Raw genomic sequence first — 121896 nt, forward strand, 5'->3', positions numbered from 1 at the left:
CAGGCCATGTGCACACAGGAGTCGTGTCATCACCTGATTTGGTCATAAACCATGGTAATGTAAACCTACGTGCAGCTCAGGCTCAATAAAAAACTACATATATGTGAATGTGCAATAGTTATTGTATCATAACAGCCTGTCACAGGTTACAGCGTGATGATTACAGGAGAAATGGCAGAGCATAAAGGTCCAGGTGGAGGAAAAAAAACAAATCAATCATTTAGGATTTTGCTTAAAGAGAAGGAAATCACCCGTTAATTTATATATTAAGATCCTGCTGTACTTTTTTTTGTATTTGGGAGCTGTTTAAATGTGTAATTTTTTGTAGATTTTATTTTGTTATTGTATACAGAATCTGACTCTCACTCTGAGTTACCATTGTTGTTCACAAACGTAGGAAATGAGAGATCATTTTTGTTTAGTTTTCACTGAATATTTGAAGGCAAACATGTGAAACTATATTACTTGTTTTGTAGCAATTCTATGTTCTTAAATTAATAAAAACTTTTGTAAAACTGTATAACTTTTTGTACTAATTTGTCATATCACTAAGAAAATTGAAATATCTTGATATTGTTTTAGGGCCATACTGCCCATCCCTAGTTACTGTCACACTGAATGTAACACTCAACCCCATTCAGACTTTCAAACTCTATATGGACAAAAAGCTACATTTCTGTAGGTAGGTACAATTCTGAGTCATGTACATCCCCATACCGAACATTGTCTAATTCAGAGTGAGATCTGCTTTCAGTGCCTCATTTTTAAAGCTAAGACGTATAAAAGTACACGGATAAAGTAATCAAACTTAAGAATTAAAACACAAACCTTAGTCTCTACTTCACTGTCGGAGTCACTTCCAGATGTGGAGGACAGGACTTCCTTTGATTTTGGCATTCTGTCAATACAAGGATCAAATATCAAAACTCTACTTCATAACATAACATAAACATAAAAACACTGTTTCCAGAGACATATGCATGGAGCGGCTTATTCTGGACTGAAGGCTCTTTTAAATCAGATCCTAAAAGCTGATGACATTTTTCTGTCTGTATGAACTGTACAGAATTTATGGCAGAGTTTCCATTTTACAGAGCTGATCCTTATCCATCTGCATCCATTTACAGCCAGCATGGAAAGCAGAAATGATTACAGCCAGCATTTTAGCAACTGGAAATTACAGAAACATTATCAGCTATGTAATACAAGCATGTGCACATGTATGCAAGGAATGTGACTGCTATTTATTTATTTATTTATTTACAGACAGCTACAACCAGGACAACAGAGCTGGACATGGGTTTCACATAAACATTTGATTATTATGTTAGAATACATATAAATGAGTATCTATATACCAAAAAATATAATAAAACTGAATGAAATGAAATTTGTATAACAGGAACTGGTTATTTAAAATAAGGACATTCTGTGGGAACAACACGTGACTTCATCACCAACGGGCTTAACAAAGTATTTATTAATTTTTGTTGGTTTTATGGATTCAATTTTTACAAGAAAATAAGAGGGTTAAATATTTTTGTCATCCAGATGGTCAGAGGAGTCTGAGGATAAGTGTTGCTGAAGGGCCTGTAGGGTACCATGGGCTGCGCAGCTTATTTAGGTTCATGTAATGATGCGTTTCAACGCTTCAAACTGAATTCTGCTGATATTCTTGCTACGTTCAACTTGCAATAACATCTCATCTAGCTACTGCACTGACACAGGATGAGGACGCGTTGGGTCGAGCGGTTTCACTCTGATTAGACTGCTTGTACACAGGAATGGAAACTGCTAGCAAGCTAAACGTTATCTGGCCAGTTTAGCCACGGTAGCTAACGTTAGCAAAGCTGAAGCTCCGCTGCACATGTATGCAGTGTCGTTATGGAGATGAAATTAACTTCCTTTAGTCGGTGCAATGTAATAACACCGACTGTTCTTCTATTAAAATAAACAAGTTCGCAAAAACACGTTTTAACGTGTTCCTTTCAGACTGTTAATGCTTACATGATGTGGTGTTGCGGAGCGGATCTCTTGACAGGAACCGGAAAGCTGACTGACTTCCCGGTGCGCCAATTTTTTATTTATTTTTTTCCTCCTAAAGATGTCAACGGTATGACCCGCCCCCAGCCGCCCTACTCTCCCTCTGATTGGCTGGTAGCCGCAGAATAGACACTCAACGGCTTTGTTGGTGACCAGTCATGTGTCTTATAAGGGTATAAACTAGGAAAAATAGTTTCGCAGGACCTGTATGAATCAGTGAAAACAACTAAACTGGAAGTCTTGAAACTTTGGTGAATCCCAACTAATCCAAAGTCACATAATAACATTAACATAATAACTGATTGAGGCAGTTAGACTGGCAGCTCCTGTGTTCAGCCATGTTAAATCACTGTTTTTCTCAATAGAGTCTTGCTTTGAAGAGAGCAACACAACAGCTTATTTTTCCCGTTGGAAATCGCTGTCTGATATTAGAGTAAAGCAGTGAAAATATTCTAAATATAGTGTACACTTAGCTGATTCTGTTTTTATTTAAGTGGGACTGTTTTTTAGGTGTCTAAGATACGTTTTGTTACTGACCCTGTCTACAGCTGTATATTGTTCAGCTTCTGTTGTGCAAATATAAAGAGAGATATGCAAATACACAAGCCGATTCCACAAATTAAAAAAAATATCTGTAAATATGTTTAATTCATTTATAAATAAATTAAAAACATTTGTAAACATTTATCTTTTATTAAAAAAAATCATTTAAACAGATGTTTGTGGTTCCAGTTTTTTTTGTGAATATGAATACTGGATTTGCATTTTAGGTACACTAAGATGTCCATCCATCTGTCCCATTCTCATGAATGAGAATGCTTTGAGGGAATTTCTTCAAATGTGGCACAAACATTCCATCATACTCAAAGATGAACTGTTTAGATTTTGGTGGTCATAGGTCAAAGGTCAAGGTTGTTGTGACCTCATCTGTCTCATTTTCATGAATGCCATATCTTTAGAACACTTTAAGAGATTTTCTTTGAATTTGGCAGAAATGTTCCCTTGGACTCAAAGATGAACTGATTAAAATTTATTTGTCAAAGGTCAAGGTCAGTGTGACCTCACAAAACATGTTTTGGCCACAACCCAGGAATTCATATGTTCCTATCTGACAAAACTTCACACAAATGTCTAATAGGATAAAATGATGACGTGATGACATTTTATATCCACAAGGTCAAAGGTCAACTTCACTGTGACATCATAATGTTATGTAAAAACACTTTCCTGGCCATTACTCAACATCATATCTCAAGAACAGAAGGGGAGACATTAATCCTGAAACTGTGCTGATTGTATAGATCTTCTGTGCTGTTGGGGGGATGATGTGTGTGAAGCATCCATGTTTTCACAGACATGGATGTAAACTCAAATTGCAACATGATGGGTTTGAGGAGGCATACATGTGCAAGGTCATAATGGGCGGACCAGAAAGCTTTATGCTGATCTGACTCGTCTGAGTGCTCCTGGTGAGTTTGTAACCATTGTTGTGCACAGTGGATGAACACCTGCAAGTCTATTAAGTTATTCAATTTTGTCTGCAAGAATATCCAACTTTATTCTATATAGAAAATCTAAACTCAGATTGTGCTTTACATTATAATGCATGCAGCAATCAACTAATGTACAGAAGAATACTATAAATAAACTAAAATAAAATGAAATTAAATAAACAACAGTTAGCACAAGAAACACTCAAGGTCATACATCATCAATCAATGGCCGTTTAACTTGACTATTATCACTGCTTAGTTGGTTCATGATTGCCTCTGTTTTTATTTTGAAGGTAATCACGGAAGTCATGGCCTTTTTATTAGAGCATGATTTAATAGTATTTATATAAATTTCAAAATCTTTGGTTTGCAAACTCACACAGATGTAAACTTTGGTAAGATCAATCAATAGATTTTTGTTATATGCCTTTTCCTCAAATTTCCTGTCACAGGCAAAGAATCTGAATATAACATGCTCATAAAATAAAGCAAAGTCTTTGTACACAAAAATTAGTCATAAATTTGGAAACATATTTCTATATTTTTCCAGAGTACTGACAATGCCAGAAAAGACTAGGCACAGTTTCTGGAAGAGTTTAGCAAAAAGAAGATCTATAGCATCCTTAATTTTATTCAGGAAATTTTGCAGGGGAAAACCTGTGTATGATTCTAAAGGAATCCTCTCTGATATTATTATTAATAAAGTATTTATAGGGCAATGACTAAACCTTTGACGAGTTTGACAGATGGTGTGCTGCAGTTCCCCCTGTTGCCACTGGAGGGCAGTAAAGACTTATAGTTCGGGCGAGGGTATGACCCGCACTTCTCTCTCTGTCAGTTTGTCACTGTCACAGTTGGTTCTCAGTTAATACACAGGGCCATGTTTAAGTATTTGTTTGCTAGACATAGACTCAGAAGAAACTGCTAGACATAGACTCAGAAGAAACTGAAGTATCTTGCCTGATGAAAACAGGGTTTTGTTTACTTTTTTCTTAATTTGTTCCTTTTCTTTTACAGGCCCTCTGAACTGTGCCTATCCTAAAGATAGGCAATGCCTGATCACATTTTCTTTAAGAAATTAGGGGGGGTTGAGTTGCCACGATCCTCAGAACAATTATTAGTCTTCTTCTTCCTCTTTTTCCATCCTCTCTCTCTTTGGTCTTTGTGTCTCCTCTGCTCACTTCACGTTCTCTTCTGTTTCTGTGTTAAGTTTTTCAACCTCCTCTTGCTACCACCTGAAACCAACAGCATATAAAAGCTTAAGTCTGGGGTCCAGTTGTACACCTGCTGGCAGGAAAGAGTCAGCAGACCTCATCTGTATCATTTGCTATATTGCAGGTTGTTACAGAGTACATGTTGGCTTGGCGCCTAATCACAAAGTGAGACTAGTGGGGTGGCCAGCTATCTTTGAGCTTAACTAATAAAAGTAGAATCACTTTGTTCTCAATGATGATTATTTCAGTCACAGAAAGTATTCATGTGCCCACTCTAAGATTTAAACAAGGCTTCTGACAAACACACACTGACAATGATTTCCAGATGCATTTTTATCATTCAAAGTTTCTTAAATTCTTGACAGAATTTCTGACAGTGTAAACCAATTTTACACACCAGAGGCCTGTACTATGAAGCCAGTTCAACTTACCCAGGATATCTTCTTGTCATCTGGTTTGACTAACCCTTACATTGGTTGTGTGGATAACTGGTACTACAAAGCTGGTTATCAGCCAGTTCAGTCAGCTCTGGGTTTTCCTATCCAGCCATGAGCGCATTCACCTGAAAGAGGCGAGGGGTGTTAATTACAAGGGACATCATTAGAACCATGAATGAAGTAGACTGCTTTATAAGATATGAGATTAACGGTTCCGAAAATACCTGCCAATTCGAGACAGTAAAATGACGGTGGCGTGGGATGTCAACAACATTCTAGAATCATTGAAAACACTATCCAAAAATTCCCTGTTATCCGAGACTCAAATTAAATGTAGGTATCACTGAGCTATAGGCCTATGTGTCATTAGTATAGAGTATTTTTTTGCTTTTTAGATGGACGATGGTGATACTACTGTATTACACTTTAAAGTAACACCAGACTGTTTCTGCTACTGAAGTAAAGAGTTGAAAAGTAGTTAATGACGAATGAGGTCTATCTGACCGAAACGTGGCATTTATAATAACAGGAGCCAGTTAAGAGTGTGTGGATTATTGTACTAATAAAATATTTGTTTTATCCTAATTTTCATCAAGTAAGTGTCTCATGTTATTTTGAGCTGCAGTGGCGGAATCATAGTGTAAGAGTAGCAGCACTCTCACTGCGGACTAAAATAAACTTTGCGTAATTTCAAATAGTGCTAAAATCATGCGTTTAGTGTTGTAAATGATCTCTCTGTTAGTTAGAGGCTCTGTTTTAAAATCAGTGTGAACAGAGCCCTGGAACAATTAAATGATTCTACTGACCTATAACAGGACCTATAACAGCATATAGGCTCTTTTTTTACCTGTCACTCTGGACTTTCGTTCATCTATACTTTTTTCTTTTGAGATCTGATTGGTCAGAGGTTGGGGCGTTGACAGGCTGTGATCTGATACCCTGACACTGATCTGCTCTGAATCAGGTTAGCTGTTCAGCACAAGTTGCCACGGTAATTTATCCCAGTAAAAAGAGAACCAGCTTCGTAGTACTGAAAACCCGGAGTTAACCCCGAAGTTACCTCGCTAACTTCAAACCCTGCTTCACAGTACAGGCCTCTGCCCATTCTCATTCTGAAGTTGTCAAATACCATCGCTTTGTAAGTGATTTTAGCAACACTGCCCAACACATTCTCACTCCAACCTCATTAAAAGTTTGGTCATGGAATTTCCACATCAAAATATGACATGCAAGGTAACCTGGGTGCGTTGGCTGTTCTGGAACACCGTGTCAACTTCAGCCTGTTACATGCATTGTCGGTTTTCAAATTACACTTCCGTTTTCACAGGAAATGTACAATGTGCATGCAACCTCTTTAAAAATAAACACACTACGTGAGTGCAACACCGTAAATCAGTGTTTTTTACCTTCAACATCAAATGCACGTGGCTATGTTTAGCTAACACCTCCAGGTATTATAATTGACATAAACTTGTCTTTCAAAAAGCAAGTTAGTAAGGTCATCAGCAATGTTCAGTTTGATCTGAATAATCTTAAGAGCATTAGGTGCTAGTTGTCTCCGTCAGTTGTCTGTACACACTATAATTTTTCGCCATCTGTTTTACTGCATAACAACCTGGTCACAGGCAGGTGTGACCACACTGTGCACTGCCTCTATAAGCAAATCCTACAAGTATTAGATAAAAAGCAATGGGATTATCATCATTGTAATATCCTAAAAATGTATTGTAAGACCTAATATGTTTAGGTTGTTTCTCCCAAATTTCTCTTCAAGAATTGACCGCAGTGATTTCTTCATCTAAATCATCAACGTGTCTCTTAGACCCCATCCCAACTAGGCTACTTAAGGAGGTCTTACCTTTAGTTAACACTCATATATTAGATATGATCAATATATCCTTATTAACAGGCTATGTACCACAGTCTTTTAAGGTAGCTGTAATTAAACCTCTCCTAAAAAAGCCCACCCTGGATCCAGAGGTGTTAGCCAACTATAGACCAATATCTAATCTTCCCTTTATGTCAAAGATCCTTGAGAAAGTAGTCGCAGACCATCTGTGTGATTTTCTCCATGATAATAATTTATTTGAGGAATTTCAGTCAGGATTTAGAGTGCATCATAGCACTGAGACAGCACTAGTTAAAATTACAAATGACCTTCTGATTGCTTCAGACAAAGGACTTGTCTCTGTACTTGTTTTATTAGATCTTAGTGCGGCGTTTGACACAATTGACCATCAAATTCTGCTACAGAGACTGGATCACTTAATTGGCCTAAAAGGTTCTGCACTAAACTGGTTTAAATCTTATTTATCTGATCGTTTTCAGTTTGTTGACGTTCATAATGAATCATCCTTACGTACTAAAGTTTGTTTTGGAGTTCCACAAGGTTCTGTGCTCGGACCAATCCTGTTTATTCTATATATGCTTCCTTTAGGCAACATCATTAGAAATCACTCTATAAATTTCCATTGTTATGCAGATGATACACAGTTGTATTTATTGATGAAGCCAGAAGAAACTCATCAATTAACTAAACTCCATAACTGCCTTAAAGACATAAAAACCTGGATGAGCACCAATTTCCTGATGTTAAATTCAGACAAAACTGAAATTATTGTTATTGGCCCCAAACAACTCAGAGACTCTTTATCTGATGACATAGTTTCTCAGTGTCAGTCACAACATCCAGTGCAACAGTGTGGCTCACTTGTGTTTTCAATTGTTTTCGGACAACAGTGGACCTCAGTGGCACAGAGGAAGAAGATAAATCAGGCTCTTATACACACAAAATATTTGTAAGCAGATACATTCACTGTTGGCTTTGGTCTTTCATGGAATTTGTTGATAGAAAAATATTAAACATCAACTATTTTCTTTTATACCTACCTGTGTGAACATATAAAGAACCTGATCCTAACCAAGCCTGGTCATCACTGAGTTTAGAATAAGACTAAAAAGATGTGGTTGTGTTGAAGAGATTTAATATACAATGTTAACATCCAGTGGTTCATTGTGTTCATTTGAACAGGTCCTTCCTGCATGCCAGCAGCATTCAATGCACAAGGACTTTGCTCACAGGTCCCAGAGCCTATCCTGTCTATTTTGAAGGTCCTCCGTAGCCTTTTGCAATGTTGTCGTTAGTCTCAGCAGCCTCCTTGATCGCCTGCATCACCAGAGCATTCCTCTTCCTTGTCTCTTCCATCCTCATTGGGTTTGCTTCAGGCAGATTCTGATAGGCAGTAAAGCAAGAGACAGATACATAGAATGAATTACTATATTTCACCACATAAATAAAAATTAACCTAATAACTTTTTATGTGTTAATTGCATGGTCTCTAAAGCAAATTATATAACTTATTTGCATAAATATTTCACTTTTTTTATTTCAGTTGTAAAAATAGCCTTTAGATTAACTGACTACAGAACCATCACCCTGGTGTCTGTGGTCATGAAATCCTTCGAGAGACTGGTGTTGTACCATCTGAAGGACATCACAGGACCCCCTGCAATTTGCCTACCAGGCCAACAGGTTAGTGAATGGATGATGCAGTCAACATGGGATTGCACTACATCCTGCAACACTTAAGCTCCCCAGGGACTTATCCAAGGATCCTGTTTGTGGACTTAGAGTTCAGTGTTCAACACCATCATCTCAGACATCCTTCAGACCAAACTCATCCAGCTCACTGTGCCATTGTCCAACTGTCAGATGATCACAAACTTCCTGACAGACCAGAGGCAACAGGTGAGATTGGGAAAAATCACGTCCAGCACTGGTGCCCCCCAGGGAGGTGTGTTTTCCCCCACTGTTCTTCACCCTCCACACAAACACAAAGGAGACCCATCTGTTAAACAACAGTCATCAGCCTCATCTGCGGCGGTGATTGGTCTGCATACAGGTGGGAGGTTGAAGAGCTGGCCCTTGGTCAAAGCAACCCGGAGCTGAACACTGTAAAACCTGTGGAGATGACAGTGGACTTCAGGACAGGCCCCCTTTGACTTTTTGGATATAAAATGTCATCACTTCATCACTGTATCCTTTTAGACATTTGTGTGAATTTTTGTCACATCTAACATATGAATTCTTGAATTATTTCCAAAAACATGTGGTGTAAGGTCACAGTGGCCTTTGACCAAAAAACTCTAATCAGTTCATCCTTAAGCCCAAGTGGATGTTTGTGCCATATTTGAGGGATTAAGATATTGCATTCACAAGAATGAGATGGACGCAAGTTTATAGTGACCTTGACCTTTGATCACCAAAATATATTTGGTTCATTGTTGAATCCAAATGGATGCTCAGAAAATTTGAGGAAATTCCCTCAAGCCATTCTTGAGATAGTGACCTTGATCGTCTGAACCCAGAGACACAATGTCAAACAACCAGACACAAGAACAGTTTTTTTCCACAGGCCATCACTCTGATGAACTCTTAAGTCCATAGTGACAGGAACAATCCCTCTACAATAGCCCTGTAACACCAAGCATCCACTTAACAATTATATTAAATACTAGCTGTTCTTTATTTTTTTCAATATCATCACTATCAATATATAAGCATCACTGTATACACATATTGTTATATCCACCTGCCTCATGTATATAAAGCAACTATCGACACTAATAATTGTACATTTGTTTTAACTGTATGTCTATGTCTGTATGCTGAGAGCAACAGAAACCGCAGTCAAATTCTATGTAGCCTACAGTGTACAGTGTACACGCTTACTTGGCCATCAAAGCGGATTCAGATTCAGAGATTAGATTAGCTTTTATTGTCTCCTTCAGGGGAAGTTTTTCTTGAGCATTCGAGAGATAACAATGTGACGTAACAGCCCACAGCCTCTCCACATGTACAATCAAACTACAGTTAACATTCAGTGATGCACAGATGTTCTGCAGGTGGACCAGAAAAGTCATTTCCAACCCTGCTGCCATTGAAAAAAAAGTGACATTTTCCACCTCTGAAGCAATGTTCTCCCCTTCACCTATAGTCAACCAGCTCATTATTGATGTCAGTGACCAGAAAAACCAAGGTGCCTCATCTGGATTAGACAGTTGAGAGGAGAAGAGCTGAGAAAAAAAACCTGAAGACAAGTGTCGCCGACCTTCAACAGATACAGTCACTCAAGTTACACAACCTGAGAACTGTGAGGACATCCAACAGGTGGTAACCGACATCTTCATCATCAAGAGAGGTGGGTCCATAAATCCATACCAAATGAGAAATGGTATCGTCATCCATTGACTGGGACCGGGGAGAAGAGATGGCTCACATCATTCCATATTGTGCTTATTTCCATGTGCCATGATTTGATTTGAAGGGAAAGAAAGTCCAAGGCTCTCTATTTAAACACATTAGACCTCATTGAAGCTTTTTGTCCCAAAGATAAATCTGCCAGAGACAAATTGTGGCATTTACTCAAACAAGTAAAAGAGGCTTCATGGCAAGGAGACTCCATCAGTGGTGCTCCCAGGGTGTGGCTGGGGGAGATGATGGCCACACAATCCCGCAGAAATAATTGGAAATAATTTGAGGCCAGCACTACTGCTGTTAACAGACTGTGGCACGCTCATTTTTTAAGCTAGTGTGGAGGCAGAGGTATTTTGTGAAACTGAACAACCTAATGCCTCTTGTAAAGGTAGGTAACAGTTTGTTCAAACCTTTTTGCAGTTGTTCAACTATTTTATTTCAAGCTAATCCATCATTTTTCTGTCTTTTTTTATTTTGATTTGGTATGTTTTAATTTTGTTCTTCGAGTGTACAGGACATCCTATTCAAGACATCACCATGAAAATAGCAATTTTTCTGTAGACCTACATTGGTACATTGTCATTTTTTTATATTTTGATGGAAACATTTCATATCCACCAACCCAAAGTCTCTAACTCCTGGCGTAGTTTGCTTTAGCTTATTTCCTTTCAAAAATAGAAAGTATCTTATAATCCCTAAGCCATATGGGGTGAGATCAGGTAATTTGTACATAAGGTAAAATGGGACAAATAAGGTTTTACATCTTGGCCTTTTAAAATATTAACAGGCAATCACCGAACGTGTTATTGCATTGTTGCTACAAATGTGCTTTATGTGAAAGAATCATTTTGATGCTGAGATAATCAGGCTAGGCAGAGCAAAAATTCAAAAAAAAAAATCACTGGTTCCAGAACCCAACAGTTAAGGCATAATGCGTGTGATTTTCTCTTTTGAGTGCTGTGGCTAAAACAATAAGGATACAACAACGGAAACAGTTGTAGGATGTAGCATTTTAATGGGTGTTTGACTTAAATATTTTCATAATACACTTTAATTTTTATGGGAAAGGGTTTTGAGTGAGTAGTTAATGCATTCAGGTAAAATGGGACAAAAAAATTGGGCATTTTTCTGAAATGGAACCAGTATGTTTTTAGAAGACCAAATATCATAGAATCATAACGTATTCTACTGTGTGCCACCCTGTCATATTACAGATATTAATAGTAGGCTACTTTTGTCACATAAAAATATGCAGTGAGTCCGTGTCAGCTACAATAATCAAGAATTAGCCATCATTGTTACACACATGCATCAGACATCTCCATTGTAGAGAATTTGGCACCAAGAAAACAGGAAGCAAAAGAAAAGAGACAGTAGGGCAAAAAAGATGGACAGTATTTTAAATTAACATCAAATTCTTCATGACTGATTAATGAAGCCATGATTAACCTAGTTAGGGAACATAAATGATTTAATGAATTAATGACTAAACTGATAGATGGATTTAGCCATTTCACAAAATGCAAACATGACTATCCCATTTTACCTGAACATGTTATCAGGCTGAGGTAGGGGTTCTTGATGTGTTTGAAGGTCCAAAGCTTCTTAATATTTTTACATAACAACGTATCTCAAGGCAATTGAATCCAATGCAACTGGACTTTATTTTGTTTCACCTCTTATCCAAGAGGCTTCATCAGTTCATGCTTGTCAGACTAGGCTGGAACTAGTCTGACAAGCTGGTGTGGAACACCCAGGTATTTAACCTCTGGGGAGGTCTTCACGAGGCCAATGATGTCACTGGTTCGTTAGTGCTCCAATGGTGTGTCAATGACGGTTTTGTGAAGACCTCCTCAGAGGTTAAATACCTGCTAGACTAGTTCCAGCCTAGTCTGACAAGCATGAACTGATGAAGCCTCTTGGATAAGAGGTGAAACGTCTTCTAAGACAAAACGAAGTCCAGTTGCAGACCGTCGTTGACACACCATTAGAGCACTAACGAATCAGTGACATCATTGGCCTTGTGAAGACCTCCTCAAAGGTTAAATACCTGGGTGTTCCACACCAGTTTGTCAGACTAGTTCCAGCCTAATCTGACAAGCATGAACTGATGAAGCCTCTTGGATAAGAAGTGAAACGTCTTCTAAGACAAAACGAAGTCCAGTTGCATTGGATTCAATTGCCTTGAGAAACGTTGTTATGTAAAAATATTAAGAAGCTTTGGACCTTCAAACACATCAAGAACCCCTACCTCAGCCTAATGTGCTACTGCTCCATTATGAGTGAAAATGTATATTTCTGTATATTTCTTATACTTGTTTCTTTTTTTGGAATTAAGCTGTTTTTATTTTGTCCCATTCACCCAAACACACTTTGGGTAACAGCATGGTTTTGAGTGACTGGGACAGTGTTAAAAGGCTTTGCTAATAAAGAAAATTATCAACCTTGTAATACAACACCATTGTGTCTGCTCTGTATGACCTAGATTAGTGCTTCCCAACCTCTTCATGTGTGCAGACTAATAATCAATCATAAAAATATTTATGGACTAGCTGGATTTTGCTTGGTGGTTTTTTTTCAGGACATTTTTGCAGGCTAGACTAGCTATCTAGCAAAAAGCACTAAGTTTACACTAAAACACTATCCAAACCTAAAGTCAAAGTCAAAGTCAAAGTCAGCTTTATTGTCAATTTCTCCACATGTACCAGACATACAGAGGAATCGAGAAGACGTTTCTCTCAATCCCACAGTGACAGGATAAAATGCACAAGCACAACAGTTAAAGACAAGACATTTCCTAACACTAAAGTAACAATAAAGTGCACAACAGATAAAGACATTTACTAAACTAAAAGTAAGAAACAATAAAATAACATATAAAATATAAAATCAATAAAAACTAAAATCTAAATATGTATAGTAGTGTACTATATACTGTATATGTGGAAAAATAGCAGCAGAAGTATGTTAAATATGTTAAAGTATGTTAAATAGTGCAAAAACAGTCAGTAATAGCAGCAGATATATTGTACTGTAATAGTGCACTTTACAATCAATCAGTTAAATGTGTTCAATGAAATTTGGTGGGAGAGCATTACAGGAGGGTTGTTTTGACAGTGGGGAAAAGCAGCTTTATATTGCTTAAGTTGAGGACAGACTACAGCAATGAAGTTTAACAGAAATGTACATGGAGTCTTACTTCATAATGATACAAAGAAAAAAATATGTGCATATGAAAATATGTCAAAGTATGAAATGAACTGTGCAATAAATATGCTTGCACCAAGATGTGCTGTCCGAATCACACAAATGATACAAAAAAATTAGGTATGGTCATTTAAATTAAAAGGTTATGTCATGCCTCCTTGGAATATGATAAACCTTCCTTTCCTCCCTAAATGGTTACACCTTCAGTATTACAGAAATGAATCAATTGGGCTTTTTTTATGGCAAGAACGTTTACAGAGGGATGAAATTCAAGAATGGTCTCAATCAACCTTAATTCACCTCTGCGTATTTATTTAGGCTACTGATATATTTTCCCTCCGTCCTCTCTTCTTTCTATTGTTTTTTAACATATAACCTAGGTTTACGTAAAGCCTAGGTATGTCACTGTAATATATATAGATGCCATATTAATGGGAGCAAACCATAAACTCATGCGAGCTTTTAGGGAATTAAAACGACAGTCGCTTTTGAGACACAAACTGGGTCTGCACTAACAACCTTCAGTATCTTTAGATACTTTGTCTAAGTTTTGTAAGCACTTAGTTTGTGTGTACACTGGATGCCACTCAGCTGACTCACCTTGACGAGCTCTCTCCGCCTGTCCTCTCCTGGAGATATAATGGACAACATCCCATAGCCGAGCCCCAGCGCAGCGACCATCGCACCGGAGCTCAGGAGGGTCCGCATGGAGCTCATCCTGGAGAGGGAGAAGGAGACGCAGTATATACCTGCTGTCTCTGTGTGACTCACTGCCGGAAAAATCAGTTACTGTATACAAGCTGTTTTGTTTGGTAACGTCGGACACAGCGGCAGTGGTGCACGCTGGGATATCGCTCTTCTTCTTTAGTTTAAAGCGACCGGCACGGAAGCCGGCTTTACATGTTATATGTGTATACCGCCTCCTGCTGTATCAACGTGTGTTGCTCACAGTACGGAAGTATGAATAGAATAAAAAGTCTTTATTGTCATTGTACAAACAACAACGAGATTGGGAGTGCTACATCTGAGCAGGTGCCAACTAATAATCAAAATAAGCAAGTAAAAAAAACAGACAAAACAATCATTCATAAAATCAGAAATAAATAGTGTCAAAAATAGGCTGTATCAAACATGTAGGAGAGCTACGAGCCGCTGGGGAATGTGGAAAATAACCCAATAGCCTACATTTCATGTAGTAGTACTGTCGCCATGTACAATTTTGAGTTAGCCTACAACATCTCGTGGAGGATGTTCCTTACATAAAAATACAAGTTAATATATTAAAGCCGCAGGCATACACATTTTGACAAAATGGAGCAAAAACATCAAGATCCAAAACAAGGATCATAATTCAAAACACCAAAAGCTGAGAAACAATCAGAGTTGGGTATAACGCCTTACAAAGTAACGCGTTAGAGTACTTTGATTAGTTTTTGCAGTAACGAGTAACCTAACGCGTTAGTTTGCTGTTTGAGTAATCAAATACTTAAGTACATTTTCAAACAAGACATCAGTTACTTCCGTTACTTTTAGAACGCTGGTCCTTCAGCTCCGAAACAGCAACGGCTGTCGTTTGGTTCTAATAACGGAGATAACCTTAAACCTATCAGTCTGAAAGAAGCCACCGAGCTTGTGGCTCGCTACGTGGTCGGAGAAATGCTGCCGTTGTCTACGGTGGAGTCTAAATAGGTGGAGTACATCCCTAGAGGAAATATTAAAAATGCTGGGGCGTTGTTGTCATACAGTTGTCTACGGCAGCAGATCGTTCTGTGTTTCTACTGGTCAAAGTGACGGCTGTGATGGGAGAATTGGATCTCAGTGAAGGGCAAGTGGTCCATTACTTTAATTTTGGAGACCAAAAATGTAGGCTTAGCGCCCTGTGGTCCATTGCCCAATAGGAAATGTAGAATACTCAAAATTAAAAGTGCTTGAGTTACTTTTCTCAGGGAGTAACATTGGAAGTACTTTTAAAATAATTGAGTTACTTTACTTAGGGAGTAACGCAGTAAAGTAACTGGTTACTTTTTTAAAAAGTAACGCAGTAACGTACTTTGATCACTTTTAAAGTAACCCTTACCCAACACTGGAAACAATAGACAGACACAGGGCAAAAAAACAACAAAAAAACAGGAAAAAAACCAAAACGTGTTCTAAAGTTTCTTAAGTCTCACCACAGGAGGCACAGGGCTCGACCTCGAATTTAAACCTTTTCTTGATAAACACTGCTGGTGGATAATTTGTATGAATTGCGTTTAAAGAGTTTCTTTAACTTTTTGGGAAGATACATACCTTTACAGGTAGGCCTAATTGTTCCAGCACAACAACAGCAATAGATAAAAAAAAGTAGTCCATAAAAAAATAAATGAATAAAAATAGAACAAAACACAAAAGAGAATACTAACATTATACAAGTTAATTAATGTTGAGGCTTGTAAAGATTGGGGGTAATTTTAACTCCTTTACCTGATAGGCTTTATGAATTTTCCTCCTTGGGATCAATAAAGTTTTATATTAATCTCTAATACTACACCATCAGTCATTTAAAATAAGATAAGATACATTTTATTGATCCCACAATTGAGAAATGCCAGTGTTACAGCAGTCAAGTGGAAAGAGTTAGATTAAAGCTTTCAATATTTAAAAACTTAAAAAAAAATTGGCATGCAAAAAAAGTACAAAAAATACAAGAAACAGCAATAAGTAATAATAATAACAATAATGAGCAGTGGATAAAAAGTGAGCAATGGATTAAAGTGAGCATATTTAGTGCAAAGTGAATATTGTATGTGCAAAACAACAACAAGGGGGGCAGCAATGCTTATAGTAGTGTTTATAAGGTGTCCATAGTGTCCCTAAAGTGTCCATGGTGCAGTTCATTGTGAGCAGTGCTGGCTATATAGCCTGACAGCAGACAGGAAGGACCTGCGATAGCGTTCCTGCACACACTCTTGACTATGTTTTATTATGCTATTAATCTGAATCTACAAAATAAGTATTTTGGATATATGGAGTGGATTAAAAACTACTATTTGCCTCTGAAATGTTGTGGACTAGTAGTATTAGCCCAAGTAAATAAAATAGAAATAGTCAAGTAGGCTACAAATAGGCTATGTTCTTTTATGTTCTACAAATGTTCGACAATAACAATAATAATAATAATAATAATAATAATAATAATAATAATAACAATAATAATAATAATACAATAAGGGCATATCTAATCTTATTTTGTAAAGCAAAATAATGTCATTAGCCTATTTGTCATTAAGATTATTCACCATATTAACTGTTGTAATCATAACGTCTACTGAGAATACTGAGTATTGCATCAGGAGTTACTGTGTTTTTTTTTTTTTTGTTTTTGTTTTTTTAATTTAATGGCTGCACTAACATGACAGTGAATTGCCGCCACCCACTGGGCATTACCCTGTGTGGCGTGCTTTTCCCAGCTCCGAGAGTCAACCAATGAAGACGGAGCATTTCAGAGGTTTTCCGCTTTCCCCGAAGTTCTTGACAGATCCGACTTCAGATTGAGAGAATTCAAGATGGCTGCTTCAGGTAAGCGTATAACTTTTAACCAAACTGTATTAAACACGTTGACGGAAGGAGGTTTTGCTGGTATGCTGACAAATGTAAAGCGGCAACTGCTGTTTTTAGGCATGTCAATTGAGTAAGAGACTGCTGTGTATTTTGGGAATACACCAGAAGTAGCCAATAAGCTGACGAGATGGTAACCCCCCCCCCCCCCCTTCTCCAAATTAGCTAATGTTAGCAGGCTAGAGGTAGCGTAAAAGCCCTACACAGTAAAGTAACGTTCAGCTAAATTAGCTTCAGAGTTAGCCAGATAATCTCCTCTCCTACTCCAGTCAGCATTTAGCCAGCTAGCTCGCACCGTTTCAAATCAAGCTGAGAGGAATTTACAAACGCTATGATAACTTTGTATCGTTAGCATTTTATTGGCATTACTTTACCTTTTATCCACTTCGTATTAATCTACCTTTAAAACTTAGTTTAAGTCGTTTAACTGCCGCCCCGAGAGAAACATGGCCTCCCAAAACTCAAAATGTCATTGCATTGCAGGCAAATCCCATGCTAAGCTAAATGGCTAACGTTAGCTAGCGTTAGCATGCTTGTTAGCAATTTTGCGACTTTGGCTGTCAGCACTTAATTACTGCATTAATTTAAAGCTCTGGCTGGCACGTGCCTGGTATATGTTACATCATCTAAGGTAAGTTAATATTTGTTCTGTTTGGTAATCTTAATTGTGAACATCGTTGCCGTTCGTGTTGGTAAATTGCTCAGGAGTAGCGTTAACATTAAGACCGGGTTTGTGCCATTCTCTCCTGTATTGCCTGATTTAATTAAGAAAAACGTAGGCAGTCAATTGTTTTCCTCGTCAACAACAAGAGTTTTTACTTATGCGATAATGACTGAGAGTATTTCACAACTCATTAGGGTTTATTTGGGTTATGTGAATGTATCCACCAAACAAACATAGTATTTTCAGTCACATTAGAAAGTAAAGATCTTTAAGTGTCCGTTCTGATTGTTATCCGGTACACTAGTGTTTCTTGTTTCTGCTGTGCTCTCAGCATTTTTAGTAGTTTGGCATCGCCTTCTTGCCACAAAATAAGGGCAGTGTTGAGAAGTTAGAGATGTTTTGCGTCCTCACCCCCTCCATGTACTCCATGCTGTGTAATTCCACAGCGAGGAGAAATTAAAATCTGTCATTAATCGGAGTGCTCTACTTTTTTTATCATAAGTTGTATTTATTTATTATTTAGCATTTGCATAATTAACATTGTTGGATGACTACTAAATTGTCCTGATTCATGCTCTTTTTTTTGATATGGATAGCCCAACATTAGCTTTGTCCAGCTTTGCTTGTTTGCATGGGCTGCACATCTTTTGTGACATTATATTCCTAATTTTCTTGCTTATTATTTTTGTTTTGTAATCATGTACAGTGTCAGGGGTGCATTGTGTTGGATTCTTACAGCTGATTTCTTAGGAGAGGCATCTACACCCGCAACCCATCATATCCATTATGTAGAACAGAAAATGCCCTTTTCTCCAATAATAAGATCCACTTATTTACACAGGTGATATATTGTCTCCATGCTGAAATATGTCCATGTTTTTGCAGGCTCCAAATAAAGGGCTAACTCTTCTGGATCCCACTGTGCATGAAGCTCTCCTGAGGTTGTGGTGTCTAAGTGCTGCGTGTCCCAGCTCTTCCTGCCTCTCATCATGTCCTCCACCTCCTCCTCCTACTCCTCCTCAGGGGAGACTAGTCCGGAGGATGTACCCCGAGGTGGGGGCACCATCCGAGTCTACCTCCCCAACAAACAGAGGACAGTGGTGAGATGATTGGCTCTGTACTGTCCTTTATCAGACAGTAATCCAGCAGAAAATTGTATTTTTTACATATGGCTAATATAAATATAAGTATGCTGTATCTAGATTAATTAGTGATTGCTGACTATTACCACCTCTGTGAAAGTGATGCCAGTACTGTTGGTTGTAAGTGTTATCACTCACACCTTTCAAACTAAGTTGATGAGTAAGCTAGTGGATGGTTGGTATCAGATTTCACAGATGGTGCCTGCCACTGACGTTCATTTGATTTATTATTTCTATCAGACACGTCTTGTTTTCATATTCTGAAAATAGTTGTTTAATTGTCCTGTCAAGTGCTAAATTGTAACATTAGTGATAATGATGATTGTGCATTGTAGTTAAAATTGAATGGAGGACAGTGTGCTCCTATTGTTATACTCTTAAACTGTAAAACAGCAAGCCATGTGTCTGCGCTCAGCAAGTCTTGCATAGCCTACATGTCCACTTTCCATGCCTTTCAGTTAAACTTTGTTTTGTGACATTTGCTGTAATATTGCAGACTTCCAGTTTCTCTACTTGGCTTTTTATATAAAATGAACAGGCATACAACACTATGTACCGAATTTGTTTTGTGTCACTATGTCAGAAAGTCACATAATTGGGACATCTTCTGCGGTAACATAACCATGGAACCAGCAGCTGTGGTTAGATGACATCCCACAATGTTGTCATATGATCTTTATTGTGGTTAACATAGGAATGCAGCAATATTATTTGGGGAACAAGTGATCTGTACTTTGGACTGAGTTCTAGTCTGCCAGAAGTTCTGTCACAATATCAAAGTCTGTAGTGTAGCTGAGATTTTTGCTTATCAGTACTTCTGGTGTACTTCCTTGTTACCTGTACATACCTGACCAATGGATGTCATTTCAAAGTCACATTTGTTCAAATTAAGTTTTCTGTTTTCAGGTGAATGTTCGCCAAGGACAGACTGTCTATGAGAGTCTAGATAAAGCCCTCAAAGTGAGAGGCCTGAGCCAAGACTGCTGTGCTGTATTTCGCCTTCTAGAGGGGTGAGAATGCATTTTCAACTGCTTAATGTTCTTAAACACCGTATAGGGATAACAGGTTGCATGCCTTAATGGTCTTTATAAAAGATCAAGAGGCAACAGAAATGGATTGGCATAAGTCTCAGATCTACATATTGTACAATGTGGTTTGTTGGCATTTTTATGAAGTAACAAGACTGAAGTATGGATTGCGGTGCACACTGATTTTGTGTGCTTAAGTCATTATACATGCTAAACAATAGTACCTGTCTCATAAACACTGAACAAAGGTTGAAATGCCACTTTTTTAAAATTTGATTCAATTTTGCACAGTTTTAAGTTTGAGATCTAAGAGTTTTTATGCACTCAATGTGTTTCTCTCAAATTTTGGTTGCAAATTTTGTGTTAGTGAACACTTCTCTTTTTCCAAGATAATCCATCCTCAGGTGTGGCATATCAAGATGCTGACTAGACAGCATCGTTACTGCACAGGTGTACCTTGGGATGGTCACAATAAAAGGCCACTCTAAAATGTGCAGTGTCATCACACATCACAATACCACAAATGTTACATGTTTTGAGGGAGCGTGCCATTGGCATGCTGACTGCAGGAATGTCCACTAGAGCTGTTGCCTGTGAACTGAACATTTATTTCACTACCATAAGATGCCTAGAATGTCGTTTCCATGAATTTGGCAACCAGCCTCACAACCGCAGACCAAGTGTAACCACACCAGCTCAGGACGTCCATATCCAACATCTTCACCAGTCTCAGAAAAGCTGATACCTGTCTTTATGGTCCTCATTAGGGCTTTGACCTGACAGTAGTTTGTTGTTGTAACTGACTTGTGTGGGCTTTGATGGCATCTGGAGAAGTGTTCTTTTCACAGATGAAGCTTGGTTTACACTGTCCCGGGCAGATGGCAGACACTGTATGGTGTTGTGTGAGTGGGTGGTTTGCTAATGCCAGTATTGTGAACAGAGTGCCCCATGGTGGTGGGGTTATGGTATGGACTGGCATAAGCTATGGACACAGGTGCATTTTATTAATTACAGTCTGAATGCACTGAGATACCATGACAAGATCCTGAGACTCGTTGTCATGCCATTCATCTGCTGCCATGACCTCATGTTGCAGCATGATAATGCTCGGCTTCATATTGCAAGGATCTGTACACAATTCCTGGATCTGAAAACACCCCAGTTCGTGCTTCGCCTGCATACCCACCAGATATGTCAGCCATTGAGCATTTTTGAGATTCTCTAAATCAATTTGTACAACAGCATTTTCCAATTCCTGCCAGTATCCAGAAACTTCACACAGCCATTGAAGAGGATTGAGCCAACATTCCACAGGCCACAATCAACAACCTGATCAACTGTATGTAAAAGTGATGTCGCACTGCATGAAACAAGTGCTCACTGACATGGGTTTTAACAATTTTGCGACCACAGTTTGAGAAAAAAACCTTTTTTGTGCATAAGATTTGTAGATCTTTAACTTAAACGTGTGAAAAATGGTAGCAAAAACAAAGGGTTGCATTTAAATTTTTTGGTGGGTGTAAAGGTGGTGAATTTTACTTTTAAAGGTCCGGTGTGTAAGATTTAGGGAGATTTAGTGGTATCTAGTGATGACGATTACAGATTGCAATCCGTCTGAAATTTCTACTGGTTAGAATTCCTTGAGTGTCCATTGTTCAAGAGGTTGTTATCAGGAGATGAATTATCCATAGAGATCTCTTCTCTCCAAAACAAACAAACCAGGGGTGTCATTTATAACACAGTGTGTAGGATCCATGCTAAAAGTGTACAAAGTGCGAACAAAAGCAGAAAATGGTGTATACCAAAACATATTCTGTTTTATAAAACTGTGTGTACACCTGACAGTGCACAATTTCCTTTTATAAATCCAAATCAACTTGGAATTGTCGGACGAGAATCAGCCTCATATCCTGCCCTCTACACACCCACATTCAACCATGAATGGTCAATACAAAGCACCTTTTATGAAGGTTGATGCATAGAAATGAGTCTGCTGATTAATGGGACTTGACCGGTGAATCATGGCAACAGCGGAGTGTCACCACAGTCTTTATATGTTTACAGCATTTAGACGGATGTCATTTGAAGAGGAAAGTTTGATAGGTGAATACAATTTGATGTGGCCACAAGAAATTTTAGAGTTTTATTTAATATAATAAAACATGTTGGTGATCTTCCAGTGATCATCTTTGATGATTTTCTAAGATAGATGAGTTTATCATGCAGTATTAGCTGATACAGACCATAGAAGGTCAATTTTCATGACAACATCATAAGATATTAACAGTTAAACACCATTGCATCGTGAGAAACACTAAAATGGTGTAAATATCCACCTCAGGTGTGGAAATCTGTGGGTTTTAAACCGATACAAACTGTTTTTTTTTTTTTCCAATATGTTTTTCACATTTTATGATTCTGCTTCTCCAGTCGAAAGAGACTGACAGATTGGGACACAGACATCACTCCACTGGTTGGAGAGGAGCTTTTAGTCGAGGTCCTGGATGATATTCCCCTTACCATGCACAACTTTGTAAGTAGCTGGCAAACACGTTTGTGACTCTTCTGACATTGCCTATATTTACAGAGTCTCAACCTATTCGGAACTGACTTGGTTGGCATTTCACTTGATATTTGAGTTAATAGTCATTTTATGCCCAAATGTTTCGTTAACATTGTTGGTGTAAAAATTGATGTTATGGCTTCTTTATTTGTGTAGGTACGGAAAACCTTCTTCAAGCTGGCTTACTGTGATTTTTGCCACAAGTTTCTCTTTAATGGCTTCAGATGTCAGACATGTGGCTACAAATTTCACCAGCATTGCAGTAGCAAGGTCCCTACTGTGTGTGTGGACATGGATACCGTGAGCAAACGGTGAGTTGGAGAAAAAATGCTCAGTATACATTAATGATGATGATAACAACAACAATAATAGTAACACATTAATTCTTTTCAGTTAAATTGTCAGTTGAACTTCATATACTAGCTTTTTCAGGAGCTTTAAATCTCATTTCACTGTCTTCCCCAGCTTGCTTAGTTAGACTCTCTGTATTTTGTTGTTTATTTTTATAGTAAAAGTGTTTCTGAGGTCAAGAATTAACATTCATATTCAGAAACAGGAGTATGTGGGACCAGATATAAAGGAAAGATTATTATGCACTCTGTAAAGAAAGAAAAAACTTTCCTGCTGCACCTGCAGCATTGTCCATGCTGCAGGTGCTCCAATACAGAGAGTTTAGGTGCAATTGTTTAGTGAAACATGCAGCCATTATCCAATGAAAAGGAGCTACTGATGAACAAAAATGTCTGAAAGGTTGATTCTTACTGTCACATCAGTCTTTTATGTCACCAAAAATTTATGCGTCCCTTTTGCGTTTTAAATCTGTGATATCATGAGGAGATGTAATGAGTGTTTCTGTTTGCCAATATCACTTTCATCACGTCAAAATCTTCTCAGTCATTGAAAGAAAGGTTATCGCTAAATTAATTTTGTCAGCTTTTTTGCAAAAGAAATGAACACCAACCCTTGAATAGTTCATTGAATAGCAGTGTTCATCAGATCAGAGAGTCAGGGAGTCCAGGTTGAAAAAGCTTCAATTTCAGATAACCAGAGCTGAGTCTTTTAATGAGTGTTCCTTTGTCTGACACCTTGTTTCAGTATGTCTTTTTGATCTTGTCCTATGCCTTTTGTCCTATGTTTTGTCTAGATGTGATCCTAGTCCCTGCACAGATGAGTACCCACGGATACTATTGCCAGATAATTCCCCATCACAGAGCAATCTAGCCTTAACCCCAGAGCCTGCTGGGTAAGCTCCTATAAACAGATTATATTCAAAAGACAGTTAAGTCTTAGTATATATACTGATATTCAAATATAAGCTGTAACTATTTTACTTGATCGCACAGGATGGACCTCCTGTCCCCGACCTTTCGCTTCCCCATGCCGGGTGGTGATGGCCAGTCTCTCCAGAGGCATCGCTCCACCTCCACTCCCAATGTTCATATGGTCAGCACAGTGGGCCCTGCTGGTGCCAGCATCATAGAGGTCAGTTTCGGCTTCTTGGTCAGTGTATTGAATGGTTGCCATTGCTGCAAGGATCTGTTTACATCCACTCTGTGTACCTGTTCAATATTTCAAAGCATACAATGTAACAAAATGGTTAAACTTCATTAATAATTGCCTGTAAAACCACAATCGCACTTTGTGGTGTAAACATAAAGCAAACTGGCTGTGGTGCATCAGAAATTGTTAACCTTGAACAGCTTTGCTGAGGTAGCTTTTTGATACAGTTTTCAGTACAACCCACCAAGTCAGTAAGGCAGTTTCACACCTAGGTCCAGGTTTTGAAAGTGCTAATAAAGTAGTTATGAAAAAGCACTGACCTCAGTAGCTTCTGCTTGCTTGTGTTAAGTTATCAAATATGAGTTTATAATGTTGGGTCCCCCCTCCCTTTTTAGGAAGCACTAAAATTCAACAACACAATGGGTATGTGTTTTTTTCCTCCTTCTCTGTTTCAGAATTTGTATTCACTTTTCATTTTACATTTGGTGTTACTCTCCTGTTTTGAAATACTCTCTTGTACTCACCCTCATTCCTGCAGGTCCTGAGCCCTCACCAAAGCCCTCCACCAGCCCACCCTCTTCTCTTGGCTCCCCAGGAAGGAGACCGCCCAAGTCTCCCTCAGAGCACAAGGAGCGCAAGCCCTCCTCATCAGATGACAAAAAGAAAGTGGTATGTGGTCTTTGACCTTATTCACAAGTCATTGGTTGTCTTGGACAAGTGTAAAGAGTTAGTTGTGAATGCTAAACAAATTGATTGTGAAAAAACCTCCAGTAAAGAATCAGAATCGGTTTTATTTCCAAGTAGGTTTTCACATTCAAGGAATTTGGCTTGGTGTATTGGTGCATAACAAAGTATATAAAATATATAAAAATATAGAGTAAAAGTATAAAAAGGAAATACTTTTAACAATTAAATATGAAAAGGAATTTACTTCTGGTGTTAGTTAGCAGTTCAGTACATTTAAATGATGTTATTTCAGCACCGAGGAGGCTACAGAGACTCAAGTTACTACTGGGAGGTCCACTCTCGAGAAGTCACCATTCAGAAGAGAATAGGTGCTGGCTCCTTTGGAACAGTCTTCAAGGGCAAGTGGCACGGAGACGTGGCAATCAAGATCCTTAAAGTCACCGAGCCAACGCCTGAACAATTGCAGGCCTTCAAAAATGAAATGCAGGTCTTACGGTGAGTCTTATTTGGAAAAGGGCACTGGCAATTTCATTTTCATTTTCATTTTCATTTCATTTTGTTTTCTAATAAGGAAAATATATTCACACTATTGATCAATGGGCTTTCATTAATGAAACCTTTGTGATCAGTAAAAATCAATTTTAACAAGGCTAGATTGAAACCTACTTAATTTTGGCCAAATTGTTAGTATAGTGTCTAAATACATGCTGTTTAAATGTACATTAATAATTCCTCAATATTGGATATTCATCTGCAATTTTCTGTATTGGTTCCAGTAATGTATTTTTTTTCAAGTGTGCTGTAGTAGCATGACACATGCACATTACCACTGATCTCAGCAAAAGGCCCCTGCAAAACATTATGGCTCAACCCATACACCACCATGGCTGTAAAAAACCAAAGGGACCTTACACACCAGGAAAGAATTGCATTAAACATAGTACACATGGCAGCGAATTTTTTCATTCTGGGGGCTCCTGGTGGTTTGTGTGTTTGTGCTGCAAGCCCTGTGCTTTTGATACAGAATAGTAACAGTCCATGCACATACTGGAGCACTTATTAGCTTACAGTGCTCTGTGGCTTTCAGTCAGGCTGTATCTGACTATTCAGTGATTAACATGCGGCAGTAATTGTTTTTGGCAAGAGAGGTCTAAATGCTGTTGACAGGTCAAGCTACTGACTGAAAAACTCCTAAACAAGGACAACTGTGCAGTGGACACATATAATTCCCACCACTGTTAATGTCTACTCTGAGTTTGCCTGCAACCTGCATTCACTCTAAGGCTGCAACCATCCAAGATGTATTCTAAGCTGCAACTGTTATTCCTGGTCCTACTTTTTTCTCTGCAACACGTTAACTGTGCGTCTGTTTGCATAAACACCTGATATGTGATGAGTAACGCACATGATTGTTCCAGAATGAATCCTCGACATGTCAACTAATGCAGTCTTGCAGAAATGCCTAGTTTTGGTTACCAAATGCAGCCTCAGTATTTATACAAGTTAAATTACAGTTTCAGTATCTTACGTCCCTCTGTTCCTCAATAACTATGCTTTGCGTAAACCGGCAATTTGAGGTCTGATTGCACCTATTCACTTTGAAAGAGCAATGGCCAGTGATGTCAGTGACTCAGTTATGAACAAATGGGTTTATATATCTGACCTGGCTTTGCTGCAGCCTAATTAAAATAAGGCTTTTAATCAATTTAGTGCAATGTTCTAATAACTCTGTGGTCACTACTTTGACTTCAGCCAACACCAGTTCATTTTGTTTATTGCATTTATTTGTCACTCTCAATAATAACAATTCAAAAACTGTACCTTGATCTAAATCTGATCATTGATCGAACAATGGAATATCTAACACTATTACCATTTCTGTTCTCTGCAGGAAGACCCGCCATGTCAACATCCTGCTGTTCATGGGCTATATGACTAAGCCCAACTTTGCCATCATCACACAGTGGTGTGAAGGCAGCAGCTTGTACCGCCATCTGCATGTCACAGAAACCAAGTTTGACACTATGCGTCGCATTGATGTGGCCAGACAGACAGCACAGGGCATGGAGTAAGACCTGCAGCTAGATTCCATTTCACCATTACCACTTACTAACTACCAATACCCTTTTTTTAAATACTAGACATCAAGTGTCAATTTGATGCAGTGTTTTTTCCAGTACACAGCTTTGTGCACTTTGTAAGAATGAATGTTATTTTGATAGAGAATAATCATTCCTTGAGATACTGATTTTTTTTTTTATAAACTTGTGATGTGATTAAGTTAATGCAAATGTAGTTAAAAGTAGTAAAAGTAAAGACTTAATACTATAAGAGACCCTCTGAGAAAGTTGATGGCTTAACATTGTAGCTTTCTATTATTGTGCAGGATGCAGTAAGTTGAGACAAGTCTTGTCAAACTTGATGCTCTGCCTTTTTCCTTACACAGATGAAATCAATGATTTTGATTTTCCCCCCCCTTTCAGTTATCTTCATGCGAAGAACATAATTCACCGAGATCTGAAATCAAACAGTATCCTTTATTGTGTGGTGTTACCTTTTAACAATGCAGACATACAGGTTTTTGTACCCTAATGTGATGCAACCAATAACCACATTGGCAAATATAAGCGATGTGTTCCGTTCTAACTAAGGTTTAACCACAAGCATGAATCATAACCTTGTGATAGGTAGACATGTAGAGAACATTCAGAGTTTTACAATGGTAAGATGTTAAATTGTTTTCTCTACTGTGTGAATGACTAGTAGGTTTTGACTTTCAGGGTGTTAGCATCTACATGGGTAAGCAGAATAAAACACACTGCATTTTAGCAGGTCAGTGATCCTAAATGCAAAGGATAACATGACCTTTTCCCAAACATTTGCATCTGAAAACACGTAATATTTGTGTTTTGTTGATCAAAATGAATGCTGGCTGCCCCTTGGCCAAGTCTATTTTATGGGAATCACAATTGTATTCAGTGTGTGTTTTCCATTCTAGACCTCTAACTTCTCGTAATTTCTTGGTTATTAAAGGTGTTGTGGTAACTGTTGAATTTATAAATCATGTTGTTATGTTTCCTGAGCTCAGCTGCTAGATATTTTTCTCCACGAGGGCTGGACTGTTAAGATCGGTGACTTTGGCCTGGCCACAGTGAAGTCTCGGTGGAGTGGCTCTCAACAGGTAGAACAGCCCAGTGGATCCATTCTGTGGATGGTAAGTCTCTCTAACTGTATGTGATTACTTTGATTCAGTGAAGAAGCATCCACTAAAATGTCTCTGATTATTACAGACTGTAACATGAAGGAATACTTTTTGACAAGGCCTGGGTATTGGGTAAAAAATGACAATAGCAGTACCAATGGGGCGGCAGTAGGGACTTGGTGTGGGAACCGGAGGGTTGCCAGCTCAAGTCCCCACCCGGACCAAAATATTGAGCATGGACTGGTTGCTGGAGAGGTGCTAGTTAACCTCCTGGGCACTGCTGAGGTGCCCAGAAAAAAACTTTTTCTGTATGTCTCTCCACAATGTAACATATATTATGTCATCAGATGATAATAACCAGACAAAAGTTTAACATATAACAATAATAATACCAGTGTAATAAGAATTTTAACCAGTGTCTCGCTGTATATTTGATGACCTAATTAGATTTTGGTGCACCTTACTGCATATTAACTTCCTTGTAAATGTGATAAAACTGATTTTTATAATACAGGATCCATTTCAAATATATACACGTAGGTGTAACAAGTGAGATATATTTGCTTAATTTAAGATATGATTGTTGAATTAAAAGCTAAATATAAAAGCTAAAAAGTGTAATTTTATCATGATATTTTGGCTGGTCAATATGCAAATTAAATGCTTACTTGGGTCATTTTCATCCCATTTTTCCTGAGGCTCCTGAGGTGATCCGAATGCAGGACAGCAACCCATATACGTTCCAGTCTGATGTATATGGCTATGGAGTGGTGCTGTTTGAGCTGATGTCAGGGACCTTGCCTTACTCCAATATCAACAACAGAGACCAGGTGATATAACGCAACTTTCTTCTGTGGTGACACAACACTGACGTAGTCTAAAGCAGACAATTTGATTAATCCAGTTCATCTTACAGAACATTTTTCCAAACACAATTGTCCTCTCTAATGTTTATACCAGTTGAGAACACACTCTACTTTTTAATCAGGTATAAATTACTGAAATGTCAAATTATCGAAATCACTGCAGATTAATTTGTTTTCTAATCATTTTAGCTTTAATTTCTACATATCGTCAATATCTAAAGCAAATTCAGTGGGAATTAGTTTATTGGTCATTCCTTAGATATCTTGTCTTAAACCAAGTGTAGGGCAAGTGAAATTGTGATCTGTTGGTGGAACAAGATAGATGGTAGACTTGCACCGATTACAATTTTTTTGGGCTGGTACCAATTTCCGATTTGCGGTGTTTGGATGGCTGATTCCGATTTCATTTTTTTCAAACCACTTTGCAGCACACAAGATATTGCAATATTTTCTGTTTTTGTTTTATTAGAACATTTTAACCAAGATACAACCAGCTTTTCAATAATCATCTCAAACAAACAAACAAAAACAGTGACATGTTTCTTAACCTTTTAAGAAACATTTTCCTTTCTGCTCAAATATAACTTCAGGTACAGTATTAAAATAAATAAGTAAAAAAGGAATACATAAATAAAAACATGGATGAATAAAATAATAATTCTTGGTGTATAGCATTTGTGGGTAATTTCTTGAATAGACAAAAAAGTAAAAATATCTCCTGTGGAAAATTCACACAGGTCTTAGGGGCGTGCCCGCCAGTAAGCGCATGGACACGCGCATCTTTGGCATGCGGACACGCGCCTCGTCAGTTTCAAGCGGCACAGTGCAGCAGTGAGAGCTCCACAGTTAAGTTTAACACGGACAATTAACAGCTTTCTCCTTTTGATGTGTGTGCATGAATGATTAAGGTGAGAAGCAGCCCATGTTTCACTTCCTCACATCGCCCAAGCCTTGAGTTGTACGTGTGTGTGTGTGTGTGTGTGTGTGTGTGCGCTGCTGATGTTACATGATGTCAATCATGTGGCGCGGCCGAAATTTGACCGGCGTTTTAAATCGGCATTTCTTAGACTGACTGGCTGGTCGCAGGTCACGGCCAATCACAGCCGATCACATGAAAAACTGCCCGATTTCAAGCACTGCCGATTAATCGGTGCAAGTCTAATAGAAAGTCAGCACTTTGAACCATTAATGTCTACACCAAACGTCATGGCAATCCATCCAAAAAATGTCAGAGTTATTCACTTTGGACCAAAGGGTTCCTCTAACTGACCAATGAATGGATAGGCATATATCACCATATTCAGTGGGTTTCTCACATTCACCAGCTGAATCAAGTGAAGACTTTAAAAACCTGTTGGCAGACATTGGAATTCCTTTTTCTTTTCTTTTTTTCCTTTTTTTTTTTTTTAACTACAGTTTAAATTGAAGTTCCCCTACATGAATAGATCAGTCAGACTTCTGCAACAGTTTACCCTCTGTTGTCTTTCTCAGATAATCTTTATGGTTGGACGTGGTTACTTGTCTCCAGACCTCAGTAAGCTGTATAGTACCTCACCCAAGTCAATGAAAAGGCTTATCATTGACTGCCTGAAGTTCAAACGTGACGAGAGGCCCCTGTTTCCCCAGGTGAGTAGTGAATATGTTGCGCATATACCAAAAGGCATCACACAAAACTAGCAGAAGTCCAACTAAGCACAAAAACCTGTGTTATCATCATCTAGTAAAAACTAATTTCTGTAAAGACATATCTTCATATGTATGTAGAATCTGTGGGACAATATTTTGGTATCAGAAAGTGTTCTGCTTTCTGTTTGTAGTCCGAGTACTATTGACCAATTGCGTTTGAGCAACAGGAATGCAGTTAGCTTTTTTTAATGCCTCCTTGACGGCCGCAGCCAAAGGCATTATCGTTTTGGGTTATCTATCCATCCATCCATCCATCCCATTCTTCTGAATGCTATTTCAGGAACCCCTTGAGAGAATTTCCTCAGATTTGGCACAAACGTCCACTTTAACTTAATGATGAACTGATTAGTTTTTGGTGGTTAAAGGTCACTGTGACCTCACAATAGAATAGAATACAATGAAATGCTGAAGTGATGACATTTTATATCCAGTAGGTCAAAGGTCAACTTCACTTTACTCAACAGCCCTTTTTTCACCTTATTTTTTCACGGAAACACGGAGACAAAACAGAAAACAGCCAGCTTCCTATTTTTTGTGCAACACTTCCGGTCCAGCACTCTTGACCACTGTGTAAATGGGAATCGCCCTGTTGTTTACCTTGTTGAGTTTAGTTTTGTAAAGTCTATAAACACAATGATTGAACAAACATTACTATTTTTATGTGCACGTTTTGTAATTAATGACATGGTTATCGTAGATTAGGCGGGCTAACCGTTAGCTGTTAGCCATTAGAGGTGTCTGTAATAACTCAATAAACGGTCCTTGAAAAAATATTTTTTCCAGCAGATGTCTTAGTTACAACATGATTGAGCTAATTGGAGTAGTTTCATGTCATATCCGACAACAGGAGGCTTTTAACAGATGATGTCCTGATGTTAGCTTTGCTGCTAGTGTTAACGTTAGCTGTCCCTGTCAGCTGCAGCCACTGATGCTTTCTAGACATCGTGATTTCCCAAAACTGAATAAATACCACACATAGCAACACAAAACTGCTTTGCTAGCTCAATCATGTTGTAACGGCTGGATGGTTGATGCGTACATGCTGATTCGGATGCTATCAGAGCCGATCCGCGCATCACTGTGGCTTAATAATCAACTCAGTCAATAAAAACAACCCGTCCTCTGTTAGGAGTGTATGTCGCTGACAGAAAGAAAGAAAACAAAAAAAGATAGAAAAGCAGCATACACCTCACATATTTATTTCTCACAGTTGCGCACATGTTTTGCTGGCATGCAGAAGCACTGTCTGTGTGTCTGTGTGCCGAGGGTGCGAGCCGCAGCTTCAGCTGCTCAGGTAGAGAGGCTGTGTAGCTTGGTGTGTTTTTCGCTGATTCGGTTCTGCAGGTTCTCTGCTGGTACACTGGAGATGGGGATCAAGCAGTTTGTCTCACTCGGGATAGATTGTGCTGCTTTGGTTCATAGTTTTTGATTGATGTGCGATTTATTCGCGTTTAGAGGGAATTATTTTTACTAGCAATTACCGGGTAACAGAAACGCGGGTGCAGTTATCTATATAAAATACACAGACTAACTAACTAACTAACTAACTGATTGACTAACAAACAATTGAAAATTGAAAAAAATTAGCTTGCACCGTTAGCTCTGGAAAGGGAAAGCGGCTGACCGGAAGTCACTCACAAAAACACGGAAGTTGATCACTGTTTACTTCCGTGTTTGAAAATAAGGTGGATACGGCCACTATGGAGTCCCTTCTTTATGCTGCCTTTGCGGTTTGACACAGAGCTAAACAATGGCAGCATCATGCTGCTCTAGTTTGTGATTTCAGATTGCATGACCGCATCACAAAAGCAAGAGGCATAATGGGCATGTGTCTGCCTTTAGTGTGTCATATAACTTATGCGTTGGCAGTGCTTTCTAAACAGTAACAATGGCATAAAATGTCAGTAACATTCATCTACCATCTCTTTTAAGTCTCGGCCTCTCCTCAGAGTGTATGGAGCTCCCAGACCTCATTGTTTTTCGCAATTTGCAGACACTTGTGGCTGCTGGTAACTGCTACATCTTTGTGAACACGATATAGGGGGAATTTCTTCAAATTTGGTACCAACATCCACTTGGACTCAGTGAAGAGCTGATAAGAATTTGGTTGTCAAAGGTCAAGGTCACCGTGACACTGAAACTGTGCTGATTGTATAGATCTTCTGTACTGTCAGGGGGAAGATGTGTGTGAAGCATTCATGTTTTCACAGACATGGATGTAAACTTGAAGTGCAATGTAAGTGGATCAAAGAGGCACACAACCATGAAGTGATTATTCAGGTTTTGTATTTGTTTTCCTTTCATCAGATCCTGGTAGCAATTGAGCAGGTTCAAGACCTGCTGCCAAAAATCGAGAGGAGTCGCTCAGAGCCGTCGCTCCATCGGGCCGTCCACGCTGAGGACCTGAACCCCCTTCTGTTCCACACCACCAGGCTGGTGCCCCTCTAAGCTCCCCACAACATGGGGCAGAGAAGTCGTCACCTGTCTAAAACCATCACAGTGTGAGGCATTCAGGTGTCTCAGAGAGGCCACAGGCTGACTGTCCTGACAGACCACAACCCCCAACTCACTTCCTGCCCCTGCAGAGCCCCGGAGCTGCAGCACTCAGCGCAAAACTCAGTAACTGCAGAAATAACCGTAACACTTTTAGTCTGATGGTGAATCTTCTATTCTTTTATAACATGACAAAGATCTGCTCATTAAGGGATGTAATTATCTACTGTATCCAGAAGGATGTTAAAATGCCTCTGATCAGTCCGTTTGCGAAAGTCATCAAACTGGTTAAGCTGCATTACATATTCTGACCTACTAGGAAGTATTTTCAGTTGGTTTTCATAAAGGGTAAAGACAGTTTGGCACCAACCCTGCAAAATTGTGTGCCCATTTTCAGGAATAAATTAGTCTTAGACCTTTGAGGAGCACTGTGATCATAGCCAAAACATTTAAATCAGGTCAACAGTCCAGTGCCAGAGCTGCTGGTTCAAGTCACCTGATCAGCTCACATATTTCAAATGCTCTGTTGTCATGCGCCCCTTTCAGTCTAATGCGATGGGAGATCTGAGATGTGAAGCTAGTGATTTGAAAGCAGACTCAGTGCTTAGTTACCTTGGTAAAAGTGTCTCTGCACATACAGAAAGCAGTGACGGGCTTGAAAACAGAAGTGGTGGATTTTTGCAACTTAGTATGACCTCAGAATAATTTATCTGATTTGGATAGCTGCACTCGAATCATTAATTTCACCTTGGACCCAGGTTACCATTGATGTTACATTATTGATGGACTAAAAAAAAAAGTTAAACTCTAAAAAGCATTTGATATGTGGAGGTTGAACGGTTAACACAGCAGCACCTGGCCGAAATGACTGTAGTTCAAATAATTATATTTTTTAGAGATATGCATTTGAATTCACATATTCCTGTGAGTCTTAAACATTACAGTTTGGAAAAAGTACATCAACAGGCCATTAGATCTCTTTCAGCTTAAATTATTTGGACCAATATTTTTGCAGTTGATACAGAAAGGTTTGTCTGACAATTTGTTGTTCTGATATTGAACATTTCCGAGCCCAAATCACAGGGCAGAATATTAATCAATTCTTATGCAGATAAAACTACTGTATTAAGACGGTTGAGGTTTGGGGCTTTAAATAGACTGATAGGACAGTGTTGATCAATTCTACACATCCTCTTTAACTGCAACATTTAAACCTTGTAAAATTAGCTCACTGTTTTGGTCTGCCCCTCATACACAGTGTCGGAAAAACACGTTTACGTGTTTGTGCAGAGCACACCTTAAAATTCAAGGTGGTACCAAGTCTTTTTGTTCCGCTGATTCTTTTCTCTAGTTTCACCAGTGTCATCACACCCCAGATCACAGGACTGCAGATAAGACAGCTTTTACCTGTTTTCTTTTGTCATTTTTATCTTCATGAGGAATTGACAGACCATTGTAAGTTCCATTCTTAATGTAACTGGTTAGTTGTATTGCTGCTACTTTTAGTGTTTTCTATTCATATTTTTTCTACACCTCAGAAATGAGACAGGCTTGGACCAGAGTGCACCTTCATTGTTCGCAGCTGCAACAGGTCTTTTGCAGTGTAAATTAGCCCTTGGTTGACACCTCACACATACATGCCCACACACATACTGGTCGTAACACTGTGAGTTACTTGGTTAAATGAGTCATACCGATTTGGATGCACTGCAGAAGGTGTGAGAAGTGGAATTAATTTCCTGCAAATAATTGAGGATTCAGTGTGCTCCATATAAACTTGACCGTATCACGTCGAATGGATTAGGGTGACGATGCACCTTTTAGAACAGTCTGTCCTCGAAGGCGCTCGTGTTGTTATCCATTATACACACACACAGTGACAATGAAAAAGACGGCTTGAAAGAAGCTCAAATCATGCTTATTTTCACCTTTAGATTTTTGGATTTTTTGTGTCAGAAAAGCATCATAATTGTCTGATCGCTCTCGATTCCACTGTTAATAAAGGAGCTTTAGATGCTGTAGATGAGTGGGCAATGACTTGGTTTGAAGAATGAGTCCTTACAGTTTAAATGAGCAAATTATGCATCATCCCATTGTTCATGTAGCTAGCTGATAAGTGAGTAGCATTAATGGACCAAAGTTTAGATCTTTGTTTGTTTGACTTTCATGCCGTCTTTGTCTTTCAAACAACAGTTGGAGGTGACTGGCTATAACTCAGTACGTTTACATGCACACCTAATTCAAGCTACAGTCATAGCTCGACTTGGCCATTTAATTGGACTACTGTCCTTGTCCCAGTATACAAGCACAGGAGGGGAATTGATTTAATGACCGAAATATGTTCTTCTCTGATATGATGGGTGGTGAAATGCCTTGTTAGTATTGGACCTTTTTTCGGTTGACCTATTACATCACAGACCCAACAATCAACAAACGTGAGCTATGGTTAGCTAGCAGCAAACTGGTACCAACAGCTTTGTACATTTCGTACGTGCTGTACACTTTTACTTTTTGTACAGATGAGATGCACGCTGGATGTAGATTTCGCCATGTTACCTGCTTCTTCTTCTGTTACCCATTTAATGCTGTTCGACTTCCAGGTCAAAGCCAGAAACTGTGAAGCATGTGCAGAGCACCTAGGCCAGTTTGGGTTTGATTGACTGTGTACATGCAGGAGTAATTATATTCCCAGTCACACTGTCTGGGTGTGTTGGTCTGACTTTGAGAAATTCGATTTAGTACAATTTCAGTCGGACTAATATGTTAACATATATTTTAAAAGTCCAGTTTTATTCGGACTAACACAATAAATTGATTTTCTCTAATGTCATGTAAACATACTGACTGTCAACATCAAAGTCATTTTGTAATTTTGTAGACAGGGCTGTTTAAGGAGCTGAATTAGATTTGTAAATGAGGGTGCATAGAAATCTCTTGATGGCCAGGATGGCACAGTGATGTGATGTGGATTTTGTGAGATTCTCAAAAAAACAAAATTATTAATTAAATATTAATAAATATGTAGAGCTTAAGTAATTAATGTGCACTAGAGGCCATTTGCAAACACTTTGTAACACTGTAATCAGGTAGCTACCCTGTGCAGTGTACACTGGGATAGAAAGTGGCCAAGTGGATTTTATGAACAGTACAATTCCCACATTGCCGCAGAGTGTTTCATGGCCAAGCTTTTCTTTGTGAATGCTGGTGGCCTTCCCCTGCTCTCACTTCTGGAGAGGAATGAATGAACCAAACCTTGACTTGTTGATCATGTTGCTCACAGTGCGATCTCTGGGTTAGGCCTGTAACTAGTTGCTGTGTCTAATGACTAATGTAGTAAATAGACTCAGTGGGGCAGACACGTCAGGATACTGTCACAGACAACATTCAATGCTCAGGTGTATACTGCTTCATGATGCAGTCAGTTTCCAATTGATGTTTCCAACGCATAAAACAAGCTGCCTTGTGTAATGATTAGATGTTGTTACAGGAATACTTAAGCCCCCAAAATGATCATTAGTATATCAGTTATTCACCCCGATATTTTGATACAGCTTAGCAGTTAAAAGCCACCCCTATGCTTTCATTCCAACAAGAATTTTTCTCTTCATTCACTGTGTAGGCATGTGAGAAAAACAAAGTTTCCTTCAGAAATTCAACCTAACAGGGGTTGAGTAATTAATACACAACTGATCATTGGCAGTGAATGATTCCTTTAAAATAATAATTCCAGCTGCATAAAGAACTTCGTCAGTAATGATGGTGGATTTGTAATGGTGTGCTGTGTTTTCTGTCATGGCTGTAGTGTTTTCGATGTCAGAAGGCCTCAGGAGCCCCAGCTAACATCACAGTGCTCCTAAAATTGTTTCATGACTACCAGTGCCTCATTGACAGGAAAGTAGTCCTTCATGAAACACTGCTCCTATTAAGAACAAAATGCATCATGGGATTTAACTCATCACAGGGAGATATTAGTAGGAGCCTTTTTCTTTTGGGACAGGCTGAGACCTTTTGTGGATTATAAACCTAATCCCATGCAAAAGCACTGTACACCAATGTGGAGCTATGAATTGCATGCGTTGTAGAGGGACTTTGTGCAGGTGTCTCCTTTACTTGAACCATCTCTGGAGCTGCTTTTCCTCTTAGCTTCTTCTGTCAACAGTGACACTAGTGGAAAGTACTACATTCCTCAAGGCTTTTCACCCCCATCACCTCTACAAGATTCAATTTCTTGAGACATTGACATGCCTGAACACAGACTTAAACAAAACTTTAATAACTTGTATAACAGATCAAATATGTAGTTTTAGTTAGTTTACAGGACCCTTTGCTCCTCCTCATACTAGACAGTTGACAGTATATTGACCCTTTCAGACACAACAGGACAATAGCACTGCTGCACTCTGAAATCCATTCTTTGGGCAGCTGCCACCGCGCTGGGTGCACTGAACCCCGCAGCGAATGCAGCTCAAATTGGTGTAAGTATATAAAGCGAGCAGCAGCAGCAACCCACCATCTGACGCAGCACACCATGACCACTGACACAGGGGCTCAGCAGGGAGACGAAGATGTCGTCTGCAGTCATTTTGACTTGACTAGCGGACTTCACTACAAGCCCACCGGCTGTTGAAATAGGTGACCAGCCTTATGTTCTCAACCACCTGCCAGCCATATGACCACCTGAGTTGCTGGTGACACCATCAGCCAGCTTGAGTCGAGCTCAGACCGGCCAGTTTACACAGCTGGAACTTTTCTCAGCAATGTTCTAAAAGTTGCATCTTGTTGCGAATGTTTGGTCTGAACTGGGCTAAAGACTTTATCTTATCTTTAAAAGTCACAGACTTTTTACTATCACATTCCCTCCATGTATTTGTATGAATAGTGTTTCATTGCTGAGCAGTGCTTGAGGGGTAGTTTCTGATAGGAGGACAAAACAATAAAACTACATAGGACTGCCAAAACAAATATGCCCACCTGACCTCTCGATTTGTTTTTCAGATAGCTAAAGCCCCATATTAGCTTTGATTTAAAGAAACATAATGTATGCTCCATGTAACAGCTTTGTTGGATATGTACAGCCAGACATGTTTGAACCAGAATCAAATTCAGAGCCAGAGGAAACTGACCTGCCTGAAAATGAACCTTGTTCTTCTCAGTCTGCAGCAGAACGGTCATTTTGATTCATTTTTTCAAACAACAAAACTCAGTGTCTATAGTTCTTAAATAGCTCCATTGTGTCGTCAAGCAAGCTTTTTAAACACTTCTAAACACACACACACACACTTCTAAACACACATTTTATTTTACCCCAACTTCAAGTTTAGAAGGTATTTTAGCAAAGAAGAACTGTGGACTTTGTCCTGTTTCTAACTGTAGTTGCACTAAGAAGATACCACATCACGGCCAGTATGGAGAGGGGGAATGACCACAGCAATAACTAAGTCTTTCATATGGCATGTGAGAATTATAGTAAGAGACTTGAGAAAATCCTGACCTATCCTTAAAGTCACTGGTATCATCCTGTTCCAACAAGTAATTGTAGGCTAATACACGGCAAAAGTGCTTCTTTCCTTGGCCTGATCTGTCGGGTTTTTCTCTCTCAGTATGACTGTTGGTCATCTGTTCCATTCCTTGCAGCAGTGGTTGTGACTGGTCACTGCTTATTGGCAAAATTGGCAGTCTTGGAAGTGTCAGTGTTGTGATACTAACAAGTCATATGGTTTTTAACATCACACTAGAGTGTAAATGGACTACCAGCAGCTGTGAGGATGATGTTTTAGGTGGTGTTCTGTGAACTGGCCTTGCTTCTCTGTGTATTGTATGTGTCAGTTAATGAACTGATAGCAGATGGGACGTAGACAGTGATATTTTACTGTTGTGAAAGGGGCTGGGTACCCTTAGTGTTCTTACTCATTCCAGTTATATGGGGGCTTGCATTGGTTTTACCAGCAGGTTGGGGTGGGGATCTGTGAACCAGGGTTGGGAAAGACTTTCTTTCTGTCTTTCTCTTATTTATTGATGTCTTTGCGGCTCTTCGAGTCTGATAAAATGTTTACAGAGACATCACTCTTTGCAACATTCACGTCATCGCCGGCCGGTCTCTCTAGCAAGAATGTTTTTTTCAGGACGGTACTGTCTGCCCCTCCAAATGACTTATTCTGATACTGTCTCCTGTAGGGGCATTTATAGTGGTTTGTCTTTTAATATCTTGAGCACAAACAAGATATCAAACTTTTAAGAAACATTTTGTTCATAGGGTTTCACTACGATAGCAAATGTTAAAAGATAGTTCAGAATTTTATAAGTGGGGTTGAATGGGGTACTTATCCATAGACCGTATATTACATGCAGTAGATGTCAGTCAGCACAACCCCAGGTTGGAGTCTGACATGAGAGCAAAGCAATCTACTGCTGTGGATGGGTCAGCAACAAAATGTATTTTAGCCACCTAAAAAAAAATCAGTGTAAGTGTATGATATATTGACAGTATTTTACTGCTTTACCTTGATGTCAGACAGTGATATTCGATAGGAAAATGGAGCTGTTAATATTGTTCTCTTTCACACCAGACTCCATTGAGGAAAAAACTGTGATTTAACATTGCTGAAACAGGAGCTGCTGATCTATTGCTACCTTGAACACTTATTCTGTTATTTGTTATTGTGTGCCTTTGGCATTTAAAAGGCTAAGTTCAGATTCAGATGAAAGTCACACAATAGAATTAACTAACTAATCGAAGAAGCAGCAGATCAGCAGCTCGTGTTCAGTAGGCTAAAATTACTATTTTTGTCAATGGCGTCCAGTGGCTTTGACGAGAGCATAGATGGATAACTAAAGCCATTGGAATAGGCTGATGGAAAGGTAAAGCAGTGAAAATACTGCCAATATAGCATACACTTAAACTGATACTGATTTTTTTCAGGTGGGTCTGTTTTTTTAAATACTTTTTCTTGCTGATGTCCTTCCACAGCATTGCATTACTAACCTTCCATGTTGGGCTCCAGCCTACTTTTCCAAACTGGGGGCATGTCCACTGGCATCTACTGTAGGTATTGCACTAACTATGTGTAAGTACCCCGTACTACCCCACTTGAAAAATCCGAGCTATCCTTTTAAGGGTAACACTCAAAATACTGTAAAAGAAACTTGTTATATGGTGGGCTGTGTTTTAAACTTGAGCCTATCCTGTGATATTTAAGTGTAGCTTATGAGTATTTGAATGGCCTAAGGCTGCTGGATGACAGAAACCCACCTTTTCTATGTGAGATGCTTTTTATAATCTTTCAGCAGAACCAGGACAGAATGTCTTTTTAAAATTTCCATAATGCAACGTTGGACCAGGTTTCCTGTGAATCAATGTCATAAGTGCATCGCCTCTCTGAGAGACTGGCTGTAGTGGAGGACTCATTTTTTCCTGTTCACTAAGGATATTGAATTATGTTAGTTCAGTTTGTGTGAGTGTGGTGTCTCCCAAAGAGGACTGAGTTTATCTCCTGAAGGAGGAGGGAACAAGTGCCACAGTTACTGGAAATCCATTCAAATAGACCTGAAAGGTCTCATGACACATTCAAGATACTGTGATGCTTTTGGAGAATTGGAGGGGCGGCACTGGAGGGGGGAAATCCAGACTTACCACAGCTGTGTGTTTCAGAGAAGAAGAAGATGAGAGAGCTGTATCAGAGTAGTTTTGTTTTGTCTTTTCATATCTCTAGGTGAATTGCAATACTTGTGTTTATAGTTTCTGAGGTGTCAGGGGTGTTCAGTTTGCAATAAATGGTATATTCTGCTGTGTACAGTTACATTTTTTAATTACAAAAATCGTATTTGTCTATTTTTTGTGTGATGGTTTCAAAAAGAACAAAATTATTATAAGTGTAAAGGAAATCTTAGTATTTTTTTAGGGTTTTTTTGTCTTAAAATATTGATGCAGGATTTATTCTTTAAATAAATACATTCATCTGTTACCCACTTGTTTTCAACTTTTTGTTTAATCTTTTTGCTTCATTGCACTTTTTATTACACAAGGAAATCAATTGTGACAATTTGTGGACAAAATTTTCAAAGTTCATCATAAATTGGAATTCTTAAACATTTATATTGAGGGCTTTTTCCCAGTCTTAAATGATGAGATATAGAGAAAAAGTGTCAGACTGTCAGTTTTTAGAGGAACCAACTGATGGTTAAACAGGGTCAAAAGAGGAAGTGGTTACATTTTTACAGATCAGTGAACTGCAAGCTAGAGACAGGAAATGCTGATCATCTGACATGGTGAGGTTAGTCAAAATGGATGATGCAGAGCAGTCTTTATACTATAAACAATATTTTACTGGTATATTGTAGGATTTCCAAAACTTACTATTTTTGAAAAGTTTGCAGGTGAAAGTTTGAGTAGATAGGTAATATTTTACACGAACAGCTGCTTTTCATAATCATTTCCTTCAGAAGATGTACAATGTAGGGAAGTTAAAAGGAACAACAAGCGGCTTCCATTTCACACAGCTCAGACTGAAATAGCATTTTACATAGCTTGATCATTCACACTTACAAAAGGCCTGAGTTGTCATGTCTGAAACATTTTTGTTTCATTTTCGAGTAACAGAAAATGTTCGTTCTGTGTTAAGCTCAAAATATTTTGTGATCATGGTAAAACAATTAATAAAATCATAGTTTTGTCCTCACAAAATTATTTTCTGATCTTAAGCCTTTTCCAGAAAACACCTTTTCAGCCATCTGCAAATATGATTTTTTAAAGGACAGTACTGTACAACAAAATTAACCTTAAAACATGTAGATGAAAGATATATTGTTTAAGAGAATATTGTCTATAACTTGTAGCCCAGTCCAGATCTACTGATGTGGCAGAAGAGTGTCATGGCAAAACACATTCCCAGGACCTGTTAACAAACGAGATGAAAAAAACAGCTTAGTTTTAAAAACAGAATAGATAAACTTGATGCCTGGTGTTCGTCACAGAGAAAAGTATTTATACATCTTCACAACTGTTACTAAATATAAAAACCTCAAAATCAATATTTGTGGCAATTTATTCCAAATCACAATCTAGAAATGTTTAGAGTATTCACAAAAATATAGGCTGTACTTTTTTTTTATTATTTTACAGGGTCTGTGATACTTTGATGTCACAACATAGCTTCTTGAGGAAAAAGATTGATGACTACAGCTCAGTTTTTGTCCTTAATTATTGAAATTAGTAAGATTAAGATACACTATGAAAGCTGCTTGAAATCATATTTTTGGCCACTTGGGAACGCGAAAAGCTGAAATCACCCCCTATTTGCTATAAAAGGGACTACGCATATATTTATTTTTTTAGAGACCAATTTTATTGAGTGGGAAAATTAGTACTATATAACGCCCTCAAAAAACGGCAGCCCTAAGGGACAAGAAAGATTTTTTTTGTGATCCATTTTCTAAGTCGGATCTAAATTATTACCTCCTGTGTTCTTTCAATCAATTTGTCTCTTATCTATAACTTAAGATGAGGTTACAAAAAGTTTTTACCAGGATAATTTTTGTCTGTGGAAAAAAAGGTGGGAAAAATGCTTTTGCATGTGATTATTTATTTTTTATTTTTTGGTCAGGATCAGTTCAAGTGTTTGTTGTTGTAAAACCCATTGTAGCCACAAGAGGTTTACGTTCACCATTACCCCAAGTCATAGGACTAAAAGCATTGTTTTCTTCCGGGTGAGATTTAACTTCTCCATGCATTGTAAGCATGAGGTACACATATTCTTTGTGAGCAAGTATTTACTCACTAGCTAGCGGGCTAAGTTTAGAATGGCTAATGCTAACAGCAGATTAGTGCCAATAAATTCATTTCTAGCCAAAGAAAGATAGTAAAGGACACTTCACACTGACACAAAGAAAAAGATATTACATATTTTGATGTGAGACTTGGTTGGCAGAGTACAGTGGGTTTATTGAAGCTATTTAGCTAATAACAGTTGCGTGCTGCTGCTTGTGACAAGGTTGATGAGAGTTGGAGGCCAGACAGCCAGAACAATAAGCTAAAAGAGGTAAAAATAATAAATAAATAAATAGAAAACAATTGCTATCAACATAATCAGAAAATTGAGTTGTATTCACAAGTTACTGGACCAAAACAAGCATGAGCAGCCATGGCTGCATATTATATTAACATTATCTGACTAAGAGTCTGACATCTTGACAGAACTTGCATCTTAACATAAACTGCAACTTGCAGCAGGCCACTGTTTCCTGAGGTTCACTGTGCAGTACCCCAAACCACAAAGAATGTGCTTTGATTTTGTATAGAGAAGTTAACGAAGACTGTTTCCTTGCAGTTTGGTATTAATAAGTATTTGAATACAGTAAATATAACTACCATGCATTTACCTCGATAATGCAGAGGACAATGACAGAAATCCCAGTGGTTAGGAAATTCTCCTCAAACAGGTTCTTCAACCTTTCCACACAACCCTGCAAACAAAGAGTATGAAGTTGAGATAAAGTGCAACCAACCAGTCAAATAAAAATAATACGGCATCTATCTAGAATTTCAAAAACTCATGACCCTGACCTCTGACCTCTACAAGCTGTTCACAGGGGTTAACAGTGTGTCTACCTTTATTCGGTACTGGGGATTTTGGGTGTCACAATTGCTCTGGCAGCAGGAGGCTGGCACGTTCTCTCCCCAATCTGTTTTATTACTGACACCACAGCAATCCAACTGAAACGGATCATTCAGAGAAAAAAGTCTTATAACAACAGACTGAGATGACTGAGCTCTCTGTATTTCAGCCCACTATCCACATCCATTAGTCATCTGTGTCATCACCTTATGTGAAGTGTCAGTATGTCTGTGCTCTGATGCACTTACCTGTGTCTGAAGAACATCCCACTCAGTTATGGCCTCACTCGTTGAGTTGCTTTTTTCCTTTGTCTTTGCTTTTGCCTTCTCTAACCCATCATGAAGATCATCTTTCACCAGTGAAGCGATCTAAATAGTGGGATGAGATTTACAGATTGTACACAGTGTATATGTGTTTCTTTTATTAGCACAACACAGTGTGAGTAGCAATGGATGTGACCCTACCTCGCTCTCATACATAAGGAGCAAGCATGCTGCAGTCAGCTCCACCAGCATCAGGAGGAACAGCAGCAGGAAGAACTGTCAACAAAATATTTTACAGTCTGTATTTTTACTCTTTGACAAACATTTATTATAAGACAGTACCACATTATATTGACAGAAATGAACGGAAAATTCCAGTTTATTGCAACTTAGGTCTTATTTTCTTTACTTCCTGCTTTAATTTTGACCCACTCTTCATAGTGTAGTTTTGCACACACAATCTTCCTTAGCCCATGTGAGCTATTTATTCAAACATCAGCATGTGGACACAGTCACATGATAATTTTAACATGATTATATGTATGTAAAACTGTTAATCAGGTAACAATTAACAAGTTGGTTTAGCGTGTTTGTATCCATACGTGCAAATTATTTGACCTGCTGGTGGCACTACATTTTAAAAAAAGTTAAGCTATCAGCAAGGTCATTAGGATTCATCATCTGGGGAACATGAACATCTGAATCAAATTTCATGACCATTTATGCAACAGTTGCAACATTTTAGCCAAATCCCTTTGCATCGAAAGGAGCTAGTTGAGGTGGTTTGGGCATCTCATCAGGATGCCTCCTGGGCGCCTCCTGTTAGAGGTGCTCCAGGCACATCCCACTGGTGGGAGGCCCTGGGACAGACCCAGAACATGCTGGAGGGATATCTCGTCTCGCCTGGGAACTCCTCAGGATCCCCCAGGAGGAGCTGGAACGCGTTGCTGAGGAGAGGGACATCTGGAATATTTTGCTCAGCCTGCTGCCCCTAAAACCTGACTTCAGATAAGTGGTTGAAAATGGATGGATGGATTGTTGCTTCGTTTGGCTTCAAAAATGTTCACTACAGTGTCCCATTGTAGTAGGGTTCAGATAACTGTTGCAATGGTGGGTTTGTCTTGTGCTAGTGGTGGGCGTGGTTTGTCGGGGCATGTCGAGTACGCTACAAATAGAATGTGTCTACGGCTATACATGTCTGAGACTGTAGTTACCAGCTGGCTGCCATATTGTTTTTAGACGCATTATGGGTGCGTTCTAAATCACATACTTTTTCTTTTTACTTTTAGTAGGTACTGCACCTGCCCTTAAAAAGTATGTGCTGTTGCATGCAGTATGCACACAATCGGGACATACTTCTTTGTTATTCCATTACACCCTGAAATTTGGCCTTCCTGCTTTTATATTCATTACCTTGGAGATAAAACAAACGCCACTCCCAGAATTTGCTGAAGATGATCAACCAGCAGAGATCTGCTGTTGTTACTTTGCAATGTATGTAGTTTAACTTAGAAGTAATAACTGCATGGACTGTAGATTCTAACAACTTGTATCTGCATTTCTCTGTCATTGTTATCTTTATAGTTATGTCCTTCCGGTCATCAGTTACTTGACTGCACTGTCATCAGTCATTGTGACTTCTGACAGCTGTCAATCACCTCTCAAGCTGTCTGTGGCTCAGTCAATGTGAAGTATCATCTGCTGCGAAATGGATTGTTGGTCAGAATAGCCAGAAAAGCATGCTGGCTTGCACACTGCAAAATTGGACCAGATGTTGTACAACATCCTGGTATTTTTGGCATATTGCATTTGACATACTATGTATTGGGGCATACTAAATCTTTTTCTGGCATACAGTATGGTCATATGGGTATTGGATTGCACAGTCTGTCACCCACCGTCAATAGGTCTGGTGTAGCGCAGTGCATTTTGGTGGTTGTAGGTTTTCTACCTCTTTAGCAAATGCAAAAGCCACAGCCCCTTTTCTCTGGTCATGCACCAATTTCAGAGGTATTTGTGTCTTTCTACTCATAGACAGCCCAGCTTTGCAATAAAGACATCATACTTCTTCAGCGACATTTTGGATGTGCTCACTTTCAGTTTGTAGCTCTAAATAAAGTGTTTTAGATAATCTGGATAAACTGCTGGCTTGTTTACAACTTGTGATCGCTTATAACATCTGATCACTCTACAGAAAACACGGTACCAGCTATGAAATTAAGACCAAAGTTGTAATAAATCTAAATGATCCTTTAATGGATACATTATATGACTGATATAAATATGTAAAGTGGACAGAAAACAGAAGTATGGTGCAGTGTGTTTCTATCACTTTGAATTCACCTGGGAGATTCAATGCGAGGCTTGGAAGTTTTTAAGACACCATAGAGGTAGAAATGATTTGTGACTACAACCAATGCATGAGAAAAATCAAGCATCCTTGTAAAATAGTTTTAAATGATCAAATAAGCCCTCCAGATGTGCTTTGGGCTCTTTGGTTTCCTGATACAAATGAGATAAACATGTTCATAGTGTTAAAAAAACAAAAACACGTGACAAAATTCCAAGGTGATATGTCTCTCCAGAAACAGTGTCTCACTTACTCTGGATAATTCAGAACACATAGTGAACAGTTGTAAATGGAACTCTTACTTCAGGTGAAGTGACTCTTTAAAAACCTCAAACTCATATACACTGGCTCACATCATCTGGACCGACTATCAAAAATAGATCAATAGTAAAAGTCAGGGTGAAAAACTGACGTGTGAGACATGAGGAAGTGTTTAACCAATCTAAATATAAGTTATCAGATGGACTAGAACAACAACACAAACAGTATGTGTGAGTTACCGTCAGGAGGAGACAGCGGTTCTCCTTCAGAGCACCTAGGAAGCCCAGGAAGGACACACAGGTGATGACGATGCCACTGACCAGCAGCATGTTGGCTGAGTTGAACTTGGCCAAGGTCGGGGTGAGCGCAGTCATCTTGAAGCTCACCATCAAGTACACACCGAAGCTGAGCACCGCCACACCACATAACTGACAGGAGGAAACACCCTGCAGTCAGCTTCATGATACACTTCTACACCTTAGTTACCTGATCCCATCATCACATGAGGCAGTTTCTCCACTGAGCAGCACCACAGTATTTCAGGGGATTGTTTCCAGTGGTGTAATGTACAGCATTTACTCAAGTACTTCTACTTCACAACATTTTAGAGTACTCTTCTCTCCGCTGCATTTATTTAACAGCTGTAGTTACTTTATATTACATAAGTATGCAAAATACAGTACATTGCTGTAACCTAATCTACCTGACTCCAAGTCAGCCAGCTGCAGCCCAAAACGTTTCTTGCCCATGAATGTATCATAATATTAACAATCCAGTTATATCATGTGTAGGTAACAGTGGTAGAGGAAGTATTCAGATCCTTACTTTAGTAAAAGTGCTAATATACACTATAAATACACTGTGGTACAAGTAAAAGTCCTGCATTGTAAAGTTAGTTAAGTAACAGTACACAAGTATTATTAGTAAAATGTAGCTAGGATAGTTTTGATTTTTTGAAGTGTGTGTGACTCCCAGACAGCCTGTTCCAACAGGGAAGCCATTTAAGGCTCCAGTTTCCCGTCCATGCTCTTGTCAAAGCCACCAGACTGCACTGATAACAACAGTAATTTTAGCTCACTGAACACAGGAGCTGCTGATTTACCGCTGCCTCCATCAGCTAGTTAGTGTTATTGTGTGACTTTGTGAGAACTCAGAACTAACTCAAAGTTAAATCACAGTTTTTTTCAATGGAGTTTGGCTTTGAAGAGAATGATGTAACACCTTAATGTCCCCGTCTGAAATCACTACCTGACCGTAACGTAAAGCAGTGAAAATATTCTATTTTAGGTTGCTTAAATTCGTTTTGTTGCTGATCCCTTCACAGCACTATATTGCTTAGCTTCAATGTGAGACTCCTGTCTGCTTCTCCGAACTGGAAGCGTGCCATCTACTGTAGGTAATACACTGACACACTCAAGAGATCCAAACTATCCCGTTAATCTACTCCAAACCGAGCTGAACAGCTGCAACACAAAATTTCTAATACACATGAATGCATCATAATTATAATAATCGAATATATTATATGTAGATAACTGTGGTGGAGGAATTATATAGGTCCATTACTCAAGAAGACGTACTAATACCACACTGTAAAAAAAATACTCTGTCCTACATTGAAAATGTTAGTTCAGTAAGAATACCTAAGTATAATCAGGAAAGTGTACTTAAAGTATAAAACTTAAGGTAAAAGTACTCAATGCATAAAAATAAGATTATTCATTTATTGGATCCGTTGCATGTCTCAATAGCAGGTGGTGTTCAGATGTTACAAATACATGGGTATTTATCAAATTGTAATTTTTTATGTTATTATTGTTCTTCTTCTCCCCTGACAAATGTAAAAGTACCTCTGATTGATAGAAACAGACACTTATAACTTGTATCAAAATGAATGTGATGCTGGGTGAGTGAGACATACGTACAAAACAAAGGAAGTTGGCAAAACACATGGTGTACTTTAAACACTTGAGGCAGCCTTGAGCCATTCTGTAACACTTCTGATCAGACCTGCAGCAAGAAACAGAAAAAAACAACCATATTATCAGATTTCATCTCTTATGTGAACATATGAACTCACAGGAATCTGATCTGAACTCAAAAGCATGTCATGTAGGCCTTATGTTTGTTTGTGTGTGTGTGTGTGTGTGTGTGTGTGTGGGTGTGCGTTTTAACACTGACAAAACGTCTTGGTCACAAAATGGGGAAGAGATACTGACACATCTCACTTCCTGTGTTTCCTGTCAGTCTATATGCAGAGAGTGGGCTTCAAATACATTTTACATTTATCAAACACGATATGAACATGTTATAGTTAGTGCTGGTGATGACATCACAGGGGTATCGGTTTACTGTGGAAATACCACAAATTCCTCAAATTATAAAATTAATACTTCTGGGTAAAAAACATCTGATAACCACCGTCACTATATATTTGTTTCAGACAGTAGTTTGATCATTTATAATTGATCTTTTCTGTAAAAAGAATTCATGAAGAGCGGGGTCATAACTATACAATATAACTTTACTAACATTTGATCTATTTTTCGGTGTTTACTAAACTTTTACATAGCCGATACCCTCGATTGAGATGGGTAAAAAAGTACGTTTTTAGTTCCTCAAATTCATCATCTGGTCTCCTGTTTACCACGTATTCTCTGGACATTAAACGTGAGGACAACAGCAAATATGAAAAATGATTGTTACAGTACCCTGAAAGATTAAATTCAGACCCTCAGAGGAGACAAAGACGAGAAATAAAGTTGAGGTCTTACCTGTTGGGGAGAATAATCTGCTCGTCTCAGTTTTCAGACTTGTGTTGAGTGAACTTTGCTGTTGCTCACACTTCCCCTTCTCAGAGTGCTGTGGACTGTGCTGCGTTTCGTGGGGCTTTCAGCACCTCCTTCTCACTTCCTCTTTCTCAGCATTAGCAACATGGAAAATCTATGACAGAAAATGCAGCAGAGAACAAACCAAAATAACACCAGCAACATGTCTGTGACACGCTCTTTTTTTATAATTAGACCAGATGTACAATCAGAAATAAAGGCCTGTCTAAAACAGTCAAACTGTGGTCGAGAGCTGTTAGGTCCGAAACATGGTGAATAATTATACAGCTTATGAAGTGACAGTGAAAAAACGCATCCTTATCAGATTTTTCAAAAGCAAAATCTTTTTTTAAAATAGGTTACCAAACTCATCACATGAATGGCTTTACAGACATGGCACGCTTGGTTCAACCATTTAATTCAGTGGATTGGTGACTGTATCAACTTTCCAATAATGATTATATTTGTTTTGTAGTGACCTTTGTATTTTCTAAAATATATATTCATTCTTACTAAATGACCTAGCCATTTTCCTTGAGTAAAGCACACGAGAGCCTGTGTAAGTTATGCACAAATGGAAAATGAACTGCTAAGGTATGCTGGTGTATTTCTGTGTTGCATAAAAAAGACTTCATTCTATCACTAGACTGTAGTGTGGTAGAAGAGCTCACCCTCTGACTCAACATTAAGATTCAGTTGTATGTGTTAACCACACCCTGTTGGTGGAACACACAGAGCATCATGGGGTTCCTGTGATAATCAGACTGCATCAGACTATACTCAGTACAGAGCTATGAAACTGGCTTAAAAATCTCACTTCTCAAATCTTAAAACTCACAAAAAGTCCCCACAGGAGACACATCCCCCTCAATATTTATAATGCATATTTTCCCCCAGTTAGAACATGAAAGTAGAAGAAGACTTTTTTGGATGAAATTAAAGCCATTCCCACAATAAACTGATACAAACTAACATTACCACCTCATGGTTGCCGCCTCCATGCACCAGTCTAGTTGCACTTACAGTTTACACCCTTGAGGGGTTCTTGAGACGGTTGCAAGGTCACACTGACCTTTGACCACCAAAATCTAATTAGTTCATTGTTGAGTCCAAGTGGAGGTTTCTGCCAAAAACACTCTTAAGATATCACATTCACAAGAATGTGATGGATGTACATTCGTATACAGGCGTATACAGTATGAATGGATGGACAAACGGACAACCCAAAAACATAATGCCTCTGGCCCCATTTAAGTGCCAGCATGTAGGCATAAAAAAATGCATAAACTGGTTTACAAAAATATATCAGAATGCAGGAAATGATGTGTTTGATGCTCAAAATTTCCTGGAAGTGGACCCTCAAACCCCTAGTTTCATATATGCCCTCCCCCAGTGTTTAAATGAAACCTACACCCTTGTGTGTCAGCCTCACACACTCCATCGTGGCCTGAAAACTTGCTGATGTTTCGAGCTAAATCAATCATTGATGCTGAAATTCATCTTTATTTACAGATCAGTGGCATCTTCAGAGCAGCTGTCCATCATCTCAGAAATATATTTTGTTTGCTTCTCTTCCAGTCAGATTTAGAAACACTTGCCTTTTCCATCAATATCAGCACACCAGGTTTCTGTAACACCCTCTTCATTGGATGCTGTCTCAGCATCTTTATTCTGGATATTACAGTGAGGGATGGCTTTCCGGTAAGAGTTATAATAACACCAAGAGACACAATATGGTGCTGTTCTCCATGTGATCCATGCTGCCATGTGGCTTTGAGGTTTACTCTTCCAGATTCACCACACAAGATGTTATGCCCCCAAGACAATCGAGGAGATGATGGGCGTAACATTAAAAATGAACCCAGAGAAAAGCAAACAAGGAATACAAATATATGTGGTAGCATTGCAGCGGTAGTAGCTTTCTGTGTTTTCACTTGATTTATAACCCCATGCTGTAACTATACTGTACAAAGAACAGAATAAATTTAACACTGATGGTTCTCTCTTATTGACCCCTTCTCTTTAAGGTTGGTGGGAATATAGCTCAGACTGTATGTTTTTCAGAGAAGTTGTGAAAACAATCATCTCTAAAAATGTTATCTATTACTGGCAGTGACAACAGTGACAATGAATTACTGAAGATATAGCCTGCTTCTGTTTTCATGAAAGATGTAACACAAAAGTTTCCTCTGTAGATAACCTAAAAAATGAATATTCTTTGATTAGAGGAAAAGTCAGGGGATTCCCAAAGTTGGTAGGATTCATCCTCTAATAATACAAATGTACAAAATCATAGCAATTCATCTCTAAGTCAAAAGGTGGGCTGATACCCAGATGTTGCTATCACCAGCATGACTAAAAACAGCCATGGCAATTTTTAGAAACTTTATCTGACCTAATGGCCAGTTTCAGGAACTGAAAAATAGAAGACCTAATACTGTTCTGTGTAATATAGCCTGACACCCCTACTACATTTATAACTAGCATAATTATGAATCTGTAAAAGTTGAAAAAGCAATGATCACCTTGGCAAGCCACACAGCCAAAAATAACATACCCCTGATCTTTTTTTTCTCACAGATACATCAACAGTACAGACACATTGACACCAAAATAATACAATATTTTTTTCCCAGTTCTTTTTAATTGTATTCCTTTTAACTCTCAAAACTACATCAACTTTTCCACCACTGAAATTACTTGAACAGTTTCTTGCCAGTGTTCCTGTTCTGTTTTACTTTGATCAAGTAAATAATAATAAATATCTTTTCTAATCACAACACCTTTAATGTTTCTGAGATACATCATAAGATATATTGCATAAGTGCACATATATATATATATATATATATATATATGTACATATATATACATATATATTGCATAAGTGCACATATATATATATATATATATATATATATATATATATATATATATATATATGTACAGTACAGGCCAAAAGTTTGGACACACCTTCTCATTCAATGCGTTTTCTTTATTTTCATGACTATTTACATTGTAGATTCTCACTGAAGGCATCAAAACTATGAATGAACACATGTGGAGTTATGTACTTAACAAAAAAAGGTGAAATAACTGAAAACATGTTTTATATTCTAGTTTCTTCAAAATAGCCACCCTTTGCTCTGATTACTGCTTTGCACACTCTTGGCATTCTCTCCATGAGCTTCAAGAGGTAGTCACCTGAAATGGTTTCCACTTCACAGGTGTGCCTTATCAGGGTTAATTAGTGGAATTTCTTGCTTTATCAATGGGGTTGGGACCATCAGTTGTGTTGTGCAGAAGTCAGGTTAATACACAGCCGACAGCCCTATTGGACAACTGTTAAAATTGATATTATGGCAAGAACCAATCAGCTAACTAAAGAAAAACGAGTGGCCATCATTACTTTAAGAAATGAAGGTCAGTCAGTCCGGAAAATTGCAAAAACTTTAAATGTGTCCCCAAGTGGAGTCGCAAAAACCATCAAGCGCTACAACGAAACTGGCACACATGAGGACCGACCCAGGAAAGGAAGACCAAGAGTCACCTCTGCTTCTGAGGATAAGTTCATCCGAGTCACCAGCCTCAGAAATCGCAAGTTAACAGCAGCTCAGATCAGAGACCAGATGAACGCCACACAGAGTTCTAGCAGCAGACCCATCTCTAGAACAACTGTTAAGAGGAGACTGCGCGAATCAGGCCTTCATGGTCAAATAGCTGCTAGGAAACCACTGCTAAGGAGAGGCAACAAGCAGAAGAGATTTGTTTGGGCCAAGAAACACAAGGAATGGACATTAGACCAGTGGAAATCTGTGCTTTGGTCTGATGAGTCCAAATTTGAGATCTTTGGTTCCAACCGCCGTGTCTTTGTGAGACGCAGAAAAGGTGAACGGATGGATTCCACATGCCTGGTTCCCGCTGTGAAGCATGGAGGAGGAGGTGTGATGGTGTGGGGGTGTTTTGCTGGTGACACTGTTGGGGATTTATTCAAAATTGAAGGCACACTGAACCAGCATGGCTACCACAGCATCCTGCAGCGACATGCCATCCCATCCGGTTTGCGTTTAGTTGGACGATCATTTATTTTTCAACAGGACAATGACCCCAAACACACCTCCAGGCTGTGTAAGGGCTATTTGACCAAGAAGGAGAGTGATGGAGTGCTGCGGCAGATGACCTGGCCTCCACAGTCACCGGACCTGAACCCAATCCAGATGGTTTGGGGTGAGCTGGACCGCAGAGTGAAGGCAAAGGGGCCAACAAGTGCTAAACACCTCTGGGAACTCCTTCAAGACTGTTGGAAAACCATTTCAGGTGACTACCTCTTGAAGCTCATGGAGAGAATGCCAAGAGTGTGCAAAGCAGTAATCAGAGCAAAGGGTGGCTATTTTGAAGAAACTAGAATATAAAACATGTTTTCAGTTATTTCACCTTTTTTTGTTAAGTACATAACTCCACATGTGTTCATTCATAGTTTTGATGCCTTCAGTGAGAATCTACAATGTAAATAGTCATGAAAATAAAGAAAACGCATTGAATGAGAAGGTGTGTCCAAACTTTTGGCCTGTACTGTATATATTAATATTTTTTCCAGTAGCCTATGACTGGAAAAATGAATTTTTGTATGGTTCCAGAAAAAGCGCGAGTGGTCGGCCTCCATGTCCCCACACAACATTGTTACTGTGTAGCCTACCAAGCTAACCACTTTTTAGTTCAATGGTGTTCATTATGTCTTTAGTTTATGATAATGACTTTAGTTGTTCTTTTATCTCAGACATGTTAGGATATTACGTACATACCTTGACATGTTTCGTCGGAAACTTCCGCCTTCCTCAGAAGTGTCACTTGGTGGTGGTTGTGACGCGTCTTTATCGGCTGATCTGTCAATCAGCCGATATTGGGAAGGCGTGAACGTCCTGTCACGCCACCTGCTGTCCGTCTGCCGCCTCTCCAGGACGCTGCTCCAGGTGTGGGAGAGCATGTATGCCCCCTCGTCCCTGTTCATTGTCCCTGGACCCCGCTTCCTTATTTCAATGGCCACCCTGATCCAGCGCCGGTAGCTATTTGTTGTCCTCGGTGCGTATGATTCTGGCCTTGTCCCAGTCCATAAGATGATTTTGCCTTTTGCAGTGAGCTGTTATGGCTGATTTGTAGGTTTCTTGTTGTGCCTTTTCTTTGATTGATCTTGTTTGTCTTATTTTTGTCTCCTTCTTGCATTCCTTTTAATGTTCTTTTTTACGTGTGCTGAAGCTCCTCCCTGTCTCCTCGATGTATGTTTTATTGCATAATTGGCATGGTATCTCGTAGGCTATATGGCGTTGCATTTATTGTTTTGTTCGATCTTGTCTTTTGGGTGTAGGCTAACAGAATTTGCCGTAGTTTTGTGTGTGGTTTGACCGGTGTGTTTATGTTGTGTTTGGAAACACAACATAACGTATGTTGTGTTTCCAAACACAACATAAACACACCATAAGGGAAAATCATCTTATGGACTGGGACAAGGCCAGAATCATACGCACCGACAACAACAAAGCTAGATCAGGGTGGCCATTGAAATAAGGAAGCGGGGCCTAGGGACAATGAACAGGAATGAGGGGGCATACATGCTCTCCCACACCTGGAGCAGCGCCCTGGAGAGGCAGCAGAGCCGAAATATGTCAAGGTATGTAATATCCTAACATGTCTGAGATAAAAGAACAACTAAAGTCACTAACTGCTTTTTATTTTGGGTGTTATGAAAAAGCAGGTTAAACTCTTCCAGCAGACGTCCCTTCACACTAGTGAATTTGTAGATGTACATTGTGTCTCGCACATTTGAAACCAATCTTCCTTTGTTATTTGGATCTTCAACTGTTTCCCATTTTGCTTTTATGTATAGTGTTGAGTCCCCCCTACTTCCCCCCACGTCTTGGTAGAAAGCAGAGATGACCAGAGAACCCTTCTGTTTGTATGCTTCCACAGTCACCTCAGTCAGTTTCCCCTGGTTCTGGCCTTATCTCTTTTGTGAAATAGTCCCTTAACTGCATGTACCTAAAAAATCTTTATTTTCAAGACTTTACTTTATCTTAAGCTGTTGGAAGCTCATAAATTTGACATTTTACAAAATGGAACACATTGCCGTTATGCCTTTTTGTGCTCATTGAATACTGAATCATAGATCCCTGGCTTAAACTTTGAATTATATGCAAACCACCTCAGTGTGTGAACCCCTCTTTTAAATTTGTATTTTTCCACGGTAACATTTCATATTTCTAGAGTAATTGCTACTATTGGATCCATTGCATGTCTCAGAGCCTCTGTCAAATATCTGTCTCCCACCAGGATCTGGATCATCTTACCTCTGATCCAAGATGTACAGTAGTTCAACACTTTCACTGACAGCCATAAACAAATTTATTTTATCACGGCAACAAACAGTTTCATCATTATTTCACATTTCCACAGAATAATTCATCATCTGGATCTTCCCTTCAGTTTCTCCATATTAACTTTTAATTTCTATCAAATAGTGGATATTATTACTACCCAGCAGTTTGTTCACTATTCACTGTATTCTACATCTTTAACTATTTAACAATATCTCACATCAAACTGAAAACAAGAAATTCAGTTTTTCAAAGGCAAAGAAAACATTGTAACGTGGTAACTATTCCCTATTAGGATAAAATCTTAAACAGAACAATCATCCAAGACTACAGACATGGGATCTAGATTATTATCACAGCTACTATACTCGTAACACTTTACCTTTTATTTTCAGTCATAAAAACCTAAAAGAAGGAATCACTGAGTCAAAACCACAAAGAGGTCCATAACCACAGTGATTAAACAGAACAAATGGCTGCTACAAAATGTGTACTTTTGCATGAATTGGCAGGTACTAGTTTTCATATAGTATCAATCACATTTACAGTAGAGAGCACTTTCTATGATTCTCAGTCGATTATACAGTTTGACATAAGAAGGTCCAGGCGTGTATTACTACTCAGCAACGGTGAGTCATGTCTTTAGGGTTGTTAGGTTGTTTCAAGGTTTCAAGGTGGACACCCAAGATTAGTGTCACCAATTCAGTATCTGACCAAATGTCTCCCCTTCTGTTCCTGAGATATGACATTGAATTATGGACGGAAAACTTCACGTTGTCACAGTTAAGTTGTCCTTTGACCTTTTGGATTTAAAATGTCATCACTTCATTGTTTTATTCTATTAGACATTTCTCTGAAATTTTCTCATAATTAGCATATGAGTTATGGCCAAAAACATGTTTTGTAAGGTCACAGTGACCTTTGACCACCAAGTTCATATCAGTTCATTGTTAAGTCTAAGTGGATGTTTGTGCCAAATCTGAAGAAATTTCCTAATGGTGTTTCTGAAATATTGCGTTCAAGGGAATGCAACAAAGGGGGTCATGGTGACCTTGGCCTTTGACCACCAAATTACATCATCACTGAGTCCACGTGGATATTTGTGCCAAATTTGAGGAAATTCCCTCAATGTGTTCTTGAGATGTAGCGTTCACAAGAACAGGATGGACGGACAGACAACCCAAAAAAATAATGCCTCCATCCATGGCTTAAGCTGGTGCAGAGGCATAAAACGGTGTGAACTAATTAAGTAACTTTTATCAATAACCATACCTAGTAAAAAAATGGAAATCTGGAAAAAAAGATTAAGGCTGGTTCACTGTTTTAATGGCACAGTTGCAAAGACCAGCATTAAGTGGTCGATCATGTGCAAAGTCAGCGAGGGTGTATTCATACACACCAGCTTGTTTGGTTCATACAGGCACAGAGCATGATGTGCAAAATGGACAGGTGAAGTGAAATATAAAATGTGTTGTCATAATCATGCTCTCATAAGTCATAACAAAGACCAGACTCACAACATGAAGACTTGTAATACAATAATATTGCATGTATAATATGGATGGTTTTGTGAAAATACTGAAAGTCCCTTCATGTTTACCAAAAACAATGATCAATGCAATAACTGTTATTTTGAGTCACTGTCTTCACTGAAGGCCACAATAATTAGAAAAAGCTTATTCTAGAATTAATTCAAATTTCCCTTCTGTGAAAGGTGAGAAATACCTTCTTCACTGGACAGAAATATAGAGGCTAACACTGGACTTAAGTGCATTCTAGGCACATTAAACTTCTATTTACTGTTTTAATTTATATGTAAACATTATGAAATGCTCTGTAGTGCTTTATGGACCTGAGCTTATTACAGTAGGGACCAGCTGCACATTGAGCAGTCCCAAAAAGTGTCACTGCATATTATGAAATATTATGTTGAAAGATTACAGTGCATTTTGAAGTTGTGTGTGACATGCTTGTATGAAGATACCAATCTTCTCAGAATTTTCAAGGCTCTCATGGTGGTACAATGCCGTTCACTTTCCCTGTTTCTCCATAACTACGACGGAACAAGAAACTGCCATACAAGTCAATGCACGTGTCAGACAAGATAAAAAACAAACATTGCTGTATTCCTGTAATTTAACCGATTTGTAAAATTCTTTGCTGTTCTCTGACCTCCCTGGGAGAACAGACAAAAGTCAGATATTTTCCCTGTTCACATCTCCTAAATGCATGAAGTCTTAGGAATTCCCTATGAAGTGGGAACCCTGGTTTGTTACTGAAGTGTTTAAACCATTAAAATGTATAGAAGTACAGAAACCAGGATACTACATACTGGGACTCTTCAGTCAATTAAAACTACCTCCCTCTGCTGGAAGGTTTGGGCCTAACAAGAAGTCACAATATCCATCAACAGTTGAGTCTTTGAGGAAGACACTGGTGTTCCATGGCTGCTCATTGGATAAAAGTAAAAGCTACAAACTCAGTTCTCAAAGGTTCCCAGAAGTACTGCATTTAAATGTGTTTGTTGTGGACCACGATCAGCAGCCTTGACAGGCAGTCACAGCTTCGACGGAAGTCATGGACTTTGTGGGACATTCTTTGCCCGATGTCGGACTTGGACTTGAATTTCATCATCCTGTGAAACAGACAAAGTGAAAACTCATCACTGTCTTCCACTGACTTAAGGTAGGCCCATTGTGATAAGAAAAATGAATTCATTGTCTGGAACTGCCTATCCCAGTACAGGGTCACAGGGGGGCTAAAGCCTATCCCAGCTGACATTGAGCAAGAGGCGGGGTTCACCCTGAACAGGTCGGCAGACATTCACAAGACTGACACATAGAGACAGACAACATTTCGCACCCACGGACAATTTAGAGCTACCAATTGATCTATATGTTTTTGGACTGTGGGAGGAAGCTGAAGAACCTGGAAAATACCCCATGCTGACACAGGGAAAACATGCAAACTCCACATAGAGGGGCCCCAGCCAGCAATCAGGTTTACACTTGAAACCCTCTTGCTGTGAGGCATCAGTGCTAGTCACTGCTCCACCATGCCACCCATGTGATACGAATATGGTGAATGGTGATGATTACATTGAGTTAAAACAGGTACATGATTGAAGTTGGTTTTATACATACTGTTTCAGCAGTGTCTGCCGTCTCCTCTCCCTCAGTGTGTTCACTGCCGGCAGTGAACGCCTCAAAGTCAGATAGAGCGCTTTCCACCGTCTCCTCATCATAGTCTGTCTGGCATTCATCAGACAGCTCCTCTGAAGGCACACAAAGACAACACCCATCTGAAAAATGTTGTCCCATATACAATCATACAACTGTAGCGGTGTAATTATGTAGCTTTTCATAAAACATTTTTGACAAAAAAGCAGCAACACTTATTCTTTTTTTTAACTTAATTTTCATAGTTTTGTTTTGATAAACCACAAAATTGCAAAAGGGAGAAAAAACAGACACATTCCTGAACAGACGGGTCACCGGAGACAGTACAGCACAGCTCATACGTTACCAGCAGTCAACTTTCTGTTAAGGGTTACATTCCTATTAGTCCACGGAGGGAAGACAGGCACACAAAGACAATGTCAACAGAACGTCAGGCAAAACTCCTTTCAAGTCCATACCAGCCTTATTCCATCTCACCCTCAAAGGGAGGGATTTTTTTAAAGAAAGGAATATGAAGCAGATAAATACTGCAAAGAAATCAAGAAATAATAATAATAATAATAATAATAATAATGATAATAATAATAATAATAATAATAATAATAATAATAATACTGGAATAAATAAAAATACAATCAATCCTGGAAGACCAAAAGTTTATGAGGAAGACAAATCAAACAAAATGAAACAAAAAAAAAAAATCAAACAGAAAATAAATAAATAAATAAATAAATAAATAAAATTAAAAAAACAAACAAACACCACCAATTACTTTCTTTCCACGTAATATCCTTACTCATATGCGATAGCCATTTGGTCCAATATTTACGAAATTTATCAATTCAGTCTTAGAGAGAAAGTCAGTTCTGAGTTTTAACAATTGCTACCCACTCTCCCTTTGTTGGTGGTTCCTTATTTAGCCATTTCTTAGTTATTGCTTTTTTGCTAGCTACAAGTAATACACTGCTCAAAGAAAATAAAGGGAACACATAATCATCACAATGTAACTCAAAGTCAACCAAACTCCTGGAATATCAACCTGTCCAGTTAGGAAGCAATACTGACTGCGAATCAATTTCACCTGCTGTTGTGCAAATTGGACAGACAACAGGTGGAAAGGAGAGGCAATTACCAAGACAACCCCTATTGAGGAATGGTTTTGCAGGTGGTGGCCACAGACCATTTCCCTCTCTGCGTCACTTCTGGTTGATTCTTGGCTAGTTTTGCATTTTTCCAGTGCCCTCGCCACTAGTGGTATCATCAGGTGGCATCTGCAGCCCACAGAAGTTGCTCAGGTAGTGCAGCTACTCCAGGATGGCACATCCATACGCGCAGTGGCCAGAAGGTTTGCTGTGTCTCCCAGCACAGTGTCAAGAGCATGGAGGAGATACCAGGAGACAGGCCAGTACACCAAGAGAGGTGGAGGGGGCCGAAGGAGGGCAACAACCCAGCAGCAGGACTGCTATCTGCTTCTTTGTGCAAGGAGAAACAGAAGAAGCACTGCCAGAGCCCTCCAAAATGACCCCCAGCAGGCCACACGTGTGCATGTTTCTGCCCAAACTGTAAGAAAGAGACTCCATGAGGATGGCATGAGGGCCTGATGTCCACAAGTGGGGCCTGTGCTCACACCCCAGTACCATGCAGCCCGATTGGCATTTGCAAGAGAACACCAAAATTGGCAGATTCGCCACTGGCACCCTGTTCTCTTCACAGATGAGAGCAGGTTCACACTGAGCACATGTAACAGACGTGACAGGGTCTGGAGACGCCATGGAGAACGTTCTGCTGCCTGCAACATCCTCCAGCATGACCGGTTTGGTGGTGGGTCAGTTATGGTCTGGGGAGGCATATCCGTGTAGGGCCACACAGACCTCCACGTGCTAGCCAGAGGTACCCTGACTGCTGTTAGGTAGCGGGATGAGATCCTCAGACCCATTGTCAGACCATATGCTGGTGCAGTGGGCCCTGGGTTCCTCCTGATGCATGACAATGTGTGAGTGTGTCATCAGTTCCTGGATGACGAAGGCATTGATGCTATTGACTGGCCCGCCTGTTCCCCAGACCTGAATCCAATCGAGCACCTTTGGGACATCATGTATCGTAGCATACACCGCCGCCACATCGCACCATCAATAAAGATTGTCATCTGGAACATTTCATTCACCGAGATCTGGGATGTGTGATTTAAGTGTTCCCTTTATTTTTTTGAGCAGTGTATCTTCTGTATGCCAACATGAAGAAAGGATATCATTTTCCTTCTCTCCCTCCACTTGGTTACTCAGACCACAACCTGATACTCCTTGACACCACCTACAGGCTGATGGTGGAACAGCAGGCGGCCAGCACAAAGTCTGTAAAGGTCTGGTCTGATGACACAGAGGAGGCATTGCAGGAGTGTTTTAATGTCAAAGACTGGGGACTTTTTATAGAAGACTTAGGCGATGACAAGGAGGGTCTCTCTCGTTGCATTACAGACTACATATAATTCTGTGAGGACATCATTGTCCCAACAAAAAAGGTTCGCTGCTTTTCAAACAACAAGCCATGGATCAATAAAGACATTAAAGGCCTTCTTAACAGGAAGAAGAGGGCGTTCATGTCCAAGGATCACGAGGAACTCAGGGCTGTTCAGAAGGAGCTGAAGAGGAGACTGAGGGAAGCCAAAAACAGCTACAAGGAGAAGATTGAGGCCAAGATGGGACAGAACAACACAAAAGAGGTGTAGAATGAGATGAGGAAGATGACAGGCTATAGGAAAGCCACACCTGGAGTCAAAGGCGGCCCAGAATTTGCAACAGAGCTAAACTTATTCTTCAATAGGTTTGAGACAATAACACCCCCTGTGAGCTTTGTTTGTGGATCTGAGTCCCCACCCACCATCACTGTACCAATTCACACCTCTGCTGTAGACTCTGCTCCCCTCCCCAGCAGCGACCTGTCTCCCTCCCCCTCCCCCTGCTCATCGACAGCTTCAGCTGACAGCTCCCCCTCACCCCAAGAAGGTGCCTGACCTATGGAAGACCTCCTGCATCGTCCCAGTACCTAAGAAAGGACGTCCCAGCACTCTCAATGAATACAGGCCGGTGGCACTAACGTCACATGTCATGAAGACATTTGAAAGGCTTGTTCTCCAGCACCTGACGCCACTGCTCTCTGCCTTCCTGGACCCCCTGCAGTTTGCTTACCAGCAGCACATTGGTGTGAAGGATGCCATCATCTTCCTCACTCACAAGGCCCTGTCTCACTTGGAGAGTGCTGGAAGCACTGTGAGAGTCATATTCTTTGACTTCTCCAGTGCCTTCAACAGCATTCAACCCAGCCTCCTGAGAGACAGGCTGCTGGATATGCAACTTTACCCGGATATCACTGCCTGGACTTTGGATTACCTCACGGGCCGGCCACAGTACGTCAGGAAGGATGGCTGCGTATGTGAGGTGGTGTCCAGTAACACTGGGGTGCCCCAAGGAACTGTTCTGGCACCATTCTTCTTCACCCTCTACACCTCTGATTTCCGGTTCAGTTCTGGTTCCTGCCACCTCCAAAAGTTTTACGACGACTCTTCTATAGTCGGATGCATCAGCAATGATGATGAGGAGGAGTACAGAGGACTGATTGAGAGCTTTGCCGCGTGGCGCAACCGAAACCACCTTCAATTTAACATCAGTAAGACTAAGGAGGTGGTGGTGGACTACCGGAGGAACTGGAGGCAACCTGCCCCAGTCACCATCCAGGGCGAGGAGGTGGAGATGATGGACTCGTACAAGTACCTTGGGGTCCACATCAACAATAAACTGGACTGGACTCATAACACAGATGCCCTCTATAGGAAAGGACAGAGCAGCATGTTCTTCCTGAGGAGACTCACATCGTTTGGCGTCTGTAGTGGACTACTCAAGACCTTCTACCAGTCTATGGTTGCCAGTGCACTCTTCTTTGCTGTAGTGTGCTGGTGGGGTGGAGTTAAGACTGGTGAGGTCAACAGGCTCAACAAGCTTGTGAGGAAAGCCCGCTCTGTGGTGGGACTGGACCTGGACAGTCTGGAGACAGTGGCTGAGAGGAAGGTGAAGGAAAAAATCTGTGCAATCCTGGACAATCCTTCTCATCCTCTGCACAAGGAGCTGTGGCTGATGGGCAGCTCATTCAGCCAGCGGATTATCCCACCCAGGAGCAGAACTGAACGATTCAGACGCTCTTTTGTGCCCACCGCCATCAGACTGGACAACAGCGGTTTGGCTTAAGCAACATCCAGCTCTGAACTGACTTATTTTGCATCCGTCCAATATGACACTTTATCTGCCACCTGTCACTTTATTTCATTCAACACTTTGTCTGCCATTTTTTAGTGACTTTATTCATCTGTTGTAGCAATTTTATTGATGTAGCAATTTTATTTTATCTTTAATTTATCTATTATTATCTTTAATTTTTACATTTTATTTCTTCTCTTTAATCTTATTCTATTTAATGTCCTTTGATTTTGTCTTGTGCTGTTGTGATACTTGAATTTCCCCCCTGGGGGATCAATAAAGTGTATCTTATCTTAAGCAGGTACTTGTCCCGAGCATTAAATTTCACTAGAATGTTACATAAATATATAGTGGCAAAATTATAATCCATCTCAAAACCCATTATCGAATTGATTCCTGTTACTATCTCTAGCCAGTACAACTGAATTGCTGGGTAATTCCAAAATACATGGAAATGATCCGCCATTGAATTGTTACAGATTCTGGTCTATCATTCTGTAAATATTTTCTTCTTGGCGTAATAAAGAACCTCCATGAAAATTCTCTCCATCGGCCAGAACAGGAGATGGTGGATTGTGTTTTACATATGTTGAACCACTCTTCCTCTGTGAGGGTTATGTCTGCCTCCTTCTCCCATTTTGCTTTAACGTATAAAGTAGAATGATTCCTGGAGGTTTGTATACATGAATATAGTCTTGATACCAGTTTCTTCTGGCTGTTGCCCTTATATGCATCAATAAAAATATTAATTAAACTAATTTCATTTTCCTCATTAATTTTAATATGTTTATCAAAGTGGTGCCTAAGCTGCAGGTATCTGTAAAAATATTGTTTTTTTAAATTGTGGGTGTCAGTGAGATATTGGAAACTTTCCAAGCCTTCTTTGGATGAGATCAAGCAGTACGATGTAATACCTTTTCAGATCCATTGTTTAAGCCTCAAATCCAACTGTGCATGTTTAAAATCTCTATCATATGCCACCCATCTTAACAGCTGTGTACTTCTCTCCAGTTTCTGTATTTTACATTCTTTGAACCAGATACTGGGAGGAACCACAGACCAGCAGCTGACTTTGTCTGAATAGATCATCTTAGAAGTTTTGTCAACCAAAATGGATTGGAGGGGGATATCCACCTGGCTTAATGCTAGGTCTTTCCATTTTGCATGATAATCATCATTGCACCAGCAGACTAGGTATTTTAACTGTGCTGTTTTATAGTAATCTTTCAGGCAAGGAAGGGACATTCCTCCCTTTTTCTTTTGGTAACTGTAGTGTTTTAAATCGCAACCTTGGCTTCTGACCTTTTCAAATATATACAGTACAGGCCAAAAGTTTGGACACACCTTCTCATTCAATGCGTTTTCTTTATTTTTATGACTATTTACATTGTAGATTCTCACTGAAGGCATCAAAACTATGAATGAACACATGTGGAGTTATGTACTTAACAAAAAAAGGTGAAATAACTGAAAACATGTTTTATATTCTAGTTTCTTCAAAATAGCCACCCTTGGCTCTGATTACTGCTTTGCACACTCTTGGCATTCTCTCCATGAGCTTCAAGAGGTAGTCACCTGAAATGGTTTTCCAACAGTCTTGAAGGAGTTCCCAGAGGTGTTTAGCACTTGTTGGCCCCTTTGCCTTCACTCTGCGGTCCAGCTCACCCCAAACCATCTGGATTGGGTTCAGGTCCGGTGACTGTGGAGGCCAGGTCATCTGCCGCAGCACTCCATCACTCTCCTTCTTGGTCAAATAGCCCTTACACAGCCTGGAGGTGTGTTTGGGGTCATTGTCCTGTTGAAAAATAAATGATCGTCCAACTAAACGCAAACCGGATGGGATGGCATGTTGCTGCAGGATGCTGTGGTAGCCATGCTGGTTCAGTGTGCCTTCAATTTTGAATAAATCCCCAACAGTGTCACCAGCAAAACACCCCCACACCATCACACCTCCTCCTCCATGCTTCACAGTGGGAACCAGGCATGTGGAATCCATCCGTTCACCTTTTCTGCGTCTCACAAAGACACGGCGGTTGGAACCAAAGATCTCAAATTTGGACTCATCAGACCAAAGCACAGATTTCCACTGGTCTAATGTCCATTCCTTGTGTTTCTTGGCCAAAACAAATCTCTTCTGCTTGTTGCCTCTCCTTAGCAGTGGTTTCCTAGCAGCTATTTGACCATGAAGGCCTGATTGGCGCAGTCTCCTCTTAACAGTTGTTCTAGAGATGGGTCTGCTGCTAGAACTCTGTGTGGCATTCATCTGGTCTCTGATCTGAGCTGCTGTTAACTTGCGATTTCTGAGGCTGGTGACTCGGATGAACTTATCCTCAGAAGCAGAGGTGACTCTTGGTCTTCCTTTCCTGGGTCGGCCCTCATGTGTGCCAGTTTCGTTGTAGCGCTTGATGGTTTTTGCAACTCCACTTGGGGACACATTTAAAGTTTTTGCAATTTTCCGGACTGACTGACCTTCATTTCTTAAAGTAATGATGGCCACTCGTTTTTCTTTAGTTAGCTGATTGGTTCTTGCCATAATATCAATTTTAACAGTTGTCCAATAGGGCTGTCGGCTGTGTATTAACCTGACTTCTGCACAACACAACTTATGGTCCCAACCCCATTGATAAAGCAAGAAATTCCACTAATTAACCCTGATAAGGCACACCTGTGAAGTGGAAACCCATTTCAGGTGACTACCTCTTGAAGCTCATGGAGAGAATGCCAAGAGTGTGCAAAGCAGTAATCAGAGCAAAGGGTGGCTATTTTGAAGAAACTAGAATATAAAACATGTTTTCAGTTATTTCACCTTTTTTTGTTAAGTACATAACTCCACATGTGTTCATTCATAGTTTTGATGCCTTCAGTGAGAATCTACAATGTAAATAGTCATGAAAATAAAGAAAACGCATTGAATGAGAAGGTGTGTCCAAACTTTTGGCCTGTACTGTATATATATATATATATATGGAAATTGTTCATCTTCATTCATTTAATTGCTTCAGTGGGATCTCTACGGGTAGGGACTGAAAAAGGAACAACAACTGAGGTAAAATGTTCATCTATATAATCTCTATTCTGTCACACATATTTAGTGTTAAAGGTGCCCATTTATCAAGATCTGTTTTTATTTCCTCTGTGATAGGGCAGTAATTAATGTTATAAATATGAGTCAGGTTCTTTGAAATATTAACACCAAGGTAGTTAATATTACTAGTTTTCGATTAATAACCAAACTGTTAAGGCAGGACAAGAGTTTGGGCAGGCTAGAGTCTGTATGGGACAGAGTGACAAGCATGTCATCTGCGTACAAGCAGATCTTATGCTCTGTTTCTTTAATTAAAATTCCTATTATTTCAATATCTTCCAATCCTCAGAGACTACCATTTATTTTAATTCGAGCAGTGGGTGTGTGATATATGGATTTAAGACATCTCAAAACTACATCATTGACACCAAAACACTGGAGCACTAAATACAGAATCCCCCATTATACTGAGTCGAAAGCCTTTTCTGCATCAGCAATATTATACTGCAGACTTTGAGTTGCTTTTACTCATACTATCAGCCAGGTACAGTGCGCGCCTCACATTATCTTGTGTCTGCCTGTTTTAATAAAACTCGTCTGGTCAGTGTCAATCAAATCAGGAATTATGTTTTCTAGTCTTTCTGTGATTATTGAGGTGAACAGTCTGTAATCTATGTTCAATCCAGAAATGGGTCTGTATGAGCTGCATTCTGTCCTCTCTTTCGACACCTTTGGGATCATAGATATTATAGCCTGATCCAAAGATACTGGGTTCTCTCCACCTTTAAGGACATAACTGAAACACTGTGAAAGCAAAGGGGTCAATAAGTCCCCAGATGACTTAAACCACTTTGCCGGAAACCCATCTCCTCCTGTTACTTTGTTCATTTTTAGTCTTGATATAGCATTATCAGTCTCTGTTTTGGTGATTTCTTGTGTTATCAATTTATTTTGTACCCAACATATTGATGGTAGATCTAAAGATTCCAGGAAGCTTCGTATAACTGAAGGTTCTGCTGCGTTAAGACTCAGAGAACAGCTCCTTACAGTATTTTTCAAAAGATTGTTGTATATTTTCTGGTTTACAGATAGATAGATAACAGATTAGTTGATAGTGGGATCCCTGATTTTAAAGATTGATCTTTCAAATAGTTGTTTAAGCAGTTTCCATGCCAGCATTTTTAACTCTTGGCCTGTTCTCATAATGAGTTTTATCTCCATTGGTTGTCCAGTATCTTGTTTAATTTTTGCTTTGTTGCATTTATTTTTCTAGTATTTGGGGGTCATTTAGCTTCATATGCTTTCTTTCCAGTGTTTTAAATTTGGCTATTAGTTCGGTAAAATTTTTCTTTTTTCTTTCTTGAAGACCACATTATAAGTTTGCCCTTCAGCACTGCCTTTAAAGCACCCCATACAACACTTGGTGATATATATTCTCATTATTATTAAATTCCAAGTAATCCTTAATTTCCTTCTCAATAAATTCTTCATATTGTCAATCATTTAGAAGAGCAGTGATGAGTCTCCAGATGGTGGTCTTAGGCTAAACATTCAAATGTAGTCTCAAGTACACTCCCGCACGATAAGACACATCTCTAATTCCCATACTGCAATCTATAATTCTCTGTCTCTCTGACTTTAACATAATAAAGTAATCAATTCTAGAGTGAACCATGTGGGAATGGGAGAAGAAGGGAAACTGCCTCAGAGGGGTGGAGTTTCCATCATATATCAATCATATGAATACTTTTAAGCTTTTCTTTTAAACATACAGTGACTCTGGGTTCATTCTTTTAATTGGATTTGAGACTAAGGGTGGGTGAAGCTGTACATACCAGTCCCCTCTACTAATTAGAACACCAGAAACTTGTGTAGCAGTAAAATCAAATATTTTTGGTTATTAATTTGTCTGGTCCTGGTGGCTGATAAACGTTAAGTAGTGTTACTTCCCTGAATCAAAAATCCCTTTCACAAGGACATTACGCCCTTCTCTATCAATACTTTGTGTGGAGGGCTGAAAAGAGACTTTGTTTGTCCTTTGGAATAAGAGGAATAGAATGTGTTTCTAGATTTTCTTCTTTTACCTCTACTGTTATTATACACATATGATTATTGTCATATATGTATACTATCAGACATTTATATATACTTTCAACATATTGTAGTACACTACAATAGGGATCCCTCCTCAGTTGCTCTTCCTGAGGTTTCTACTGTTTTTTTTCCCCCTGTTAAAGGTTTTTTTGGGGGGAGCTTTCCCTTATCCACTGTGAGGGTCCTAAGGACAGAGGGATGTCGTATGCTGTAAAGCCCTGTGAGGCAAATTGTGATTTGTGATATTGGGCTTTATAAATAAAAGTGATTGATTGATTGATTGATAGATTTTGGTGGTTTTCTCTTTTCATCTTGGCTATTAGTTTTCCTCTTTTGATTGGATTTTGTATGCTGTTAACATTAAGTGTAATCACTCTATATTCTTGTTGAAGCATTTGTCATCAAATACAGCTAATATATCCATATTGTTAAACCGAGGTGACCTTAACATCTTAACATGAACACGTATGATAACACAGAACATGAAAATTAGAAACACAAAAGAAAGGACCTCCATAATCCAGGTTTCTTCTTGAAAGATAGTCTTTGGATAGGAAAGCCTTTGATTTACGAAGACCCTTGCCAGTGCAAACTGATATATACTGAGATATATATAATTCAGTGCACACATACAGTACAGGCCAAAAGTTTGGACACACCTTCTCATTCAATGCGTTTTCTTTATTTTCATGACTATTTACATTGTAGATTCTCACTGAAGGCATCAAAACTATGACTACATGTGGAGTTATGTACTTAACAAAAAAAGGTGAAATAACTGAAAACATGTTTTATATTCTAGTTTCTTCAAAATAGCCACCCTTTGCTCTGATTACTGCTTTGCACACTCTTGGCATTCTCTCCATGAGCTTCAAGAGGTAGTCACCTGAAATGGTTTCCACTTCACAGGTGTGCCTTATCAGGGTTAATTAGTGGAATTTCTTGCTTTATCAATGGGGTTGGGACCATCAGTTGTGTTGTGCAGAAGTCAGGTTAATACACAGCCGACAGCCCTATTGGACAACTGTTAAAATTGATATTATGGCAAGAACCAATCAGCTAACTAAAGAAAAACGAGTGGCCATCATTACTTTAAGAAATGAAGGTCAGTCAGTCCGGAAAATTGCAAAAACTTTAAATGTGTCCCCAAGTGGAGTCGCAAAAACCATCAAGCGCTACAACGAAACTGGCACACATGAGGACCGACCCAGGAAAGGAAGACCAAGAGTCACCTCTGCTTCTGAGGATAAGTTCATCCGAGTCACCAGCCTCAGAAATCGCAAGTTAACAGCAGCTCAGATCAGAGACCAGATGAATGCCACACAGAGTTCTAGCAGCAGACCCATCTCTAGAACAACTGTTAAGAGGAGACTGCGCCAATCAGGTCTTCATGGTCAAATAGCTGCTAGGAAACCACTGCTAAGGAGAGGCAACAAGCAGAAGAGATTTGTTTTGGCCAAGAAACACAAGGAATGGACATTAGACCAGTGGAAATCTGTGCTTTGGTCTGATGAGTCCAAATTTGAGATCTTTGGTTCCAACCGCTGTGTCTTTGTGAGACGCAGAAAAGGTGAACGGATGGATTCCACATGCCTGGTTCCCACTGTGAAGCATGGAGGAGGAGGTGTGATGGTGTGGGGGTGTTTTGCTGGTGACACTGTTGGGGATTTATTCAAAATTGAAGGCACACTGAACCAGCATGGCTACCACAGCATCCTGCAGCGACATGCCATCCCATCCGGTTTGCGTTTAGTTGGACGATCATTTATTTTTCAACAGGACAATGACCCCAAACACACCTCCAGGCTGTGTAAGGGCTATTTGACCAAGAAGGAGAGTGATGGAGTGCTGCGGCAGATGACCTGGCCTCCACAGTCACCGGACCTGAACCCAATCCAGATGGTTTGGGGTGAGCTGGACCGCAGAGTGAAGGCAAAGGGGCCAACAAGTGCTAAACACCTCTGGGAACTCCTTCAAGACTGTTGGAAAACCATTTCAGGTGACTACCTCTTGAAGCTCATGGAGAGAATGCCAAGAGTGTGCAAAGCAGTAATCAGAGCCAAGGGTGGCTATTTTGAAGAAACTAGAATATAAAACATGTTTTCAGTTATTTCACCTTTTTTTGTTAAGTACATAACTCCACGTGTTCATTCATAGTTTTGATGCCTTCAGTGAGAATCTACAATGTAAATAGTCATGAAAATAAAGAAAACGCATTGAATGAGAAGGTGTGTCCAAACTTTTGGCCTGTACTGTATATGTTTCAAACTCCCAGACAAAAGGTCTGTTGTTTTGAACTGTTTTGTTTAGCACCCTAACCAACTATTTAAAGCCGCTACAAGGATATAACTGGATATGCAAAAGTCTCTCATTTCTGCTGATGTCTGTGCGTGACCTACAACAGCAAATGAGACCATCGGTGTGAAGATAAGCTATTTCTATATAGTGTATACCCATACCTTTAGGAAACTGTCTCCGGTCCGCCCCAGGTCGCTTCCAGGACGAAACGATTTACGGCACTCAGACGGCACACGTCATCTTACCTAGCTGCTTACATTTATAGTGACTCTTATAAATAGTTGCTATTCCTCCTCCTCAACCCTACGTCCGCGGGGAGTTAAAATAGCAGCAATCATCGGGTAAAAGTTCTGTGAAAGCACTGGACTCACCAACAGTCAGCCACGTCTCAGTCACACAGAGAAAATCCAATCCTCGGGAAGTCAGGAAAAACGTTTTGTTCGCTAGCGATCTAGCATTTACCAGCCCAATCCTGGCAGAAGCCGGCGGGTCCACGGCGTTAGCTGTCCGGGGAGCCACACACAGAGGCTGCAGGTTACGCAGATTCACCCCGTGCCAGCGGGGACGAGGAGAGAAGGGGCCGCGGGGCTGGAACACCTCATCCGGGCTGACGACAGGTACCAGCCAGGCATCGACAGGGTCCAGCGAGTGCCGAGAAATAAAGAGGCGAGGCACCACTCCATACTCAGTCCAAGAAGCCGTGGAAGTGCTCGCCAAACAGGCCTTCAGCCTTACCAGCCGACCGCTGCGTTTACCCCGGTGGCGGTGGCGCTTACACCGGAGAGGTGGAGCTGGGGCGCGGCAGAGGTGAGCTGGGATCCCCGACAGGAGCGGGGGCAAAGTTTTCCCGTCTTGTGGTTTTATTCATCCCCAAAACAAACACATGCGCGAGCCAGGTAAGCATCTTTACGACAATACGCGCTAGAGCTGATGGGAAATGTAGGCTTCATTCCGGCAAAACGCTACTGCTTTTGTCCACAGGGTCACCAAAATCAACTCAAAATTAAAGTTCCTTGTAGGGGCTTTAAACATTCTTTACGAATAAAAATCATGAAACAACAGGTGTACATTTAGCTAGTCTCTCGCAAACAGCATGTAATTGCTTTTCAGTTTACATATTATTAGTCAATCTGGATGTACTTACCACGGGATATCAAGCTTGGATATATTTTACCTAGGAGTAAAGTCAGGCGGTGTCTCTGACCACAGCAAGGCGTAATCCCTGAAGCCTTTGCCACACCCTTTCTCAGTGAGCATCTCCGTCCTGGCGCTTTTTCATGCCCACCATCTGCCACGATTCTGACCTGTCTTTCAATGGATGCCATAATGGTGGTGCCCTTGTCTTCGTCGCTATCCACGGTCAAACCCTTGTTCCTCAAACCCTCCCTGCCTCTGCCGCAGACTTATAGGTGATGGGACCCTCGTCAAAAAAATACACAGAGTTTCAATGGAGGTGGCGTTTGCAAGCAGAGACCCTTTTCTTTCAATAATTTTCTGATGGGGGTGTTAGCCTGGCTCTTCCTCTGGATCTCCACGGGATAGTCCTGGTCAAAATACACTCTGTGTCCATTCAAATGACCTTCTCTCTTTTTCCACGCCAAGCATAGCACTTAGTCCTTAATCCTGTATTCCAGAAAGTAAATCACAACCGACCAAGGATTAGCATTTTGCAATGGTTTAGGGCCGAGTGCCTGATGGCAGCACTGTATTCCCAGTTCGGTGTTGGAGAGGGACAACTCCATCTTGTTAAAAGTTTCAATAAACTGTGGGATCCCATATAGGCGTTAGGGCTGCGCGATATTGGGAAAAATTGATTTTTTTGCCCCCAGCAATATATATTGCGAATTATTTAGTTTTTTTTAACGATGCATTATTTTCCACCAGATGACTTCAGTAGCTCTACTTGGTGAGAATTAATCATTCTGGAATTATTAGGCTGATATTGCTTTGAATGCAACAGCATAAAATGTGCTGAAAATGGGCATTTGTTCAATGAAACCACCATCTCTTCTCAGTGTTTCCCCTATATGCAACTAGCAGTGGCGCACCACGCTGCTGATTTTTTTTTTTCGTCTTAGCTCTTTAGAAATTACCGTTATATTATTTGGCGCTACGGACACTTAAAAACCAGGTCAATTCACACACTTGAGAGTGAAGCATATAAGAGGAGAGGAGAGGGCTCCGTCTTATCTCTTCATACACTAAAGTTAGGCTATATTATTTTGCGCGACGGATACTTCATATAATAACATAACATTATACTATTTATCGTGTTATACAGTGAAACATTTCACCTTATAACGTGATGACTTATATTGTTTACACGATGGCATGTCATTTCTGTCTCTACATGGTCGTGCCTTTACAGTTCTCCTCTGCTCTCTGTATCACGCACGGCAGAGTTAGGCCCCAGTGCACGCGTGCACACACACACACAAACGTGCGCACACACAGACACAGTTGAGCACACAATAGAGTGCGGCTCGGGCCGCATTTTCCCAAGTCCGACACATTTATAACTGAGCCAGGCCCGAACCGCAGCACGGCACTGTGCACACAGTCAATGGAGCGAAGCCTGTGTTGCGTTCAGGCGTTGTCACGTAAATAACACATTCCAGCACCTGAATAGGCCATATATTATTTATTCCACTCAATCAGACACATTTTGTTTGTCAGTCATTAAAACAGAAGCGAGTTTTACGTGCATCACTCGGCAATTTAAACATGCATGCTTAATTTAATTAGGGCAAGCCACACTGCAAGCCCCGTGATGTAAATATTGCACAGGTGTGCATCGCGATGGCGATGCTTAAAAGATATATTGTTTAGGCCTAATAGGCGTACGTTGTTTCTTCGTGAGCATGCTTGGAGATCATTTAGTTTAGCCTGAATGCTTTGTTGGGTATGTCGTGCTTGGCAAAGCACCTCTTTAACGACAGAGCTCCAGTCCTCCATGTCGGCCATCCGTTGCGTCTTCTACTGTACTCACAGTTTCTTTCACATTCGTGGCAATTTGATTAGGTTGCGGTCGACATCATCTTTGAAGTTTGCCAAAACGTTTTTCATGTCTCTTGAAAGGGTGTCATTAAAGTTGTTTAGCTCGATCTTCACACGGTAACAGATAGCTTCTCGACATGTATGGCACAGATGCTAGCCTGCAGGCTAACATTATCCATGGCGCTGTTTTTTTCAGGTGTCTGTCCTCCACTTTTCTCAGGTCTCAGGGATGCTTTGCCTCTTCCCCTTTTCCCCCATCCATTATGTTTGAACTTCAAAACTTGTAAAATCAAGTTAAATTAGGGGAAAACAACAGACCTGTCTGGGAGCTCTTTGTTTATGCTGACATCTGCCCTGATGTCATATCGGAAGCCAAACAACACTTTATTCTTAAAAAAGTATTTCACTGCTGGAAACAGCACTGTGCCATACCAGCCCACTAAATGCTCCTGCTGGTGGGTGACATAATGCGAGTTGTTTATCCGAAAACAATATGGTAGGTAACAAGCAATCTTGTATTATAGTTAAACAGGGAGCTGAAATATGTTCCTGAAAACATCAGAGGTGAGAAACAGGCAACGTAGTAACAGAATCTTGATTTATATTTGATCAGCACTGTGTGGTAATACCATTTGATCAAATTTTTTTCAGCCTCTGTTGCGAGTTCAAGCAACAGGCCAAGAGCCAGCCGGGTCCCCAGGAAGTGCGGTGAGATTTAAAGCCAATTTTAGTGGTGGCCAAACAGTGTAATTACACCATCATGTGATGCCCTGCAACCCTAAAAGACTTTTTTTCTCATTGACTAACATTTTGAAAGACATTTCTGTTCATCGGTGGATACATGTTTTTGCACGTCACATCCCCCAAGAACTGACATGGTTTTGGGATATAATCCATTCGGTGTAGAAGAGCCGCACTACTGAATCATTTTATCTCCATTCAAGATTATGGAATGATAAACCTGAGGTAGTTGACTAGGCTAGTCTCTAGTTTGCCTGCTCTATGGGCCGCACAGTGAGGAAGCAGTGCCAATCATGTGGGTAATTATATACTTTGCACTTAAATCATTTTGGCTTCATGCGCCACTGAGCAACTTTCATAGGGCTGAATGGGGCCCCACTTCCAACACGGTATCCAGTTTTCTCTATACATCCATGGAGCCAGCTCAAAACCGCAGGATGATGTGTAGCCTGTCATCCAGCGGTTTTAAGCAGGGCGATCTGAGTGCTGATAAGATGGAGGGAATTTTACCACAGTTCATTTACACATACCCGCCACATTGTTATGACATAAAGCTGGGTGAAAATTGGTGAAGCACTTCTGATAGCATTTCAGGATGAACAATTTGTTTCAAGTGGACATACTAGAGTAACATACAGATCAAAACATCAGAATTTCAAATTAGCTGCACAGATGTTAATGGCTCCTGTAATTTTATTATGGATTTTATAAAATACATACACCTACACCTGTACACTGTAAATCAAAAGCAGGCTTTGGTATTATTTATTTTGTCTATGTATATATACCATTTTTGATGCATTTTTTTGTGATTTCAATATTTTAATGCAACTCACCATCGACTAAGGCATTCTTGACTGGTTCGATTCTCGACACTATCTCTGCCAGGTCGGTGAAGGAGGCATTCGGACAGGTGACCACCTGAAAGATATAAACTGCATCATTCCAAAGTAGACTTTAAATTAGCTTCAATTTCATTTTATTTTCACTCTTTCTGATGAGACATTAAGGACAGAGATCAATAAAACAGTACTAAGACTTTAACTAATAAGAGCCCTGGTTTTCTATCTGTGTTGATAAAGTGCAGTGAGGTTAATAAACATGAAAACTACAGCAGTGAACTAAAAGAGGAGAGTAGCTCCATGGAGCTGCAAGGGTGGCTTTTAACTCTTTTAAATTAGTAATAGTATAGCAGGCCTTTTCCCACTACCCAGAATGATTCAATCTACTGTAAAGCTAGCACACTGAAACCTGAAAGGGTGTATGTCAGACAGTTCAGTTGCCAGGGGATGGTGTATGGTGTGACATCTACGAGACACCTGCCAAACTGCAGACCACTGTTCAAGACCTGCAAACAACAAAGCCTGTTGTTTTTCAGCAAGTCATTAATGCATTTTCAGCAGCTTTTTAGCCATCAAACGTGGGTGTTTTTCACAGAGACATCGCTGCGTCTCCACCAGGAACAGTGCCATGAAAATCAGTAGTTTTTTTACCCAGACATTGCTGCCTTTCAACATATTCTGAACTTTGCTGATGCAGAGTCCATACTGGTCTGAGTTAAAATAAAACTACATGAACATGGCTTTAAAATCAGCCCTCAGGTTAGCAATGTCTACAGTTTATACTTACATGTCCAGTTTTGGTCTTGTGGAACTCGGCCTGATGTCTGTCCTTGAGCATGCTGTCCACCACACCGCTGCGCTGCCACACATCAAACAATGTCTTTCCGTGCTGGTATCCAACCTCCTGCAGCCACAGTGAAGGAGGGTTAGAAGGAGATTGTCAGTCTGCAGATGGAAGAAATGTGGGTAACAGCATCAAGGAAAAGAGAGGAAACTCACAGCGATCTCGTCGAACTTGCCAAACTCTAGTGTGCCGTAGCGATCGATGGGCGGCCGAATGTACTCGCAGTATTCACTGTCTCTGACCAGTTCCAGCTGCCGTACACAGCAGACGTAAGCAAGCCGGGTTTGGATCTCTGCCATGTTCAGGACCTGGAATGTAAAATTAGTTGAGTCTAGCAGGGCTGTGAGGGCTGTTTCTGATATTTAGCATCCCTAAATTTGACAATGCTCATATACACTCTCTCCAACATTTCTCTAAATAAGTTCAGTAGGAGACATTTTCCAACTGTACCATAAATTTCTGCATTATCTTTGGTAAATGCCTACAAGAATAATTTCAGATGACATGTGACATGCAAGAGTACCTTGACTTTCTCAGTCAGAGGGTTGAGGCGTTTCCACAGCAGCCACCAGCCGTTCAGGGCGTCACCATAGTTGGTTAGGTTGGTTTCATCCCGACTTCCAACATCAATTGCAATCACAACCTTGGCCCCCATAGAGCGAGCCACATCGGCTAGATACCAAAATCACAGAAACACATCTTAATCTTAATAATCTATTTTCTCAATCAACTTCTTAGTGTGAGTGATGAGGTCTGACATTTAGAGATGTATGATATGGGCCTTTTTAATCCTAAATGCAGAGCCATGTTGAGTACCTCCCACTACAATACAATTGCATGTGACTTCAGCACATTGGAAGTTGTTTCATTTAAGAAAGAATTCATCTTAAATGACCATTCATTTTCACAAATAAAGGTCAGTAGTGGGTCATCCACTATCGAAAGATGGCGGTTCGATCCCTGGCTTCTCCAGTCCACATGATGAAGTATCATTCGGGCACAGTTGAATGGCTGTACCATGTGTGAGTGTGTGAAAGTCTAAACTGAGTAGCAAGGAGTTTTTTCCCCACATTATTATTAAGGTATGAATTAATAATTTATTTGAGGCTTTTCAGTGTTCAGTTCACTCTAGAAAAGATCGAGATGGTCCAGTCTGTGTAATAATTTTTTCAACAAAATACTTGAATTATTTCATTCCCACGATTATATAATTCACAAGCAGTGAAGTTCACTGCCACCTTCTAGGTGTCTCTCACCTGGCAGGTTGTTGATGTACCCTCCATCCATAAGTAAGTGTCCATCTTTGGGATCACAGAGAGGTGGCAGGTAGCCCGACAGAGACATACTAGCCCGCACATACCGCCACAACGAACCTGAGGTGGAGAGGCAAGTGCTGGTCAAAAGCAGCTGTCTCTTTGTCTTTTTTCTCTGTTTGTCAACAGGTTGTCAAACAGAGAGAAAAGACAAAGAGAAAGCTGACTTTAGAAAATAAAAAAAATAAAATAATTTGCTTTATCCATTTTAGTAAAAGTCTTTTTTCTGTGAGTATAAAAATACAGTTTTAGAGGGGATTCTAAAAATATACATTTATTCATATTTTGCAATCTTCCAAAAAAGTAGCTGAATGCTTTTAAAATAAAACAAGAAAAGTCCAGAGTTACACAGACCGTCAGTGTGCACTCTCATAGAGGAAGCTGTGATATCTGTTGTAATGTTGAAGTACGGTAGCCATAGGTCCTAGCAGAGGAGAGGGAGTAAAAGGAGACAAAATTAACATCTGTTAGTATGTATCAGACTATTTACTGTAAGATACAATCCCACAAGTGCTGACTTTTGTGCCATCTATCCAGCTATTCTTGTGGAAATGTGCTAACAATTACATTTTCTCACAGAATACATCAAATTGGAACTGCCATCGTTAAACAAAGGAGGTGGCCTACAACACCACTTATCACCCACTTATAATGCAGTCCTCAGATGTCTCCCACAACAGCTTCACAGCCATTCTCACCTGGACCCATCTAACCCTAATGACACACACTATAGCCTTGTGGGTCAATGACTCACAAGTGACCTTAACGACTCTGAAACTCAGAGCTCACCTGTGACCTCAACAACTCTGTAAGGGTTCACACCCACACAGGGTTTAATGCCTGCTATTCTCCACCAGTCAGTTAGAACTGAAGAATCCTATTGTGTGAGAGGTGAAACATCTTCAAGAAACGCAAGCTGCCTACGATAGAGCACTTAGAGTTCTCGTAGAACTCTTCACTAGCACAGAGCTCCTTACATTAAAACTGGATTCTCACTTCAGGTGTGACACAAAGGCGACAAGACTTACTGCACCTTTCAACTGAGATAGATAGATGGACCAGTAAATCAGAAGCTTTGCCTTCTGGCTCAGCTCTCTCTTCACTACGACAGTCTAGCACAGCACCCGCATCACTGCAGATGCCATGCCAAACCGCTGATCCATCACACGCTCAATTTTACCCTCCTTCGTGAACAAGACCAAGAGATATTTTAACTCCTTTGCTTGGGGTGGTAACTCTCTCCCATACCAGAGGGAGCAATCCACTGTTTTCCAACAGAGAATCATGGAACAATACTAAAACTCTCTTAAATTAGGCTAAGACTAATAACCCTTTAACCTTACTGCTTAGCTCTTATTTGTTGTCTTTTTAAGAACTAATTTGAGAGAAACCCCCACCTTACCTCTATCTGTTTACCCTTGAAGACAGAGCTAATGCTGGAATTAAAGGAAGCGCCAGAAAACATAGAGGTAACAGGGTAGGTCAGATCCAAGATCTTCTTGAAGTAAGAGGTCATATCCTGAGAAAGAAAGAAAGGTACAAAGGGAAGTGAAGAAAAATTAGTATTGACAGGTAAGGAACTAAATTCATTTTAAGAGAGGAAAACTAGAGTCAAGAAGTCTTGATAAACATTAGAGTTGATGTCATAATAGCAAGAACAAACTCTTTAAGTAAAGCAGTTTCTAATAACAATGACAAAGATCTAACTTGTGAAAATTTGTGGGAAAACTTTTTGAACATAATTGCATTCCTATCCTCAGTGTCATGTCAACACACCATGGCCCATTCACGAGCCCGGACCCTCATGCGACTGTTGCTCTTCTCCTCGGCGTACAATGCTCCCATGAACGAGCCAATGGAGGTGCCGCCCACCATGTCGATAGGGATCCCCGCCTCATTCAGAGCCCGCAGGATACCCACCTGAGAGCAACCCCTGAAAAAAACACAGTTGTTATATCGGTATGTATAATATACCTGTGTATGTATATATATATATATATATATATATATATATATATATATATATATATATATATATTGGGTACAGTAACAGTTATGAGCAATACTCCTGCTGTAGTTATATGTCTATGTCTACCAGCTGTCTCAGGTGGTAGCTGAGAGGAACTCAGTCCCTACCTTGTCAAAGCTCCAGGATAAGGCAGAGCAGTGAGAGACAGAAACAGATCAGTTAGACCAGAAACAATCAGAATAGACCACCTATTGGAATAGGCATATTTTGCACACCGTGTACTGATGTTACATAACTATCAGTTTGTTCCTGTTTCATACTGATTCTGCATTTTTCTCTTTTATCATTCTAATGCTAAACTGTTATTGTATTGCAATTGTACTGATGGAGTCCTAACATGTAATGAACTGTCCTGGACTGCCACCCTGTGCTGCTAACACTGGTTCCACAAATTCCATCAGAAATATTTAAGAAGTTTCTATGCTTTCTCTGACTTTTTTCATAACAAACTACATTAAAAAATTGATAGTAACAATTGTAGTGATGTAGCTATGTTTAACTGTAAGCACCGTGGCCACTCAAAAAATATATTATACTATTATGATAACATGTATACTCTGTCCTACATGAGTGACCAAAGTAGTGGTTGTTAAATGCTTTTTTTGGATATCAAATATGACCAACCACTGACTGCAGCTAATGTTGAGTCACAAAGTGAAAATGTTATTAAGGCACTACAGATTTGGTAAACAATGGAGGAGACACTGGTGGTAGCGGTTGCTGGATACCCAGAGCTACAGTATATGACTTTACAAACTGCCATTACCACGATCTCTCATGTACCCATACAGATCTCTGTTTCCCTGTGGCTAACAGACTATTTGCTGACAGCCTCTCACCCTCAACCAGAGCTACAGCAAGTACCCTCTGCCTGTTTAGTAACCAGCTACTAATTACTGTGAAAAGAAGTAGGTAGTTTTAGCTAGCCAAAATAAGCGGTAGATTGATTACGCAGGGAGGTTAGGGTAAGGAGGTGATGGGGTGGTTGCCTGGCAGCAATAAAAAGGTGTGTGTTTTTTTTAACACTGGCATTCAATTAAATAAAAAGACAATGCAGTGCTCATTGCATTTTGCAACCTGCAAAACATGCCAGGCTTGTTAATAGCTGCTTTGTCTGTGCCCGTCACTAATGTTACAAAATTTAAGTTACCTCAGTTAGGAGGACAAATATAGCTAATATGTGTAGGCACAAAATTCTCAAAAAAGTGTACTTGATTCAGATTGTGACTGTAAGGTATACCATTACTCCCTCAGGCTAAGTCTTACAATGCTGGTGTATCAAATGTATTTGTATATAAAGCCGCAGTACCTAGCACCCCCTCCACCCAGCACAAGGGCGATGCTGTTTCCTGTTAGGATCCTGGCCAGACGAGAGAAGTCGGAATGACGATCTGGACACTTTTCAAACACACGCTGGTACAGCTCTCTCTGAAAACCACACAAGCACACGAACAAAAATGAAGCATTTGCTAACTGGGTCAGAACTGCCCATAAAAACCTCTGTTGGTTGGTGGTTGGTACCAGCTTTGGTAAACTCCTCCTGGAGAACACTCTGCGGGGACAGGACAGGTGGTGGTGTCTGGAGATCCAGCTCCGCATGTTCAGCCATTCGGCTGTCCCTTTGGGCGGTGGGCCATCCTCCTTGTGCAGCAACACCAGCTGCTTCTGAGCACGAACTGCACTGCCCTCCAACATTCGCTCCAACTACAGGTGGAGAAGAGGAGATAGAGGAAGATAGCTTCTACTCAGCTCTTAGGATAGTCTTACAAGTATGGGGTCAGGTCAGTCTCATAATGAATGAACTCACGCAGGGTTTTTCACGAATGCACATACTCTGGTTTGCAGTTGTATTTCAGACTCACTAATGCACACGATCTGTTTCGCAAATACACACGCTCTGGTTCACAAATATAATTTTTATGCAAACTTGTAATATAAATTCACAGATCATGCGAATTGCTGAATGCGCATTTACAAACTGCTTCTCATTCGTGAACCTCTCTACATTTGTGAGAGAAATCTGTGTGGTGAATTTTGAGACTCCCCTGACGTCGCAGGTCAACGAACGTCACCATTGGCTGATAAATCTGTCAATCAAATTTATGATTCTGATTGACAGATTAATCAGTTAATCAGGTTCACTTTCAGCCAATCGTATGGCTCCTTACATAGGCTGTATTCATAGTTTATGTTCATTCAAACATGTTACTTGGCTAAGCAGAATGCTTCAACTCATTATAATTCAATAACATTGCATGATTTACAACGAGGGGATAATAAGATAAATGTGTTACTTACAGGTTGAGATTGATCCATGTCTCTTCCACCGTTTCAGTCTAGCGCGTCTTGTTTGAACACTGCAAACAGTAGCTCAGTAGCTCTGCGAGAAAATGTAAGGAGCCATATGATTGGCTGAAAGCGAACACACCTGATTAACTGATTAATCTGTCAATCAGAATCATAAATTTGATTGACAGATTTATCAGCCAATGGTGACGTTCATTGACCTGCGATGTCAGGGGAGTCTCAAAATTCACCACACAGATTTCTCTCACAAATGTAGAGAGGTTCACAAATCAGAAGCAGCTTGTAAATGCACATTCAGCGATTTGCATGATCTGTGAATTTATATTACAAGTTTGCATAAAAATTATATTTGTAAAGCAGAGCGTGTGCATTTGCGGAACAGATCGTATGCATTAGTGAGTCCGAAATACAACTGTGAACCAGAGTATGTGCATTCGTGAAAAACCCTGCGTGAGTTCATTCATTATGAGACTGATCTGATCCCATATACAAGGCAGATTTATTTTCAAATGTTACAGACACAGCATGTGTGACAGGCCATTAGGTCAGACTTATATAAGCCAAAAGCATGTCTAATGCTTTAAATAAACATAATTTCTGATAAATTTGTCTTTTCCAGTCCTTACATTGGCTGATTCCTTTAATAAAATCCCTTTTTTCATTCTCTAATTTCACTCATTTGTTCACATTTCAAACCCTCAAAGAAATTTTAGGCCTGAAATCAAGCTTTGATTTGTCATTTCCTGTGTTAAGAAGATCCCCCATATTAGTGAAGAAATATATTAGTATTCATATTAGTCATCACAACTTGAAAGAATTTGTTTGAATTTGTGGCACTGTAATGTGTGGAGGTGTGGGACACCCGTCCCTACTCCAGTCCCCCTCTGTAATTCCGGCTGATGTGTGTAAGCACAGCTTTAAGTCGCATTCCTCATTGAACTCAGTTTGTTGCAATTATTTAACTTGTTTTATTACATGATGACATCATGTACACTTTCTGCTTAAAAAGGCTGAAAAGCAGGTGTGTGTATTTAAACTGACCTCACCCACAGTGGGCTCCTGCTCACCCAGTCCCACAATGATGATGCAGTCAGCCTGGCGGATGCAGCGCTGGGTCCAAGGCGTGAGGCCAGAGTCAGCTTGGTAGAGGACAATGCGATGGATGTCTTCCTGCTGCCCGAGCCAACTGGACAGACGGTACTCATGCACACTTTCAAAAACAAGATACACATATGAGCCTGTTTGCAGCACATTATCTGTTAACTCATGTATACAACAGTTCACTGTAGATTTAAAATCAAATCGTATCTGTTTCTCTGGAAGTATGTGACTCTTTAAAAGAAGCATCAGTTGTATAGGTGTGTTTTCAGAAAGAACCTAACCAAACAACCACCAATGCCTCATCAGACTTAAAAAACGTTGACACATACTTTACTTTTCAATCATTGGAAGAAATGTCTACCTGTCCAGAGCAGCAGAGCCTAGGCGCTGTTTGATGATGTCACTGGTCAGGAGTAGAGTAGGGCCTTTAGAAAATAGAAACACACCAAACATGTTTTTAAAATGTGTAATGGTGCATAATAGTGCAATGTCTCATAATGCAGATTCTAAAGTAGTTCCTCTTCACCAGTAAAAGTGGATAGTCATGTTTTTACAAATCTCGACATGCGGTTCACTAGCAAGGACCACTGCACAACAATATGTCATTTAAATGTTTAATTGTAATTCAGGAGGTGTTAGTTGTTGAGGACTGGTGAATGGATGTAAGTGGGGGGTGAGGGTGGAAGAGGGATGTCCTCTGCTAAGTTAATCTGAGAGGATGTACTAGAGATAAGGCAGAAGGGGACTCAGTTTGGGGTTCCGTCTCAGGCGTTTTTTCTAGTAATTTTTCACCAGTGAGGTGATTTTGAAGTTAACAAATTAACTTCATTTGGTAGTGGGCCGTTACTTTTTTTTATACAATCTTTATCCATGCTTATTTGGTTAATTATCACTAGCTTGGTAAGGTGTTGTACTTGGGCTGTACACACACTTTCTTTCTTTCATAAATTCTGAGTAAAGGCACTTTCAAACAGTACTATACAGTAGAAGTTACAATGTCAAAGTCATTTTTAGATGTTTGGCCTTCAGCAACAATGGCATAACAGGTCAACAATTAAACACACAATATGCAGGAAAGGGGTGCTAGGCTACAAAAATATTACAGTTTCTAAATTTGAGAGCAGACACACAACAAAGTGCAGCCCAGTATTTTTTTTCTTCAAATCTAACCTTAATTCTAATTATATTACTGTCTTGTGTGAAGGAAGACTGGCTATTAAGAATGTCATTGTACAGTGCAAACTGCTGAGTCTTATGCTGTGCATATAACTATAAGTTTCTTCAATCCTGATTCTTGAGTTTCAGTCCAAGTCTATTAAAACTGAACATGTCACACATATCACACACTCTAATACAACATGCTAAATACTCCCAAACATGTAAAGACATTTATTACATTAATTTCATTTTGACAAAAAAATGTCATAAACACCAACCTCTCTGAACTAATAAATATAAATGCACTCATAAAACTCTATTGGGCACACAAAACGATACGTGGCACTTTCACTGATGTAAATCAATAGCTCTACACAGCAGTTTAAAAAAGTGCCTTGTGTACCAACACTACTGTAAACAATGCAGACTGATTTCAGGTACTCATTTCAGGTAGCTTGTTGTGGCTGAATCTAGGGGTGCACGATATTGGAGTTTTTGCCGATATCTGATATGCCGATATGTAACAACTCATTTGACAGATGGCCGATACCGATATCGATACATCCACTTTTTTTCCCCACCTAATTTTAGTGACTATCAAGTCTCTTCTGTAGTGGAATTAACATCAAATTATGCATGCATACTATCATCATGATGGTCCACCAGCAGATGGAGACATGAAATACAACACTTTTCAATGTCTGTAATATTTATTCATTATGCAAATTAAGAAAAAGCATGTTGGCCTGTTGTTTATTTTAAAGCCAATATTGGGCAATACTTATGGCGTTCCATTGTTATCATGCATCCCTAGTTGAATCCAAATCTCTTTTAACACTGAAAAGACTTAAGAGAGTCAGCATCATGCATGTCTCCTCATATGCAGCGCACTCCATTTAAATGTGTTTGTCTGTCCCTGCTGCTTCTCACTTCTCTGATGTTTAGTGAGAGAGCTGTCAATTGAGCAGTTTGCACATGCCCACACAGACCTAATTGGAGGTCTAATCAGGTGGCATGGATGTGGGTGGACTATGGGTGACGGGGCTTTAAATACTGGCTATTAGAAAGCTTTGTTCTGTGAAAGTGATTGATGTCTTACATTGTCCTCAATATAAGACATCAATATGGTTACAAATTACCATGGCTTTCCTATGGAATTTTATATAAAAATGAACATGGCATTCATGTGGAACACATTCTGTGAATGACTGAGTGGTCTCTCTGTGAATCAAGACCCTTCAAGTAACCTGTTGAAGTACACTGTATGTGTGTGTGTGTGTGTGTGTGTTTACCAATGCCACTGAGAGCATGCTGCAGCTCCAGAGTGAAGGCAGTGAGGGGAACCTCCTCAGACACAGGCAGGATGGACACAGTGGACAGGTTGGAGGCTGGATTCCCAGCATCCCACTTGCTGGTGGGGGTGTGGAGAGCCAGACTACGAGCTGCAGGGGAAAGGAGTGTTTTCTCATTGGATATTTCAGACAGAAATTACATTTTTCAAATGCTGTACATGTGCAAAATACTATTTACTGAATATCTATGCTCTTTTATTACCTCTTTTGCATATATCTTAATTTGTATCTCATTTTATACTAAAGGCCAACTTGATCTCCATACGGTGGGCCCTATTTAAATGATCTGTAGCTCAGAATCTTAAATGCATGGTGCAAGTGCATTTAGGAGGTGTGTCCAACTCTACTTTTGCTAGCTGAATGGTGCATTATCTCAGTGCAAGGTAAGGTAAAAGGGGCAAAGGGGTTGTATTTAGTCCCTTAATTAATCAAAGGTGTGTTTTGGGTGTTACATGAATTCATCTAGTCAGGGTGTCATCTCCTATTCCCTTTAAAAGCCAGCACCTGCGCCTGCACCTGAATACTGCCATTTATATGTTGGATTCTGCAAACTGGAGAAGCAAGCAGTTTTCCTGCTGACAGTAATAGCATAAGAGCAGTAATGTCACTGCAGCAAATATTTTGTGACATTTAAGCGGCAAAACGAAAAACTATAGTTATAAACTTGACAGAGAAAACAGAACTAAAGTTTTACCTTCTAAAATAACGAAGTTCCACTGCTCCTCATTTATAAATGTGCACAGCCTCATTCTTAATGAGTAATCGGGGCAGCAGCTCTGCTGTGCTCTATTCACATTTTACAGAATATAAGTCATTTTTTTCCTTATTAATGATGTATTATTTCACGTACTTCTGCACACTCTGTGTGTGTGTGTGTGTGTGCATTATGAACCCACCTATATAAGTGCATCTTACTGTCTGAATAATGCGCCCCTTATATAGCAGGAAAATAGCAATCCCTGTCTGCTGCCTCAAAATAGCAACATGCAAACAATGCACCTGACCACACTTCATTTAAAGACCTGCACGCCAATGGGTGCACAGCTGGGTGCAAGTACATTTGCTATTTACACAACCTGGGCACTGGCAATGAACATGACAACTGCATTGGTCTGAAACTAGCAATAATAGTAACGCTGCACTGTGCACTTTGCTCTGGATGCAAGATAGGACCCCATAACTGGTATCATTCCTTTATTTGGTAGAGTACATGAATACAGTTTTTTCCTGACACACACCTACAAAAGGGGTATGTAATTACCAGCCAGAGGTCCATTGACCTGTTGCATGTTGCCCAGGATCTTCTGTCCCAACAGATGAATCAGCCTGGTGACAACCTGAGGATACCTCCTCTTGATGGAGTTTAGGGCTCCTTCAGGTAGCTTGGCCAGCTCGGAGTCCCTGACAGCATGGACCGTGGTGGCTCGGTTCATGTGGGTGAGGGCCTCGACCTGGACAATCCACAAACAAGGTGCTATACTGCTATTTGTAGTGCCTAAAAATGTGTTTGCCCAGTGTGCGTTGAGATAGTGTCTTATCGGCTGTTTCTGACCACTCACCACACCGATTAGATCCCCACGGCCATACTCTCCGGCCAGTTCCTTCTTCCCATCATCCTTTGCAATGACAGAGCGCAGTCGGCCACTGAGGACAATGAAGGTGCTATCTGACTTGTCTCCCTGTCTAGAAAAAAAATTAAACAAATGACTGTTTTATTGGAGTAAAAAAAGTTAATCAAAATAAATCTCATTACTATCAATAGTAGTGGCGCACTCATTCTTTCAGTAAGAAGCCCATCAACAGCTCCATAGAGTAGATACCTATAGACGGCACGGCCAGCCTCCAGAGCCATCCAGTCCAGAGCAAAGTCAATCTGTCTGACGAATGGTGACACTCTCTTCACCACAGTGTGAGCTACATTCAACACCACCCTAGGCTCCTCACGCATTATCCTGCAAAGTTAATCACAGGTTTGTTTGCATCCAAGTGGTGTGATGGGAAGAATTCAAAGAAATGACTAAATGTTTTGTGTGTATGAGCTTGATCCTACTCATAGAAGTGGGCCTTGGATATGGAGAGGAAGGTGCAGTCTCTGTGAGCTCGCACAGTGAAGATAAGGGGCTCCCCTGTAAGAACAGCCAGGTGACCCACCATCTCCCCTGGGTGGGTGACAAACAGTAGAGACTCCTCCTCGCGGTCTATCATACGCTGGTAAACATGGAGCGACCCAGAGATGACAAATGCCACACTCACATCCTGTAAAAGGTGTGGAGGAGGACAAAATGGTCTGGGTAATTATTACAAAGTCTTAGGGCTGCTGTGAAACTGCGCCTACTTGGGGCAACAAAAAAGTTTGTCTTTGGTGGGTCAGTATAATAGACAAACAAGAAAGGACAGCAGGGGAGATACCCACACACTAATGCAACAGGGCTAGAAAGCCACAAAAAGGTCCACAGGCTGAGATCAATGCAAAAATAGTTTATTTATTTAAAGGGCCAGTGTGTAAAATGGGTTGAAAACAGTGACATCAGTGGTCAAATTCTAGATTGCAGGGCTCACTCGCTCACCCTTCCCGTCGGGTAAATGACGGCGGCCTCGTAGGGTCAAAAAGCCTTGCGCACGACTTTTTCAGGAGTAGGTCTATCTAGCGACGAGGTGAATGTTTATTTAGAAATCTAAGCCATGTTACGATATTGTAATGAATCCCTCACGAGCAGGAGACCAGAGGAGCATTCGGGAAAAAGGCCAGTTTATTTGAGCACTCCAGAAACTCTGGTAACACTCCACTCCGTTCCAAACTCTGACTCTTCTAGCGTAACAGACACACTTAATACACTTAATAACTTTACACACATACTCGTTTACCATGCCGAGTGGGGACCCCCCTCCCCTCTCTGCTCCGCCAATCTCCAGCCTGCACACTGACTGACAGCGTAGCCGGTAAACAGAGCTCAGCTGTTTATTTAGCCTAGCAATATCTCCGGACTATAGTAGCTGCAATGGACGACTTTGAACGCGATTTTGAAGAGTTTCTTGTAGCGGACACAGACCCAGAGCCATACCTGTTTGAGCCGGAGCATACAGATGAGGAACTCCATGTATTTGATGCTGAGCGGGTGAGAAGAGAGGCTGAATGCACAGAATGGGATTCAGTGCTACCATCGTTGGAGAGATATATCACCAGGAGGAAAAGCGCCGCAGAGAGTGCATCACAAGGAGTGAAGTTGCGTCTTCTTTTCCTCGCAGATGACGGTTCGGGTTCATTCTCTCCTGTTGCGTGGTAAGTCTGGTCCATTCGCAAACTTTATCACTAAAAAAACTTTTCACTACTCTCTATCCATGAACTACTAACACTCTGCTGTTTCTTCCTCCTTCTTCCTTCTTTCCGCTGTCTTCGTTGGTTCATTTATACATGCGAAACGCGTTCTCTGGCTGGCTGGATTGTCCACTCGGTCTGCCGTACATACATGGCGGCGCAAGATGGCGACCTCTCTAAAGCAAGGCCCTTGCTATATATATATATATATATATATATATATATATATATATATATATATATATGTATAAAAGCATAATTATAAGGCTACGAAAACCAAACGAATTTTATTTTATAGCGATCATACACTTGTATAAACATATTAATGGTTAGAATATTCAGATTCAGATTCAGATTGACAATAAACCATGCCAAATATTACACACTGGCCCTTTAAGACATCTGTGCACAAAAAAGGTGCTCAAAGTGCAAAAAATTATAGAGTGAGTAAAAATAGCAGCAAATGTTTTAGTCCTTGACTGTAATCAGTGCTAGTAGCACTGACAATCATCAATGCTAGTAGCACAGCTCGGGTAACACTGATGATAGTCAGACTAGCTACTCACTCTTTATCATTTTTGCACTTTGAGCACCTTTTCGTGCACAGATGTCTTAAATAAATAAACTATTTTTGATTGATCTCAGCCTGTGGACTTTTTTGTCACTTTCGAGCCCAGATACATTGGTGTGCAGGTATCTCCTCTGCTGTCCTCTCTGGATAATGATTAGACATCAGTTAGTCGGTACAACAGTTTTATTTAGTCGTGTCACTGAGTGGGAAATCTGGCCATTTTTTGTAAAAAGCTACACATGCATTTGCTTGAACAAGAGCAACAAATTGAGAGGTAAGTTTCTGTCGACAGACTGACCTGGTCTCCCTGGTGGGCCACAACAGAGCTGGCTTTGACCTGCCGAAAATTCACCCTCCCCTCAAGCAGGCTGGCATCCTGATAAAATGACAGTACATTTTAAAAACACTGAGAAATGTGTCAGACCAGTCTGTCTAAAGCATCCAGTTATAACTGTTTCACAAACCTTGGATTCCCAATTACACGACTGTTGCTAGATCACCTAAACAAACTATATTTCTTATTATCTTGAACTATTTCACAGATTTTAAAGCACTTTACAGTTAAATTATTCCACATGTAAAACATTAAATATATTAATATATATTTCAAACTGGTAAATTTTGTGTGCTGAATGATATTACAGACAGATAACATTTGTACACTACCTGTAATTGGATGACCTGCAGCAGATCCTTCTTGGCAGCTTGGAAAATGGCATTGACTTTATTATACTGGACATTTCCTCCTCCAGCATCACTATAGTGATAAACAGCAGATGGAGTGTGCTGCATCATCACACTCTTCTTCAGAATGGACTGAGGAGACAGAAAAATGAGGAACGGCATGACTGAGACTTCAGAAAGACACAAAACTACAAACTAAACGCTTACTCTAACTAACCCTGTCCATGCCCATGAAGTGTCTGAAATAAGCCATTACATCTACTGTGTAACTGTAGTGTACTGCTCAAATAAGTATGATTTTGCTTAGGCTACATCTATTTGCTCAATCATATAAATACTCATGATTACAACAAATACCTGCCAGTTCTAATCCTTAAACCAACTAAATAAATGACAGGGAAACAGAGAGCTGCTTTATCCTCCAGTCACAGACACTGCTGCATTGCTCTTACCCCCTAACACACTAACTTTATCTAGGGCCGCCTTTACAAAGATGACCTTTAACTTTGACTATGAATTAGATTAGTCAGACCTCAAATACATGTCGAAATGCATTCATTACACAAAGTTGTCTTGTTCTTGACTAACTGAACTGTTATGAACCCTGGGTAAATTAAGATTTTTTTCATAACTAAAAAAAAAAATGGCTGACACTAGGGCCCATTCATTCCGAGCCCCCCGAACAAACGCTGGGCAAGGGGACCAATGGAGCCCAAACTGTGTAATCACAGCTTCCAGGTCTGTCACATGATGCCATTGGGCCCAAAAAAGTTTCACTTTCAGGATTTGATCCATCTGGTCAGATATTATTCTTAAAGGCTAGAGGAGCTGCACGATTAAATCATTTAATCATCATATAAGGTAGCAGAGAACTGAACCAGAAGTTCAACGATGCAGAGGATCCAGATAATTTAAACCCAGAAAAAATTTAAACCCATTTTGGTTTATGTGCCACTGAGCAACTTTTATAGGAATGAATGGGGCTCCACCTCCAACGCTCGAGTACTCTTTGTATAAACCATAGTTCACTCCAGCAGAAAATGTCTCCTGGAAAAACTTGACAGTTACAAAGCTATTTGCTGGGCACTACAGACTTGTGTAAAATATCTTTGTGAAACTGACTCTAGATGTTCAAAACCTAAATTTAAACTAACAGCAGGAACAAAAAAGAAAATCCTTCTTCAGAGACCTTCATAGGACTGTGAGACAGAGTGTCCTCTTTGGCAACTCGAGCCCGTTCATATACTCTGTTGAGGTCGAGTGACATTTCACCTGTGAAACACAAAAGTCATCATGTTTATCATTAAAGTTTGGTATCAGCAACAATACTCACTGACACGATTATCACAGCGAGGTGGAGAAGCATCTCCCCATGCCAATGTGTCTATAGAGACTGCTATATTTGTTGTAGTGTAAAGAACTCTTGATGTTGCTAGTTTTAACTGCAGCAGCTTTTAAAAAATCTTTTTTTATGTTTCTTTACAACTCAGATGTCTTGCGGAAGCCTTCCTTTGCTAGTAGACTTCATTTCAAGTTTGATGGTTAACAATTCAAATAGTTGATTCAGGTTTGACAACTACACTGTCATAAAACTTGCATAGCAGACCCTGCGTATGAGAACACCAACAATAACATCAGCTGCAGAAGTGGGAAATGATTGGTGATTTGGTTTCAAGTTATTAGTAATGACCTGCACAAAAGCTCATATAACACTGACACAAAGTTGGATTTCACTTTTTTGACATTAGTTTCAGCTAATTATATAGAAAACATCATGCAAACATTTTGAATGTTTGTCTTAAAATGTGTTACATACTTTTCTACATGTTCCAAGGCCTTCCATCAAAAACACACATTGCCTGAATCTATTTAGATAAGCAAGTAGCATGCAGAGAAGACACAGTTTTATGGACTCTATATGTCCTATTAAGACAAGAAGGACACTGAAAATATTTAAAAAAGATTTAAAAAAAAATAAAATAAAATAGGGATATGTGTAAAACTAGAATTACAGCCCTGCAGTTGTATGTCCCATGAACCAGTCAAGTTTCTCTTACAGTTTACATACATGTCTGTGAAAACATGGATGTTTCACACACATCTCCCCCTGGCAGCACAGAACATCTATACAATCAGCACAGTTTCAAGGTGGACACCCAAGATTGGTATCACCAATTAAGTAGTTGACCAAATGCCTCCCCTTCTGTTCTTGAGATGTGATGTTGAGTCATGGCCAGAAAAGTGTTTTTTACGCAGAATATTATTATGTCACAGTGAAGTTGACCTTTGATCACTATATCATGTTGTCCCATTAGACATTTTTGTCTGTCATGATTCAGTACGAATTCTTACATTATGGCCAAAAACATGTTTTGTGAGGTCACACTGACCTTGACCTTTGACCACCAAATTCTAATCAGTTAATTATTCAGTCCAAGTGGGCTTTTGTGTCAAATTTGAAGAAATCCCCTCAAGGCGTTCTTGAGATATTGCATTCACAAGGACGGGATGGACAAAACGACAACCTGAAAACATAATTGCTCTGGCTATGGCTATCACCAGTGCAGAGGCATAGAAATATACTATGTGTGTGAATATACCTGTTAAAGCCAGTGGGGTGGAGAGAGAGCGAGGTTTCCTGTATTTAGGTGTGGACATGTCAGAGAAGCTGGACTTTTCTGTTAGTATGTGTAACAAGAAAACATAACTTTAGACAAACATTACCACACACACATTACTGCAGCCTAACAGTGAAATGCTGTGAGACAGCTGTTGTTTTTGACCTGCGTCACCCTTTTCGGAGCCCAGATCATCAGAGTGGGAAGGTTGCCTGCGGAAGCCTTTGTGTGGATGACTCTCACCCAGAACATGGGCCACCGATACCAAGGAGATGGCTTGGCTCTCCTGTAACACACATAAATCAACATTTAATTTAAAAAAAACAAACAAACACATATCTTCATTTGCAAACTTTCTCAAACCAAATATGTACTAAGGTTAAACATATTCTCTAAATATTCTATAACAAATGCAACATTTTGATTCTATATAAATGTAAGTGTAGGGACTGAGGGAAAAAATGAGGATATAACTCTTGGCGCCAAACATTAGCTTGATTGGCACATGGGGTCACAAGTTTATTTGTACCATATTACTTAAATAACTAAACAGGAAAGACACCTCTCTCAAGAGATTATAAGTAAGCGCAGGAAAATGCAATATGTGCAATGCAAATTCCAAGGGCTTTAAACATCCACTGACTTTCTCATATCTTTGATTCTATGTGTTGCTATTCAATTTGAATGAACAAAAGGGAAAACATATGTGTGAGATCATAAATGGCAGTAATCCTATCCTATCTAAAACATTTTTGTACAGTCTACATCAGCCCAACCACAGCGTGGAGCACAGTCAAGTACCGGGTTGAAGAGCTCAGTGGTCAGGCCAAGGTAGTTGTGTAAGGCAAGGAAGGTCACTCTCTGGAGACGCACCATGATTATCTACAGAGGACAGAAAACACAGACTGCACTGTTAATGCTAAAGAATGGGAAATGGATACATGTTTGTAAGCTCCCTGCGCTTTTTTGCATGTTATGTACTGGCTTGCACTTGAAATCAAATACTTCTCATTGTCAGTGGACACTTTACCTGAATGACACGGACCAGAGTTTCAGGATATTTCTCAAAAACTGACTGGAAGGCTGCAGCTGGAAGACGCAGGATAGTGGAGGGAACTGCAGCTCGTGCAGACACTGTTTTATAAGGTGCTGGATAGCCCTTAAATACAGATAATAGAGAGTGTGAAAGAAAAAATGGATGCTGTAAAAATCTTTACGAAACAGATTTGAATTGTATAACATATCCAAAAGGTGGACATGAGTAAAATAGTAAATGAAAGATGGGCTGATCAAGATAAGATAAGATACAGAATTAGCAAAAGTCTGGAATTACCACCTCGTGGTTGTCCTACATGAACCAGTGAAGTTCCAGTTAAAATTTCGATCTGTCCAGACCTCTATGTAGCCATGACGGTTGACAATGCTTCAAATACGGATATGACATTGAATAATGGACAGAAAACATGTCGCAGTGAACCTGACCATTGATCCTTACGAATTATGATGTTAAATAATGGCCAAAAGGGTTTCTGCAGAACATTTTGATATTACAGTGAGTGAAAATGGTATATGATTGTTTTGGATTTAGAATGTTAACACCTCAGCATTGTATCCTATTAGACATTTGTAAGAAATACTGTCACAATTAGTCCATGAATTCAGTTCATTCATTCAGTTTATGACCATGACCTTTGATCACAAAAATCTAATCAATTCATTGTTAAGTCAAAGTGGACTTTTGTGCCAAATTTGAAAAAATTCCCTTGGGACACTTTTGAGATGTCACGTTCATGAGAATGGGACAAACGTATGAACAGCCCAAAACCCAAAAACATAATGCCTCCATCCATGGCTAGCACCAGCCCGAAGGTATAACAATGCATTAAGAAGTGTTCATGCCATACCATAAACTACAAACCTCCATCATGCAAAGCTCTAAGCTCAGACTACACAATGACCAAACGTATAGTTGATCTAATTGTATGTAATGTGCATGTAATGTACAAGTGACAGCTGCTAAAAAATCTGCTCTGGAATACAAGTGTATTACATATGAGGGTGAAGACGTACAGTGATGACATCCATAATACTGAGCAAACTGTGAACACTGTCTCCTGGTAAAACTTCCTTCACCACAACGTCTGTACCATCCTGCAGCAAGAGAACACAATCAAATCTTAACATGAGAGCAGAATAACAGTCACAGCACAGGTTAGGGTTCCAACACTTTTACCATTCCCCTCACTAATCACCAATATACAGAAAACATTGAAGAAAACAAGCACTGCTCCATGGCTGGGTGTGGAATATTATTGTGGTCTTACACTCTCATGGATGCACAGCTCCAGGCGGCCATCTTGAACCACGTAAATACTGTCATCAGTGTCACCCGGTCGGAAGAGTCCCTCTCCCTGATGCAGCTGGATCAGCACCATGTGACGACACAGCTCCAGGAAAAGAGGCTTCTCAAAGTGGCCGAGCACCCTGGTTAAAACACGTGTGCAGATACTGTGAAGTTCTATCACTGCGAACGATATCCACATTTTAATTAACAGTCACGAAATGCACACTACAAATCTATCATTCAATTTGTCATGTGAAATTATACAATGTACAACTCCAGTGAAATGTGATTCCGTCAGCTCCTTCAACCTGTACATTGCAATTTAGTCCCCTTTTGCCTCTTTTACTTCCTACATTGTAGGCTGCTGCTTTATTATTGTCCGTATTTCCAGGCTGCAGTAGTTGTAAGCTACAGTTTGTGTGTTTATGGCATCCTGGATGGTTCTGGTAATCATAATAATTTCACTGTAGTTTTGAGTACAGTTGCCTCTCTTGTTTCACAAATTAAACCAACCATAGACCCAGTGAATCCAATATAGACAGTTTCAAACTTGAAAACATAAACATTCTAAATGGGTCCCTTTGTATTTCCTGTTGGAATGTTTTGCGGTGTATGTGAATGACATCAGCTGACAGAAAGTATGGACCCCAGCTCTTGCCTAACAATGCAGTTCCAGTGATATGGGCTATACATTTGTGACGTTGCCGGTGGTGTCCTGGAAAGTGCTCCAGGCTGCATCGTGCAGTGCAAACTGTAGGGCGGCCTCTGATTAGCCTGACCATTCTAACGTCACTGGGAGCATTTATCATAGTTTGTTTACATATTTTGACATTAGCGAGATGGCAGCATGGTTCCTCCTCCCAAACACAATCAGAAAGTCCACTCTGTAGCCGCCTCTGAATGGTGTGTAGCAGTGATCCAGTGTTTATTCCCCTTGAGGTGCAAGGCAAGCAGGAACAGGACAACATGTCAATATTCCTGCTGTCACACCAGTCCTTATTCACCATAAAGCACACGCCTCCTCCGAGCATATGGAGAAAGAGACACCTGGTTGAATGGCTATGTCCAGGATTTTGCCAAATTACTGTGAAACAGAGGACATTTCAGTTCCTGATACCTATTGGAAACTGATGCAGGCATTGAGGTTGTCCAATTTATTATCAAACACTCATACAATGGCTAGCAGGATACTTGGCAAAGAAGATCCATGAGTCTGGGATCGCAGCCGGCGTTCAGTACCTCCACTGTAGAGATGGACACAGAGATGGTCTTGTTTGTCCATGCAGTGGGGATTGTAGCTGGTGCCCACGTTCTCCACCTTTTCCTCGTTGTTTAGCGGCCACGACAATGTTGCAACATCTGGTAAAGTTTTCACCTCGTGGGTCTGTGTGTGACATCATGGCTCTGGTGTGTTCTTGGTGATACCAATTGTAGCGGGAATTACCATAGAAGCCATTTTGAGTATTTTGTCTGGTGTTTGTACATCTGTCTTTGGCGGATTTTCTCAACTCTGCAAGTTGCAGTCACAAAACTTTACAAGTCTGGAGTCAAGAGAGGGATGAGTTGATTTCCTTATCACAATCAATGACTTGTAACCATATGCCATTAACGTCTAACGGCAATCACAAAAAGCACAAGCAATGTTTGTGAAACAAATGCAAGACCATAAAGTCAGTCTAAAGCTGACAGAGATGTGACTGGAAAGGTCTGTGCCCTCTAGAATAAGAATGTATCATATCCAATATATAGCTAATTCGATCTTGATTCTGGCGCCATAGATGTACAGCAGTTGCTGTATAGTGGTCATCCTATATTCATAATTTTTAATTTTGAAAAAAAAAAAAAAACCAACAACAAAAAAAACACTTAAAAGTTACAATTGGTAAGATTTGAGTCCTCGTTGGTTTGGTGACACCCAGGGGTGAAAATCCCATTTCATAGTTGGGGGGGGACAATAAACAGTAAAATTTTAGAGAATAATTCCAGGGGGGGACAAGGAAAAAAAGTTGTAGCCTGTCTTTTATACAACATCTTTTACTGCAATTTGACGCTTTAATCTTTTCTCTATCTCTCCAACAGGCAGGCATAGGACCTTTCTTAGCACTGGCTGAGTCCACCTGCACATGTCCAGATTTAAAACAAAATGATTGAAATCAAATTAACATGTACACATCGACAACAGTCAGGTGCGCCGTGCTGTCCAAGGTGCTGAGTGTGTCTGGAGCAGAGCAGGTCTCTGTCTCCCCGTGCGCAGTAGTGTGAATATTTATGCTATTAAGTAAGCGGAGAAAACATGTCTCTCATTGTTTAATAGCAGCAAAACAATAAGGCTTCATTCATCAAAGACAGAAACTCGATCTCTCTCCTTCTCTCCCTCTTTTTTCTCTGGCTCAGGTGTGTGGAATGGATCCTTCGTCTCTGGCTGGCCGCAGGAGCAAACCGTTTTTTGTTTTTTTTTTCTGTTTTTTTACCGTCAGTGAGATCATAACTTTAAAAAATGTTTGAAAGAAAAGTAACCAAAGAAAATGTGTAATACCGAATATTTTGTTTGTTTACAAGGTATTTTGAATTTTGAAACCTGTTTTATTGACCTTTTTGTAATAAATTACTTTTTTTGGACTTTTATGGACTTGGACATTTATCTCAGCATTGCAAGTTATTGATAACGAGAGAGTCAAGACTCAAGCCAGCAGCAGCCACATGTGAGAAATGGCTTAACTGAACATTTCCTGCAATTAAACTGGTAAACTGGTTTATAAACAGTGTGCTGTGAGATCTGCCACTGCGCACCTCACAATCGTGCGTAATAGCCGCGCGTAATGACCGCTCCTTGTCTGCACGTCTTTCATGTTTGTCTCACTGACAGGTGGAGAGCCTACAGACAGGTACCCATTAGCTACGAGCCGCTCCGCCACTGACTGCTCTTGTCCTGTCCTCTCCCTCTTCTTTCTCTCCTGTCCTAACTATCACTAAACTCTGAGCTTAATCATTAGCTTTTAGCTTAGCAGCACTCGTAATTGAGTAGGCTTTTGAACAATGCAGGAGAAATGTTGCAGACAGTTTATATTATCAGCCTGGGCCTGGGGCTTGTTGTAACAGTAAATGGGATGTGTTGTAACTTGTGTAAGTTAAACTGTGTCTGTGTGAGTGTACATCTTACCCTGCGATGCGCGATGTGGGCAGCAGGTCCAGCCACACGCTGCTACTGCTGCCAAGTAGCCCCGCCCATTGGAAAGAGTGTGGGATATACCACTACTAGGAATGGGAGGGGGGGACTAAATCTTTTAAGATTTAAATAACACATTATTGTGCGATTATAATGAGCACCGCTTACATTGTGCATTCAATAAATACTACTGTATTGTTCAAAAATTATTAATTATGTCTCAAATTATTCTTGGGGGGGGACAGCTTTACTGGACAGGGGGTCATGTCCCCCCTGTCCCCTCAGGATTTCCGCCCCTGGCGACACCTATAGTTGCTGCAAAGCGTGTTTCAATAATACAGGCTGCAGAGTTCTGTTCAAAATCAGTGTCTCAGTCATTGGGGCAGAAAACACACCTTGAGTAGCGACTACATCGGAAATGCAACTGAGGAAGAAGACAAGCTGGTGTATCTGTTTACAGCACAGCCAAACAAATCTTGGGCTGAGAGGATTTTCTATGCCATGTCAGACAAAAGACTTTGATCAACAAAGTCACCCAACATGGTAAAAGCAAAGTCATGATAGAATTTTGACTCTAGTATTAAGTAAATCATGTGCATGGATCAATTTGTGTCTTTCACATCATGTCCAGTATGTGCTTGTATTGTTTGCTGTGAATTCATTAGTCTATGCTAGGGTATGCAGTTTGAATCCCAAGCAGGAAAGGTGGACTCCCCCAGTCACAATGTTAAAGGGATTTTGAAATACAGATACTACAGTGTGCGGGAAAAAAAGATGCTATAAATGACAAGATAGATTGTTCTTGTAAAAGTTCTGCATTTTTGCCCTTTTAATGACTTTAATGATTAATCATCCAATTCATTCTCAGTCAGTTGACTAACTGACTAATCTTTTCAGCACTGCAAATCACTTTTAATACACACTATTCATTGGGTCTATATGTTAATAAGGGACTGCATAGAAACTGTGCTCCTGTTCATGTGGAAGATGGAAACAAAACATGTCATTTTACTCACCTGACATTTTTCAGCATGTACAGCACCTCAGAGGGCAGATGGGAGTTCTGCACATCAAACTCAGTTAGGTCAGCCTCCAGCAGGCAGGGAGGTGGCTCCTTGGGCTGTAGGGCAGGGGGCTCCCTCCGGATACGAAGGATCCTAACAAGGACAGTCTTCATACAGTAAAGATTGATAAAACAAGTCTCCATACCAAGTCTCAGCTCTTAATTCTAAGCTAATTTTACACCTCTTTTTCTTAACAAGTTTCTGTCTTCTAAATTGGAACGTAACTTTTCTGAACTCCTTAAAACACATCACTTCTGTGTATTTTTTATTACAAATCTTCCTTTTAAATAAATTTATGTCTGTTTATTTTAGTTTTCACTGGAAGTTTTAAATGACTGCCTAGGTTACAGCTGGGGTAGGCACTTAAAATTTGGCGTCACTGGGTAAAATCCCTGAGTAAACTTTGAGCATATTGTATTTCAAGGGGACTGAGAGAAAACTAGACTTCTGCACCTCCTCTTGGCTCTGATTTCAGGCCTTAGAAAATCCAGCCAGTGACACAACACTTTGGCCAGTCACAGGTCATTACAGAGAGAGGGCGTTCCTATTTGCTGCTCTACAAATGCAGATGCGTGTGCACGTCCCCTCAGTGAAAGCCTGATTAAATGGCAGTGAATCCTGCAGAGAATGTTGCTATTCGAGCATTGGCAGCAAGTGACTACACTGCAAAGCAATCCAAAAAAGGGAGACAGACTTATCAAAAGGAGAATCTAATCTCATTTCAGAGATGGAGAGAAAATGTAGCTAATAGTTTAGCCTTCTGCTAACTGGCACACAGGTTAGATCCCACACAGCCGCTGGCCTTAAACTCGCTGTGACACCTGTTGCTCGGGGGTTTGCACTGACGATATTCGAGCTGCTAAAGCCGCCAACCAAAGGATCGTCTCCAGAGCAGCTTCCCGCTCTTCTCCCAGCAAAGTAGCCCACAGCAACAGGGAGTAAAGAGGAGGGACCATGAGGTGGCTAGTAGTTGATTCTTGTCTCTTTTGTGGTCTGATAAACAGAGAATGAGAACTGGGCAAGGAGGGGCTATGTGAGTGAGCTGCGCACAGCTCTGCAATGAAATAAGTTAAATCAATGTATGGAAAACAGTGGGTGACTGTATGAAGCGCATGCATATGCCTGTGCTCACCAGGTGGGAGGGGCTGAGGACAGAGCAGAGAGCTGCAGGAGGGAGGTGTATTTTTAAATTCTGCCTTTTTTTTTCTTTTCCAGATTTCTGCCCACCCCAGCTATAACGTTGAAGGGTTTAAATAATGTATTCAAACTTAAGCTGTTTTATCATTGGGCATACGCAGTAGATCCAATATCATGGTGGCTGGGTCTGACAATGTATTTTTCCCTGTCCCTGGTATCTTAAAATACCAGCTTATCTTCTTTGATAAAATAATCTTAACTCAAGGTCCACTTAATTGGACCTTGTTGGGAACAACTGTTCCCAACTGTTGAATGGACTTTCAACCCTCAAAGTTAATCTATCATCTGTCCACACCAAACACTGAAAGGAGACTCACTTGCGAGCTATGGACATAACTTTGGTCCTCTTCCTCATTCTCTGCCGGGACGCTGAGTTTGAATTAGAGGAAGGGGCTGAGGACAATGTCTGAACCTGCAACAAGGAAAGTTTGGTGAATTGACATGTTTAAATTCTAGTAATGATTTACAAAAGATAAACAAACTGTTTCTGATGATGAAAATTCCAATCATGCTAATATCAGATATTTGAAATGATAAAAGGTATTTGTGCCCCACGCCAGGGCCTAGTGATGGTGATGTCAGTGGCTGGTCGGTCAATAACCTCTTTCTGTCCGTCCATCTGTCCAACATGTCCAACAGAGAAAGATACCATGACATCAACTGGGCAGCTCTATGATTAATTTGATTTGAATACTAGTGGTCTCAAATCTGAGCATCTTAACTTTACTTACACATCCTGTACAGTCAGCCTGTTGTTACTTTTTACATAAGTACTAAGCAATCCTAATCTAATGTTCAGTACTGCCAGTCACACATTTTAGCAGTATCACCTGGATATTTATACTATGAGATATCCTGTAGAAGAAGTAGCTGAACATTTGCTGTATATGTGTGTATAGTCTTAAAATTGTAGGAGTCAACACAGTGTAAACTAAGATAAGAGAAGATAAGATAAGATAAGATAAGATAAGATAAGGATAATATTAACTTTATTGTCCCACGTGTCGGAAATTTGTCTTGGGCTGTAAGAGGTTACCGTCACTGCTCACATGAAGACTTGACAAGAAAACATAGCTTACATAAGGACAGAGTGAAAACTATCAGAAAATTAGGACATACACACAGTACAAGTAAGACATACACAGTACATTACATTCTCAGTCTTGGGGGTGGATTACTGAAACCACAGTCTTGAGAGTTTTTTGTTTAGGAGAGTTACTGAAGTTGGGAGAAGTGACAACTTAAAATGGTTGCTCTTATAGGCAATGGCCCTGAACCGTCGCCCAGATGGAAGTAACTCATACTCAGTGTGCAGAATGTGGGACGGGTCGTCTAGAATTTTGTGTGCCTGGTTTATAGTGACCTTTTCAAAAAAGGATTGAAGGGATGGGTAGTCATTTTTACTCATTACCTTATATAGCTGTTTTCACTAATTTCTCCAATTTTGATTTGAACTGTACAGTGAGAGAACAAAACCAGGCAACCACCCCATGTCTAATTAGACTTTCCAGTACAGCATTATAAAAAAGTGTCATGATCCTGGTGCTTAATCCAAATAGCCTAAGTCTGCGGAGGAAGTGTAATCTCTGACCAAGCCTGGAACAAAGATGATCGACATGCATGTTCCATTTTAGCAGACTATCTATGTAGAAGTTCAGGTACTTGTAAGACGACACCCGCTCAATTGCACTGTCTCCTATGACTACAGGGTCATGAGAACACACGTCTTTTGGGTCAAAGATCATTTGTTTGGTTTCATTAGTGTTCAGTATGAGGTGATCTCATCATAGTATAAGAAGGGACACTCTGCTACTTTTAATAAGCTCAAAATGATATTTTATGATGTAATTATTTTGATGACAACTTCTACAATCATTAGTATATAATGTGAACAGGATGGGTGAACTCACAGCCCCTTGTGGTATTCCTGTCCTACAGGACTTTGCGTTTGAAAGGGTGCTGTTCACACTAACCTGTTGTGATCGGTTAACTAAAAAAGAGTGGAACCACTTTATGATAGAAGGGTTGACTTCTAAGTTTACAAGCTTCTTAATCAACAGCTGAGGGCATACAGTATCAAAAGCCGAACTAAAATCAGCAAAGAGAACTCTTGCATGTGCTGCTGGGTTTTCTATGTGCTTGTTAATTAGATGAGCCACACTGGTGACCACATCCTCCATGGTGCGCCCTGCCCGGTAGGCAAAGTGGAGTGGGTCCAGACGAGATGTTACTTCAACTTTCAACATGCACACCATTATTTTCTCAAAACACTAAATAACACCACATGTTAGTGCAACTGGTCTAAAATCTCTGTTTTCAGCTGGGTACTGAACTTTTGGAACAGGTATTATAATGGATTTCTTCCAGAGGGCTGAACAGTGCCACTCTCTAAGTAGCGCTGGAAGATGGGGCACCGGGCAGCAGTAAACTCTGTGGAGCATTTTTTCAACTGAGTGTAAACACAGCATTTACAGACTTTGCCGCTGTCTGTCAGTGCTGTGCTCTTAAACCAATGTTTATAATATGACCTCACTGTATTCTGAGCATAGCCCTGGTCCGTGCTTCACACGTATTATCATTACGATTGAATCACAGACTTGAGCATTAGTTTTTCTGAAAGATAAACAACTGGTGACCTCTGAGAAACCTAGGTTATTAAACCAAAATGCAATGGAGCTTTGGGGGCATTTTCTAATAGCTCTCTTTAAATAGGAACATTTTCTTGTTTCAGCTTTAGGAGCACAATAATGCCAATAACAAGATGGACTGAACAGGCAACATGTTGCTTTAGCAAAGCTATTCCTGAAACTTCACAAAAAAAATAGAGGGCCACTGTAGGCTTAGCAGCACTGTTGGAATTAGATCAAGGAAGATCAAATGAACATACTATGATTATACACAGTTTAAACCTCTTCAATCTAGCCAATGAGCAGACTGCAGAAGACCCACACAAAAACACACTAACTTAATATTTAGAGCTAAGTTGCACTGCTGTGGTTCCATAATGATTGAGGGTCACTGACGCTTTTTTGGACTGAAAAATAACTTCAAAGTCAAAGTTCTTCATTGCTTCATGTCATTTAAATTAAACATGGACATATGCAATTTTTGACTACACAGAACAAGAAACTTTGGAAATGGGTTAAAAATCTTCTTTTTCAGACTTTTCAAAATAATTTTTAACCAAATTTAAGTTGAAAGAAATTTAAGAAATGTAGACTTTCATGCAGAGGAGTTTAACTCATTCTGACAGAAAGAGATTATAATATGGATAAATGACATTAGATAAAATGTTTAAGACTATTTAATGACTTATTAGGCCCAATATTTATAAATCTGAATTTATTTATCTTCATTTTAAGGACATGCAGACACCCTGAATATAGATTTAAAAAAAAAAAAACTATGGACAGAGTATAATTAATTGTTAAAGAACAAACAAAAAAATCACACATACACTGCCAGGTTGGGATGGTTGTAGTTATTTATAAAATCAATTCATGGTGCATCAGGGGGACCCCTTGGATAGACTGGGCCCTCTGCAAAGTGGGTTCTATGTCTATAGAAAGGGGTGACACTGAGTATGATGTTAAAGAAGGCACTGACCTTTCTCATGATCTTTCGGCCATAGAACATCACCTTGTCTCTCTTCCTGAAACGATAGTGTGGAACACCAGCCTCCTCCTCTGAAACACACCAAACATTCTCTGTAAGACCATTTGCAGTCTACTATATGAATCGTTCTGTGCCAGTCATACTAGCATTGAATTGGAGTACCATGCTGATTCAGAACATCTGTGTGATTAAATCACCCTACAGTTTCAGGGTATTTAATCCCTGAGAATAACAAAATGAATGCACTGACTCCAAGATTTATTTTTGAAAATCCCATAAAGCGTCAACTACTAGTGATTTTTCAAAAATGAATAAACCTAACCCTTTAAATGCATGCTTGTATGAACTGTGAACATTAATGTTGTCTCTGAAGCTCTGACATAAAACTGGACACATCTGTAAAAACATGGATGCTTCACAGATATCTTTCCCCTGACAAACGATCTATACAATCAGCACAGTTTCAAGGTGGACAACAAAGATTGGTGTCACTAATACTGACCTTGACCTTTGACCACCAAAATCTAATGAGATCATCACTGCGTCAAAGTGAACGTTTGTGAAAAATATGAATAAATTCCCTCAAGGCATTCTTGAAATATCATGTTCATGAGAATGGGATGAACAACCCTAAAACACAATGCCTTCAGCAACGGCTATTGCTGACGCAGAGGCATAAACATCTCATACTGACAATCCTCACTTTGAGTCAACATCTATTAATGCATAACAGTGTATCTGGGTATATTTACATCTAGGGTATATACATACTGAAAAAATGATACATACAAATGTACTCAAACAGAACAGGATGTACAGTGTGCAGGACACTTACTTGACATTTTGTATCTTCTGTAAAATAGGAAAACAACAACTCCAATGACAGAAACAACTGTCACAGCCCCAATCAACACAGCCGTCCACTGGAAGACAAACACATAAAACATATAAATTAGGTATACTGTGTTCTTCAATTAAAAAATGACACATACTTAATATCAGAACCCTCCTTTATTCTACCCATTTAACATTATGTACCAAATGACAAGAAAATAAACACCAAAGTCTTTCATGTGTACCCAGTACATCATCTGCTTCAGGGCACTTCAGCTCACATATTAATTACATTCATTATGACCAAAAAAGCTGTTTGCAAAAAAACGTCACAGTCAGGGATTGACTGTCAGTGGTTACCATGTTGGCCTCCATCCTGTCCTCCACAAATTGCTGCATCTTGGCCTTGATATTCGTACCGAGTGGCAGCAGGCTCTGAAACATACAGCACAGGAAAAACACTAAGGCAGTGGATTAAGCTGGACATGGAACAAGTAGCTTTCAGTCAAATATATGACCAAGCAACAATTGAAGTGCTTTCAGTTTCTTTAGCATTCATTTAAGCAAATTTTTTTTTTTTTTTAACCCAACAAAGGCTGGTGAAATACCTATAGGAATTTGTCATGTTTTTGACAGGGAAATACACATCTGAGTTATGATGAATGTTATATGGTCATAGTCTTGTACCTAAATGCTTCACTAAGGACAAGGACATGGAACTTTATTTTCAGACAATAAAGTGCAATGAATGGTGTTGAGGGATGATATACCGGGTATATACTGCAGCTCTCCTCTTCTTCATTGTCTTCCATGCCTGTTTAAAAAGATAACGCAACACTAAATGAAGGCAATCTCTAAGAGTAAAATGAAATTATTTAAACAGTACCTTTCATAAAAGTTGAACAATGACATTTCATTAGGGAAAAATGTAGATTTAAAACTTAAGAAAAGGATTTCTTGCTAACATGGTGCTATATTTTGGTAAAGTTTTTGTGATTATATAATAATAGCCTGGAACTCGAACCCTTGACCTTAGCAATTAGGAACATTAGTGCCTTGGTCCACCAAACTGACAAAAGCAAAAGTTTTCCAAAATCTGGGTTAAACCAAACAAGTTTTTATTGACTAACAAATTCAAAGAGATCCTTAAAAATGCTTCACAGGATTGAATCATTATTTTCAGAAACTTAAAAAAAGACATTGATGTAACTTGTACCTTTTGTCAAGAGCAAAGAGAGACGCTGGTGCATTTGTTTTGCTCCTACCAACAGACATAAAGCAACTGTGGAGTTAATTTAGTGCTGATCATATCCACCCTTACTTTAAATTACTTTAGAAAAGTGTGTTGTTTGGATTCATTGAATAAGACAGAAATCTCTGCTCGCAGTTTTACTTGATTAATTTGCTTATCATATTGACTACATTTTACATTCATAAATCCAGACTTGTACGTTAAGAGCCCTATGTTTTTGAGCTATCTGTATTGATCAAGCAATACACATCATCTATTTCTGAATATACAAACAAAAAGCTCTTCAAATATATGACAAATATAAGATTGATTTACCTTTTTTTCTTTTCATTGTTTACTGCAAACTTAATCCCCCTGGCGTGTTGTAATAGTAAACTATTGTATTTCTATTGGACACACAAGGTTTGACATGTTTGATGTAGGCTATATGTAACGTATACTTTTTTCAATAACATTGAAATACTCTTTTTTTTAAAAACAAATCTGGGTTAAAGATCACCTACTCTGGTCAGGGAAAAGAGGTCACAAGCTAAGTGCTTGTAACCAGACACTGTTTCATGCACTTACACACTGCAATACTCCAACAGGCTCTACAAACAGGCAGAGAGACTCAACTCTGGGGAAAAAAAAAACTAAGAAAGCGCCACTAAGGAATAATGGGATAGAACCAGGCCATTGGTTCTCAACCAGCAGTGCTTAAAGGAGTTCCAGGGTGTCCCCAATAAATGGAGAATAGTTTATTTTCACTAATTAATTTACTATAGAAGTGAGCCCAATGTTAGCAAGAGTCAGGGTGACTGTTCTGATCACAGGTTTCACTTCCTCCACAGATCTCTACAGTAGTTGACAATTATAGAATTCTGGTCTTAATCATATCTCACAACCAAAATCTTTCCAGATTGCGGTCCTTGAAGTGAAATGTTATCAAACTGAGTTCTGTGACCTACTGCAGTATGCATCAATTTGGGGACTGCTTGAAAGGATTAAAGTTGAGAACCTCTAATAAAGCCTACCATATACAGTTTGTATACTAAATACATTTATGAAGATCACCTCTGTTGCATATTTACTAGGGATGTGAATCACCAGAGGATCCATGATACAATATTACAAAGATACTTGAGTAAATACAAAATATTATTGCGATTTGAAGTATGTTCTTCATGCTGAGTATTGCGATAAAATATATTGCGATTTATTATCTTATTTCAATTGTAATTTATGTCCCTAAAGAAAAACATTTTATAAGATAAAATTGTCAGTCCTTTTTATCTCACTTCAGCTTTTTTTTTTGCAGCAGCAAAATGTATCCAGTGCACTGAAAAAGCAACTTATTATATCATTCTAGGAGGGCACCTAACGTTTAAATTGTATGTCATATTCATAAGTTTTATAATAAAAAAACGATGCATGGCAGTGTGCGACATTGCTACAATGTCATATCACAATGCAATACTATGATGTTTCGATATTTTTCCTTCCACACCTAATTACTATCCATGTTGACTTATCCTGGGGCTGTCCTCTTGTGTCTGACTTCATTCAAAAAAAGAAGATGCTTCTGGAAAGTGCTATATGGATCATATAGAGTGTGCGTTTTCCAGAGAGCAATGAAAGCCATAATTAATTGCTAGCCAGATATTTTGGCGAAATCACAGAGAGTCATATTCCTGCTTGACAGAATTAAAATGTAGTAGTGACAGTGGGTACAAAATAACTCTTCTTTACTTATAACGTTAGATTACACTTGAAAAGAACGTAAAGAACAGACATTTAACAGATATTTTGTCACAATTAAGTAAGCTAACATACATTTTTACTTTGTTATACGTAACCTAATTGTTCTCACAGACTGTGTCCGCGGACTTTGCTTCTGTTTGTGCAGTCCGCTACACAACAAGAGGACAACCCAGTGCAAGCGAAAAACTCAACAAACAAGTGTTCACTGACAGAGTCTATAACATACACAAACAGACAAATGAACCCTCGGCTAACCCTTTTCCACTGAACCGACCGAATAATTTTTCCCACATACCTTTCTTGCCTTTAAGTTTTTGTGTATATGTACATGGCCTACAATAGTGTCAACGAAGTAAAAACAATCCAATGTCCGGTTGTACCTATCAAAATAAAAATCCTTAATGACGAGAATATACTGAGACCCAGATGTAAAGGAGGCATAGAGTGTATTTAAAAAGGACGAAGGGTGCGATTAAATAGTTAGGTTTTACTGTTTAATGATACATTGATACGATGTACAGCTGAATGTTAACAGATAATTAAGATACAGTTTGCTTTGCACATACTGTGCCTTAAAGCATTTATTTTGAAAGGCATTCTGTCTAAACTCTGATTGACTTGACGCACCACAACCACTGAGATCAGTATCTGGGCTTGTTATTGGTTGATCTTGTTGCCTCTTGGCCAATCACTGCGCACTTTCTTGGACAGTCAAGCACATTGCTTACAGTGGACCAACGGTGGGCTCAAGGTGAGTGGTGTTGAACTTTGTAACATCATATGAACTTATGGGCAATTTATTTTTGTAACGTTGTACGTTAACAGCTATTTTAGTGTAAACACATAAGTGAATTAACTGTTCGCTTGCCAGCAAACGATGCAGCATTAGTTGCCTCGGAAGTCATCGTTTGGTAGCTAATATTAACTAGTTAACGTCAATGACAACGCGTTAACCACCCAATACTGTAAGTCATTGTCTAACCTGGCTAAGTTAGAAATGTAACGGAGTTTTTTTTTCTCTCGTGAACCAGTTTTTACTACCTCTGGACCAATGTGTTAATATCAGGTAACGTCAACATCCACCCATCCCTGATTGTTAGCTAACAAACGGAGGTAACGTTAGCTTGTTAGAAAACAATATTTAAGATGATGATTAATTATTTGGACTCACGTCATTCCCGGCAGTCATACTTTATCCTCATGTCTAAACAATAATGTAAGTCAATAGTCACTTTCGAGGAACAATAGGGCAGTTGTGGTGGTGGCAAAATCCGATTATTATTTGGGGTGGCACTTGTGCTGTCTTGTTATCAATACATGTGTAAATAATAACGCATTCTTTGCAGGTTTCCTCTGTCCTGGAAAGAGGAAACGCTGTTGCACCATGGGTGTGTTATCCACGCTGTTGAGAGGTCTGATGAGAGGAGCGGACAGGATGTCTGAGTTCACCAGCAAGCGTGGATCAAGGACTCATAATAAGGGCAGAGGTGCAAGACCCACCGGAGTGAGGCTTCCCAGCAGAAAGTTTGTGGCCATACAGGCCATGATTCCTGAGTTTGTGGTCCCTAACTTGGAAGGATTCAAACTTAAACCCTACGTATCATACCGCTGTCCTCGGGGAACAGAGCCTCCACTCACAGCAGAAAGTGTGTTTGCTGAGGTTGTGGCCCCTCAGATCAAGAAAGACTTTGAAGAGGGCACTTTCAACAAAGATCAGCTGGAGAAATATGGATTTGATCCCCAGCAGGAGGGGAAGCTCTTTAAGCTCTATCCCAAGAACTATGTGCGTTAAAGATGCACTAACAGTGAAATGTATTTACAAAGGTGCAAACTGCGGATTAGACTGAAAGTTGCAGACTTACTGGTGTGAAAATCATTACAAATGGGACTATATCATCTTGAGAAAGATCAATTTCCTGCAAGTGGTGTACTTTTTTGTTACTTGATCATTGAAATAAAACTTGAGGGGCTGTGATCCATACTGCAGAACTGTGCATTAGTCATTGTAAAGATCAGTTGAACACGAGATGACTGTCATGAGGCCACTGATAGTCATTCTTGACATTCTGTTATACAGGAGGTTACCATATAATTACTGATTTTGCTCAGAACCTCTTGATTTAAACAACACGTTCACTCTGTGTCCAAGTTCAGATATGCACAGTGAACCTAGAGCTTGCAAGTGTAGCTTTATTGGTCAGAAAATGCAATGAGTGTAACCAGCAATTAAAGTGGCTTCTACAAATTTTGATATACTACAGTTTTCAGAATCACCAGATGGTGAACATCACCACCTGTGGATCAGCACAGATGCTGACATAGCACTTTTTACAAATGCAATAAGGGTTTTTTCTTGAGGAGGTTCATTACATGGGAACCTTAATACCAACCTTCAACCAGCTTATTAGGGATAAAATCACAAGTCATCAACCATCAGGCCAAGGGGTGCACATGAAGAGACTTTCCCTTTGAGTACCAATAGTCATCAGACACAGTCACACAAATATAATAAAATTGGTGCCAGTCTTCAAGCAAGGTGTTTTTGTGAACAGTTTTCCTTAATACAATCACAAAGTATTTAAAAAAAAGCTATGATGAAGGAAAGGTATGTGGGTGAATTGTGGTATTGATCTTGTTACTACAGGACATACAGTATAAGGATTTTAAGCAATTTGTTTAAATACATTTTTATAAAAATCAACTGTTGAAATGTTACGAAAATATATGGTTGTCCTAATTGCATATTCAGTGGTAAGTTCTTCCAGAGTGGGTAGGACTTATCTTCATAGTGAAGACAGTGAATGGAATAACAGTATAACATGCCAATGTTACAGTTGGGCTGTACATTCTGTGTCACATGTTATAATGTTGATAGACGCTATTTCTATAGTGTCAATGCAGCCAGTGCTCAAGCCTGGTCAACACCGGTCTGATTCCCGTTGAGCCTCATCTGGAGTCCAGTCCCAGCGCCACACATGGAGCATATGGTCATAGAATGAGCAGCTTGCCAGCAGACAGGACAGTGAAGGGGCATCCTCATTAGAGTTGAGGGTGGGGCCTAAAGTAGGGGTAATAGAGGGCGCTGCAATGCCCTCTGGTATGTATCGTCCTGCATCATCTTCCAGGGAAGTGTCAAAACTGGCAGTGGGAGATTCATACTGAATCCTCAAGTGTCCGCCACTCTCTGTGAGGCTTTGCTTTGGTTCTGCAGCAGCAGGGGAGCAGGGAGCCGGTTCCTCCAGGGACAGCCGGGACCAGTCTGCTCCGTATGCCAGGGAGTTGTGGAGGATGTAGGAGGCGATGACAGGACACGCTCCTCCATTACCCTCTGGATAAGATAGGACAACATCAGTGGTTTCACACAAACTTGACAATAACTTTTATGTCAAAAACAAACAAATTGCTAACTTTTGAAGTGTCCTGCTCCTTACAGGATCTATTTGATACATATCTTGGGTCAGCATGTTTACTACAACCTACTGGTTCCCACTGTATTCTCAAATGAAGATGTAGGTCTGCAATGCTGAAGTGCTCTTAGGGTGTAATAAAGTGTGTTTAGTTACTTCTGCCAGTGCCAGGGCAATAAGAATCACAGTGGTCATCCTCACTGAACTGTTTACTCAACTCTGAAGTTACTGCAAATATGACTGTCAGTCATCTACTGGCTTTTTTGGTTGAGTTACCCGAGATCATATATGCATGATGGATGAAGTTCCAACAGTCCTTTGCTCCCCAGCCATACAGAAAATATCTTGGTGTTGCAGTGAATATACATAATTGGCACGTTTTTTCTGCAACTACTATCCAGTATAAATACTACTATCTGGCAGTAGTTTACTATGTAAACGTCTCAGGCTGAATCCAGCATGGGACCTTTGTTGAATCACTTTCTTCCTCATTTCTTGTCATCTCTTGATTATCAACATTTTATAAAAGCAAAAAATGCCATAATCATAAATAAAGTAGTTGATATGGCAATAGATTTCTCAAATATTCCATTATTTGTGTATAAATATCAGGAAATAGAAAAGAAATAATTTTTCAGAGCCCAGGGTGGCAACTTGGAATTCTATTAGCAAGAAGATCCTTTTTTAAAAAAAAAAAAAAAAAAATCTAATACTCCAAAACCCAAAAGTATTCAACCAGCTATCATACATAGCAAAAAGAGCTACTCCTTACATAAGAGAAGCTGGAACGAGAGAATGTTTGAGACAAAAAACAAAACAAAAACGTATAGCTTGATTTTCTCTTAAACAACTTACTGTTTTAACACTAGTATCATTACATTATGGATCAGGAGGCCAAGCAAATGCTTGGTGACTAGGTTAACTAACTGTTTGACTATCCAATCATTAAAAAAAAAAGAAAGAAAAAAAAAGAAAGTTTATGTTAACATTCAAAACAAGTAATTCCTTCCCTGCCAATCTGTCTTCCATACTCACCTAAAGCCTGCTGGCAGTGAAGGATGTGGAAGTCATTGTGCATGCAGGCTGCCAGCAGCAGGTGATGATGGGTCGGATGCCACTTTAGCCTCCACACTCCTCCACCCACAGAACTCTCACTGAGAGGCTGCTGCATGTTCCTGCCATCCCATAGCAAAACCTGCTCATCGTAACTGCAGAGAGAAACACCCAGAACACAAGGCTTACAGATGATCCCGTGACTGAAGGAGTGAGTCAGCTGACAGTTAAAGCAACTCTTACCTTTCTTGCATTTCACACAGCGATTAGAAAAAATGTGAACATACACAACTCCCGCCTCCCTCCAAAGTCCCATCCCCCTCCACCTGCAACTCCACCTCCGTCCAAAGGCCTAGTCCCCCCTCCTCCATTACGTCCTCATTATGTCTATGATAGATGTAGGCGTTGGCAAGGTAACGTTAGATAGAGGAGAGCGAGTGTAACACATGTTGACGTTACAACCAAGACAGTCAAACGCAACCCCTGAGTTTTAAAACTCAACGAGTCAGTGATGACTGATGAGTTTTAGAATAAAGTTACAGTGCTAACTGTAACTTTGCAGTGCTACAGTGCTAGCCTATGTTACATTAGAGGCAAACTAAAAATACCTGTCCAGCAGAAACTCTGCAACCATCTCGTCCCTTTTTAGCTCAGGATGAAGCTGCATCAGTCTTGTTACGCGAGCGGTTACATCAGTTGGAGGTCTCCATGTGTGGAAGACAGACAGGACGCTCGGCCAATCGAATGCAATGATTGGTCGGAGTTTTCTTAGAACCGTATGAGAATGGTATAATTATGAGTTTTCATCTCTGGTGGAATTCACTTACATTTCAGTGTGCCATCAGCTTATTAATAGCATTTTAACCTAAACAAAGAAAAGTGTAAAATTTCCAGAAAGGTAAGTGTTGTTTTAAGGACAGAAGGAGCACAGAGAGAGGAAAGATGGGTACTCAACAGTAGCCACAATCATACAAAAAGCTAATTCTCACACAGTGTTATGTTACCATAGAGAGTTCATTGGGATATTTACCTGCCTGTAGCCAGGATGTGTTCCTGGTGTGGGTTACTGTGAATACTGCACACACCCATTGAGTGCCTTCAAGAGAACGGACCAGAAATTGGCGATGTACTTAAACAGACAGACCACATGAATACTGTTGACACTGACAACAGTACTTACCTTTTACTGGTGAAAGTAGGGCAGGAGGGACCAACCCTGAGATCCCAGCCTTTTAGTTTGCAATCATCACCTCCTGTTGAGGAATGAGACAAACACAAACACACACACACACACACACAGGAGAAAGTGTAAATGCATATACAAGCATAAAGAAATTATAAAAAAAAAAAAAAAAGTTAAAATCAAGCAGCAATCTGCCGAAAAATACTGAAAAACAACGCCAATATGGAAGTACCAAAAACCGCAGTTCATCAAGTAAGCGGGTGAAGCTGGCTCCAAGAGTAAGTCAATCCCCCAGAGTGCTGCAGGGATGACATTTTTTTTGTGAACCAACCTGGAAGTTTGCATTACCCTGGTTCCCCTAACAAAAAGCCTGTGGTAATTGTCCACTGGATTTTGCATTATTATAGAAAATAAAATAATCTTCACAAATGAACACCACTTTTTATTTTTTTTAAGCATAAATGCAATTGCCCGAAGTTAAAAGCTAATGTTAGGCTATATACAAATAAGCAGATTTATCATTTGCAAATTTTGGCAACTCTCACACACTAATGTTGGTATCGGCCTCAAAAAGTCGGTATCGATTAGGCTCCAATTGAATATTGTGTTGTATTAAGTATTTGACAGGGAGAAGTTCATCAGGAATTCAGCACTGCCCATTTCAGTGTGGAAATACTGCATCTGTGTATTGGACAACATCTCTTCCCAAGAGACTCACTGCTGCAGCAAAGATTGATTTTTAAAATAATAACTTTCATCTAGTAGCCATACTACCAACCATTCCTTACAACCCTAACTTCTGTGGATGTGTCAAACACCTCTGGAAGCTCATGCTAACAGGGCACAGCTTAGGCTTCAACAAGCTCTGGTTGTGGTCAACAATAATTTGAGGCCACTACATCAGAGCTCCATGCTCATACTGAATTGACTGACAGCAGCAGTCTGTTTACACTGTGTTACACAGTTTAAGACTTGACACAAATGGGGTGTCGGTGGCTTAGTGGTAGAGCAGGCGCCCCATGTACAAGGCTGTTGCCGCAGCAGCCCGGGTTCGAGTCCAGCCTGTAGCCCTTTGCTGCATGTCATCCCCTCTCTCTCACCCCCTTTCACACTTAACTGTCCTGTCCATTAAAGGCAAAAAATATCTTAAAAAAAAAAAGAAAAAAAAAAGACTTGACACAATATCATATACCAAATGTTTGTGTATGGGACACAGAACCCTGAATGTGTAACATTTTCAATTCATAAATAAAGTGACATACACAGTTATTTTAGCTACACCATACAATGACATAGAAACATCCTGACATTCGGTGAATCCAGGCAGGCAAACAGCCACACAAAGAAAAGTTGGGGGCCTAATAAAATTTCTGCTTAGGCCTCCAAAAAGGTCAGGGAAAGCTCTGCAAGTGGTCGTTAAAAATGTGACAGATAATGATTTAAATGAGGAGAGTTACCAGAATAAATCAGCTGTGTGTCCCAGTAGGAGAAGGCTGAGATCCAGGCCTCAAAGTCATGGGCCTTCCACTGTGACAGAGCCGTCAGAGCACCTTCAGCCAGGGAGAGAACACTGATGCAGCCTGCGGAGTCACTGCACACCACCCGCACTTCACTGCTGCTGAAACAAACAGGAGATATTTGACAGGACCATTGTTGCAATAAAATAGTCCAACCAAAGCCAAGAACCCTCACAACCATTAAAAAAGTAGCCCAATTTTAATTCCCTTTTCATTTATTTAGGAAATGGTTTTTATGTGTGAGTATAAACAAAATATTAATGTCATACCCTTTTCCCACTGAAATTAGTGTGTATATGCACTTTTTTTAAAATGCAAAAAAACCCATAGACTCCTGTCCAATTGCTAGTAGACCAGAACCATATATACAGCAGTTGTTGTTTTTTTGTTTTAATGATGTGTCATGTCATGTCATGATGTGAGGTGCCTATTCAGTCCAATGACAACTGCCCCCCCTACTCTCCCTCTGATTGGCTCGCACTCCTTGCCTTTATTGGTTGGGTTGGTTAGATTTAGGCAAGAGGAGTGAAATTGGTTAGGGTTAAGTTAGGAATATCAGGGTACGCTAATCAGAGGCAGAGTAAGGTGGGTCATGCCTCTACCATCCTTGTTAAAAAAAATAAAAAATAACTCACACCCAGGTGTCATGTTTCCATCACTGATGATTGGAGCCAATTGGAGCTGGAGTCAATAAATATCTGTGACAACTGAAGTCTCATTTGTCCTGGAAAATTAATACTGATTGTTACCTTTCACACTAAAAGTCAGATGTTAATGGATGTCAGTGGGTTTTTGTCCAGTTGGAAAAGGGCTGAACATACATATTGACAGATATTTGTAATCCAAGTCTTTTATCACACAGCTATAACTTAATAATAATTGGAATAGGAATTAAGTTACTTAGTTGAAATAAACCGTATCAACATATGGGTTTGATGGTCATCAGTTATGGTCATTGTGTTTTCAGCTGAGCTACTAAATTAATCTGGATCATACTTGGAGAGAAGGTGCCGATCTATTGGTATACAGACTGATGTTTTGTTGGTGGAGACTGTCTTAATATTACAAAAAGCAGCCCAAATGATCACAACATCCCCAAAAAATGTTTTACCCACCCTAATGAATAAAAAGTAGCCCAACTGGAGGGAAAATTGTCCAATCTGGCAACATTGTAAAGTGTTTTTTTGTATAAAATGTTACATTAACTGTTAAATGGAAAAACACAGCTGCAGGTGCTCAGGCTCTGAACCATGCTGAGTTTTTTACCTGTCCATTCTTCCAGTGGACCAGTCTAATGACAGAGCCAGCCGCTCTGCTCCCACCTCCAAACTGCACAAAGGGTGCAGACTACGGGCGCCTTCCTACTGGATACACACAGTCGTCAGTGTACACTGCCACATCAACAACTATAGTCCAACCAGGTCTTATAATACATAATAACAGGAGTAGAGTGGAATAAACACACCCATTACTGCTCATACAGTCATTTCAGTTAACCAAGCAGCTATTAAGCATTTCTGCAGCCTACTGAATGAGTAATGCGTCTTGGTTCACTTTAGCTTGCACATATTTACCCTCCTCTCTAAACAGACTGAAGGCCTGTGTAGTAAACTACCATGAAAGGAACAGTGACATAGTGCAACAGCTGTGCAAGCTTATAATGTTCAGACGGTGTTGACACCGTGTTAAGTGTCATATTGGACAGTAGTATATTGCATACATTGAGTGTTTGTCCATCCAAAACAATCTCTACAGTTTGAAAAGTAGCTATTCAAAATATGTTGCAATTTTAATTTAATCAAAATTTGGTGTGTGTGTGTATACGGTCAGTTTTATCAGTGCTACAATCTATTGCAAGCTGGAAGTCTGGAAGCTGTATATTTATCTAAAGACAAAATAGTTTATGAGTTTGAACATCAAATATCTTGTCTTTGGAATGTATTCAATTGAATATAGGTCAAATCATAGCAATCTGTTTTTATTTATGTTTTACACAGCGTCCCAACTTTTTTAGAACTGGGGTTGTAATATAAATGATGAAGATGTCATTCTGCTTTGTTCAATGGGTGCACCACCATGTTGACCATGTGACATCAGATGTGTTAATTTGTTATATGGCACATTTCATACACAGTAGCAGTTCAATGTGTTTTACAAGCTGCATAATGACATAAGTAGAAAAGGATATTTAAAAAACTTGAAATTACAGTACAATTTGGTATGCAAATTTAATCATCTGTATGTTGTACTTTTTATGCATACTTTGCTGACAGACAATGCCACATTAAGCAACAGTATAACAGAGTTTGGTTGGAATTATGTTCTCTACTTACAAGAAGAAGTAGAGAACTGCATGTTTGGACTTCTTGTGGTAGAAAAGGCTACTTTCAAGCAGTTTTGATCTCAGACGCTGATGTATATATTCAGGGATTATGTGCCCTGTCAAAAACCTTACATGCTGCTTCTGTACACAAACATCATCTATGAGCCTAACAATATCAATTGTCACCTGCCTGCTGTGATTCTTCTCATGCCATATTTCTCACCTGACTGTTTGACAGCGTGTACAGCTGCAGCTCTCCGGTGGCAGCTGCCATTCCCAGTAAAGCCTCCCCTGACACTGGCACATGGCACCTGAGAGCAAGTTAAACAATCAACAAAGCAGAAGCACACAATGACAACATGAGCCACACTGGTCAAACTGGATTTCTTACCATTTCAAATCTAAAATGGCCGCTGTGTCCATGTGCTGTAGCTCAATCAGAGGAGGGCTCATTGATCCTTCTCGCCGAAACTGAAAGAGGTACAAACGACCAGTCCGGCTCGGGGTGGCATCCTCTTCCCCTGCCTACGGGAAGAATGTAATCATCAGTCAGACACCGAGCATGAGTGGCTGTAGTCCCAATAAGTACCTGTTACTACTGTTTAAAATTAAAGGTCCTGTGTGTGGAATTTAGGAATATAAAGGCAGAAATGGAATATAAAATGCATAACTATGTCTTCATTAGTCTATGTCACCTGACACTAAGAATCTTTTTGTTTCCATTAATTTAGAATGAGCTGTTTATACCTCCATACAGAGTGGGTTCTCTTCAACAGAGTTTACCATGTTATTTCTACAGTAGCCCAGAATAAACAAACCAATCACTGGCTCTAGATAGGGCCATTCGAGTTCTTGTGAATCGGCCACTGATGTTCTACACGCTTGGCACACGGGAGAAGTTTTAATTGACTGCAATCTGCTACCTCATCACTCGATGCCACTAAATCTTACACACTAGACTTTAAAGACACAAACAACTCAGACTGCACAATTGGAAAAGTATGTACAATAAAACAAGTTAAAAATGTTGTTTTGTTTTGGACAATATGGATGTGAACAATCCAATCAGCACAGTTTCAAGGTGGACACCCAAGATTAGTGTAACCAATTCAGTATCTGACCAAATGTCTCCCCTTCTGTTCCTGAGTTATGGTCTTGAATAATGGCCGAGATGAGTCAAAGGCAACACGCACACCTCCTGCTGATTTAGTGGTGTAGGGAATCAGGCCCCCCTGAAAAGTCAAGTCAATGAAAAAATGTGATTCCTGCACACACTTCTTTACCTTTGCATTGATTTGTTTAAAAAAGGTCACATTCATATTTGGTCCACAAATTAAAAAGTGTAGCCCATATGGTGAGAAAAAAATGGGCTATATATAAAATATGGTATGGAATAACAGTAATGATCTTTGTACTGTTATTGTGTGTAGGCACTATAAGTGAACCCTATGGCATGTTTTCGATAATATGTTATACTATGTCAATTTCAATTAACAAGTACTGACCATTTCAAATTAACAGCCAGAAGAGGGTTGTGATTCCTACAGTGGATGGGTACAATATGGATGTGAACAACCCGTATCATTTTTGCCCTGCTATAGGGACCCAAATCTAGATTTTGACACAGGGCCTAATGATAAGGTTCTCACTATGTAAGTTGACACTGTGCCTCATTATGACTAAAATACAAATTTCAACAAACAAATTAACACGGCACCTGGAGATTTTAGGGCCCCCTGAAGCAGTTGTCCCCTCTACCTGTTGCAAGCACCCTCATGTTCTCCTATAATGTTGGAAATAAGTACTTAAAGGGAAAGTTAGGATATTTGGAAGTGGGGTTGTAAGGGGTACTTATGCATTGTCCGTGCATTACATAAAGCAGATGTCAGTCAGCACGTCCCCAGTTTGGAGTCAAAGCCACCAGATTCCATTAACAACAACAGTAATTTTAGCTCACTAAACACTGGAGTACCGGATGTACTGCTGCTTTAATCAGTAAGTTAGTTTGTGTTACTGTGTGACTTTTGTGGATCCAAACTGACCATTTTAAATGCCAAAGTCACACAATAACACAAACAAAAACAAAATAACTCTTTGAGGCAGCTGTATATCAGCACCTCCTGTGTTGAGCAAAGATAAATTACTGTTTACTGGCTTTGAAGAGAGTGATATGTTGGCTTAATTTTCCAGTTGGAAATCAGTCTGACATTGAGGTTAAGCAGTGAAAATATTCTTAATTTAGCAGGCACTTAATACTTTTTGGTGGGACTTTTCTTAATTGGTTAAAATACATTTTGATGCTGAAGCCTCACCAGTGGTGCATTACTTAGCCTTCATGTTACTCCAGTCTGCTTCTCCAAATTGGACGCGTGCTAACTGAAATCTACTGTATGTAATATACTGTCTATGGATAAGAACGTCATACAACCCCACTTCAAAAAAAAAAACAAAACTATCCCTTTAAAACATGTAATTCTAGTTTGAATGTGTCAGTGTGGTCCAATGTGTTTCTGTGGACAGTGACGACTACAAAAGTTTTGATGTTGGGCTATGATGACATCACCGTATTTACAGACAGGGAAGCAACATTTGTCACATACACTACAGATAAAAACAAGAGTGCTGAGTGTCGGTTAGCACGAGGTTCTGCCCATACGACAGTTAACCTGCTTATATTCAGTCTCACCCCTTTCTGTAACTGATAGGTCCCACAGGCCAGGATGTCTTGGCTCGATACAACAGGACACCATTCCACCGTGTCGGCACTCAGCTCCGTGTCAAACACCTGTAGATTGCGGGTCCTCGACTTCCAAGCCATGACCAGCTGCTTTGCATAACGTTACTGTGCCGGTGGAGTAACTAAAGGGCAAAAAGGTATCCTGTTACGTCTCGACTGTAAAGTCAAAACAACACTCAAATAAGTCAGTCACGTAGTTCGTACGTTAGACCTTAAGCATCACAATGTACCAGCTAACGTCTATTAGGCTAACGATAACGTTATCTGGGTTAACTAAATAATCTGTTTGGCAGTTAGCTAGCAAGCTATAATTAACTCACTGCGGTCTCGCGCAGCGCAAACTGTCAACAGTAAGACACTTCAGGTGACGAACAGATATTCAACGGGTTAACAAAATGTCCAAGGTTAAGTTAACTTTTGTTTAAAAGTGAATATCCACAGAACAAATGATTATCAACAAAACTCACATGTGAGCCAGCCGCGACTCGACGACTCTGTGCGTCGTTACGTCATCGCTGGGCGTAAGGGTGCATTCAGTAACTACAAGGTTCTTAGCAATGGGTCCAAGCACTCAATGACACACTGTAAAACAGAACGCAATCAAAACTGATTAGAACAGGGGTAGGCAACTGCTCTGGGGCCACATGTGGCTCTTAGCCCCTCTCCAGTGGCTCCCTGTGGCTTTGACGAAAAATGATGTAGAAATGAGTAATGGTTATTTCAAGATTTAAAATAACCTAAAGTGACTGACATGACTCTCACATTCTCCATTTGTTAAAATTTGTAGCCTATAGGCTGAATACAAAAATGATTTAACATTTCGTAAACTTAAAAGTGCATTACATGTCTACAATCTCACAATTCTGATGAATCTCAATAGTGTTATCTAGTCTCGAGTTTCTGCAGATAGGTTTGCTGTGGATTCCAAATCAGAAAACGAAAAGTCTTGAAGGAAAATAGAGAATTTAATGGTGTGTGGACAGATTTTTTTTTAGCTTTTATTGACCTTGTACAAAGTACCAAATAATCACAAATAGCCCAGTGTAGAGCCACTTTGGGGTAAAACATATTAACACATGCTCATTTGTTGATAGGCTAATTTAGACTGAAACAGCTGTGTTTCCTTCATTATCAGGCTCAAATGTGTTGTGCAGCTGGAGACAGATTTTTTTTTTCTTTTTGGCCAAAAACAGCTCTTCTGATATGAAAGGTTGCTGACCCCTGGATTAGAACTATTTGTATACACGCTGTGTACTCGTACAATGTCTCTAGATCAAGGGCCTGTCTTTAAAGTGGGTTTGCTGGTAAATGCCTAAATACATTTGAAAATGCAAGCTATCTTTATTATAATAAATAAAGGACAGAAAAGCACCACCAGGGTCCAGCTGGAGCCTCACAGATCCAGACCTGTTCTATCTTAACTGTAGTCAGTCCATTTCCTAGTCTTTTCAGAGCTCAAGCTGAACTGCATTCCTGCAAGAACCAGCTGAAATCACTGTGTAGGGGGAGTCTTCTTGTACTGAAAGACAAGATGAAGCACAATTGACCAGGATTAATGCCAGGACAGTGCGGTGGCCCCAAAAAGCACTGTGTTCAACCCACACATACGTCTGAATTCAGCTATAACACTGATCATGAAATCTAAGCTGCCAGGTAAGAAGGCTATATAAACACAGCATACTACCTTCCTGTAGTTAGAATACATTTTTTAAAAAAAAGTATGTTGCAGTGGCAAAGATTAAAAAATGCATTAATCATATCAATAATTATAATTTGACCATGTGTATGATTCTGAAATACAAATGCAAATGAGTAGGCCTACTTTTACTTTGGGTAGGCTTCTTTAAGTTGGCTATATTTTGTTGTGAACACTTTTGTACTTTTACTGAAGTAACCTTTTAGATGCAAGATTTCATCTTGTAGAAGTGTCTTTCTACACTGTGGTATTGCTATTTTTACTTTACTTTTACTTACTTATTTTTACTTTTT

The 121896-nt window shown here is 39.8% G+C and overlaps 7 protein-coding genes across 16 annotated transcripts in view; 2 read left to right on the forward strand and 5 right to left on the reverse strand.

Annotated features, from left to right (window-relative positions):
- sub1b (SUB1 regulator of transcription b) overlaps positions 1–2113 on the reverse strand; it is a 6671-nt gene extending 4558 nt beyond the window's left edge. The window contains exons 1-2 of the mRNA XM_033618594.2: positions 2008–2113; positions 829–898 (exon numbers count right to left, since the gene is read on the reverse strand). Coding sequence (XP_033474485.1) covers positions 829–897 — 69 coding nt within the window. The 5' untranslated portion in view covers position 898; positions 2008–2113. The remainder of the gene's footprint in view (positions 1–828; positions 899–2007) is intronic.
- A 6041-nt stretch (positions 2114–8154) lies between these two features.
- On the reverse strand, positions 8155–14515 carry uqcc3 (ubiquinol-cytochrome c reductase complex assembly factor 3). The gene is made up of 2 exons (XM_033618937.2): positions 14252–14515; positions 8155–8419 (listed from the first exon to the last, which is right to left on the reverse strand). Exons 1-2 carry the CDS (start codon positions 14366–14368, stop codon positions 8288–8290), a joined length of 249 nt encoding a protein of 82 aa, XP_033474828.1. The 5' UTR covers positions 14369–14515; the 3' UTR covers positions 8155–8287.
- A 2572-nt stretch (positions 14516–17087) lies between these two features.
- araf (A-Raf proto-oncogene, serine/threonine kinase) lies at positions 17088–34333 on the forward strand. 3 transcript variants are annotated; one of them, XM_033620037.2, is made up of 16 exons: positions 17088–17209; positions 18798–19012; positions 19961–20064; positions 22513–22615; positions 22802–22956; positions 23790–23888; positions 23989–24127; positions 24541–24568; positions 24684–24814; positions 25125–25327; positions 26724–26900; positions 27316–27362; positions 27928–28046; positions 28733–28864; positions 30392–30526; positions 32894–34333. In XM_033620037.2, the coding sequence occupies exons 2-16, from the start codon at positions 18902–18904 to the stop codon at positions 33032–33034; spliced, it is 1824 nt and encodes a 607-aa protein (XP_033475928.1). In that variant the 5' UTR covers positions 17088–17209; positions 18798–18901; the 3' UTR covers positions 33035–34333. The 3 variants fall into 3 exon arrangements, with proteins under 3 accessions (XP_033475928.1, XP_033475930.1, XP_033475929.1); XM_033620038.2 differs by lacking the exon at positions 17088–17209 and adding an exon at positions 17744–17879; XM_033620039.2 differs by lacking the exons at positions 30392–30526; positions 32894–34333 and adding an exon at positions 29638–29887.
- Positions 34334–41045: 6712 nt separating this feature from the next.
- Positions 41046–49473, reverse strand: LOC117252383 (leukocyte surface antigen CD53). 2 transcript variants are annotated; one of them, XM_078170974.1, is made up of 9 exons: positions 49338–49428; positions 48745–48811; positions 48489–48573; positions 46803–46991; positions 44154–44228; positions 43938–44057; positions 43683–43787; positions 43454–43537; positions 41046–41970 (listed from the first exon to the last, which is right to left on the reverse strand). In XM_078170974.1, exons 3-9 carry the CDS (start codon positions 48549–48551, stop codon positions 41899–41901), a joined length of 708 nt encoding a protein of 235 aa, XP_078027100.1. In that variant the 5' UTR covers positions 48552–48573; positions 48745–48811; positions 49338–49428; the 3' UTR covers positions 41046–41898. The 2 variants fall into 2 exon arrangements, with proteins under 2 accessions (XP_078027100.1, XP_033475102.2); XM_033619211.2 differs by lacking the exon at positions 48745–48811 and having other exon boundaries at positions 49338–49473.
- A 6296-nt stretch (positions 49474–55769) lies between these two features.
- On the reverse strand, positions 55770–108059 carry pnpla7b (patatin-like phospholipase domain containing 7b). Of its 3 annotated transcripts, none has more exons than XM_033619787.2 (35): positions 107983–108059; positions 105466–105509; positions 105056–105130; positions 104697–104784; positions 103853–103932; positions 100564–100658; positions 99002–99142; positions 94800–94959; positions 94546–94626; positions 93506–93634; positions 93277–93357; positions 92641–92761; positions 92458–92535; positions 91047–91129; positions 89840–89989; positions 89472–89549; positions 87337–87542; positions 87107–87238; positions 86846–86969; positions 86548–86737; positions 85227–85376; positions 83138–83201; positions 82717–82885; positions 80890–81072; positions 80678–80796; positions 79116–79272; positions 78742–78858; positions 77694–77763; positions 77283–77399; positions 76550–76698; positions 76182–76334; positions 75970–76086; positions 75177–75261; positions 58903–59033; positions 55770–58394 (listed from the first exon to the last, which is right to left on the reverse strand). In XM_033619787.2, the coding sequence occupies exons 2-35, from the start codon at positions 105505–105507 to the stop codon at positions 58335–58337; spliced, it is 3975 nt and encodes a 1324-aa protein (XP_033475678.2). In that variant the 5' UTR covers positions 105508–105509; positions 107983–108059; the 3' UTR covers positions 55770–58334. The 3 variants fall into 3 exon arrangements, with proteins under 3 accessions (XP_033475678.2, XP_078027101.1, XP_078027102.1); XM_078170975.1 differs by lacking the exon at positions 107983–108059 and adding an exon at positions 105912–105960; XM_078170976.1 differs by lacking the exons at positions 92458–92535; positions 107983–108059 and adding an exon at positions 105912–105960.
- A 296-nt stretch (positions 108060–108355) lies between these two features.
- On the forward strand, positions 108356–109676 carry mrpl41 (mitochondrial ribosomal protein L41). 3 transcript variants are annotated; one of them, XM_033620265.2, is made up of 2 exons: positions 108356–108438; positions 109034–109676. In XM_033620265.2, the coding sequence occupies exon 2, from the start codon at positions 109072–109074 to the stop codon at positions 109477–109479; it is 408 nt and encodes a 135-aa protein (XP_033476156.1). In that variant the 5' UTR covers positions 108356–108438; positions 109034–109071; the 3' UTR covers positions 109480–109676. The 3 variants fall into 3 exon arrangements, with proteins under 3 accessions (XP_033476156.1, XP_033476157.1, XP_078027104.1); XM_033620266.2 differs by lacking the exon at positions 108356–108438 and adding an exon at positions 108445–108753; XM_078170978.1 differs by lacking the exon at positions 108356–108438 and adding an exon at positions 108445–108652.
- A 181-nt stretch (positions 109677–109857) lies between these two features.
- dph7 (diphthamide biosynthesis 7) lies at positions 109858–120514 on the reverse strand. 3 transcript variants are annotated; one of them, XM_078170977.1, is made up of 10 exons: positions 120375–120514; positions 119857–120029; positions 117562–117695; positions 117394–117481; positions 116114–116208; positions 114788–114945; positions 113328–113400; positions 113178–113243; positions 112130–112302; positions 109858–111015 (listed from the first exon to the last, which is right to left on the reverse strand). In XM_078170977.1, exons 2-10 carry the CDS (start codon positions 119986–119988, stop codon positions 110606–110608), a joined length of 1329 nt encoding a protein of 442 aa, XP_078027103.1. In that variant the 5' UTR covers positions 119989–120029; positions 120375–120514; the 3' UTR covers positions 109858–110605. The 3 variants fall into 3 exon arrangements, with proteins under 3 accessions (XP_078027103.1, XP_033476154.1, XP_033476155.1); XM_033620263.2 differs by having other exon boundaries at positions 114788–114948; XM_033620264.2 differs by lacking the exon at positions 120375–120514 and adding an exon at positions 120228–120368 and having other exon boundaries at positions 114788–114948.
- Positions 120515–121896: the final 1382 nt, after the last annotated feature.

The sequence above is a fragment of the Epinephelus lanceolatus genome, chromosome 9 (genome assembly GCF_041903045.1).
Source record: "Epinephelus lanceolatus isolate andai-2023 chromosome 9, ASM4190304v1, whole genome shotgun sequence".
Lineage (NCBI taxonomy): Eukaryota > Metazoa > Chordata > Actinopteri > Perciformes > Serranidae > Epinephelus > Epinephelus lanceolatus.

Bases quoted from the DNA above. Each gene is read 5' to 3' on its own strand.
- uqcc3 (XM_033618937.2), bottom strand. From the start codon at position 14,368: ATGAGCTCCATGCGGACCCTCCTGAGCTCCGGTGCGATGGTCGCTGCG. The intron at 8,420-14,251 runs GTGAGTCAGCTG...ACTGCCTATCAG, and splicing joins GGCGGAGAGAGCTCGTCAAG to AATCTGCCTGAAGCAAACCC.
- mrpl41 (XM_033620265.2), top strand. From the start codon at position 109,072: ATGGGTGTGTTATCCACGCTGTTGAGAGGTCTGATGAGAGGAGCGGAC.
- pnpla7b (XM_078170975.1), bottom strand. From the start codon at position 105,945: ATGCACCAGCGTCTCTCTTTGCTCTTGACAAAAG. The intron at 94,627-94,799 runs GTAAGACCACAA...CTCTTGCTGCAG, and splicing joins AGCTGTGCATCCATGAGAGT to GATGGTACAGACGTTGTGGT. The intron at 75,262-75,969 runs GTAAGTATAAAC...TATATCTTTCAG, and splicing joins ACAAGACCAAAACTGGACAT to GTGGTCACCTGTCCGAATGC.
- LOC117252383 (XM_033619211.2), bottom strand. From the start codon at position 48,551: ATGGCTCAAGGCTGCCTCAAGTGTTTAAAGTACACCATGTGTTTTGCC. The intron at 44,229-46,802 runs GTAACTCACACA...TTTTGTTGACAG, and splicing joins ACCGCTGTCTCCTCCTGACG to TTCTTCCTGCTGCTGTTCCT. The intron at 43,788-43,937 runs GTAAGTGCATCA...GATCCGTTTCAG, and splicing joins GGGATGTTCTTCAGACACAG to TTGGATTGCTGTGGTGTCAG.
- dph7 (XM_033620263.2), bottom strand. From the start codon at position 119,988: ATGGCTTGGAAGTCGAGGACCCGCAATCTACAGGTGTTTGACACGGAG. The intron at 113,401-114,787 runs GTAACTCTCCTC...ATTCCTCAACAG, and splicing joins CACACAGCTGATTTATTCTG to GAGGTGATGATTGCAAACTA. The intron at 111,016-112,129 runs GTGAGTATGGAA...TATCTTATCCAG, and splicing joins TCACTGCCAGCAGGCTTTAG to AGGGTAATGGAGGAGCGTGT.
- araf (XM_033620037.2), top strand. From the start codon at position 18,902: ATGTCCTCCACCTCCTCCTCCTACTCCTCCTCAGGGGAGACTAGTCCG. The intron at 24,815-25,124 runs GTATGTGGTCTT...ATGTTATTTCAG, and splicing joins CAGATGACAAAAAGAAAGTG to CACCGAGGAGGCTACAGAGA. The intron at 28,865-30,391 runs GTGATATAACGC...TGTCTTTCTCAG, and splicing joins ATATCAACAACAGAGACCAG to ATAATCTTTATGGTTGGACG.